This window comes from Cyprinus carpio, chromosome B1 (assembly GCF_018340385.1).
Source record: "Cyprinus carpio isolate SPL01 chromosome B1, ASM1834038v1, whole genome shotgun sequence".
NCBI lineage: Eukaryota > Metazoa > Chordata > Actinopteri > Cypriniformes > Cyprinidae > Cyprinus > Cyprinus carpio.
This window is the reverse complement of record NC_056597.1, coordinates 28,062,056-28,172,444: the sequence shown is the minus strand read 5'-3', so window position 1 is coordinate 28,172,444 and position 110,389 is coordinate 28,062,056. Positions and strand designations below refer to the sequence as shown.

The 110,389-nt window shown below is 36.1% G+C and overlaps 8 protein-coding genes, 2 long non-coding RNA genes and 1 pseudogene across 11 annotated transcripts; 2 read left to right on the top strand and 9 right to left on the bottom strand.

Moving 5' to 3' along the window:
- Positions 1-3,572: 3,572 nt before the first annotated feature.
- LOC109098508 lies at positions 3,573-6,228 on the bottom strand. 2 transcript variants are annotated; one of them, XM_019112103.2, is made up of 8 exons: positions 6,094-6,228; positions 5,979-6,023; positions 5,445-5,492; positions 5,052-5,249; positions 4,798-4,932; positions 3,919-3,996; positions 3,741-3,795; positions 3,573-3,665 (listed from the first exon to the last, which is right to left on the bottom strand). In XM_019112103.2, the coding sequence occupies exons 1-7, from the start codon at positions 6,151-6,153 to the stop codon at positions 3,745-3,747; spliced, it is 615 nt and encodes a 204-aa protein (XP_018967648.2). In that variant the 5' UTR covers positions 6,154-6,228; the 3' UTR covers positions 3,573-3,665; positions 3,741-3,744. The 2 variants fall into 2 exon arrangements, 1 of the variants encoding a protein (XP_018967648.2); XR_006153905.1 differs by having other exon boundaries at positions 3,579-3,665; positions 3,919-3,991.
- A 2,225-nt stretch (positions 6,229-8,453) lies between these two features.
- On the bottom strand, positions 8,454-9,333 carry LOC122136078. Its single transcript, XR_006153904.1, has 5 exons — positions 9,286-9,333; positions 9,123-9,185; positions 8,784-8,834; positions 8,619-8,698; positions 8,454-8,520 (listed from the first exon to the last, which is right to left on the bottom strand). It is a non-coding gene; the product is annotated as an uncharacterized LOC122136078 (long non-coding RNA).
- A 22,060-nt stretch (positions 9,334-31,393) lies between these two features.
- LOC122135780 lies at positions 31,394-34,663 on the bottom strand. Its single transcript, XM_042716005.1, has 7 exons — positions 34,222-34,663; positions 33,746-33,863; positions 33,361-33,453; positions 32,552-32,611; positions 32,358-32,456; positions 31,747-31,979; positions 31,394-31,399 (listed from the first exon to the last, which is right to left on the bottom strand). Exons 1-7 carry the CDS (start codon positions 34,321-34,323, stop codon positions 31,394-31,396), a joined length of 711 nt encoding a protein of 236 aa, XP_042571939.1. The 5' UTR covers positions 34,324-34,663.
- A 10,061-nt stretch (positions 34,664-44,724) lies between these two features.
- Positions 44,725-48,565, bottom strand: zgc:66472 (uncharacterized protein LOC327494 homolog). The gene is given in 13 exon segments (XM_042716004.1): positions 44,725-45,168; positions 45,170-45,197; positions 45,849-45,892; positions 46,002-46,016; positions 46,019-46,071; positions 46,207-46,606; positions 46,608-46,724; positions 46,727-46,761; positions 46,764-46,878; positions 46,880-47,082; positions 47,085-47,189; positions 47,962-48,023; positions 48,327-48,565. Coding segments are annotated over 13 exon segments (1,476 nt in total). The 3' UTR covers positions 44,725-45,108.
- A 1,941-nt stretch (positions 48,566-50,506) lies between these two features.
- LOC122134118 lies at positions 50,507-59,249 on the bottom strand. The gene is made up of 7 exons (XM_042717139.1): positions 59,013-59,249; positions 58,335-58,675; positions 56,506-57,074; positions 54,473-54,550; positions 54,294-54,383; positions 54,077-54,181; positions 50,507-50,650 (listed from the first exon to the last, which is right to left on the bottom strand). The coding sequence occupies exons 3-7, from the start codon at positions 56,941-56,943 to the stop codon at positions 50,561-50,563; spliced, it is 801 nt and encodes a 266-aa protein (XP_042573073.1). The 5' UTR covers positions 56,944-57,074; positions 58,335-58,675; positions 59,013-59,249; the 3' UTR covers positions 50,507-50,560.
- Positions 52,007-52,476, bottom strand: LOC122135934. The gene is made up of 2 exons (XR_006153788.1): positions 52,422-52,476; positions 52,007-52,341 (listed from the first exon to the last, which is right to left on the bottom strand). It is a non-coding gene; the product is annotated as an uncharacterized LOC122135934 (long non-coding RNA).
- Positions 59,250-60,531: 1,282 nt separating the features above from the next.
- Positions 60,532-64,196, bottom strand: si:ch73-109d9.3 (myeloid zinc finger 1). Its single transcript, XM_042717138.1, is given in 6 exon segments — positions 60,532-61,839; positions 61,884-62,314; positions 62,624-62,667; positions 62,670-62,741; positions 63,520-63,654; positions 63,657-64,196. Coding segments are annotated over 6 exon segments (1,461 nt in total). The 5' UTR covers positions 63,802-64,196; the 3' UTR covers positions 60,532-61,205.
- A 913-nt stretch (positions 64,197-65,109) lies between these two features.
- On the bottom strand, positions 65,110-74,694 carry si:ch73-109d9.2 (uncharacterized protein LOC565042 homolog). The gene is made up of 5 exons (XM_042716003.1): positions 74,673-74,694; positions 68,712-68,978; positions 67,531-67,658; positions 67,007-67,115; positions 65,110-66,903 (listed from the first exon to the last, which is right to left on the bottom strand). The coding sequence occupies exons 1-5, from the start codon at positions 74,692-74,694 to the stop codon at positions 65,840-65,842; spliced, it is 1,590 nt and encodes a 529-aa protein (XP_042571937.1). The 3' UTR covers positions 65,110-65,839.
- A 588-nt stretch (positions 74,695-75,282) lies between these two features.
- On the top strand, positions 75,283-78,670 carry LOC122135933 (zinc finger protein 202-like). Its single transcript, XM_042717137.1, has 3 exons — positions 75,283-75,454; positions 75,760-75,871; positions 76,069-78,670. The coding sequence occupies exons 1-3, from the start codon at positions 75,347-75,349 to the stop codon at positions 78,216-78,218; spliced, it is 2,370 nt and encodes a 789-aa protein (XP_042573071.1). The 5' UTR covers positions 75,283-75,346; the 3' UTR covers positions 78,219-78,670.
- Positions 78,671-79,385: 715 nt separating this feature from the next.
- Positions 79,386-96,589, bottom strand: LOC109055591 (annotated as a pseudogene).
- LOC109106134 (prostaglandin D2 receptor 2) lies at positions 95,434-99,576 on the top strand. Its single transcript, XM_019119483.2, has 2 exons — positions 95,434-96,176; positions 98,112-99,576. Exon 2 carries the CDS (start codon positions 98,114-98,116, stop codon positions 99,389-99,391), a length of 1,278 nt encoding a protein of 425 aa, XP_018975028.1. The 5' UTR covers positions 95,434-96,176; positions 98,112-98,113; the 3' UTR covers positions 99,392-99,576.
- Positions 99,577-110,389: the final 10,813 nt, after the last annotated feature.

The following is a 110,389-nucleotide window of genomic DNA, read 5'->3' as shown; positions in this document are numbered from 1 at the left end:
ACAAGACACTCCTCTGTGGCTTTTTTTAATCTATCTGACTGATATTGCAATAGAGAAAGAATTATAAGAAAGCCCATACACTTATATCTCTTTGAAGCAAGAATTTTGTAATGTTATGAAATCCTTGAATGGACTACATCATACCCTTATATTTTGACCACCTTAAATGACTTCAGCTTTGTATTAGCATTTTTAGTAACTTCTCTAACAATCGATTAGTCCTTGTTCAAAACAAATGATCCACAACAACAGTGACAATTGCTCAATAGCTGGCTTTTATAAAGAGAGAAGCACGACCAGTGTGACAGGCAACAGGCACAAACTTTGAGAAGTCAAAGTCTTTGATTCTGGTGCCACATCAGCTACTATTTAACTTAAATTTAATGCTGAAAATTGCATATATTTATTCTATAGAAGAAATGTGGTTTCTAGTGGCATTATCATGTGTTGTGGTGGCAGCTCAAGTGAGTAGCAGCATTCTGAGAGAAGTTTTGGGTATACAGTTTCTCATTAGTATCATGGTGGAGTTTCACACTGTTTTACATTTTATTATTGTCACGGCAGGTGTCAGAAACTTTTTAATGCATTAATGCTTTTTTATTAGCCCAATGACAGAAACCACTGGGATCAGGTTAACCCAGCGAATGGAGAGAAATATTTCTCAGGTCCAGAAGATGGAGGAGTGAAAGTACCTCAGCCAACTCCAAACAGGCCCAGATGGGAGCAGAATTTTGGAAGTCCAGTTTTTGTACGTTTTTCCCCTTTATTCATTACTCTAAAATTATTTGAGATAGTTTTACTTCAAATAGTCAACTAACACTCGCTACAGCCAGATCCAGTGGGCCTATTGTATCAAGATGGACCTGAGCGACCCGCACAAGATCCATCTAGTGGCTCTCCATTTGGACAAGATCCAGTGTTCCCTGGTCAAAACAAGGTGAGCAACATTTTCAATTCTTTTTGCGAAGTTTGCAATCATTATGCAGTACAATAAACATTAGATTTATCTTCTGCTGTACACAGCGGAGCGAACAATGGCATAGATGGGGAGGAACCAAAAAAACACAGAGGAATGGGAGAGCTGGTAGACCATCTTATAAAGTAAGTTAGACTGCACATTAGAGACTTAAGTTCCTGGAGTTCTTTTAGAGTCTTTAAGACATGAAAAAATGCCATTGCCATCATCCTGGGACAAACAGAATTACATATTTAATGTGGAAAAATTGAATATTTGCTGAAATATGAAAATGAATTATAAATGTTGTTAAATCCCTTCAGCTGGATAGGATGCTGATGCGCCCAACCCAAGCTCCAGTAGATGGGGGTAAAGAGAATCAACTGAATCCACTCTTTGGAAAACATTTGAGTCCCAACATGATGGTAAGCTCACACTACTAATATTAACATGCACTTTTCACAAATTTATTCAGGGAATAACCAGGGTTTTATGTTGAGTTGCTATTGATTGTGTATAGATTTATGAGCTCACTTTGATACATTTTCTAGGATAACAGGCAGTTCATTCCAATCTTCAAGGTAAGATATTGATGATTCAACTAAAGACATTAAATGTCATGAACTGAATGCATATGATGTCTGAAATCTGTGTTTAATATTTTTATTCAATTGGATCAACACAGGCTGACAATGTCACTTTGCAGGTGAGTAAAATATACGGTGCTGTTGTTTTGTACCCAGAAATAGAAATAATCTTGAATTTTTTTAGATGAGTAAATATATCAAAAAGCAACACTAAATAAACAAATAAATATGTTCTCCCTTTAACAGAATATTAGAGCTTTCCATCTAAAGGAGGTAATGCCACTATACTGGGGAAATTGATATTAATTAACCTAACACACTGTATTTCAAGATATAAATATACAATAAAACAGAAGATAAAATCAGAATTAATTTTTGCCTTTGTTTCAGGGAGAGAATGTGTTCCTCTTACCAAAAGTAAGTGAATGAAACCGTCTAAGTAAAGATAATACTTTGCCATTCATTTTTCATTTGCAATAGTTTACAATATGTCTTTTTAAATTTCATTCTTTGTTTAACTTGAAGGATTGAACACATAATGAGCGTTATAATTTAAACAGACAGTAAATGTTAAAGGTTTATGATATACACAGAAAATATTTTTTTCCATCCAGGGCAAAGGGCAGATGCAGCCACCAAAAGAGGTAATGAAGTTGTAATTCAATTATTTTTTTTATAAATCTCTCTTGCAGATATAATAATATTTCATATTGAAGAAATGTATACTATTTATGACTTTATAATTTATGATTTACAGGGTGGAGTGAATAGACCTCAGGAACTGGGGGTAAAGTTGTTGTTGTTGTTGTTGTTTTTATTTTAAAACCTGTTTAATTATAGTGAAATAGGTTCCATATGATTTCTTTGTTGTGTAAGAAATTTTTTTAATTTATTTTTTTATTTATTTTTTTATCTCGTTTAGTATGGTCAGGGTTTCTCCCTCTACGGCCCGCAGGTAACATGCACTATAATGAACATTCATCATGCTTAATAAACTATATCTAATAAATAGAAAGATAACATATATAAAAGGATAACATACAGTATATTAAAGAAAGGTAACATTAAAAGTACATTTAAATTCAGTTTACCAAATCTGTAAATACACTTTCCATATCTAACAGCCTTATGTGAAGCTCATCTACAACCCAACTGCAACAGTAAGTCATATCATCTTCATCTGGAGTCTATGAATGACCTCGCATATCTGGGCACTAAATATAGTTTTTTAAACAACACAACAGTCTTTTGTATATTTGTTCCCCACAGCAAAAAATCTCCTTTGAATATGGAATTACACAGCTTGTAAGTAATCAGGAATATGTATTAATATCACATCAGTTACATTATAGACATCTGCCAGTACCTAAAATCATTTTTCACCTAACTGCATTCTGTATTTTCTCTTGATCTTTTAAATGTCCGGGTTGTCTTTGCAGCTCCCTGCATTCATGAAGGTCAGTATTTTGGTTCTTAAGTGACTGGTTTTGAAGTATTTGAGTATACATTTTAGATTCTCTTATTATATTTATTTATTTATTTATTCAACATTGCTTTTGACTCTGATTCTCCAGGCAGAGTCTGAAAGTGATCATGGGACAAACTAGAAAAGAGCCATGTACAATAATCACACTGGTAAGGCAGACTGCTGTACCTAGTTTGATTAAAAACTTCATTTTGGCTTTGAATAACCTCTTTTTCTTTTTCCACAGGTGAACATTCAGCTGTTATATAATTCCGCAATAGAATTTAAATGTGTTATATAGATTTTTTTATATTTTATTGCTAGTTAATGCATATTTATGGGTGTTCACTCTTAATTTGCTGATTTTATTTTTTCTTTAATCATTACTGTTGAGAATCTGCTCAATAAAATTTCCAGCATCAACACTGACTTTGATCATTTTGTCACTGTAGTGTATTCTTGTATTCTTAATAGTTAATACATATGACCACTGCTCCAAATCAAGTTTCAGGAGGAGTAAAAAGGAGTATTTTCAACATGAAAAAAATAATAACTTTAGACAAAATTAATAGAGCATATTATATTTTATTTGGTAACATACTGATATGTCCAAGTTGAACAAAAATGTCTCCTGTGAGGGGTCTCCATGGTGGGATATCTGGAACACCAACAACAAATTTATATTCTGAATAATTAACTGGTATGATATACAATTTTAGAAAACTTTTAATACCTTTCTAATAATGAAACCTTCTGAGCGGCTCAAACAATGAGAACCCAGGATGCCCCTGTCAGAGACAGGATTGGTTAACAAACTGTCTACAAATTCTGCGGTAATTATTCAGCCCAGTCATGTTTTGTCATGTTTGGTTATTAGCAACATGTTAACAAAAGAAAACTTCTGAAAAAACCTCTCCAGCTCCAGGAACGGGCCGATCACCACGGTAATCAGGAGCAGACGTTACTTTCGGGTCTGCTTTCCCCCTGTTCTGAAAAATGTGAAATATTTTCTTTTAAAGAAAACACAAATACAAGCCCCTGTAGACTACATCATGTAATTAAATTTAATCATCTGAAAGTCACTTTGGATAAAAGCATATGCTAAATGATTAAATGTAAATTTACATACATGATGTATTAAATATTTTAAATATTAAATATGTTTAACCCCTTAACTGTCACTCATATTTTTGAACATAGACTTGAAAGTGCACTTTCCAAACTAAAATTTTTTTTTTAATTCATGAACAAAAACATTTTTATAACATGATATTGATGTACCATTTTTGTGGTAATGTAATGTCTGATTTTAAAATGGGTTTTAAAGGATGAATTTTGAGATTTTAAGTCTTCAGTTGATATATCATTTCTGATTATTTCTAAAGTGTGACAGAGAAAAAGGCAACGAAGAAGACTTTTTTTTTTTTTTTGACAAGGTCAGAACTCCTATTATGATGAAGATTTTTGAGGGTGCACTCTTGTCATAAATTAATCTATTACTTTTCCTACATAATTTTTAACAAAAAACATTGGTAAAATATCTATTTAGGAGTCTTAGACCTTTCCAACGATATATAGTTTGTCATGATTAGATAAGGATTTAGTGAAGTAAACGTAGGCGTCCCATATACAGGACAGGGTGACAGTTAACAGGTTAATATATTTGAGATGTGTCAAATAAAGGTGCATACACTTTAAAAATGCAATACACTTTTCATTTAATCATTTTTCTTTGCCTAATAAATCAGTTAAGAAGGAGGAGAAAAATGTAAGAAAAGGCTTTACAATACCTGGATTGGTTGCACTGGCTGCATTGGTTGCATGGTGTCCTGGGCTTGAACACTTGGGCCAGTGTACTGGTCTGGTGCCAGTCTCACAGGAGTGTTCCTCAAAGGATATAGATTAGTCAGGAAGAATGGAAAACCCTAAAAACAAAATATGACTTTTTTACTCTCCAGAAAAAATATAATTAAAAAAAAAAGAAATGTGTGGATAAAAACAGAAAAAAAGAAATCCATGATGTTCCCTTTGAAGTCTTTTGTACCGGGGGAAGATTCTGTGCTGGTAAGCCGTTGTTGGGAATAATGCCAGGTATGGGCTGCTCCTGCTGCAACGGGGGCAACTGTGCTGGGTTCAGCTGGTTTATTTGAGGTGGCAGGAATGGTCCCTGCATAGCAGGGTTAAAGCTGAGCACCTGTGGGGGCTGCTGCTGGATCAGGAAGGGAGGAAAAAATGCTGTTCCCTAAGGAGAAAGAGAGCAGAGATTCAAACAAGCCCCTTAGCACCATACTATGCCAACAGAACATACCAAGTAATTCCATGTTTCAGGTTAAGAAATTATATATCTCTGTCATATGCAAGGCAAACATGTTATTCCTGATTTTATTTTTAAATGTTCAAGCTATCTACATTTTTCAGTGACTGGAAGCTGATTTACCTGCGCTGGACCCAAACCTGCCAGAGTAAGTCCATTGAGACCCAAAACCTACAAAGAAGGAACAAGTAACAGTCGTGAGCATGACAGAAAACAACTGAATAAATAACAACTGAAAATCTTATATCAAAACTGTACTACATATACATACACATACCATATATATTTTTGACAGTGGAGACATTTATGCAAAAGATTTCTATTTCAAATAAATGCCGTTCTTTTGAACTTTTTATTAATTAATGAATCTCGAAATAAATCGAGAATCAAATCAGCATTTTAGAAGGATTGCTAAAGGGTCATGTGACACTGAAGACTGGAGTATTTATGCTGAAAATGCAGACTTGAAAATATTATAATAGAAAACCATTATTTAAATTTATAATAATATTTTGAAATATTACTGCTTTTCCTGTGTTTTTGATCATTTTGGTGAGCAAAAGAAAAGAAAAATTATTGACTCCAAACTTTAAATGGTAGAATTTAATATATAATAATTAGTGTGTCATTTGTGACAAAACTTCACAAGAAATGTACCTCATTACTGTTACTTCCAATTATTCCAATTTGTGGATGGTAGATCTGTGAAACACAAACAGTTTTGTAACTATTGATACAAACTGAAAACATGAATTTATTAATGAAGACTTACAGGAGCACAAGTGCAAATGCTGAGAAGACCAGCCATGGAAAAGATGGCCTGAAACTTCATCTTGGTAATCTGTGGATGAAAAATCAATGAGAATGAACATATACTAAAATCAGAAAGATACAGTCCTTAGAATTAAACTATTTAGATATATATTTTAAAAGACTCCTTACTGGTACTGTCTATATATACTACTAATACTACAGTCAATAAATGCAGAATGTTAGAGAAAATAAAATTACATTCAAGGCTGAGCAGAAGTGCAAACTATTAGCGTCTTTTCCCCTTTGCTTTTAAACTGGTGCATGTCCTCTTATAATATCAGGTTGTAGTTGTGAGTGACACATACAGTGTGTCATGTGTCTCAATTTGTCTAAACCGCATCATATATAGACATGTATCATTATGGTCAAATGAGCTGCAAATTGTTTTCATTTATTTATTGTCTGGGTTTGAGTATGTATATGTACAGTATGTGTTTGATGAGACCAGCTATCATTATGATATTATACAAAGTTACTAAAAACATTTAATGCATAACTCAAATAGAACAGACGCACCAGTGCCAAGATCAGGATTGAGCTTTGTCACAGACTAATAAGCAGACTGAAAGGAGAGCTGTTTGCTCTGTCAGGTAAAGAGACAAATTATTGTCTGACTGAGAATGAAAAAAACAAGATTGAATCATTCTCTTCAAAACAATAATTATGGCAATTTGTGTGGTCATCTCTATTCAGTAATTACATGGTTTAAGGGCTGAGTATCCCAGACAGAAGAACCAGACACAAATGGTTTGTGTTTCCTTGGCTGTATAGTGTACCTCTCTCATTTCTAAACTGTTCAGGAACCTTAAGACTCCAGTAGATGGCATTATAATACAATCAGCCAATATCTAACGATGCTTTCTATTTTTGACAAATAGTCACCAGCTATGCAGACTTGATTTAACACCCAGCATGTCTCAATTTTATAGGTTTTTTTATAGGCAGAAAAAAAGCTGTATATTTCTTAGAATTTTTGAAATTCTGTCTGTCTGTACCTGGAAGTGAGTATTTATTTATTTATTCATTATTGCATTTATTTATTGAGACATCAGAACATATTTACATTAGAAGGTTAACACTTGTTCAACACTTATCTTACAATGATAAAAACGTTTATATTCTGTCCTTGATAAGCAAAATAGTTGTGACACAAACCATTTGCACACTCCTGAAAATACCCATAGTGAATCATACACATATACATTTACGGTCTGTACGATTTTCTGAACAAAGCCTGTTATGGTCATGAAGGCTGCGTTTATTTGGATCCAAAAAAAAATTCAGTACAACAGTAATGAGATAGTATAACAATTTAAAATAACTGTTTCTATTTTAATATATTTTAAAATGTTATTTCTGTAATAGATATTCAGCAGCCATTACTCAACTGTCACATGAAAGCATTCAAATTTGTTAAATAAATAAAAAGCTGTTGTGGCATTCCAAATCATAAATATGATTGTTATATTATAATTCAAATGTATCAGCAAAAGGCACAAATTAATTTTAAATCTCTCTACTGACACTTTTGATCAAGTTAATGCATCCTCGCTGAATAAATGTCTTATACTGACCTAAACTTGTAAATGGTATATTATGATCAAATACCAACAAATCTGAGCAGCTTGATATCTAAGTCAAAGACATAAAGAAATTAAAATCATAAATATATATATATTATTATTTCTTATTATTTATTTTATATTTTATTCATTTATTTATTGTCCATATCTATGTAAATTTGATGAGTTTGAGACTTTTTCTGTCCTGATGCCAACCAGTTTCGACATGCTCCTAGTCTGTTATACTATTTGTAATGGATTTCTTTAAATAGCAGTCTATCTGGACCAGTGTCCATATCATAAATTAGCTATGTCAGAGACTGACAAAAAAAATAATAATACACAGCCGTAATGTGAGGTACTGAAACAAATTAGGGACGGGGAATAGAAAACAGTGATAACTCGAGAAACTCGTTTTTAAACATTGATGATGAAGATGATTATCATGATGGTATTATTTGTATGATTATATTATTTATTTCATAAATTTACATTGTTAAACAATTGCATAGTGTAGCTTTTTTAACTTTAAGAACACTGTTGTCAGTAGATGGCAATATAACACAATGAATAAAGAAACAGGTGTTGGTCATAATATTATCATATGATGAAGAGGGTGAAATCAAAGGAGAAAATATTCACAGTTGCAACAAACTAGTGACTTTTATTCAGTATTCAGTATAAACATTTGTTACAGATAGTGACAATTTGTCAGTATAAAGGCAAAGCATTAGTCAGGTTTACTCCACATTTTACCTTAGCTGTGAATATTCTAAATTAAAAATGACATTTATTGCAGATAAGAGAAGATATCTTGAAAGGATCTGTGAAAAGAAACAAACTCAGTCAGCTTCTCAGCAAGAGTATTAATTATCGTACATTAAAATCAGTGTATAACTGCCAACACATGTATAAAACACACCTAAGCTATTTCAACACATGCATCACTCAGATTTACCCAACAGGGTTTCCAGACACAGCAGGGTTGACTTGAGCTGGCATCTGTAGTATGCAAATGATAAATTATATTATGCAGGCTACGAATCAACAGATTTTTAGAAAGACACAAAATAATTTTTCTACAAACCTGGGTGATTGAGACAGGTGGTCTTGCTGTGGTCCTTCTGAGGAAGGAGCGCTGAGAAGAAATGATTTAACACTGTTAGAAAGGTGGATGGCAGGAATCCTGATTTTGAGTATTGCATAAACACTGACTATGGCTAAACAAGGAAGTTACAGTACATGTTTTACTAAGAACATACATATCAGTTAAAGTTAGGTATTAGTAGTTTTAGACACTATCACTAAAAGTAAATAGGATAAAGTTAAAGGTATTTACAGAGAAGATTTTGGATCAGTGGCCAAAAATAACACTGGTTAAAACACAATGGTTTTTTTGTGCCTGTAATTGCTTTATAAAATGTACCTTAAATCTATTCAGTGAGCCTGGTGGTACAGCTTGATTGTTTCCAGTAGGGCCTTGTCCAGTCTAAAAGCATTAGTAATAGCTTCATGAACATATTTATAGCCCATACATATAATTTATAGCATTAGAATAGTATTAGCAACTAGAAGGGTTGTTTTTGTACCGCAGCTTGTTGTTGCAGAGGGATCATGGCTGGTTGATTCTGGGGTCCCACCAATGTAATACAGCAAACCCCTGAATGATCAGAGCAGTCCAAACAAAACAACATCCCAAATTACATTCATTCAGACAGAAATAAATGTATATTATTACACAAACATAGTGAATGAAAATGAATAAATACCCCATTAGATGAAACAAAAGGGTAAGCCAACTGAGGTCCGATGTTGAGGGGACTGAAGGGAACTGGTGGTGGCTGCTGAAGCACATATGGAAAAAGAGCAGAAGAGTTAGTATTTGTCTGTGTAAGACATTATCTTTTAGTGGGATATTCAAAGTATTTAAAGGAATAATTCACCCAAAAATGAACATTTTCTTAACCTCAGGCCAACCAAGATTACTATAGTTGAATTTGTCACTTCATCAGAACAGGTTTAGAGAAAATCTTATCATTACATCATTTGCTCACCAATGGATCCTCTGCAGTGAATGGGTGCCGTCAGATTGAGAGTAAAAACAGCTGATAAAAACATTACAATTATCCACAAGTAATCAACATGACTCCAGTCCATGAATTAATGTATTGTGAAGTGAAAAGTTGTGTGTTTGTAAACAAACAAATCCAGTATTCAGATGTTTTCAATGTCAAAAAACGTAGCAAGTGAGTGAGACCAAAAGAGGGAATGGATATTTTCACTGGAGGCATTATTATGGATCTATTTTGGCCAGAAGTGATGGTTTTAAAAATGCCTTAACAGATTTGTTTCTTATGAACACAGCTTTTCACTTTACTTACAAGGCGTTAATTGATGTACTGGAGTCGTGTGGGATTACTTGTGGATTATTGTGATGTTTTTATCAGCTGTTTGGACTCTCATTCTGACGGCACCCATTCACTGCAGAGGATCCATTGGTGAGCAAGTAATGTAATGCTACATTTCTCCAATCAGTTTTGATAAAGAAAACAAACTCATTCACATCTTTGAGGGTCTGAGTGAACTTTCAGCAAAATTTTCATTTTTGGGAGAACTGTTCTTTTAATTGGTAAATTTTCAGTTCCTACCTGCGCTAACGGAGGCTGTCCAATAACAGCAGGACCACCAGAACGCACAGGTGGATTCAGACCACCCACCACGTACAGGTTTAGGTCCATTTACACCAGTAACCAGACCACCATTCAGACCGTTGATAAGTCGCAGCTTCTAAAAATAAGTACAGCTTAAAGTGGCAATGTTAACAAACCTAATAGATCTGATGATATGAATGGATTTACCTTAGCTGAGGTGATCTAGACGAAGAATGAAAGGATCAAAGTGATCAAAACAATGTAGATGAACGCAGATAAATCATGAGTGACCAAAAGAAACATACAGTTTCCTGATTAAATCATTGTGTACTCACATCAGCAATTACAGTCAGACCCATAAAGATGATAAAGTACTTCATATTGCAACCTGAAAATAGCACACTTTAAATTACTTTAAAAAGCCTGAATTGTGATACTAATGAACCAATTTTTACAATTTGAAGAGATTTTTTACTCCTATGTCTCAATAGCAAAAATGTTTCTGGCACTCACCTGTTTTTCTCGCTCCAGTTGTGATTTGCTCTGTGACTTGCAGTGCAGTATAGTATCCACAGCTTTTTGTATTGAGCTGAATGTATCTAGCTCAGCCAAGATCGGAGTTACAACACTAAACACATTGGTGTTTTTATTCAGCAGGGTATATTGAAAGCATTAGTTATGTTACTGGTTTTTGGTTGAGGCAGAATATTTTTAAGTTTACCACAGGATGGCGGCTTTTGGGCAGAATTTTGTGGTCATTTGAGTTTTTTAAGTTTTTTGGTGACTAAACACACATAGAAGTACACACAACATAGTCACATGGCATCCATCGTGTACTCTGTAGACGGCACAGACATGGCAAAAAAGAGTTGTGGTTTTCGAGCTATAGATTGTGGCCTCTATGTACCTATATGAAAGCACATGGTTTGATCCTAGTCTGAATGTCTAGGGTCTGGAGATCATTGCATGGTCATGGAGTCAACAAACATCACTCCATAGCCCATGATGCCACAAAAATCAGTTAACTGAAAAACTGTGTGAAATGTTAAAGAAAAATGTTGAAAATATATGAAAATATGGACAGAGAAATAGTTTTTATCTTGGAAAGTTTAGCTTTCGAAGATTTTGAAGATATGTATAACAATGCTGTTAATCCATAGGTTAAATGCAAAACAGGTCATAAACATTAATGACATATTAATATCAGATTTTGTTAACTAGTTTTAACATCTAAAAATAGTTTGGTTTCCGGAAGTACTTTTTGTTAATTACTTATGCCTGATTTTTACATACTTCAAACACTTCTGGTAACGTTAATATCATTCTATATATGGGGAAAATAAACGATCATTGAGTCCTATAACTTTTGACTGGTATTGTTTGATTTTTTTCCTGATAAACAAGTACACACATTTCACATACATTTTCTTCATGTTCTTGTTGTTACTGGATTCACAAAAAGATCACTGGCGATGGATGATAGATTAGATAGGTTCTAAAAACAAGTAAAGACATTTCGTTTAGCAGATAAATATACCCTTTAATCACTGAATGCTTTGAATTTGCTTGATCACACATTCCATATAAAGAAATAGAAATTTTGATACAAAAGTAAATAAAACACCAGACCATTTAAAGATACAGTTCAACAAATAATTTTACATAATTGTAATAATAGTGTTAAGCTAATAGCAGCAATAAAAATAGCAGAATAATGCCTGTTCAAAGCATCAGCACAGTACCAGCAAAAGGTGGGTTTCCAGTGTTGGCACATCTGACATCATCATCCCATTATGTTAAGAATAATAGTTGTGTCAGCCCCACCATGTCTGGCTCAACGCCTAATGACTTAAGATGTCCTGTCCAGCATTGTAAACATAGTCAAAAGGCAAAAGAATCAATTACATAATCGTACTATTTTACCTGAATGCATTTTGTGGATAACAAGAGGCCCACCATAAAAAAACCTAAACTGGTGTCTGTTTGCCTCCTTATGAATTGTTCATGTCACTTTGCACATAATAAATACACAGCACTTTCATAGGGAAAATGCACAGGAAGTACAGATGTAAAGATCAGCTGGATCAGACATATCCGTTACCTAGTTAAGAAAGGCAGTTCATAGTTTCACTAAAATAATCATTCCTTAGCTAAGCATATATAATTGCTTTCTTATTAGAAATACAGAATTCTTCACAAGTGTGTTGTTATATGAACACAACGCCTTTTCATTGCTTAGCACCAGAGCATGTTTTTGATGTATTAGCCTGCATCAAATTTGGGAGGACACATAAACTGAAATTATCAGCTGTCTTACAGTCCCCCAGTCTTGCCTGAAAGGTAAAGGTAACTGTGGCATTTTCTCTTGCAGCGCTCCAAGGCTTTGGACTGACGCTACCTCTGTCTTCAAATCTGTACTATCCGCTTTACATTAAGTTCATTTTCAGAGTTCTCTAACACACACAATTGGTTTGGTTCATTTACGCTATTACGTACGCTAATTTCTTTCATTCTTATAAACTGAAGGTAAATAGACATTATTCCTCACAATGTTGTCCTGCTTCTCAGTGGTCAATATCACAGGCATGGTCTCCTCGTACTGGTAGGGGCCTGGATAATTCTTCATGATCCCCTAACATATTTGGATTGGTTTCTGTTGTGGCACTCCAATGTATGCAGACCTCCTCTCTGTGATGACTCTATAAACCACAATAAGAAATCTCTGGCATTATAATAGGAGCGATTTTCTGGCACTTTGTGCTTCTATTAATATTTACACCAAAGGAACATACCAATGAAAGAGGATGACTAAACCGGAAATGCTAACAGAGCCACAAAGGAACGGTTTTTCCGGGCCACACCTGTTAATGATACCGAAAGGAGCAACACGTTTCTTCAAAGCAAAAGTTAAAACAACCTGAAAAACTTCAAAAAAAAAAAAAAAAAACAGTATGGCAATAATACCAATATTGTGTAAATATTATGCTTATTAAAATCATAAATGGGTGGTTGCTATATGGGGAACCTTTCACTTTTCAGTGTCCAGGCATGGAGCAATGTTTATATGTAAGTTAGTATATGGTTATGTATGGAGTATACTTTGAAAGACTATGTGTCTTGGCTGAACATATAGATACATTCTAGTATTCACATTACAAAAATGAGGTATATTTTGGGCTTAACAGTATGAGCTGTACGTGTCGAGGTCGATATGCCACCCTGTCTTAAAAAAATTTAAGACACCAACGTCAAACTTCAGTTATATAGGCCTATTAATACCTGTTAAACATTGTCTATTAACTTTTGGAATATTTTCTTCCTAATAAGAGAATCACCGCTTCGCGCTGATATAATTCCAGTGGGAAAAGGGAGATGAATACATTTAACATTTAGTCATTTAGCAGACGCTTTTATCCAAAGCACTTTACAGGATGAAAACAATGGAAGCAATCCCCCAAAAAAAAATCACCAAAAGGTATTGATTATACAGTTGCTATAACAATTTCATTTATCTTAAACGCAGTACCCGTAGCAAGTTGTTTTTTATTTATAATTTTTTAAATAATATAATCAATAAAAAGAAAACGATCAGAATAAGAAAAAGAATAGAGCAAGCTTCGTATTAGAGGTCTTTTTGCTTTTTGTTAATTGTATATAATATGAAAAGAAAACCAGATAAACTACCAAAAGATTAGAAAGCTAGATGTTAGTTTTTTTTTTTTTTTTAGATAAAAATCAGCAAATGAATATAGTGCCAGTCCTAAAAGGGACTTTTTTTTTTAAGAAGAATATAATAGAGATTGCTATATCTCCTTCATAGGATCAGGCAAATGCGGAAGTGGAAATGGGGTCTATCACAGGTCCTACACTCGCCCTCACCAACTGTTCTTGTGATCATAAGTTTGGGTTTTTTGTTGTTTTTAATTTTGTCCACCCAGTGAGGTGGTTAATGTAAATAGACTGCCATCAAAATGTGCTACTTGCCTCTAAGTAAACAACAGACTTCTCCGATATTGAAACCTTAAAAATTAAATTAGTTTTATTTTTAAACAAACTTACCCTCAACAGTGACCAGTTTGATACTAATGACTTCACCCCATGTTGTCTTTCACAAGTAAATGTCCCTTCTCAGAGATGGTTAAGCCTCGCAGCAACGAAGGGAGTGATGTCATGACAGATACTCTGTTATTACGTCGAGGAACATGTCGTGTTGTTTCTGTTCCACAAACTGCAAACCTGGATCTCCTCTGTATCAGAACCGTGAAAGTTACCATCAAAGAGTCAGAGCCGAACAGGTTCCAGGGTGAATTATCACCACACGTTTTTAACACAGAAGCTTTTAGATGAGCTGCAGAAGAATTGGCACACTTTCAGTTTTAAACAAATCGTAACTTTTCTGGAGAAAAAAAAAACTAACATTTAAAAAAAAATAACACCTGAACAATGAGAATGACAGCACTAGGATAACCTTGTTTCCTCATCTCTGTATTGTGATAGCACCGTACAATCCCTTATCTGAATGTGGTACACCCCGAATATTTAAGGAAAGATCTCCATCCTTATATGGATGTAGTGAAACGCGATGCCCTTGCCTGTAAACTGGAGCCATAGTGTGTATGTCCTTTTGGACCGTATACCATTTGCATCTTTATTCCATAGATGTCACAGCATCATCAAGCATATTTTTTCTCTGTCGGGCGTAGCAGGGAGTGGTGACTTGCCACTGACTGATGACAGCTCACAGTAGTGGTTACTAAACATTGAAGAGACATAAAACAAGAATAACATCCATCTAACAGTGGTAAGCTTAACACAGTTTTTTGATCTAATACCATTCTTACTGAAAACATACCCAAACTTCCAATGGAATTTACAAAGCATTCTAAATGCCCGTGGCTTCATACCAGCCTTCATCGTGTACAGAACAGGAAGACAATTATTAGAGACATTTTTTCCGGACTTTAATCTTTTCATGGGATAGGTGTACTCTGTCTTAAACCGATATCCTTTTGTGCATCTCTCTTGTCACACATCGTAGGAACATTCCAACTTTTCAGTTTTTGTTGTTACATGCCATAAAACTCCCCATTACAACGGCTTGTATGCAAGGAAGAATTTGCAGTATCCCTCACTTTCACTGCAACCAGGGACTTACCATTCCACCGAACAGATAGCTAGAAGGAAGAGAGGAATAAAAAAAAAAAAGTAATTTTTTTTTTTTTGTTAGGAATTGAGGAGCTTACTTGAACAGAGCTCACTGCGCAGCGAAAGTGGTTGTGAGGACGATTCCACTGCTTATTGAATTAATCAGAACTTTGCAATTATAATTCATCAATAAAAAGAAATTGACATCTTACCAAAGAGTAATGAAGGCAATAACTGTGGACCCCTGTAACGCCAGTGGCGAATGGCCAAATGGTATTATAGCTGGTCTGACAGTCTCAAGAACCGTCGCATTTAGAAATAGTGAAAAAATAATAAATAAGAAAAAAGAATGTAATTTATTTACTTTGAAATTTAAAAATTGAGTCAAAGCCCCCAAATCCAGTCAATCAGTCCTCTATTTTACAGTTTCAAAATGTCTTAGATTTTTAGGAATAAATGAAGTGAGATTACGTTAAGCAAACAAAAAATGTGAAAACATTTTAATTAACCTCAAATAAATACATAAAATATAATTTACTTTTACATGTGTTTTTAAATTGTTTTCTTATTTAAGTGTCATTACACTGTACATTTCATTATTTAATAAATTCTTTGTATAATCCATCAACTTCCTATTCTTTCTTTTATTGAATTTTTTTTCATGAGTTTTTTGCTCTTAAACTTTAAGTGATTTTTTTTTGTTTTTAATTTAATTATTATTATTTAACATACACACATACACATGATTATTATTAATATTCTCCAGTACGTAAACCCAAAAGCTGTTGCTTTGGTGCACGCTTTGACATGCACTTAAAACTTTAAAGCCACTGGTTTAAAAACTGTAAATTCAATTTTGAAAACTAATTCAATAAAATATTTGATTACTTGATCTTATTTTTGATTTACATCAATATGTTCAAGATACAATGTGAAAATGTTCAGTGAAAACTAAACCACGTCGATAATAAGATAATTTACACACCATTCTGTTCTTGCTTTGATTTTACGATACTCGAGGAATTTTCCGAAAGCAGTTCTTTTCTTTGGAATTCTGTTGACAATTGGTCAGCCGGCTTGTGTAAAGTAAAAATGAATAACCATGTGCTAAACTGGAGTCCTCGACTTAAAAAACTCCGATCAAGCTTAACCGCGGCATCCATCGAAGATATATGTGTTTATAGCCTATTTATCGATCAGACCGTTGGGAGGGTCCGACGTAGAAGTTTGTTTTTTAACCCAACGCCATCTTGCCTACATACTGAATCAGGGGTGAGGGGCCGCTAGGGGTCCTCCGAAACTTCCAATGAACAAGTAAACTCTAAATCCTTTAAACGTTTATAAGCGTGCGGTTTGTTCAAAGTCCCTACATCTTGGTTTTTGTTTGTAGAAAAACTCTATTATAAATTTTTTTTATTATGAATGAACGTGATGAAGCGTAAAGTACAATGATAACCACTGATCTTAACGTATGGTCCTTACACACATTATTTAATTAAATTAGCTCATTTAATTTAACACCACATACATGATTATATTTTATAAGAAAGACAAAGTGACCAAATAGATTGCTTTTTTTTAGCTTTTTTAAAAATTGAGGCCACCCTGGCCATAAAGAGTGCAAGGAAAGCATACACAGAAATTGTAAGATAATTCTTCAGTGTTTTTGTGTAACATTCTACATTACATTTTTGAAAGAAAGAGTAAAACTTGACTTGTATCCAACTTCCCCCAAAATTAAATTCTTCTTTATTAAGTAAATGAATGCAAAGAAAGAACGAATCATGAATAATGAATGATACTGATACAAATTCTTAATCCCAATATGCAGGGCAATGTTCTTTTATGAAATTAAAACCAAAATACAAAAAGTTCATACTTGAGGCTTTCCTACTTTTTGGTGATCGCAGTGTTTCCCTTAATATCAGTTTGGTAGTTTGTTTTGTCTTAAGAATGTCCGACAGAAGACCGCCAGAACATTACCTAGAGCCAAACAACCAAAACTGCCTGCAAAAACTTGTAAGTAGCGAGGGTCCTTGAAAAAATCCTCCTGATTCATCTGTTTTGGTTATCTCCTTTTTTCTCTCTTCCTGATAAATCTGTTGAAATTCATAAAGAATTATCTATAATAATAAGAATTCAATTTGAGGCCAGGGCACAATTTTTTCCAATGCTTTTTTATGCTAGACATTTATTTCTACGAACAACAGAGATCACAGTAGACTTCAACGAGGTTTGTAAAATCCTTAAAAAAAGCTTTCTACTCTCACCCCTTTACATGAGCAAGATGTTTTTTGTTGTATCTTGTTGTCTACTTAAAAAATACCAAATAAAAGATTAGCAAAAAAATCACTAAAAATGTTCAATATTTCACAAGAAATAATGTCAACACTTACTGTACTATTGCACTCCTTTATCAAGTTCCACGCGTTTTTTGATATGATGTGCACAATACATTGCGGATCGCTGGTGGAGACGTGGAAAATTCTCAGTCCAGTCGTCTGCATCTCCATAAGCCCTCAAAATGAGTTTTCATTATAATTCCAGCAACAGACAGTTCTCCAGTGGGTTCATGACTTGTGTACCCTCGAGGCCATCACGCCCCTCACTGTCTCACCAGTGGATCTCAAAGTAGACAAGAGTTACACATCAGTGCCACTGTCTCTCCAAGTTTAACTTCTTCAACCTCTACTGCTTCTACATGCGTCAGGGGAAACGAGTAAAACTGCAGAAAGCAGCAAAGGGATTTGATCCATCTGATTTAGCACCAATATATTTTTGTAACACAAACATATTGAATGTAATTATTTGGTGCCCTGATTGCACTTAATTAATCTAAAAGAAAAAAAAAAAAACAACGACAAAAAATCACTTTACCTGTTAAACGCGTTAAACTGATCCAGCCATTTTTCATGGGTAGTCATAGTCCGTGGTGCTTGATTTTCTGAAGACTGCTAAATTTCCAGTCCAGAAGTAGAAACCCCTCTTTTGGCTCACTCCCAGTGTGCGGTGGTTTTTAAATTTCAATCTGTGCCTTTGTTATTGGTAACCTATGAACCTACATTTCAACGTAATTCCCCACTGAAATATGCTTAGCCATGAAAGGCCATTTAGAATTTAACAAAAATGAAGAAGATAGATGAAAATTGAGAACTGAGATTTTTTGCAAGTTATTTCTCACTTGCGATTGAGTGAAACGAAACTGTTTCTTTTTTTTCTTCTCTATTCAAAAGGTTTACTCTGGGTGTAAGGTACATTTCAGACACCAATTCTGTTCTGAGATCAGGTCCATAACAATGCTCTCCTTTTTGCAGCAGGAATTTGTTTGGGGCCAAAGGAAATGGATGTGACCCACTTTAAGAGCTTAAGTTGTGAAAGCACCAAACTACAAGCATTTTTGTTTTGAACATTGGTAAGTGTCTTGATAAGACTTGGACAACATTGGAAAACATTTTTAAATAGTAGTAAATAGCATTGGTTTGGAGACTCAAGAGATGCATGTCAAAACCATTTTGGGGAAAAATCATAAAAATTCTGCTGATTAGAGAGCGGACACTTTATGTACAACAACATTCCCTGGTTTTGAAAAAGTTCTCTTCAGCAGAAAAGAAGAAAGATATATAAAATGGCCAAAAATGTCGCTCTGGTTTGCAAAGTGTGGTTTAGTTAGGGTTTGTCGTGGAAGGAGTTTTTAAGTTTCAGAAGGCTTTAACTAGTGTTGTGGGTTCAATACATTTAAGGGTTAAACAAACTTTATCATCAGTATTCTGATTCACTTGAATATGGTGAGGCCCCCTCACCAAATTGGTATTTTACCGTCACGTAATGTAGTCTGTCATGTGTGACTCAGTAAGACCTTTTTTTAACACTGCAAGTCATTGTTGTATTCCACAATAAGCTAACCAGTATATGGCGCACAATTTAGTAGGTTTGCAATGGACATTCCAACAGTAAAGCGGGATTTGGATCTGAATTGCAGATATAAATTGTTTACACGTCTTTGTAAAAGTTTACACCTAATTTTTTAAGAAAAATAAGCCGAATAAACTTTTTGCCCACCATTTTCATGAGCGTGAACTCAAAGAATCTAAAGACTTTTCTCTGGGTACCAAAAGGCCTATTTCTCTCAAATATTGTTCACCAATCTTCTAATCGTTTAGTGAGCACTTTCTCCTTGCCGAGATCATTCTCTACTCCCAGGTGTGGCATATCAAGAGCTGATTAGACAGCATGATTTTGCATAGTTGCCTTGGCTGGCCACAATACAAGGCCACTCTAAAGGTGCACATCTCCTTCACATAGAGTTGAACAGGTTGTTTGATATTGTGGCCTGTGGATGTTGGTCCACTCTCCTCTTCAATGCTGTGCGAAGTTTCTTGAATTGCCAAACTGGAACAACGCTGTCGTATACGCCGATCCCAGAGCATCACAAAAAATGCTCAAAATGTGCATTCTGTTAGTATGCTGGCCGTGCAAAACTAGGATGTTTTCACCTTCAGGAATGGTGTACAGTCCTTGCAACATGGGGCCCTGCATTCTCTGCCCGGCACACATGAGGTGATGGTCGTGGATGATGGTACAACAACTGGGCCCAATAGCTCGCACGGTAATCTCTGTGATTCAACAATGGCATGATAAAATGCATTGTGTGTGCTGTCCATAACAGACGCCTGCCCATACCATGACCCCACCCGCCACCATGGAGCCACTCGATCATAACGTTGTCATCAGGCAAACCGCTCACCCACACAACGCCACCCTTCTGTCTTCCACCTGCCCTGTACATGGAAAAACCGGGATTCACCCGTGAAGAAACACCTCTCAAAGTTCCAGGAGCCGCCATCGAATTGTGAGCATTGCCCACTCAGGTCGGTTTAACGACAACTACTGCCTTCAGGTCTAGACCGCCATGAGGACAATACATGCAGATGAGCTTCCTGAGATGGTTTCTGACAGTTTGTGCAGAAATTTCTATGGTTTGCAAACCGATTGTCTGCGCAGCTGTCTGGGTGACTTGTCTCAGACAATCTTGGAGTGGAAGATGCTGGATGTGGAGGTCCTGGGCTGTGTGGTTACACGAGGTCTGTGTCTGAGGCCGATTGAATTTACTGCCCAATTATCTAAAACGACTTTGGAGAGCGGGTTTTATGGTAGAGAAATGAAAACATTCAATTCACGGCAACGCTCTGGTGGACATTCCTGTCAGTCACATGCCACTTTCACGCTCCCCCAAAACTGCACCTCTTTGGCTTGTGCTTTGATAACACTGCACATTTTAGAGTGGACTTTTATTGTGGCCAGCCTGAAGGCACACCTTGCCATACTCATAGCTGTCTAAAATCGATCATCTTGAATATGCCACACCCTGTGTCTGATTCTCACTCGCAAAGGAGAAGCTCACTAACAACAGATTTAACAGATTTGCTAGAACGAATACATTTGAGAGAAATAGCCCTTTGTGGACAGAAAAAGTCTTAGATCTTTGAGGTTCATGCTCAGAAAAATGGGGCAAAAACAAAAGGTTTGCGTTTATACTTTTGCTCAGTGCAATAATGGCTAATATGAAGACATGTTTTGGAATTTTTTGAGGGCAAGTAAAAGTGATATGTATCTAATCAAGGTGGCTTACGCTCTTCTTACCAGCACGCCACAAAGATTCGTTATTTTACATGTATTACATTTGGTTTGAAAGCAAACAGTGCACGTCTCACGCCTCCCTTTTTCACATCCAAATATCTTAAATTGTGTTCCGAAGACAACGAAGCTTTTACAGGTTTGGAACGAGCTGGGGTAAGTGATTAGATTACAAAATTTTCATTTTTTTCAATTCAAGTAAACCTTAAAGCCCCTATATAGTTCTTAAAGGTTCGGTAATTCTCACGCCTCTTTTGGTGTCCATAGCTTAGGTCATTGAAAGGGTTAAAAAAAATTACATTCCTTAATACAGTATATTCTTAAGATAAGTGGTTCTCAATCTTTTGTCCCGAAGGGGGTGCCCCCCATAAGGAAATATTCCAGGGCCTCCGCACAGACTTTTTGACTTCAGAAAAGAGGTGTGTGCGTGAGAGTGTTTTTTAGAGTGCGCCACTAATTCCACAATGAGGCATAAACAAATTAATATTGTTGTAATAAATGTTTTAATAACAGACTCTATACTTTAGAGGGAGCTTGTCATCTGACATTACTGATTCTTTTAAACTGATTATTTTGTTATACGCAGACATATATAAAAATAAGACGCATAAAAACACGACAAACACACTAAGCCAAGGGCCGTTTGGAGAGAAGCTAAAGCACTCACAATTCACCGTGATGCGTTGCGTTAAATCAAGAATCACTGTAACTGCCATAGAAACTGAAACTCATGCTTTATGACTGCACATGCACAGGGCTGGTCTAGCTTGAAAATTACCTTTTTAAACGTTATTTAGCAGAAAGGACAACAATCATGGTGAAGACTTTTAATTTCGCATGCGGATTTGGAAATATCTAATTTACAACACCATACAGCGAGGCCAATTTAGATTTCAGGATTCCCCCTTCATTTATATAGGACCCTGGTCTTGGATGCCATAGCTGCCCCCGTAGCATGCAAATGGCAGTCAACTTTCCTTGACAGGGACGTAAAGTGATCAATTTGAGCGGTAGTTTTTTCCAAAATCAGTCATGGGTGATTTATGTAATCCCAAGCAGTGAAAGTTTGCTCTTCACGAATAAACAAAGTGCGCCTGTAGATGGATTTGAAGTTTGCATTTCCTTAATGTTTATGTTTTCTGATGTGCTGCCATATCATTTTCTATTTCTAGTGCTGTCAATCCAATACAAAAAAAAAAAAAAAAAAACTATTTAACGCACATTTGTCTGAAATAATCACGATTAATCCCATCTAACATTCGTTTTTTTTAAATAGACTTTATATTGCAATAATTTAAGTCACATTCAATATTCCAAATTAATTACAAACAACATAAAACAGTATATTTTTTAATTTTTGTTTTAATTTTTTATGACTGAAAGGCCAGATCAATTACCAAGACGATTTTCACTATAACATAGTTCATTTTAAACATTTATTAGACTTTAAAAATAACTTCTAATTTAAGTGACTTATAACAATCTTCACATAAACCCATTATAAAATCTCAATGTCCATATTACCTGTGCCCTCAGCAGATACATCAATTGAAGCATCAAACACAAAGTCTAAATAAATATAATACTCCTTAAAGCTATAAAAGTTTTTTTTTTCCTCTTTTTTCGCTCTTTGTGGTTTTAAATTAATAATCAGTAGCTTATAGGTTGTTTTGGCTGCTAGCCTATTTCTTTAAATATCTGCTGCTGAACTTGCAGCCTGGCGTGAGTAAGTGGAGCATGGTCTAAACGTCTCTCGTTCCAGTCGTTCTGCGATCTGAAATAAATGTAACTTCTTGTCAAGAGAAAAAGTGACCAAGCACCATTGGGTAGCGGGTGGCCAACCCTAGCCCCGCCCTTCGTTAATGCAAATATTTTGATCCCGTTAACAAAAAAAATAATCGCCTGCTTTTAAAGCGCTCTACTTTTGTCAACCACTCGCTATCTTAGCATAGCTTTAAACATGCAACTTCGCTGGCTCAAGAAAGCATAATGAAAGTGCCCATTTGGACATAAACTGAGGCCACGTCTACCAACCCGCTCACGGCTCGTCATTGAGGACACAAAATTTATCTTTGAAATCGTCGTTATGGACAAACGAATTTCCCCTTGTTTTTTTTTTTTTTCGTGTCCCCATAAGAACGACCTTCATCTAATGTCTTTCAATGTGACGGTTTTTTTTGGGGTTCAACCCAGTCTCACGGCAGTTCGTCATGATGACACTAAATTTAATCTATGAATCGTCTTTATGAACACGAATTTCCTTTTTTTTTTTTTTGTTTCCCGTGTCATACTAACGACCTCAATCTAATGTATTTCAATGGTGACGGTTTGTTTTTCTCCTCGCGGCTGCACCCCTCGGTTCTTTTCGAGAACACAGTATTGTTTTTTTTCTCCATTTTATTCCTGTGCAAACTTTAATGGCTACACTACCCCACTGTAATCAGAGATTTTAAGTGTATTGTAATTGAGGGGGTTACGTTTTATTGTAACAACTATTTTGGCAACTTGCATTTTTTAAACTGCTGTTCTGTGGTGTCCGACAAATCAGACACCCACACACACGGTCTTCAGCCAACAAAGTAGCCCCTCAAAAAGCCAGGATCATCAGACTAAGTAAGAAAGAAAAATGAAAATCCATTCAGAAATATATGAATTAGAAAATACATCATAGAAAAGACTGGAAGAAATAATCACCTCCGGTTCGGCGAAAGCGTATAGCTTTCTATTTCCATCTTCCTGAAACAGTCCCAACATTTGTGGTGTGCAGGGCTGGGCAGGTGAAAGGAGCGCTACAGCAGAGCTGGTCTTCCTCAAAGATGCATATGAAAGCTCTAAAAAAGCGGCGCTGCAGTGCATCGCCGTTGATAGGTCCAGCTGTAAATATAATGAATGAAAGTATTTTTGTGATATTGTCTTAAGGGATGTTTTTTTTAATAAAATGTAATATCATTTACAGCTTACTCTTCCCCACTTAGGGCATGCTCCAGCCGCTTTGCGAAGTCTTGTCTGGAGAATCCTGAGATATGAGCTTGAGTTCCTGAAGTAGCTCAAGAGGTCCCAGTGTATAAAGTTGTAATTGGTGAAACGGAGCTGGCCAATATCCATTCTTAGGAGGTCTTTAAGTCAGGGTCCATTGCTGCTCATGTTGACATTCATAAGTGGCTGATGCAAGTTCAAAACGCCCTGGGAAACACAAAATTGAATTAAAAATATAATACACATTTACCACATACTTAATTACAAACCTTTAGTTAAATCTGCACATTGTGAATGTTGAAGAATTGCACAAGTTCCCATAAATCCCACATTATATTTTAATATTTATAAGCTTACATTTTTCTACTTCCGAAAGATGATCCACACTGCTGTGTTGATGGACATCAGCGGACAGCTGGTACAATATTTTTTTTTCTTGTGAAGGCAAAAGTTAAAAAAAATCTGTCGTTGTTTCATTAATAACAATATCCTGTGCATTATTCCATATGTTTTTTTGACACTTCTGCATTGTAAGCACAATGCCACACAGCACACTATGTTAAAAATAGCAAATCTACAATAAAAATTGATAAGATATATATATTTTGGTCCATTGATGGTAAATTAAAATCACTGCGGTTTGCTGGTAAACAGTGAAGTTTGTGCCTTCCACAGAGCAGGCTCTGGCATCTTCACACAGGGGCAAAAATGCAAGCTGGCAAAAAGAAGGAAACAATAATTTAGATTATCGGTCACTGTCTGCAGTCACACAATGAACAGCAAAATTAAGCTTTTCGGGGGTAGAACGTACCTTGCTCATGGGTTCAATATCCATCTTCCCTTTGATGATGCTTGTGTGGAGAATGGCTTCAAAAACCACGAATCACGCATTCCCTGGTTGTGGAGGGCTGTTTTTTTTGATGCAATACATCACAGGTCCCCACAGAACCACTTCCTCAGGAGACACTCTCTGCAACCTAGGGAGAAAGAAAACAATATATAATATAATAACATTATTTATATCAGGGGAATAACTCATATAAGAGTAATTGTACACTCTATTTAACACTTCACTTTTACTAGGTTTGATTTTATTGTATAGGATTCAAGTGCATCAATGTTTTAGCATTGTCCGACGCCACCCCCTCACAGCAGAATTCCTAGATTCTTTTCTCTCATTAATGTGTGTGTTTCAATCTGGGTATCTAGTCTCTTCCCAGCCCAAACAGGCAAATGCATGTCCCTACCCTGGGTAAATTGGAAGTTTGGTATTAATTAAACCACCTAATAACTGCAGCTTTTGCAAAAGAAGGCCACACAGGGATGACCAACACCCGCTTTGTGAAATAAGGCTTGGAGGTGGTATGGTGCCTTGCTCTCTTCTTTTCCCAGCGCTCTGAGGCTTTCTTTCCTGCTGTGCGAAAAAAGACCGATGTGCAGAGCTAACTTTGAGGCTGAGCATCAGAAGGAGCATACTCCAATATCAGAGAGCCTCTCCTATTTTTTGTCTGTAAAAGTGAAAATACAAAAATAAAGCGGTAAGAGATAATTTTACTGTAGAGTAAGAAACCATTAAATCAACTGTATCAGTATTAGAATTAACTGTTTTTTTTATAAACTGTTACGTGCAGAAATTTCATCACCTGTGAATACCAAATTCCTCCTTGAGGATTTATTTGGTGTTGATGTTGCAGTAAAAGGAACCTCAACACTGGATTGACAAGGAGCACTCACTGTGTATGTGGCTGTAAAACAACACATAGAAGAATAGAAACAAGTTAGGTCCTATCACACCCATTCTAATATTAGTTGCAGCTTAAGGGGAGGTTGTTTTTGTACCGCAGCTTGTTGTTGCAGAGGTATCACATGCTGGTTGATTCTGTGGTTCCACCAATGTAATCACAAACCCCTGTTTGATCGGGAACAGTCCAAACCAAACACACAGCCCAAATTCCATGTCGATCAGACTAATAATATCTTAATCACAAACATTGTGAAAGAAACTGAATAATATCCCCTTAGATGAACAAAGGGTAAGCCAACTGAGTCCGATTTGAGGGGACTGAAGGGAACTGGTGGTGGCTGGCTGAAGTCACATATGAACAAGACAGAAGAGTTAGTATTTGTCTGTGTACACTAGCTTTTATGGGATATTCAAATATTTAAAGGAATATTCACCCAAAAATACATTTCTTACTCTCATTAGGGGGGGGGGGGGGGGGCCAACCCAGATTACTATAATGCATTTGTCACTTCATCAGAACGGTTTATATAATCTTATCATTACATCATTTTGCTACCAATGGATCCTCTGCAAGTGAACTGGGTGTCGCCGATTGAAAGTAAAACAGCTGATAAAAACATAGCAATTATCCACAAGTTAATCAACATTACTCCCGTCCATGAATTAAGTATTGTTAGTGGAAGAAGTGTGTGTTTGTAAACAAACCAATCCAGTATTCAATGTTTCAATGTCAAAACGAGCAAGGGTAGTGAGACCAAAAGACGGGAATGGTATTTTCACTGGGGCATGTATTATGGATCTATTTTGGCCAGAAGGGAGGTTTTAAATGCCGTAACAGATTGTTTGCTTATGACACAGCTTTCACGTTAGCAAGGCAGTAAGTGAGGTACTAGAGTCGTGTTGGATGACTTGAGATTATTGTGGATTTTTTATCACTTGTTGGACTGCTCATTTCTGACGGCACCCATTCACGACAGAGGATCCATTGGTGAAGAGGGAAAGGAGGAGAGAGAAAGTAATTGTAAAGCTACATTTCTCCAATCAGGTTGGATAAAGAAACAAACTCATTCACATCTTTGAGGGTCGGAGTAACTTGCAGCAAAATTTTCATTTTTGGGAGAACTGTTCTTTTTAATTGGTAAAGGTGCAGTCCTACCTGCGCTAACGGAGGCTGTCCAATAACAGCAGTACCACCAAAAGCACAGTGGATCAGACCACCCACCAGACAGGTTAGGTCCATTACACCAGTGAACGCAGACCACCATCAGACCGTGATAAGAATCGCAGCTTCTAAAAATAAGTACAGCTTAAGTGGCAATGTTAACAAACCTAATAGATCTGATGATATGAACTTGACCTTAGCTGCGGTGATCTAGCCGAGAAGGAAGATCACATTGATCAAAACATGTATATGACGATAAATCATGAGTGACCAAACGAACATACAGTTTCCGGATTAAATCAGTGTACTCACATCAGCATTACAGTCAGACCAGAAAGATGATAACGTACGGTCATATGCCCCCTGAAAACTAGCACCTTTAAATTACTTTAAAAAGCTGAATTTTATACTAATGAACCAATTTTTACAATTTTAAGAGAATTTTTTACTCCTATGTCTCAATAGCAAAATGTTTCTGGCACTCCACCGTTTTTCTCTCCCAGTTGTGATTTGCTCTACTTGCGTGCAGTATAGTATCCACAGCTTTTTATTGAGCTGAATGCATCTGCTAAGCCAAGCGGGGTTCAACACTAAACACGTGTGTTTTATTCACAGGGTTTATTTGAAGCATGAGTTATGGTACTGTTTTGTTTTCCGATATTTTTAGTGTACCACAGATATCTTTTGGGCAGAATGTGGTCATTTGAGTTTTTAAGTTTTTTGGTGACTAAACACACAGGAAGTACACAAACATAATCACATGGCATCCTCGTGTACTCTGTAGACGGCCAGGACAGCAAAACAGAGTTGTGGTTTGAGCATAGTTTGCTCCCTGACCTATATGTAAAACATGGTTTGATCCTAGCTGAATGTCTAGGGTCCTAGATCATTGCATGGTCATGGTGTCAACAAACATCACTCCATAGGCCCATGATCCACAAAACTTTAACTGAAAACTCTGTGGAAAATGTTAAAGAAAATGTTAAAATATATGAATATGGACAGAGAATAGTTTTTAACTTGGAATGTTTTAGCTTTCGAAGATTTTGAAATAGATGGTTTCTGACAGTTTGTGCAGAAATTCTATGGTTATGCAAACCGATTGTTTGCAGCAGCTGTCTGGGTGACTGGTCTCAGACAATCTTGGAGGTGAAGATGCTGGATATGGAGGGTCCTGGGCTGGTGTGGTTACACGTGGTCTGTGGTTCTGAGGCCGATTGGATGTACTGCCAATTATCTAAAACGACTTTGGAGACGGGTTATGGTAGAGAAATGAAAATTCAATTCAGGGGCAACAGCTCTGGTAGACATTCCTGCAGTCAGCATGCCAATTGCACGCTCCCTCAAAACTTGCGGCATCTGTGGCATTGTGCTGTGTGATGAAACTGTAAGCATCATAATATACTTTTATTGTGGCCAGCCTAAGGCACACCTGTGCAATAATCATGCTGTCTAATCAGCATCTTGATATGCCACACCTGTGTCTGATTCTCTCGGCAAAGGAGAAGTGCTCACTAACACAGATTTAGACAGATTTGTGAACAATATTTGAGAGAAATAGGCCTTTTGTGGACATAGAAAAAGTCTTAGATCTTTGAGTTCAGCTCATGAAAAATGGTGGGGGCAAAAAAACAAAAGGGTTGCGTTTATAATTTTGTTCAGTGCAATAATGGCTAATATGAAGACATGGTTTGGAATTTTTGAGGGCAAGTAAAAGTGATATGTAGGCAGTAGGCAGGTGGCTTACGCTCTTCTGTACCCAGCCACGCCACAAGAATGCGTTATTTACATGTATTTACACTTTGGTTTGAAAGCAAACAGTGCACGTCTCAAGCCTCCCTGTTTTTCATCCAAAATATCTTAAATTGAGTTCCGAAGACAAACGAAGCTTTTACAGGTTTGGAACGACATGGGGGTAAGTGATTTAATGACAAAATTTTTCATTTTTTTCATTCAAGTAAACCTTTAAGCCCCTATATAGTTCTTTAAAGGTTCTGTAATTCTCACTCTCTTTTGGTGTCATAGCTTAGTCAGTGAAAGGGTTAAAAAAAATTACATTCAATTTAAATACAGTATATTTCCTTAAGATAAAGTGGTTCTCAATCTTTTTTTCCCGGAAGGCCCCCCATAAGGAAATATTCCAGGGCCTCCGCACAAGACTTTTTGACTTCAGAAAAGAGGTGTGTGGAGTGGAGAGTGGTTTTTAGAGTGCGCCACTAAATTCTCACAATGGGCATCAAATTAATATTGTTTTAATAAATGTTTTAATAAACAAGAACTCTATAATTTAGAGGGAGCTTGTCATCTGACATTACTGATTATTTTAAACCTGAATGATTATTTGTTATAAGCAGACATATATAAAAATAAGATCATAAACACAGACAAACACACTAATGCCAAGGCCTTTTGGAGAGAAGCTAACAACTCACAAATATCACACGTGATGCGTTGCGTTAAATCAAAATCACTGTAACTGCCATAGAAAACTGAAACTCATGCTTATGACTGCACATGCACATTGGCTGGTCTAGCTTGAAAAAATTACCTTTTTAACGTTATTTGAGCATAAGGAACAACATTCATGGTGAAGTTCATTTTAAATTTCGCTGCTGATTTGAAATATCTAATTTACACACCCAGTACAGCAGGCAATTTTTGAGATTTCAGGATTCCCCCATTCATTTAGATAGGACCTGGTCTTGGATGCCAATAGCTGCCCGGAGGCATTGCAAATATGGCAGTCAACTTTCCTTGAAAGGGACTTAAAAGGGATCAATTTGAGCAGTGATCCAAAATCAGCAGTGGTGATTTATTTAATCACCAAACAGTGAAAAGTTTGCTTCAAGAATAAACAAAGTGCTGTAGATGGATTTGAAGTTTGGCATTTCTTAAATGTTTATGTTTCTGATGGCTGCCATATCAATTTTCTATTTCTAGTGCTGTCAATCAAAAAAAAAAAAAAAAAAAAAAAACTATTTAATCGCACATTTTTCTGAAATAATCACGATTAATCCCCATCTAACATTTAGTTTTTAAATATACTTTTATATTGCAATAATTTCACATTCAATATTCAAATTAATGTACAAACAACATAAAGACAGTATATTTTTTAATATTTGTTTAATTTTTTATGACTGAAGGCCAGAATCAATTATACCAATACTGATTTCACTATAAAATAGTTCAAATTTTAACATTTATTAGACTTTAAAAAATAACTTCTAATTTAAGTGAACTTATAACAACATCTTCACATAAACCCATTATAATATAAATGTCATATTTACCTGTGCCCTTCAGCAGAAATATACAGAAATTGAAGTTATCAAACACTAAATTCTAAATTAAATATAGATGAATCCTTAAAGCTATAAAAGTTATTTTTTTTTTCCTCTTTTTTTCTCTCTTTGTGTTTTAATTAATAATCAGTAGCTTATTAGGTTGTTTTGGCTGCTAGCCTATTTCTTTAAGAGCTGCTGCTGAACTTGCAAGCCTGGCGTGAAGTAAAGTGGAGCATGTGTCTAAAACGTCTCTCGTTCTCAGTCGTTCTGCGACTGAATAAATGTACTTCTTGTCAAGAGAAAAAGTGACAAGCAGCCATTGTGAGCTGGGTGGCCAACCCTAGCCCCGCCCTTACGTTAATTGCAAATATTTTTATCCCGTTAAACTAAAAAAAATAATTCGCCTGCTTAACGCTCTAATTTTGTCACCACTAGCTATTTCTTATCAATAGCTTTAAATATGCAACTTCGCTGGCTAAAGAAAGCATAATGAAAGTGACCATTTGGACATAAACTGAGGCCACGTCTAGCAACCCAGTCTCACGGCAGTTCGTCATTGAGGACACAAAATTTAATCTAGTTGAAATCGTCTTTATGGACACGAATTTTCCTTTTTTTTTTCGTGTCGATACAGAACGACCTTCAATCTAATGTATTTCAATGGGACGGTTTTTTTTGGGGTTTCAACCCAGTCTCACGGGCAGTTCGTCATTGAGGTACACGAAATTTAATCTATTGAATCGTCTTTATGAACACGAATTTCCCTTTTTTTTTCGTGTCATACAGAACGACTTCAATCTAATGTATTTCAATGGGACGGTTTTTTTTTTCGCGCGGCTGCACCTCGTTTTTCTTTCGAGAACACAGTATTGTTTTTTTTTCTCAATTGTTATTCATTTTGCAAAACTTTAAGGGCTACACTACCCAACATTAATCAGGAGATTTAAGTGTAATTGTAATTGAAGTGGGGGTTACGGTTATTATTGTAACAACTATTTTGTCAACTTGCATTTTTTACTGCTTTCTGTATGGTGTCGACAAAATCTAGACACCACACTGTCTTCAGCCACAAAGAGCCCCTCAAAAAAGCCAGGATCATCAGAGCTGAGGAAGAAAGAAAAATAGAAAATCCATTCATGAAATATATGAAGTAAGAAAATAAATCAATAAAAAGACTGGAAGAAAGATCACCTTCCGTTTCGGCGAAAGCGATATAGCTTTCTATTTCCATCTGCTGAAACAGCCAACATTTCTGGTGTGCAGGCTGGGCAGGTGAAAGGAGCGCTACAGCAGAGCTGGCCTTCTCAAATGATGCATATGAAAGCTCTAAAAAGCTGCGCTGCAGTGCTTTTGATAGGTCCAGACTGGAAAATATATAGAATGAAATATTATTTGTGATATTGTCTTATGGATTTTTTTTTTAATAAAATGGTAATATCATTTACACTTACTCTTCCTCCACACTTAGTGCGATGCTCCAGCAGCTTTGCGAAGGCTTGTCTGGAGAATCCTGGAGCTATGATCTTGAGTTCCTGAAGGGAGCTCAAGAGGTCCAGTGTATAAAGTGTGGAATTGGTGACGGAGGCTGGCCAATATCCACTTCTTAGGAGGTCTTTAAAGTCAGGGGTCCATTGCTGCTGGCATGTTTGACATTCATACAGTGGCTGATGCAAGTCAAAACGCCCTTGGAACAAAAAATTGATAAAAAATATAATACACATTTCCCACATACTTAATTTTACAACACTTAGTTAAATCTGCACATTGTGAATGGTTGAGAGACATTGCGCAAGTTCCTATAATCCCACATTATATTATAATATTTTATAATATATAAATATTTTCTAATTCACTAAATTCCACACTGCTGTGTTGATTGGACATCATGCTGGAAAGATGGTAATATTTTTTTTCTTTGTGAAGGACAAAAATAAAAAAAAAATCTGTCTTTGTTTCAGTTAATAACAATATCAATTCTGCAATTGTAAGCACAATGCCACAGCACACTAGTGTGAAAAACATCAAATCTACAATAAAAATTGTAATATATATATATTTGTACCATTGATGGTAATTAAAATCACTGGTTTGCCTGGTAACACAGTGAAGTTTGTGCCTCCACAGGAGCAGTCTGGCATCTTCACAGTTGGCAAAATGCAAGCTGGCAAAAAGAAGGAAAACCAATAATTTAGATTATCTGTAACTGTCTGCAGTCACACATTGAACAGCAAAATTAAAGCTTTCGTGAGAACGTACCTTGCTCATGGGTGCAATATCCATCTTCCCCTTTGATGATGCATGTGGTTGGAGGAATGGCTTCAAAAAAACCCACGAATCACGCATTCCCTGTTGTGGAGTGGCTGTTTTTTGTGATTCAATACATCACAGTCCCAACAGAACCACTCCTCAGGAAGACACTCTCTGCACCTAGGGAGAAAAGAAAACAATATTATAATATAATACATTATTTCAGGTGAATAACTCATATAAACAAAAAAAAAATCCACTAAATCTACTTCACTATTACTAAGTATAATTACATTGTATACATTGGTGGTTTGCTGGGTAGCATTGTCACCTCACAGCAAGAAGGTCCTGAGAGAGATTTACTTTTCTCATTAATGTGTTTTTCATCTGGGTATCTGAGTCTTCTCCCATCCCAAAAGACATGTCACCTACCCTGGGTAATTGAAGTTTGGTATTAATGAAAACCAACCTAATAACAGCAGGCTTGTTGCAAAGGCCACACAGGGGATGACCAATAGCCTCTTTTGAAATAAGGCATTTTAGGTGGTGTGGTCTTGCTTCTTTCCAGCGCTCTGAGGCTTCCTGCTGCCGAAAAGACCATGATGATGCAGAGCTACTTTGAGGCTAAGCAGCAGAAGGACATGACGCCAAAATATCAGAGATCCTCTCCATATTTTTTTCTGTAAAGAAAATAAAAAAATAAAGCGGTAAGGGATAATTTACTGTAGATAAGAAACAATTAAAAGTCAACTGATCAGTATTAGAATTAACTTTTTTTTTATAAACTGTACATGCATAAATTCATCACTGTGAATTACCAAATTCCTCTTGAGGATTTAGTTTTGTTGAGGTTGCAGTAAAAGGAACCTCAACACTGGATGACAGGGAGCACTCAAACGTGGGATATGTGGCTGTAAAACAACACATAGAAGAATAATAAGAACAAGTTAGGCTATCACACTCCATTCTTGTTCTTCTTTTCAACCTATATACTGAACAATTTATGAAATCAGACATATGTTTGTTAAGTGCTTGGTAGTGTCTTCTACAATAGTGTCACTGAAAGGTTTATCTACCTTTTAATGTCTCTTTAGATATTTGAATTTTTTTAAACTCTCAATAAACAATTACATTGTTCTAATTTGAGTTGGTCCAACATTGTCATAGTAAATTCCTACAAATGTCAAATAATTCAGATATAACCTGTAGCGGAGGCATGGCGTCGTCCTCCTCGCCTTCCCCTCGGCTTACCACATCCTACAGAGTCCCTTTTAGAGGTGTGTGGAGGGTCTCGTACACGTTTTCTCTCATCAGCTGCTCTCTGTGTATTGGAGTGAATATTTCTTGTAAGACTGATGTTTTTAAAAGGACTGTAACCAAAAGGCAGGTAACTAGTGAAAGGAAAACACAACATAGTGTGTTAGTAAAGTGTTGAACAGCTTAAATGAGCCTTGGAATAGATTCTCCAAGTCTCTGTGACTCAGGGGGATGGAACTGCATATACTATTATTATTATTATATTCCCTTATTAACACGTCACAGAGCATGGTAGGATGCATCATGCAATATACCTGTACTAAATCTTCTGCACTCATCATTCTTACACATTCCTCATCACGTTTTACTTTAATTTGTTATGTTCAAGTATAAAAATGATTGAGGTGTACAAAAACTCTAACCTTGGCTTCAGCTAAAATGTGTTCATGTTTCAGCTCCAGAGCCATGCGTCTCCCCTCTTTGTAGTGGGGATCCTTTGAATCAAGTTTATGCTTGGTGGCCATTGCAATGCAGTCAGATACAGACAGACAGACAGACAGACAGACAGACTGACAAAGGTGGGTAAGACAGGTAGACAAAGACAGACAGGTAGAAAATAAAGATCAATAGATGTGAGATAGATAAAGATTGAAGAGATGGACAGAAATATAGATATTGAGAACAGAGAGGATGTAAGATATAGAAAATAAAGAGATAGAGGTTGGCTCTTAAAAGTGCCGTTGGGTTTTAAAAATCAGGTGTAGCTATAGGACAGGTGATGAGTTTGACAGGATCTGCAGGGAGAACAACAGACAATGTTAATTATGTAGTATTATGTTGATATAATCATTTAAAAAGTGTACCCTAATAGTGAGTGATTCTCATTTTATTATAAATACTTAAGATAAATGGATACATATTCACGTTGTTCCTATTTCCTTTGCGACTGTGAAAAGGCGCGTAATTTTTTTTTAAGCCCCTAACATGTGTCTGGGGTTCGTCATCCCAGATTTAAAGGCAGCGTTATGTGCTGTATAACGTTAGATCAAGTTATAAGTTATAATATTGTTATTACTGACACATTACAGTGACGTTGTGTGTGAACCACGATGATCGAAATAAAATGACATAATCTAGATAACTGGAATTGTTAGCTTATGTTAAAGTTGGCTAGCCATTTAGCAAGCCTAATTTCACAGGTTTCTTTTCTGATAATGAGGAAACCATGGACAGGCTTTAATTCGTTGCCCTAACGTGTAAACAATGTGAATCTATAATGGCAAAGAAAGACAACAATTTGTATAGCATTTAAGCAAAACTTAATCGTTAAGTCATATGAATCTAGGAGCCTCATAACTTAACTTACCTGGAAAGTGGTTTGAGCGCAATGAGAAATCACCAAAGAAATCACCCAATTGCAAAGCGGGCTGGCTCCGTCTCCATAGCAACGGAAGCTGATGATCATGGCTAATGCTGGAAACAAATAAAACTGATGGCCATAACATAATATTGTTGAATTATCAAGCACAATTTTGCGTTTGTGTTGAAAAAAAGATGAGGATATCATTAAAAGAGAATCGGCGGCGCGTCCGCAGTTTTATCTGTCGTCTTCACCATAGTAACGGTCGATAAGGCTCGTGGGAAATGTAGTTAGGCTACTCTAAGATTTGACACATTAAACCGATGGAAACCCGGTATTTCTATAAAGAAACCAGCGATAGCCGTAACTCAACTCTGCAGTCGCATTCAGGAAGAATATATTTACTATATTTTGACTGTTAGGAGCACTGACGATGGTTTACAATGTTGAGTAGTTAGCCTACAGATTCTAAAGCAATAAAACAAGGATTCAAATCTCCTTAATAAATGTAGATTAATGTAGCCCTTAAAGTTTGCAAAATGAATATCAAATGAGAAAAACAAAACAATACTGTACTCTCAAAAAAAAACGAGGTGCATCAAATAGATTAGACTGAAAGACGTCCCCATGGACACGAATAAATATATTTATTTTGAGTAGCCTATAGAATATAAAGCAATACAAAAAGGCTTAAAATCTCCTGATTAAATGTTGGGTAGTGTAGCCCTTAAAGTTTGCAAAATGAATAACAATTGAGAAAAAAAACAATACTGTGTTCTCGAAAGAAAAACGAGGTGCAGCCGCGAGGAAAAAAAAAAAACGTCCCATTGAAATACATTAGATTGAAGGTCGTTCTGTATGACACGAAAAAAAAGGGAAATTCGTGTCCATAAAGACGATTCAATAGATTAAATTTCGCGTCCTCAATGACGAACTGCCGTGAAACTGGGTTGGACCCCAAAAAAAAACGTCCCATTGAAATACATTAGATTGAAGGTCGTTCTGTATGACACGAAAAAAAAAAAAAAGGGAAATTCGTGACCTTGAGAAACTCCAGAGAGTACAAAGTACATCAACAACAAAAGCACAAAAAACAGAAAAAAAACATGTCTACACGTACACGGGTATTTTTAAAAACTGAGTTTTTCCTTCTTTCGTTTAAAAAAAAAAAAAAACTCCTTCTACATGAAAACGCAAACGCATACTAAAGGTGTTTGCACACTGAGTCCGAAATTTTCGCATGCATTTTTCCATTTTTCGCATTCGTCATCCTTTCCTATTAAAATGCATGCTATGGATGCGAAAACGCAGAAATACGAAACCTGATCCGAATTTTTTATGACGGACGAAAGTTTCGGAGGCAGTGTGTAAAAGAGACTGACACAACATGAGGTCATATTTATTTTTAAACGTGTGAAAACTTCGGACAAAAATTTCGGACTCAGTGTGCAATGACCTTAAGTCTGAATATATACAAGCAATGCTGAATATACAGAAGTAAATCAGAATATATAATTGTAAGCCTGAATATATAAATTTAAATCTGAATATATAGTTGTAAATCTAAATATTTGTTCACAATTGTTATTGCTGTACATCGTAGCCTGTAACATTGTAACTAGAATATTTTATTTTAATATAACAGCTAGAATAAGCAAATTTGATCACACTTCAGAATAGGGAACATTTATTAGTTGTTAAATATGACTTTTCCCTCAATAAACTCCTAATTTGCTTTTTAAAAGTTAGTAAGGTAGTTGTTAAATGTAGGTATTAGGTGGGATTAGGGATGTAGAATAAGGTCATATAAAATAAGGATTTCTAATAATTACTACTAATAAATTGCTAATATTCTAGTTATATGCTAAGCAGCTAGTTAAGACACTGTAAAATAAAAGTAAATAGTAAAGCAAATTTATACAGTATCAGTTTAACTCAGAAGTAGTGAAATAAAATCAAATCAAATCTGAAAATCAAGCCCTATTATTTTTTCATACAAATGTAGAGTGATTGTTACAAACTGTACAAAACTGTGTCATAGGTTGTTGTTTCATGTTTATATACAACAAAATAGTAAGAATCTATTTCCTAGATTAGAAAGTTGTAATCTAGATTTCACTCATTTCCATGTAGATTAACTCTCATTTCGCTTGTCAGGACTCTAGCTGTTGTGCATACTATTGAAACAATCAATAACTCCAGTTTCCTTCTGTGTGTGTGACATGGCTTTACAACTATATATTCAGATTCACATCTGTATATTCACAATTTACATTTATATATTCAGATATATCAATATATACTTAGATTTACTTCTTTATATTCACAATTTACATTTATATATTCAGACTTACAACTATATATTCAGATTTACATTTATAGATTCAGGCTTATAACTAAATATTCAGATGTACTTCTATATATTCAGATTTACATATATATACAGAATTATAACTATGTATTCAGATTTATATAGTCAGGCTTATAACTATATATTCAGATGCACATTAATTTATTCAGAATTATAACAATATATTCAGATTTACTTCTACATATTCAGATTTACATTTATATATTCAGGCTTATAACAATATATTCAGATTTACATTTATATATTCAGATTTTTATATAATTATTTCCTGTTTGTTGTTTTGGACTCATAATGTAACAAATGTGGTTCCCCCGATCATCACCAGAAGCTGCCTTCACCTGAATACTGACTTTCCCCCCTGAACTCCATTTCCCATCATGCCATACTTGACTCTGATTAGGAGCACACCTGATGCTCATTCATGGGACTATTTAAGCAGCCATTTCACACACTCTCATCGTGAGATGCTTCCAAAAAAGGAAGGAGAGTAGGAGTGGCAGTAAATGTGCCAAAGTTAATGGTGAAGAAAAAAAAGCTAGAATTAGTGACCAGTTGTCAATATATACAGGTGAGTTGATGGCTATTCTGCTAGGAGTACAAATAATTAAGGAAAGGAAAATAAAAAATGCAGTCATATGTTCAGATTCATATTCAGCAATAGTTAGTATCTATAATCAAAAAATCTGAATCAAGGCCAGATTTGATCATGGAAATTCTTCAAAATCTCTTTGAGTTGAAACAAATTAAATAGAAGTACAGTTTATGTGGGTCCCAGCTCATGTGGGAATTAAAGGCAATGAGGAAGCAGATAAATTAGCTAAACAAGTAGTAGATGAAGATAGGGTAGAAATTGAGTTAACACATAGTTTAAAAGAAATCAAATCAGTAATAAAGGAGGAAATGATTAAAAAGTGGCAACAATATTGGGCTAATGAGAGTAAAGGTAGACATTTATATGCAATACAAAAGAAAGTGGGAAAAGGTAGGAAAAGAGGGAGAAATAGAAGGGAGGAAAGTATAATTACAAGACTAAGGGTGGGACATACCGTTTTGAATAAAACATTACATTTAATATCTAAGCATCCAACGGGTTTGTGTGAGAAATGTGGACAAAGTGAAACTGTAGAACATGTTTTTATTAATTGTAATGGTTATAATGAAGAAAGAGAAGTGCTAAGAGAAGAATTATGGAAGAATGAAGGGAAAGAGTTAACATTAAAGAATATATTAGACTTAGATATAGGAAATAGTATGGTTAATGTGGTGTTTCAGTTTTTGAATAATACTGGTTTAATGAAGAGAATGTAGGATTAATATGTATATAGGCTTATAGAGAGAGGTAGAAGATGCGGATGAAAGTATAGTGTGAGACAGTGTAAGTAAATCTGGAGGTAAATAAGTTTGCGGATGGGAAGTGGGAGTTAAAGGGAAGTGGGGTGGAAGCTGGAGGAGCTGAACACGCAGCGCCAGTGGGTTTTTAATTTTATTTTATTTTTTGGGGGGGGGGGGGTTTGCTTAGAAATGTTAAGAGATAGGAATGTTTCTGATCCAAGCTACCGGATGATGGCAATAATGCACTGTTAAGTGCGGTAGCAAATAAAACGAAGGACCTCTCGTACAGCGTCTCATCGTGAAGTCTTGTTTTGCTCTGGCTGACATTTGTAAGCATTTCTACCGCATTCATTGGATTACTGTGTTTGACCTTGGACTGTTTCTACCGTTTTGGATTGCTTGCTGCCTGCCTTTTTGACCCTCTGCTCTGTTTTTGGACTATTGTTTCTCTGCTAGCCGCCTGCCCCGTTCCGTTGTCTGCCTTGAGTTTTTGCCTCTGATAACCCTGTTTGCTGTTACCGATCTGTTCCTGTACAAACTGTCCTCTTATCATTAAAAGTTGCAAATGGACCCCCACTCTGCTGAACCATCATTACACATAATATGCATAACTGTTTTTCCATATGTATGTTTGTAAATTTCTGTTGGTGAGTTTGAATAATACATTGTAAAATTATTAGAATATTACTATTATTTACTGTGATGGTTTTAACTGTTACTTTAATAAATTACCATGGCAATGTCATTCAAGATATCCAAAATCTGTTGCTTGACTCGAGAACGAGTCAATGTTTCGTTCGTTATCTGGCTCGGCTCGGTGTTCATCTTCAGTTCTCTCTTCACAGCAGTTCAGTCAGTGTACTGTTTGAGTAAATGAATTACTCCGGGATATAGGTTTATTTGAACTCAGAGGGAGTGTCAGCCATGTTACAAAAGTTAACAGCTTAAGTCATTTGTGGATTAATGCTTATTGTTGACGCGAACCGTTTCAAACGATTCAGTTCGATTTGGTGAACTTGTTCAAGAAGATCCGGTTACATCGAGTGATTCGTTCGCGAACCGGATATCACTAAACTGCAGTGTTGTGAACGCGCTCATAACAGACGCGGGAGAGAAGTCCATGCTGAATAAAGTCGTAGTTTTTGATATTTTTGGACCAAAATGTATTTTCGATGCTTCAAAAAATTCTAACGGACCCTCTGATGTCACATGGACCACTTTGAAGATGTTTTTATTACCTTTCTGGACGTGGACAGTATACCGTACATACATTCTCAATGGAGGGACAGAAAGCTCTCGGACTAAATCTAAAATATCTTATACTGTGTTCCGAAGATGAACGGAGGTCTCACGGGTTTGGAACGACATGAGGGTGAGTCATTAATGACATAATTTTCATTTTTGGGTGAACTAAAAGTAGTAGTGTAATATACAGCCTGTCATTCCCTCTGATGATCACAAAACAAACACAAGGTGATCCGGACTGAGATGTTGAGCTTTTATACAGATTGTTAACGAATGTGAAGGCTAAGATGGCGTCGATTGCATTTGTATGAAAATGAGTTTGCGGTGTGTTTGGAGACACATGCAAGTATCAGATGAGCACTACAATCTACCAAATTTCCATTGGAATTAGGAAAACTGACTTCTGTATGCCGTGACCATTCAGAGTCAAATACTGAATGGAATTAGTTAGGAGCATCGAGGTGAAGACAGTAAATTATCTCAACTTAGATGGTTTAGTTTGTAAATAACTATTATAATCAATATTCCTTTAAACGTTTTATTTCTTTGAATTGTGAAATTGACTGTGACTGTTGAAATTATATACAATAGGTCATGCAGAATGAAAGCATTCACCTGAAAGTAGCTGTTAGGATCAATGATGAATATGACTGACTAGTGTTAGATACTGTAACCTATGTGAAATTGCAAAGTAGCAAATAAACATGGGATTTACAGGTATTTCACTTAATGCATCTACACTGAAAAAAAAAAGTTAACCTAAAAATGTGCTTCATAAGGTAACATCAAAATTAAACTTATTTTATTAAAGTTAGAAAACTTTAAACATCACTAAATTAATACATGATAGTGAATAAATTAAATTTGAGTGTTAGATCAAACACAAATAGCTCCCTAAGGTAACAAGAGCATATATCTTAGTAGTGTAGAATAGATTTTACTATAGATTTTTTTTTTTTTTTTTTTTTTTTTTTTACGCATTTTGGTAATTTGCAACCACCCCTCCTTTGAGGCAGTGCTCCAGCCTGGCCCGCATTTAGCATATGCTGCATCAGCCGCAGACAAATTCAGAGACATGCCCTTTTAAAAACAGTAACATTATCAAAGCAATTAAAGGAATTATTGTCGAGATCCCGTCCTTTCTTTAACTGCTTTTCCACTGTCTGTGAATGGTTCTAAGAACAGTAAGGAATGGGTACAGTTAGACTTCCATATGAGCCGAACCATGTTGGTAGAATGAGTGTAGTGATGGATGGCCACTCAGGATGGGTCACTTGTTTGTTGTCTGATTCTGGCTGCTAGTTTCTCTCAGCAGCTGGCCAAGCACACTATTTGAGTGAAGTAAAAGGGAAATATCTGATCATCCTCCATAACATGGTCGCTATCCATCTCGTACCGCATGTAAACACTTGCATTACAAAGGCAATGACTGACACATTTGTATTAGGAGCTCTATTGTCAGGCCCACAGTGGAAAATTAAACCGGCTGGGCCAGATCGGCATGGAATGAAATGGTTAAGTAACAAGAATGGTCCAAGCCCGACGGTAAAAAAAAAAAAAAAGTGCATACTGACTTGAATGAAAAATTCAGACAAAATATGAAGAGTTCATTTGAAAGTTGAAAGTATATTTTTTTTATATACATGTTAAAAAATTAGTCGTTTTTGGCAAAAGCAGATAAACAAAAGAGTTTAACAAAAACACACGCTTAATCTTTGTAATCTCCTCAGATGGCATTGTAGAAGCCTGACAAACGTTGTTGTTGTGATCATAAACTGTATGGATGGGATTACATGCAACACACAGAGCTTTTCCCTCAGTATTGTAATGTGCATGCTTTTGCGAGTTATCATGAAAAAGTTTTAGCTTTATTTTACGCACCGAAGAAGATATCACAGGTTCATCAAGTTCGTGGAAATTATCCATGGCTTCTGTGGTAAAATGTGAACTCGCGATGCCTTGAAAATGGACAATACCGGGTTTTATTATTATTATTATTTTTTTGACAAAACGTGTTTAGGGTTCAGATAGCGCTATATGTGGACAATAATGCGTGGCAAATGGCGTTTTTAAACGGTTTTGTTAATGAACTCTTCATATCTTCTTTTGTGTTTCACAGAAAAAAAGTCAGAGGTTTGAAATGACACGGGGTGAATAAATGATAGAATTTTCAATATTGGATGGAGTGGACTGTTGGATGCTTGCATTGTCCTCATTTGTACGTCGCTTTGAATAAAAGCGTCTGCTAAATGCCCCCCAACATTATGAAGCTGCATACTACTCGCTAAATGACTAAATGTAGGCTAATGTAAATGTAACATGCAATCCCCTTTCTAACAGTAGGGGGTAAAAATAGAGGTTTGTGACAGATGTCCACTGTCTCCCTCTACGGACTGACACTGGTCACATCTTTCCAAGAGTTATTGCAAAAAGAAGGTTAATTTTGGACATGCAATTCCCTATTCAGCCACTTGGGGTAAAATGAAAAGATGTGAAAAAATGTCCACTCTCTCCCTCTATTGATTGATACTGGTTTCATGTCTCTATCTTCCTGCTGAAGAAAGTTGCAATTTGGCAGTTTATGCTGTAGAAATGATAGGAATGCTCTTGGCATTGCAGTGGTTTGAGGAACACAAACCTGAGAATGTTTTAATTTGTTCTGACTCAGTTTCAGTCTTAAAGAGTTTGAAATCTTTTAAATCATGTCACCAAGATATTCTTTTTAGTATCCTACAAGTACATTCAAGAATTGTTTAAAAAGATACATCAATCAGTTTTATATGGGTCCCAGCACACATAGGAATAAGGGGAAATGAAGAAGTGGATAAATTAGCAAAGCAAGCTCTACAGAGAGAAACGATAGAGATACAATCCATTAAGTAAATCAGAGATTAAGGTTTTAATATGGGGTAAAGTGATTAAAGAATGTCAAGTTAAGTGGAACAATGGGGAAAAGGGTAGATTCCTTTATAGTTTATCGAACAACATTGTGATTAGCCAGTCAGGTTTGAAGAACCAGTTTATAAATTTTTATTAAGTTTAGGCTTACAATCAGTGTTTGGGGCTTGTACATCAGTGTCATTCATCTATCATTTCCTCAGATTTTAGGGGTTACTCATGGTTAAGGTTAAGGGATATGGTCAAGACAAAATTTTGGATTAAAATGTTGTTCCAGGGTCAACAAAATATGTCGACCTAGGAACACATCTAACAGCAAAATCAGGACCTGCGTCATGCAACTTATATATAAAAAATTAATATATATATATATATATATATATATATATATATATATATATATATATATAATGAAGCTACAGGCTTTCTCCAGCTTGTAATTCTCTCCTTAATTAATTAATTTCCTGGTCATACTTGCTACAATTTATAAAAAACATATTTAACGGTTTCCTTTGTTGTGTGGGCACTACAAGTTTTATTTTCTTTTTTTTTAACTGCATGAAAAGATTATGCTGTTTTTGTTTGTTTTTCCTTTTTTCCAAATAAATTAAATGAGTATCTTAGCTGGGAATTCAGCTTTGAAGGGGAAAGGATGTTTGTTTTGTTCTTCAGCAACCAGCTCCTGCCTTTTTGCCCATTTTCGATTATCCGGGTGACGTCACGGACACTACGTCCATGTTTTTATACAGTCTATGTGTTTTACTCTCCGTCTTACAGTTGCACAGGCCACACCTGACTGGCTGTCTAAAGCACCGCAGCTTTCATCACCCCAACAAGAAACAATAGGAGACGCCCAACACTGGTAAAAAGATACACTGAAGGACAGATTAGGACTTTTGAGCCAATCATGTTGCTCAGTGCACATCACCCCATAATACATGGTACTGAACAGAGATGTCTGGTTACTCTCAAAACTGCCCGTCCCTGGTACACAGTTTCCCCTTAAATGCTGTTTTTCAGCCTAAAGCAGTTACATGCAGAAGTTACATAAAAGAACTCAATGTCCCTATGGACTATACCTTGATCACTGTATGTTTAAACAGATACATTCAACAGTGTAATATGTTCTTAAATGAGATTAATACAATCAATGCAAAATTAACAAAATTAAAGAATTCCATAACAACAAATGTCTCCACACAAGTCCAGCAAATAATAGTGATCGTCAGAAATGTTATGCACACTTTTGTGTGTCAAGCTGAACACCACCAAGTAAAATTTTCAACTCAAAATGTTTACACGTTATGCAGCGATCATAACGACAATACTAGCAAATATTTTCATGCTGTTGAAAAGGTATGCCATGATAAGATCTGAAAACTGTTTATTTCACTTTGTGGGGTTTTCCAATACATTAACCACTTTTTTTTTTTAACCAGCCTACATTCAACTGTGAGACGGCATACTTAATATCAGCTGTAAACACTAACATAAACTCCCAAAACATGCCATGATCATTACTATATTCTTTGGTATACTAACATAAAAGTTAAAAACAGGAAGAGGCAATGAACAATAATGGTGATTAAGTAATAAACTGTGTAAGTCATTAACCCACAAATAATTTAGCCAATTAATAGCATTAATTAAATTGCGGAGTAAAAAAAAACAACAAAACAAAATCCAACAATTTTCCCCAAAACCTGTAACTGAAATCTCCAAAAAAACAAATGAAAATAAAAAAATTAAAAGATTGCATAAAGGTAAATAGGAGGCATCCATTGAAATACTAAATATCTAAAGTAACACATTAATAATAATTATTTGCTGATCACAATAAGACAAGCTATAACTAAGATTTCCATCTCTGATGCTTAAAATTATGTATTAAAATGCAACATCACCTATTTAACAAGAATGCATCTATCTACGGTAGCTGTAAGGAACCGGTTAAAAACCAACCAAAGTATATTACAGGAAAAATGGAATGGTTAGAAAAAAAAAAATCGTTTTAAATTAACTGCATTGCAAAGCATACATTCTTATTGTGTAAACAGAGAATGTCTTAAAAGCATAGTCAACATAATATCATTTTTGTCTTTTCTACGTTTTCTTCGGCTCTTCGTTCTTGTCATCCAAATAGCCTGGAAAGCTTTCTGCTGGGTTCCCACGTGTTCTGAAACTTTGCACCACTAAAAAAAAAAAAAACAATTGTAAACAGGAAATTAAACATCAGGGAATTATTTTTTTTTATTATTATTTATTAAAGCATGGCTTAAACCCTGTCTGGTATTTAAAAAATAATGAATTGAGTTTAGTTTTGGGAGCTTCCACAGTTGCAATGTGTCTAAATTAAAGGGGTCACTATAATAGAATAGTAAATGTGCAATAATCTTTTAAAACCTCCTCTCCCAGTCTTTAAAAAACAATAAATAAATAAATACTGATAATAATTATGTAAGTAACATGCTCATCTCAATGATTAAGAAACGCTGATGTAATTGCGGTAAGTGCAAATACTGGCACTTGTATCGAGAGGATCTCTCCTCACTTAAAAATACTTATACCAAATGTTTTAACTGGTTAATTTTTTGTATTTATTGTGAAAATGAATGCACAAAATAAACTAAGTGGGGAAAAATGAACTGCAGCTCTCATTTAAACAGAGAGAGCTGATACTGATATTCAGAAACATCACTATTTTACTGTATATACAACTCACTATATAAAACTACATCCAAATGTGACATTTATAACAGGTTTATTTTAAGATGGTTTTAATTTCACTTCAATGAAACAAGCTGAATGGTGCTGGCAGTTCTCTTTGATGGTCGAAGACTTACCACAATGTGCAAGGCATCCACTTGACCCGAACTTCATTTCTTCCCTTTGAAAATTAAATGAATATAAGAGTAAAGCATAATGTTGTTGTTTTTTCTCAAAATGATTTGAAGGCTAATGGGTTGATGCATAAATGACACACTCTTCATTCCTACCTTATTGTTTCTTCTCATCTCAGAATATTTTCAACAGGAAACACGCCATTGTATGCATCATGAGAACAGTCTAGAGGAAAAACATCGCTCAGAACTTTTCAAATATAACAAGATGATCTGCACAACAATAGCACTACTCAAATGCTGAATCCAGTCACTTATTGTATGTTGTGCAATGAACATTTTTCCATTTTTGTAATATTACCTGACATCTTCCGCTTTCTTGGAGGAGAACGGAGTCCTGACTCATCACTTGAACTGGCATGTTTTCCGTCATCGGTTACTTTTTCAGTTTCATTCACAGCGGGTGCCTCTGATCCATTTGCATCCTCACTAATCTGAATTTGGCATGAGGCGGTGGACATGACAGCATAGACCTTCCTGACACTTGACTGTCCAACACTGGACTCCGAAAGGGTTCCTGGCCTTGAGTCCAGGCTTTCTGCTACTGCACTTTGGGATGATAGTTGTGTCTCGCTGGTCTCAGGTACGTTCACTGCACTGTGTTTGCTTGCAGATCCAGGACTTGTATCTGCTGTAGCCATATTATGCAGTTCGCTCAAAATATCCTGTTTTGAAGAGTTATTATTCAAGAGAGAACTTTTTGGAGGACAAAGCAGCCTCCAGCTGGGAGTCTGAGATTCTTTGGAGACGAACCTCGAACCTTTTAGCCTTAATATCCTTGGGAACAATAAAGTTTGTGTGGATCCGTTTTATGCATGGTTAAAAGCACACTGAGTGGCAAACCTTTGCTCACACGACTGCAGCTGAACTGAGGTTGAACTTCCTGACTGTGTGCGGTGATCCCCTGAAGAGTAGTGAACAGCTGCCCACACCTGTTGCAATTCTTAGGCATTGGGCAATTGTGACTCTTGAAACTGGAGGTCCGTTTTAAACCTCCTCTCACATTTACGACAGATATACACACTAGGGACCTGGTGCAGGGCTCTGGAGGGGCTAGACTGGAGGTCGCATTCATCCGATGAACAACACAGACAGTGCCTCTGCATGCTGAGCTGCTGTCGGTCTCGAAGACCACGAGCAACACTTACATCATTAGCGTACTTTGGCGTTTTGATTAATTCCTTTTTTTCATCACCTCTGATTTTGGGGTTTTTGTTAATATGTCCACACTTGTAGATGGTCCATTTTCAATGATTTTAGATGTGGTCTGTGATATGGTCTTTGCTTGATGATTTCCGCCCTCTCACTCGTGGCGCATTGGTGGGACAAACTATTTTCTGTTTTATCACATGTTGTGTGCATTTCGTCTCTTGGCATTTGGTCTTATGGCTGTTTTTAGCAATAACACAGATTTTCTGAACCTTTCGGCCTAATGACATCAACACACACACACAAAAAAAATGCAAATTAGTACTGTTTAAACTCAGTGAAACTCAGCACAACAACAGTTGATGAAAAAAATGTTAGTATTTTTATATATTATTATAGTATATTTTTTTTATATTTATATTATATTTTATAGTTTTTCTTTTTTAAAGTTTCAACCATTTTATGTGCTTTTGCCATTTTTATTAGTTTAGATTGGTTTTATACATTCATACTTAACTTTAATTTATTTGTTTTAGTAATTTTAGTACTTCAACATTTCATTTTCATTTAGTTTTAAGATTTTCTACTTATATTCATATTTTTTCAGCTTTATTTCTATTAACAAAAAAATATTTTAAATAATTTTACCCCAGATTATGTGAGGGATGTCACTGCAAATGTTTTGAAAAAACCATTAAATTAAAATGTCACTTTAATTCTGTCTCATCTTAGCGATTCATATGGTCAGTGAGAAAAAAACTCTAGTAACTTAGAAATAACTTCACAGTTTATAATATTTCCAGTTTTTTATATAATCTTTATTTTTATTTTGTAGTGGGATTTCCCTGAGATTTATGTCTATTGCTATTATTTATTATCATGAAAAATTATCCAAAAATAGTAGTACCTGGTGTGCCTGACTGTGTCACCTCTGGTTTCTGAGACATTCTCTGCTCTTTTTTTAAGCCCCTGTAATACACAAAACATGGTGAAAATGATTAATTAAAGAGCACAAATGATTCTACAGAAGATAATACATTTTCAATCACTGCTATTCATTTTAAAATTATTTAACAAAATGTTGTACTTCTGCATTTCTGTGGTAAACAGCACAAAAATAACAACATTGATTCTATGCAGATTTGCACTGCACTGAAAACAAGTGAAAGCAATGAGCACAGAACACGTGCCTGTTCCACTCACCACCGCCTCTGGTGTGATAGTGTCAGAGTTCTGTACATCAGGCTGAGAATTCACATGTGACACTTCCACCTCTTCATCTTCTCTTTGAATTCGCTCCTCTGGGCCCTAATGATGGCTTCTGTCTTTTGCTGCTCACATTCCTCCAACTGCTGCTTCAACAAGTCGATCTCCCTCCAGCTCTGGGTGATCTCCATTCTGGTCTCCAGCAGCACTTTGCTGAATATTTTGACTATCTCTGAGGTCGTTGTCACCATGAGCCCTTGAATTAGGACCCTGAACTTAGCCGATAAGGCATCCTCCACTTCCATTGTGGGTCGCTGGTGATGGATTTCTTACACAGAAAGGGCAGACTTACTTCCAGCGGGCAAAGCCTTCTTATTCAGTCAAGCTGAAAATTACCCGTCCAATTTCAGGTTACCTTTCAAAAGAGGAGACGTATTGTTCATGACCCGTTATAAATAAGTTATGCTTCTTAGTCACTGAAACTCAACTCACGTTAGTTGATATATTTTGAGATTGTTTTGAGACGGTTTCTGTGAACTGCTGAGTTTAGTGTTATTTTATATCATCTGGCTGCCTACTTTAAGACATTCTTTGAAGCATCAAATAAATCATCCACATTCATGTTTTGCACAATATGCCATTTCGTACAAAAGTAAAAATGTGTATGAATTCAGAGTTTTAATAGAGTACTACTATAAAATGGTAGCTATTATTCCAAATATGCATCATTAGCAACGTAATTTTTAGGAAAACCTAACATTAAGTGAAAAATTATATTTAATAAATAACATTAAATACAGTTTTTAAAAACCTAGCAAAAGTCTATTTGAAGAGTTCAGATGCAAAAAAAGCCTCTAAGTGCCATTTGAAATTTTCTTCTTAGATGAGCATTTTTATCAGGCTCCTATGTGTAGGTTTAGTATTTTTTACTTTAATGGCAATGATTAGGTTCTTTTTTTTTTTTTTTTTACATTAAAGAGAAATAACAGAACATAACATAGGAGCCTGAGAAAAATACTAATTTTAGAAGAAAATTTCAGACGGCACTTAGTGGCTTTTTGCATCTGAACACTTCGTGTATTATGTTTAGGTGCTTCTGATTCTTTCAAAACATATGAACATTTAAAAATACAGACAAACCCAGCATTTATGTCAGTGAACAAATGACTTCAGGATAGTTACTGATCATCTATTTGTCACCACGAACAAGCAGAAAATCTTAAGATGTTTACAAAATACATGCATTTTTGTGGACACTTTAAAAATTTGCAGCAAACATTTTTTTTATTTATTATTATTTATTTATTTATTTTTTACTTAACGTTACCTGGTTTAATTACGGTTGATAGTTATTAACAATACCAACACACTGAATCAAAACTGGGAGTGAAAGAAAGATTTTTACGGCAAGCTGACTGTGCAGGTTTTAAAAGGACATGACACGTGATGCCCCTGAAAGAAAAAAAAAAAACGTGGATGGAGGGCATTTCTCTCGTTTAAAGGGACACTGTCTGCTAAAGCAAACAGCCTAAGCACGAAAACTGATTTCTCCCCCCCCAAAAATGCATAAAAAAAAAAATATTTGTTCTGATCTAATATGCCACGCTTTCTGTAAACTAACCAAGATAAAATGGTCACGTTGTTTTCATAGATAACCTGCACTGTTACGTTACTAGAAAAGCTACAAACTTCTCACCTCAATAATCAATAATCTGAAGCGGGAATCATTTACTGACGGCGCCTTTAAAAATCCTGGAAAACGAGAACCACTAGTAGAACACATAGCCTATACACTCAAAGGTAAACAAATATTTCATAAAAGAGAAGCTTACCTTCGATGAAATATAAATTTTGCCCGTTTGAGACGAGCTCTGAATCCCTCAGTCGCTGTGGGAATGTGAAGCGTCACCGCATAACGGGCCGACGGGAAACAAATATCACCGGGACCGTGTCCCACAACATTGCGGACAAACTGCATTTTAACTGTAGTATTGTTGGCATGTGTCTTAACAAACCTTCTTGTTCATGTGTACAAACATATAAACAGTAAACAAACCCATTTGTTTTGTGCAGGAAAATTAAACTTAAAAATGCACTCCATCTACTTTAAGATTCTATTATTTTAATCTCGCTTTCTTCTCGATCCTTTCTTCAAACCCACCCCACACATGAGAGCTCCCATCAATGTTACAAAGTCTGCCTGACTATATTCCTTAAAAAAAAAAGAAAACATAATAGTGCACACACAAAAAAAAACAAAAAAACAGCAGAGGACAATGTCACGTTTAACTATATTTTATTCACAACTTTACATTCTGAACATCACTTCTTTGAAGCTGTACAAGATATCGCTGGCCCATAGGTAAGAGACTTCTTTCCACAGCAGTTTCCTGCAGGAGAAAAGAAAATCTTAAAAAGATGGTTTCACATCATTTTAAAGCTCAGCATTTGAAACTGGAAATTGTAAGCCTTCGCAAAATAAACTGAGATATGGCCTAAATACAAAAAGCTGTTTAATGCTTAAATAACAAATACACTAAAGTGTAGGAGCACCACCATGTTTTGTCTGCAGTCTATAGATTTTTCAGGTAATATGTGGAGCTGATGTAAAATGAATAAAAAATAAAAAAATAAATCCATATTTTTAGTATAAAAGCCGGTCAGCGTTGTAGCTTATTCTGCCCACTGAGTCTGTCTTGCCAACAGGTAAAGCAGCTTCACAATAGCAGATTTTCAGTTGTCTTCATTTACATATGCAATAAAAGATCACAAACAAGTCAGGCAGTGTTTCACAGTGGTGTGGGTTAATAGACCCATAGTTAATGGCCTGCTGACTTTCCAACAATGTTTGGCATGTTGATAATGTAGTCAAGCACCATTTGCCTATTTACATGAGTAATGAAATAAAAAGTTGAGGCAGTCTGGTCTTTACTGAATGTATTTATTCCTGTGATGGAAAAACTGAATTTTCAGCAGCCATTACTCCAGTCTTCAGTGTCACAATATTCTTCAAAAATCATTCTAATATGATAAGTTTGTGCTTAAGAAATATTTATTATTATTATAAATGTTTGAAAAACAGTTGTGCTGTTTTTTTGTGGAAACTGATACATTTATAAATAACTTTACTGTCCCTTTAAATAAAATTAATGTGTCCTTATTGAATAAAAGTATTACCTTCCTTCAAAAATAAATAATTAAATAAATAAAAATTTTAGTGACCCCAAACTTTTGAGCCAGATTTTCTTTCTTTTTTGTTGTCACCCATCTTCCGAGCACAAACAGAACAACTCTTAACACTGCAGACTGTTAATGATGGAGTATCTTTTAATAAGTATGCGCAAACACATTAAAAACACACACTTTTTTTTTTTTTTTTGTAGAGGATCCTATTTTCAAGTACTGTTTGCAGTTATATATGTCAAGCTCATTTAAAATTCATCCTAACAAATAACAATCTTTTGAGTAGTGACTGTTTATAAGAACTTTCACAAGTTAATTTTTAATATGTAGTGTATTATGTTTTAACTCCAGGAGACTGTTCTCACATTACATATGTTACATGTGTCTGTTTCCCTTGTATTAGGAAAAACTAAACTACAGGACTGGGATTTAAAGAAGTCTATGGTTAAGACCATTTCAAAAGTTAAACTATTAATATCATGTGGTATCTCAGTAGTGGTAAAATGAAAAATTAGTTTTATTCCTTACAAAGCACTTCACAGTTCTGAAAGAAGAAGCCTGGATGCATTCTTAGTAAATGTTTATTTCCCACAACATAGTTTCATAATCCACCAAATACTACAGTTCTGAGTGTTACCTGTTGCTAACAGGGAACTAAATGTATGAACTAGTGAATCAACAGTATCAGAACTAAAAAATAAATAAATACACTACTCATGTTCAGGACTATCCTCAAATGAGTAGGTTCCTTCAAATTCTTCTTCAGCATTGAACTTCTGCTTGCATTTTGTGAGATGTGTTTTTAACTGGCCTCTTCGAAGAACAGTGGCAGGACAGTAGCAGCAATGAAAATGCGCATATTCCCTGCATTTTAAGTTACACTTGACAATTGTGAAATCTGAAAAAAAGTACAAGAAGAGTGAATTAACATGCCTTGACAAAAAAACATTTTAATGAATTTGGAAGCACTATACACACCATCCTGATGGACAGCCAACTTCAGATGATTCTGGACGTGGTTAACAACACTACCCTCTTGGCTTGTAGACCCAGGTCTCACAAAAAGGGCAGTGATACTTGTCACAACACTGAGTGCACTTAGAGATACAGGGGCTTTCTCCAGTTTCCAATTCTAAGGACAGTAATATGCGTCTAAAAAGGATATTTACAATTAAACAATGATTAACTTCTTTAACATCAACATTTTGAATAATAAAATTCACTAACAATTATTTACTCAGATCAGATTTTTTCAGTATAAAGTTTGCCTTGACAACTTTTAAAATCTATTATAAAATATTCTTACATTTGCAAATACCCAGCATGTTAGGAAAACAATAAGTCAATTCCAAAAGGGCTAATGTAATACAACGAACAATATAAACAACAACACATATTGTACTCATTCACTTACTGTTTCACTTGTTGGTGTTGAGTCCATCCTTGTCATGGAGTATGATAACAAATAATCCTCATTATTATGCACGTGCATTAAAGACATCCAGTGTGTCACCAAAATCCCTATTACGCATTCACGTTAAAATCATCCCCTATGCCAGCTAAAATATTATGTAGTGGATTAGATTATTGTAGTGGATCATCGTGCTACAGTCTGCAGCAAAACCCTCTTCAGTTCCAACAGATAGGCAATGCAATAATGTTGACAATATTTAATTGAAACATGATTGAATTGTCCTTTTGCTTGTTTTTTTTTTTGTTTTTTTTTTTTATAATGTGAAGTTTTTTTATTTATTGTGCATGTAATGTATTTAATAACCTAAATTCATTCAATTATATTTGCCTTTTTTATATTTTACACTTTTTGGAAGTTTTTTTTTTTTTTTTTTTTTCAATATATACAGAACATTTTCTGTAATCTGTTCAATCCATTAAATCAAATGATCTGTTGTTCATTTCTTTGATCATTTTTTTTTCATTGTTAATTGCAGTCTTATTCTAGTAATTAAATTTTTCACTGTCAAAAAAGCAAGCATGAACATAAACAAAAATCTGTTCTACTAGCACAGCAGGATTGTCTACCCATACAATGTTTTAAAAGGGATAGTTCACCCAAAAATGAAAATTCTGGGTGAAAAAAGCAAGCATCCGTCAAAACAAAAAATCTGAACTCACTCATGTCGTGTCAGTTGTGTTTCTCTGTCTATGCATGGTCAGAAGAAAGCTCTTGGATTTCATCAAAAAAAAAAAAAAAAAATCTGAATTTGTGTTCTGAAGAAGAACGAAGGTCTTACAGGTTTGTAACTACATGAGGGTGAGAAATTAACAACAGAATTTTCATTTTTGGGTGAACTATCCCTTAAACATTGTATGGGTAGACCATCCTATGCTAGCAGGACAGATTTTCAAAACACCTAAGCTAATACATTTGTTTAAAATAATCTATTTGTCTATTTATCTATTATTCTAATTGTTAAGTTATACATATATAATGTCAATTTGAATTTTTTTTTTTTTTTTTTCCAATTAGCTTTCTTCCATAACATCTAAGCAATATAACCCCTAAGGAATTACCTTCATTCACACAATTGTGTCAGAAATAAGAGGAATTCATGTATGATTCATCATCATATAAGCAATTAAGAGATGAAATCTTTGAGCCTGTGAACTCTAACCTTTGCTCTCCTTCGAAGGTAATCCCTGCGGTTGTGTAGCATCTTAGTGCATCGTACGATCACCTCTGCCTCCCGTCCATAAAACTGCGGCAATGCAGAAATGATCTGTGTAGAAGTAAACCACAATACACTCTCTGTAAACATGACTTTATCTTCATTCATTTCAGGTTATCAAAATGGATCATCTCATCAGACGGAAAAATGAAGAGGACTGAACCTTCGCTATAATCGGACCCCACTCGATGTTCCTGCTATAGCAGGCCCTCTGCCACACCTGAAACTGGGTCAGGACCTCCCTGGCCACAACCTGGTGAAAACACAAGAAACAAGTAATACTGGTCACTTGATGATCGTTCAAAAGCCTTTAAATGAAATTCACTTTGTATAACTGCTTACACTGAACGTCCTCTGCTTGTTTATGGGCTGTAAATTTCCTTGTTCCGTGGAAAAGTGCTCTGCAACCCTTTGGCCCATCTACAACAAACACAACAACAAATTAGTAAACCACAATTTCCATTGTTAATTTTGTATCAGTTTGGATGCATTTAGAACCATTTCTATGCTTCCGTAATATTCTGCTTAAAAAACATGTTTTGTGGTTGAGAGACTGACTGCTTTGAATTAAAATAGAGTTAATTCTCAGGTTATGTATACTATCACATGCATATAACATGCTTGTTTATTATCATAACAGACAAAGATAAGTCTGCAAAAAGAGAGACAATATTCATTTAAAATTATATTTCATATGGTGTGCTGAATGTTTGTCAGAAATATCTGCAGTCTTGCATTAGTCAGAAGGAATAATAAAACTTATCCAATAACAAATATCAAATTAAATAATCCCAATTTAATGTCTTACTAGCATTTACTGCTTTTGTTGGAAAAAAGTATACAAATCCATCAGATAATGACCTGTATGTGGGGAATAATAGTTGTCCGACTACAATCACTCCAGGAGAGGCAGGCATCAAGACACAATGCTGCTGGAGATCACATCTTGTGGAAATGGCTGAGCAGGAGGTCGTGTATTGTCCAACAAGAGTGTTCATCAATCCAAAAAAAAACACTGAAAAGTCTGAATGGAAGACTGAAATGGATCTAGAGGATTTTGGACTAACTTTAGTGACTTGATGATGTGGGGCTGATTTGTCAGAAACAAGAAAGAGAGGTGCTACCATTTGCTACATCTGATGGTTCATTTACTTTTTCCAACAAAATGCCATGAAAGTTGAAGCTACAGGGACACATCACAATTTAAGTGAAGGCCAGGGTACCTTTTAAGTCAAAATATAAAGTGTAAAGTAAGACATTCTCAGGAAAAAGGATGTGCTACATACATACTCTGTCTTTACTGTTGTTGGAAGGAATATATAAAAACATTAAATACATAATATATACCAGCTATTACACACTGATCATACAACAGCAAATTAACTCCTGTTGATGAAAATCAGGAATAAAACCTAAATAAGCTTCCTCATCTTTCTGTAATGCAAATATTCCATGCATAACAGTTTTGTCCACATCTTGTTTAGTTGTCTCTAAGGTGGCAACTATGGGACAGTAGTATCTTCTTGAGTTTTAAACAGACCATTTATAACATCTAAACATGAATGAATTGATCCAATCAGTTCAAACTGAATTTCCAAACATATTAGTTATGTTTATTTCCCTCCTCTTCCATGGACTTTCAGTAAATGAGCTTTCATTTGCCTGGGATTCAGAAAGCTCTTTCCACAAAAAGGGCAATTGTAAGTCTTCCCCGCGTAGCTGTGTCGCCTGAGATGAACTCGCAGGTTGGTGGCTCGATTGAATCGCATCCCGCATTGAGCGCAGCTGAAGAGTTTCTCCCGAGTGTGAATGTTCTGATGCTGCCTGAAGTTGCTCATTCGAGCGAAGGCCTTGCCGCAGTGCGGACAGACGTGAGGTCGCTCCCCTGAGTGGTTTCGCTGGTGAGCCTTGAGCTCGAAGTTGTACGCGAACGTCTGATCGCACTGCGAACAGCTCAGAGGCTTCTTGCCCTTGTGGATCAGCGAATGAGCCTTGAGGTCACATGCTCTCGCAAATTTTTTCCCACACTGGGTGCAATGGTGGGATCTTTCTGCATGGATTTGTTCAGGCGTCCCATGTTTGTCCTGAGAGAAACGTGGTTGGGTATTGTGCATGGCTGATGCTTTCTCGCTTGGACAAACATCAATGTGAGAATAGAGGACAGAACCTTTTGAACCAGGATAACTTTGTCCATTTTCTGGTTGGACAAATGAATGTGACCTCTCTGGAATGCTAGACAGCATCAGCTCTGTTGTGCATAAATGACTATGTTGTGCCCTAATACCTTGATGTACCAATGTGCTGACTGAATAAGGTGTGAAATATGAGGTTGCGTCTGGGATGTCGAGAGAGTTTAGACCTGGAAAGCTTTCTACCTGTATCTCCTCCTGATCACAAGGTCCTCTGAGCTCTCCCTGACTCGGATCAGCCATTTCTGCATGGCATCCGTCATCTCTGTTGACGCTGTCCCACACCGGAACCATCTCTTCCTCCTCCTTGACAGGTAGAAGATCCAGCTCCGTTTCGGTTTTTACTCTGCTGTTTGGCGAAGTCGACGGCAAGTCCTTGTGCGCATCCTGAGCCGAAGGACTTTGTAAAAGTCTTGAGTGGTTTGAGTCCATTTCCTTATCGAGAGTAAAGTTTTTGTTGGATTTGTCTGAATTGCTCACTGTGGGTTTGAAGTCACTAGTGGACTCACTGTGAATGACTGAATTGCCCAGAATCCTCTGTAGAAAATCCTGATGAATCTGTGCGTTGGAGTTAGGTGTGACAATCTCTTTTGCATTCTGTCTGTGTACATCATTCTTCTCCATAGAGTGTGTGTGTGCTGTAGTTTGTTTGTTAGTCTCCAGGCGTTGTCTGGCACTCCACACATCTTCAGTTAGTGTAGGTTGATTGGTAGATTGATCTCTCAGGCTTAGGCCTAAACAAAGGCTGTCTGCTCCTGCACCAGAAGAAAGGAAACAAAATAGCAAAAAATATGAAGAACATATGGGACCCTGGACCACAAAACCAGTCTTAAGTCGCTGGGGTATATTTTTAGCAATAGCCAAAAAAACATTGTATGGGTCAGAATTATCGATTTTTCTTTTATGCCAAAAATCATAAGGATATTAAGTAAAGATCATGTTCCATGAAGATATTTTGTAAATTTCCTGCTGTAAATACATCAAAACCTAATTTTTTATTAATAATATGCATTGCTAAGGACTTCAGTTGGACAATTTTTAAAGGTGATTTTCTCAATTTTTTTTTTTTTTTGCACCCACAAATTCCAGATTTTCAAATAATTGTACCCTCACAAACCATACATCAATGGAAAGCTTATTTATTCAACTTTCAGACAGAAATTGACCCTTATGACTGGTTTTGTGGTCCAGGGTCACATATATATGCCCATGTGATGTTCTTAACAGTAAAAATAGCAGATTCATTACAATCCATAATTGGAGGACTACAATAATTTAAAGAATACTGTACTGATTCGTAAGATGAAACTGTCATTCTGCAGGGAAATGATAAAAGTAAAAAAAAAAAAAAAAAAAAAACACCTATAATCATTTGCTTGTGAGAACGGAGAAAGCACTGCACACTGTTGTAGCTTGCAAATATCTATTAAATTGAACATTTATATTTTGAGGTTCTTCAGACATTTAGATAGATAGATAGATAGATAGATAGATAGATAGATTCATAATGTTGTAAAGAATAATAATTTTATTACTGTAACTATGTCTGTATTAGTGTGGATTAGTAATAGAATAGATAAATATGGTTATTATATATTATATATATATATATATATATATTATATATATATATATATATATATATATATTATATATACTTATTTATTATTAATAATAGGTCAAATTTAAATGTAAAATAAGATGTTTAGTATTATATTTATTTAAATCTATGTATTTCAGATTTAGCCTATTTAATTCTAGTGTCTTGTTATTGTCCAGTTTTAGATACGTATACTGTAACCAGTAAGACATCTAATACATTTATTTTATTTTATTACAGTTGACGGTTTTTAAAGTAAAATGGTTTTTAATAGCCTGCATTTGGGTCTGACTCAGAGATGCTGGAATAGGCTTCAGTCCTCCCTACATACTGTAGGATAAGATATAATGGGAAAGGATGGATGGATGGATTTTAATAGTTTAAGTTATGAATAACAGCAGAGGTTTAAGCTCACCCCGGACTGTCTCTACAGGCTGGCTCTCATCTCTGCTGCTGGACTCTCCTGTCCGTAAACAGTCCAGGCACCGTGTCTTCCTCCCCCGTTCCCATTCCCGCTCTCTCCCTCAGTTTACTCTCAGACAACTGCAACCTTCGTTTCAAGACCTCCACCTCCTGTTTTCGTTGACCCACTTCCTTGAGGAAGCTGTCCTCCACCAGCCTGGTTATCTCAAACATGGCTGACTTGAGGACGGTCTCCATGACAACGGAGAGCTGAGACTGGAATGTGAGGAACAGGGCTTCTGACATCGTCCCGTCTCCTCGAGGAGGCCTTGATGCAGACAATGACTAGACACCCTAAAAAGACATAAAGACAGAATCAGACAGCTGTGATATTACTGGCATCATGACGACCAACCCATACCCGTCTCAACTTGTTCAAAATCTGGTATTTTCATCAAGACTCTCAGCAGGTGGGCGTTTTGTTGTTGTTGTTTTGTGCACCACGTGCATGATGCAACACACAATCTGATTATCGCTGCAAATGCTATGTTATTAGAAATACGTCTATATATGCACAGGAATGTTTTCACTTGGTTTTCTATGGTAAATAAGCTCGGTAGTGACTCTCTCTTCGGGCCTTTAATGTAAAAAGTAAATAACAAAAGCCACATTATTTAGACAGTATAAGTACCTTATGAAAACGACCCTCGCACAGCGAATTCCTCACAAAAAACACACGGAACAACGCGAAAAAAGACGATGTTATTGTGGTAATATGATCGTTGAAGTTGACAGTGTCATCTCGAGCGGATGCAGAAAATGTTGTTGTTTCATATGTGACTGCCCTCCAGTGGACTGGAAGATGCCACAGATAGTGTGCTAAGTGTGCAAGTAGTGAGCTGAAGGAGCAACGTTTAACTTTTAATAAACGCACAGAACTGACGTTATGATCCTTGTGTTGTTATTCAAATTGTGTATTTATGTGTTAATAAGAGTATGTTAAGACCTGTTTTATTAGACCTATTTTATCATTTGAATATGTATTATTTAGAGATTACCAAGGACTACAAGATGCTGATTTGCAGTTTTAAAATAAAATTATATATTAATTAAATATTAATTCCCATTAATTTCCTATTTCCTATTTGAACCTCTGGAATCTGAGGGTGCAAAAAAAAAAAAAAAAAAAATTATTCAATAAATCAAAATTTTAAAAAAATCCTCTTTAAGGTTGTCCAAATGAAGTACTTAGCAATGCATATTACTCATCAAAAATTAAGTTTTGATTTATTTATGGTAGGAAATTTACAAAATATCTTCATGGAACATGATTTTTACTTAATATCCTAATGATTTTTGGCATATAAAAAAAAAAATGATAATTTGACCCATACAATGTATTGTTAACTATTGCTACAAATATATCCATGCAACATGACTGGTCTTATGAGTATTAGTATCAGTATTAGTGCAATAAAGAAGGAGAACATGTCAGTTATCAAAAAGACCACATGAGAATATCACATGACCCATGTACATACCAAACAGATGCAGAAGTATTTAATTTTGCCGACATTAACTTTACAAAACAACATATGACAAAAATGTAGACATTAACGTCATGCCATTTGGTCCATTTTCAATGCAATTTCATCATTTATATTTTTCATTTTCACAGAAAAAGAATAAAATAATTTTAATTACAGTCATAGAGCCTGTAATGTACATGGCTTACTCTGGTGTACCTGATTCACCAATAATCTGTTTGCATGCATTACTGGAAGAGTTTGCACAGTGTGTAATAAAACACAGTGTGTGGCATTTAATCAACCAAAGAGATTAAGCTAAATACAGAAGAGAAAGTAGCTTGAATGCACCAGCTGTACATCAGTACTCATTCTTTACGCTCTAAAAAAACCCCACTGGAACCATGTTATTTAATGTCACTACATTTTGAAATAGTCATTTGAAGTTTAGCAGGTGCTTTCATTGGCCCTCCTGCATAGGTTTGAACCTTTAACCACTGACACCTAAATATAAACATATAACTATTTTAGCCCACAGCAGCATTTGCACATAAATTAGTTTTGCAAACAGCTTACTGCATATCTTAAAAGAAAAGGCAAAAAAAACAGTAATGCACCATTATATATGCACCAATTCAAAGAGCTAATGCTAAGCATCTGAATATACAAACAAATCAAAAGGGATCTAATTTACCAGTTTATACTTGAGCAATTGTGTTGTAAAGGCTTGTAAAACTCCATTCTGATAACCAGAGGAACCACCAAACCCAATAACAAATACAGAAAATTTCAAAAGCATGGGTGAAACTGTCCAGGTCGTATTTCACCCCAAAATCAAAAGGATGGAAAATTATATTTTGCATACAGAAAGTATACTTTTAGGCCCATTATAATTTATCACTATTATTAATGTTGTTGTTTTGCATTTACATAACTGTAATGCATGCATAGTGTGTGTGTGTTGCATTTTATATATATATATATATATATATATATATATATATATATATATATATATATATATATATATCCTCTTCTATTTTTCTCTTCTTTTGATTTTAGGGTAAAATGTGGACATTTATTTGTGAGAAATAGCCTGTTCCATATCCAGAGAGAATGGAAAAGTGCTCTGTTTTAACATTTTTCTATTCATCGTGATAAAATTGGTATTTCCCCTGAGTGATCCAGTCACATCACTACAGAAGAAATTTGTCTGAGCATAAGGTTCGAAAAATGAGGTTTAGCACTTTTAATACAATGCATGATATTAAAAATAAATTAACCAGTCAACAAAACATCAATTAATCTGTTAATGTGTAAAGTACCAGATTCTACCACTATCACCCCTCCACGTCTCGTCATACATTAGAGTGAGTGAACTCAGAGTGAATTCTCTGATGCCTCTTCAAGTTGCATTTCTGGGTAAACCTTTTCCCGCAGGCCGTGCAGATGTAAGGTCTCTCGCCAGTGTGAACCCTGCGGTGTGCTTTCAGGTTACTCAGTTTGGTGAAACTGCGTCCACAGATGGTACAGCAGAACTGCCTCTCACCTGTGTGAATCTGCTGGTGAGCTCTGAGGTGGCACAGATGAGAGAAGCCTTTTCCACACTGGCTGCAATTGTGCATTGTCTTTGCCGAATGGTGCCGTGTGTCCCCTTGAACCCTCACACTGACCATCTGCGGCAGACTTCTTCCTGGGTGTATGGTACTGAAACTTCTTTCACCTGTAGTGGCTCCTTCAGGATACTGACAGACATTAGAGGGTTTTGGAGCAGGAAGGGCTTTATAGATGGATTGCACCCGGTCCACTTCAACAGCGCCGTGATCCGTCACAACCGAACTGGGATGTAGATCAATTTTTGTGTTTTTCCTAACGGGTGATCTGAGATGCTGCACAGTTTGTGGTGCAAGGCTCTGAACCTTGACGGGAGGCACAGGATAGGAAACTCGCTCCTGTCTTTGAGGCCAGTGGTGAGAGGATCTCCAGGCTGAAGATCTAACTGTGCTTTCTTAGCACTGGTTTGAGCAGAAACCACCTGAGGCCTGATCCTTTCCATATCTTCCCAGTCTGGTGGAAGCATCACTACAACTTCCTCTTTAACAGGCCCTGAGTCCATGCTGCCCACTTGCGGTCTCAAACCCGGAGACTCTGAAGATACTGAGGTCCTGGCTGGTTCTGGCTGTGAAACCGCTGACCATGCTAAAGGGTCTGTTTTAGGGTCAAACCATTTTTGGAGGTTTCTGTGTCTGACCTCATCCTCATCCAAAGGTCTTTCAGTGCAAGATCTGCCACCCGGTTTGTGGTCAGACTCTGTATTGCGGAGTCCATTGGTCTCTTCAACACTGGCCGGAGGATCTTTTTGTTTGTGTATATGAGGATGTATCACTAGACGAGCTTGCGGGTTTCTAGCCTCTGCTGCTTCCTCTTTCACTTCTCCTCCAGGTTTAGGTTCACACACTTGATCAACCTGTCATGCATGAAACACATGTGCATTAGAAACTTCCTACGTACTGAAGATAAAATTATACTAATGTATTTTTAACATAACATCTCAGCAAACTACAATGGCCCAGTATATGGCTTAAGTATCTGGACATCTAAGCCAAGTTTAAAATGCCTGAATTTTATTGCATAAATTTATCAAAATTAACTGTAATTTTGTTATGGTATCAGTTCCCCTCAAGTTCACTAATGCCCTTTGGCACCCAAAACATGTCCAAATGCTTATTGTCTTCTGGGCCACTGGATATTACCAGTAAAACAATACCATACACACATTTTGTTTAGTTTCTGGAGCTGCTGAAGGCTTTTCATGACTTGCGCTCCCTTGGGACTGCACCTCCAGCTATTGTCAGAGGCATTTTCCTGCTTTACAACAAGTGGGTGGTCCAAACCTTTCAAGAAGAAGAAGAATAGCATTCAATGCCCAATAAATTGTTGGACTTAACCAGTGTTAATTATTTTACTGAATATAATAATTTCATGATGATGTAATGTGAAACATGAGTCAATGATGTTGTGACACTCAAATAGAGATCTGAATATATTAAATTATTCAAATATATATTAAAAATACAATTAACACAAAAGCATGGCTAGCATACACCTGTTCTATGATTTCATTTTAGTATTTTCCCTCACAAATATAGGAAATAGGCCTATAATACCTTGAAAAATTCCTAGAACATTAGACGTTTGTAGGTTTGTTAAAACCCTGCTTTAGATCAGGCTCAGCAAACTTCCAAGGGGGCCACAAGATTACTTAAAAGTATTTACATTCATAAATTATTATTAATATATTAAAATAAAATATAGCTCTATAAAATCATTATGTAAACTGAAATCATATTTTTCTGTTAATTACTGCAATGGGGGACTTAAACTCATAAACGCTGAGAACAACTGCTTTAGATCCTCATTACTTTGAGTGAAGTTCATGAAGTTCTTATAAAAATATGACAAATATAATGCACTGGATGTTCAGAAACTTTTGCTGAAAATGACAGGGAAATGACTTCTGTACTTTTTAAACCATTGTTGGTTCATTAAATTATTATTGAAAATGGCATTTTGTTTTTTGTATAAATGTATGACAGTCCACACAACATACTGCACGTTGTTATTTGTGTCTAACTGGCGACGGTGCTTTTGGAAAGTCTTGTTTCTACTCACTGCTCTGAGCTTCGGGGCCTCGGTGTAGTATCCTCCTCCTGGACACCGCTGTCCGACCACAGTCCACACACCTCACCCTCTTAAACCTCTCCCGTTCTCTCAGTTTGGCCTCCGACACTATCAGCCTCCGTTTAACACCTCCGCCTCTCGCCGGCCTCGATCCATCTGCTCCAGGAAGCTCTCCTCCACTAGCCGGGTGATCTCGTACATGGTGGTCTTCAGGACAGTTTCCATGACCGCGGACAGCCGAGTCTGGAAGGAGAGGACCAGCGTGTCCGTCATCCTGTGTCCGATCTACTCGAGCTCGCGCTTATCAAGATACACGGACTGCTGAACGATCATCACATTAATGACCACCCATGTTGAGTTCTACCTCAAATATTGTATTTTTTCTATTGAGTACTCATTTCACGCAACTTAATTTCACGGTAAATGCTGCACTTCACACTTTCAGGGCCAGTCAATCAAACCCCGATGATAAAATCCTCAGTGTTAGTTAGCATCGGGCTCGTTGCATCTGCCTGACAGTATGAAGCGCGAGCAGAAATAGATGTCCTTTAGACGCGAGCAGCAGTCGCATAATGTCCAGATGACTGTAGTACATGCTACCGAGTTTATTTTCTGAATGTGTGAATTTCACTAATGCATGAACGAAGAGCTCACCACACGGACAATGATGTTTTACTTCACGACTTCAACGGTTGCACTGTTGCACAGAACGACAAAACTGTTATGGAATAAATTAATATGGAATAAATTAATGTTTTTCTAAACAAAAACCACATTACTTTCACACTTAAATAACTATTTAGCAGAATTTAGAAGACGGCAACAAAGCAAGTTTAAAAACTAAAATTATAAAAACATTTTGTTATACTTAAACGTTCACTGAAAAATATTAACTATTAAAAGAATTAAACGTATAATATTTAGTTTAACTTTATATACTAAAATGACTAAAACTGAAATAATTATTGTTAAAAACTAGACATTAAAAATAGCCTAAAACTGACAAAAACAGCTATTAAAACCTAAAATTAAAATGAAAAACATAAAAACGAATCCAAAAATATGATTGAAAACTATAATAGAATCTCTGTGATATATTAAAATTGACGCTGTTCTAATCACAGTCAGTGGTGATGTATTTGTGAAAGGTTACTAAAACTGTAGTATTAAAGAGTTAGCGCACACAAAAATGAAAATGAGTTAGCGGAAGTTAGAGAAAAGTGTTTATAACGTTTTAAATATGGATATTTTTCTTACAAAAACGCATCGCTTCACTACTTATTATTCATTAATTTAGCATTACTCAAGTGTTTTATAGGTTTTATAACACTGGACTGTTAAATGCTTGATTCTGATTGGTTGACAGACATTCTAAGGGGGGTAATTGTTTTCAGTAAACACACCGTTGCTAGTTCCAAGTCTGTCAACGGCGTTATAATTTCAATACACATCGTGACCAAATTAGCACCTTGTATGTGCATTTCCTTTTTTAATTTTTTTTCTATAATTCAGTTACCAGTTGTGAATTATTCCTTCCATTATGAGTTCTGATAATCCAATAATGAAAATAAACAATAAGCATTTGGAATAAACAGCTGGAGGATTTAATCAATCAACAAGATGAATTTTTAAAATGACATTTGATTATGTATGGCTAAAGCAGAGAGCTGAAAATAGACTGATATTGCATGATGTGACGCACATTGCATATCTGAGCAAATATATTTGGTAGGTTTATTAAAATAAACCAAAGTAAATATATTTTTCAAAATGAGTGTGATATACAATAAGGCTCTACAGGGCATAAAAGTGACCATCTCTGAACACTCTGCATCACAAGTAAACAATATTCAAACTATTAAGTGATGCAAAGTTGACCACATTATCCATAGCATAGCCTCGGCATAGTTCTATTAAAAATGAATATTCTGTCATCATTTACTCTTGAACCTGTTTTACTACATTTCTTCTGCTAAACCCAAAAGATGACAATCTGAAGAATGTTGGAAACCAAACAGATTATATAGACAAAAAAAACAAAATTATGTTCCACAGAAGAATGACATACAGGACTTAAACTATCCTAAGGGAAAGTAAATAATGAATATTCGTTTTTGGTTGAACTATCCCTTTCAGAAAAATAAAATTTTAATTATACAGAAGACATAACTATAATGGGAGCTTCTACAGCAACAATGTTATGATTTATGGAAAACACCTGTATTTATGGCTCTCCAACAATCTGTGATTTATGACCTTCTAGCAGTTCAAGTCAAAACAGCTCTGTAAGGTTGTGTGGTGAATTGTTTTCTTATGGATTGTCCTGGTCAGCACTATGTTTGCGCTGATGTGACCTGAGATGATCCTGTCGCTTGAAGCTCAGTCCACAGATGCCACAGCAGTACGGTCTTTCTCCTGTATGGGTACGTTGATGGACTTTCAAGATGTCGGCCCGGGTAAAGCTCTTAGTGCACAAAGTGCACTTGTGTGGTTTCTCCTGTGTGTGAATACGCTGATGCAGCTTGAGGTTCCACAGTCGGCTGAATTTGTTCCCACACAGCGTGCAGGTGTAGGGCTTGTCTCCAGTCTGACTGCATTGGTGCCTTCCCAGGTCACTGAAGGACGAGTACCCTTTCCCACAGTGGCTGCACAGGTGGAGACCTTCCCGCTGGTGGACACGTTGGTGCACTTTAAGGTTGCAGGCCAGAGTGAACTTCTTACCGCACTGGTTACATGTGTAAGCAGCACCTGAACCGACTCGGTGGGAAACTGGGAAGGCTTTTGCAGAATCCCTGCTGTCTCCTAATGCTTGTCCAACATTAGGTTTCAGAGAGTGATTCAATGCATGTCCCTTATAAACTGCACCACTAGCTGTGTCCCCAGCATACAGTGAGTGTCCTCTATGTCCAGTACCTCCTGCCACCCCACTTCGAATTTCTGTGAAGGAATTTATGTCTTGCAAGTGGCCATCTGCATTAATAAGTAAACAGTGCATGTCTCTATCAACGTCTTCTGTCTCTGGGCTGACATGCACAGGTAAAGATACTCGGTTTCCTCTCTTAGTCTTAATGGAAGAGCTGTGACGTCTCCCACCTTCTTGGTTCAGGTCGTTTTGATCAGATACTGAATTACCCAACATGTCTTCAGTTCTTTCTCTGAGACCGTCCAGGTCTCCCATGTCCAGTTCATGCACACTGTAGCTTGCTAGCTCTTCTGTGTCATAACGTGTTCGGTACGTCAGGCACTGGACGTCTGCAATATCTGCATAAGCTTCATTGTCAGTGGTCTGATCAAGTCCAGAGCTCCACTCATCCTGAATCTGCTGCAGCTCCTGCTCACTGTAACTGTGAGCTGAGAAATCTGACGTCTCAGCTCCTGGAAAACCAAACATGGAGAAAAATCTTCAAACACAGTCTAATGTGAGAGGGTTAAAGCAGTAATCAGATGTTTTAAAAAAATAAATAAATAAAAATCACACCTTCAGTATCCAACGTCCACCCATCCTGAAGCTCTTTATTAGCGGCAGTGTCATAAAGGGTCTCCTCTTTTACTACACAGTCCAGTTTCCTGACCTCTGTGCTTGCAGACTGCAGAGAGCACAATGTGACAGAATGTGTACATAATGTTAAAATATTCTGTAATATTGTGATGAAACAGATTAACAAAAAAGGAAAAATGTAGGATGGGGGACTTGGTTCTATATCGGTTGTTCACTGGATGGAGCGTCCAGCTGATTTTAAGAAAGGGGCAGAGTTTAAGCAGGTTAAATGATTAGAGAAGTCATGCATGCGTCATCAGAAAGAAGACTGAGTTCAAAAAAAAATTAAATACCGTACGCACAGATGAACTGTTCACATTAAGATCAATAACAAGCATTTGGAAAATAATGCCTTTTCTTAACAGCATTCTTTTTCAAGTTTCAGACACAGCTTTTGAGAAACGCTGCAGTACGAACAAGGCTTGAGGTGATCAAAAAGGTGGTTTATTCAGTAGGCTACTCACCTCTGCTGTAATACTGGTGCTGGTTTGGACTTCTAATCTCTCTTTTCCCAAAAGTGTGTCAGACTCCAACTCACAGCTTCCCCAGTCCCCATCCGGAACTTTCTCCTGTTTGAGGCTGCGCTCATTTTCTACATGTGGTCAAGGGTGAATGCAACTGTGAGGGCATTGATTACACAGTCCTTTAATGGTCTTTAAAGGGATGGAAGGAAAAAGTCAAATATCTGGAATGACATGGGGGTCTTAATTTCTTTTTTATGTTATGTTGCAGGTTTGGATTTTTGCATGGTCAGAAATACTGGTTAACCTATGGTTTTTATTTTTTATTTTTTTACTTTTGTGACTCTTCCTCATTTAGGGTCATGATCATGCCTGCAAAGTGTTGATGTGTTGTGGAATGTGCTTGCAAAATGCTACTACAATTCTGATGTTTGTGGGTCAATTAAAAAAAAGCAGCTGCACAGACCTGAAATGGTTTTATGTATTTTGTCACGTCAGTTTCTCGGCCAGCCTGAGGGTATTTACATGAATATTTATGCATTGTCATCACGCATTTATCTGGCATTTTTATCAGTTCTTGCATGTTTGTTAAGTTCACTGCGAATCTCATGATTGTTACTAGCACCATGCTGAACTGCTCTACTTGTTTAAAAAGTTAAAATGTAACATATATATATATATATATATATATATATATATATATATATATATATATATATATATATAAAATAAAGTAAAATAATAATCATTTAAAGAATACTGTTTATAATATTCATTATCTGTGAACAAATGTATAAAATTGTTAAATACAGATCAAAAACAAGATATTTTCATGTTTTATTTATTTTGTATTGTGTATTAATGTTAAAGATTTTAAACCAGATTTGTTTTTTCACAGTGTGATTTTTGTTGAATTGTACTGAATCCTGACCCCCACCAAAACTAGCAAAACCCATTTTTATTTTTAACCTAATACAAGGGTTAAGTATGCAAGATGTCAGTTTGCATGGTTCACAATAAATTCCTGCTCTGATCTACAATAATTACGAGCAAAGAAATCACTACCAATATCAAATATGATGTTCCTATAGATTATAAAATCATTCAATTTTACTTTTGTAGAACATTACAAATAGTAACAATCAAGACACTGAGCATCAGTTGAATTGCGATTGTGCACAAACCTGATTGTGGTGACATTTCTTCTTTTTCCTCGTTAAACACACGGGCTTTGTCACACTCTGCACACCTCAGACTCCTCACACTCGTCTCTTGATTTTTCCGTCTGGTCTCGCTCCACTGGAGTCTCTTCTTCAGAGTCTCTACCTGCTCTCGACTGCGGGACACCTCCTGCACGAAACTGTCCTCCACGAGACGGGTGACCTCAAATATGGCAGCTTTAAAAACGGTCTCCATGACCCCAGACAGCTGTGTCTGAAACGAGTGTATGACTAAAAAAAAAAAAAACACAAGACTCCTAATCCTAAAACGAACGAAAAATAATAAAAAAAAAACACAAGACTCCTTAAACGAACCGAGAATAGTTTAGCTACTTTGTTTGTTATATAAACAAGCTAAAGGCCTCCAGCTCCAAACCGAATTGTCACATCATATTGTTTGTGTGTTTTCGAACCATCTTTTAGTTTTGTCAAATCTGCGCTACTCCATACACTTGCTAGCAAAAGCTAGCGAGGACTGTTCTTGTGTTACTGTTAGTTGACGCTAACTACCGGTTATTGTTCTCTTATTAGTGTCACATTTAAACAATGTAACATAAACAATACGCGGAGAATCAGCGCTGATCCAAAAACATGTTCTCGTACTACAGATAGACAGTAAAAAGAAATGGACACAGCGACCACCCATTGGAACTCAATTGAGACAAGTGAAGCCCGTTTTAGCGATTTTTAGCACTTCCGTTTCTGACGAGCAGACTCAAACTAAACTTGATGACGTCAGCAACCTGTCTGACAGATGTAAATCTTCTAGTAGCTGTGCGTGCAAACTGCCATCGTTAATCTTGCAGAGACGGCGAGCTTGAGCGGGGAGTTCTTTGGCGTGAGTGAGCAGGAGTAAAGTATTTCTGATTAATTATTTTGTATAGTATTTTAAAATGTAACGCCAGTACGCCCATAATCTCTTGACGTCTCCCCGATTGCCTGCGAGCTTCTCCTCCTGTCTGTACGGTAATTTCTATACTGTGCGACAAGAGAGTCGAGTGGTTATGACCCAATCGTTTAGCCCTATTTTTACAAAAACTGTTTCTACGGGGCCATAATTTTAACATAGAAGGTAATGGAGCCCTTTATACATTGTCGTGTATCTTTAGAAATAAATAATGGACAAATGGAGTCTTTAAACGCCTCAGATGCAAAGTTATTCGCTGTCAAAGTGACGCCAAAATGAATGGGAGTCAATGGGATGCTAACGCAAGTGAAGTTCTGCTACAAGATGGCGGCACCCAGCCGACTTCAACTTCCGGTCGACTTCCTTGCCCCCGAGTACTACAGTGGGACTGACTGGAAACACTTCCTGAAGCTAACATACGGATGGAAGTTAGGGACAAATTTAAAGGGACAGTTCACCAAAAAAATGAAAATAGCGTTTACGCATTTACAGCAGTTTACTTTTACTCAAAATCATTTATTTACGTATATATTTCCCCAATTAACAAAAAATAAAAAAAATAAAAACTACATCTATTTAAAGCACAATACAAATGAAGATGTACAACATTAAACTGACTTCATATATTTAAATTTCACTGATCTATAATAGAGAACATTATATATAGATCATAGGTTATTATATAGATCAGTGGTTTACTTAGCAGAGCTATAACTCAGTATATGCACTGAGTTCCAAAAATATCAATAAAAAATTAATTACATGCATTAAAAAAAAGAAAAAAAGAACCTCTTCTCTATAAGCCTGCCATTGGAAAGGATGCAATTTGAATGTACTTCCCTTTTCTAATGTAGGCCTACTTTAACTACAGTAACTGCTAGTTCACTTCTAAGTAATTGATGGCATAGTTAAAAGCAATGTGCTAAAATAAATAGTGCCTGTTTTATAGCCTATAATTTGGAAAATGTTATTCTGTTTTTTTTTTTTTTTTTTTTAATGCATGTAATTGAAAGTTTTTGTTGATATTTTTGAACTCAGTGCATTATCAATTTAGGCAATCTTAGGCCTTTTTTTTACTATCTTTACTGCATCCTAAAAATAAAACTTTTTAACATTCAGTGCGGATATGGAAAGCCATTGTTACATTTAATCTATAAGCCGTACTAGTATCTTTTTTCATGGTACTAGTACTTATTCATTAGGTACTAGTGCTTATTATTTAGGTACTAGAGCTTATTCTTTAGGTACTAGTGTTTATTCTTTAGGTACTAGTGTCTTTTGTAAAGTTACTAGTACTTATTCATTAGATACTAGTACTTAATCATTAGATACTAGAACTTATTCCAAGAGTGACTAGAGATATCCTGAACTTAATAGATACTAGTACTTTTTAAATTTGCATTTCTGCCCAGTATGGTAATCATATGTTGAATATTAATGAGCCAGCAACATATAGGAGAGAGATTAAATAGGAAACTGAAACAAGGAGATGGATGTACTTTTTTGAGAAAACGAAATAGAAAAGAAACAATTATTTGTACACAAGCACATAGAAAACTTATTTTTGTCAGTTTTGTAAACACTAATTTCGTAAACATAGTAGCCTAATGTGTTCGTTTGTCATCGAGTGACCTCTAGTGGCAGGATGGAGATAAGACACCAAGTTTATTAGCTGTTATTTTCCTTTTTGTCCTCCCTTAAAATCAATAAATATGATACCAGGGCTGTATGTTAACTTTTTTTTTTTCATATAGCACTGGTGCTACAGACATTGAATGTTTTTACATTAACATTCTGTACAGGGCACACTGGTGCTACAGACACTGAATGTTTTTACATTAACATTCTGTACAGGGCACACTAGTGCTGAAGACATTGAATGTTTTTACATTAACATTCTGTACAGGGCACACTGGTGCTGCAGACATTGAATGTTTTTACATTAACATTCTGTACAGGGCACACTGGTGCTGCAGACATTGAATGTTTTTACATTAACATTCTGTACAGGGCACACTGGTGCTGCAGACATTGAATGTTTTTACATTAACATTCTGTACAGGACACAGTGGTGCTACAGACTGTACAGGGCACACTGGTGTTGCAGACACTGAATGTTTTTACATTAATATCCTGTACAGGAAACACTGGTGCTACAGATACTGAATGTTTTACATTAGTATCCAGTACAGGGCACACTGGTGCTACAAACACTGAATGTTTTTACAATAATATCTTGTACAGGACACACTGGTGCTACAGACTGTACAGGGCACACTGGTGCTACACACACTGAATGTTTTTACATTAATGTCCTGTACAGGACACACTGGTGCAGCAGACACTGAATGTTTTTACATTAATGATCTGTATCGGGCACCCAAAATCCAAACCTTGTCGTTTTCAGACAAACATTTTCTTTATTTGAAAAAAAAAGGCCAAAATGTATTAATTTAAAATAATAATAATAATAATAATAATAATAATAATAATAATAATAATAATAATAATAAAATATAAATAAATAAAACACCAGGTTTCCTGTACTTGTAGGGCTACACAATTTGGCCAAAATTTTTGTTTTTTATATATTAATAAAAACTTATAATGATTATGGTTATTATTTCTAAATAAAAACATTAAATAAAATAAGGAATATTACTTTTGTAATAACACTATTTCACTATAATATACAAAACTGGGTATTTAAGAATAAATATAATAATAAATATAGCTGCAATAAAAAAAAAATGCACACTTCTTTACCCTGGAGAAAAACTTATGTATTTGCAAATGTTTACCTCAAAGTTCGTAATTATTTTAGCTACTTTTACTCAAAATTCATACTCATGGCCGGAGGGCGCCCTTGCGTAGAAACTCCACAAGTGAGACTCACTGATGAAGTTCCATAAGTGGGTCTGGCTGCAGACATACAGGTGCTGGTCATATAATTAGGGAAATGGAGCTTTCACTGTAGATGTAGCCTAGTAGCTGAATAACAGGCAGACAGACGTTAGTTTGTTTGTATGTGTAAGTCTGTGATGAAACTTATTGTATTGCTGCTCATCTTGGCCAGGTCACTCCCGTGAAAAGAGATTTTTAATCTCAGAGAGTCTTTAGTGGTTAAATATAAAGGTTGTTATTATTATTATCTAATGGACAAGTACTAGTATCTAATAATAAGTATAGTATATCTAATGAATAAGTACTAATGTCTATTTAACAGATACTAGTATCTAATGAATGAGTACTAATTTCTAAAAAATACATACTAGTACCCAATGAATAACTACTAGTACATAAAAATGAAGTACTAGTCACTAGTGGAATACATACTAGTCAAAACTGAATAGTTGATATCTCAATGAAGGATCCATTCAATCAGTGATGGAGTACTCGAGTCCTGGACTCGGACTCGAGTCCGACTCGAGTCACTATTCTTTGGACTCGAGTCCGACTCGAGACTCAATTCTCTGGACTCGTGACTCGACTTGGACTCGCGGACTGATGACTCGTACTTGGACTCGGACTCGAGGATATACAAAATCGGACTTGAGCATTAATCACGTTGTTTTTGACTAAATATGTTATAAAAAAAAAAATTATATAAGGTGTTACACTTTTCCTGTTTCGTGCCCAAGACTGGCCGGGATCTATTTTTTCCCCTCACAGACACTGCTACCGCTCGCTCTCTTTGCTTGACAACACACTCACTGACGTCACTCACTTTACGCTCGTGCATGTCAGATCAGATTTTTTTTTTTTCCTATTGCGATAGTCACTGTGTCAGATTACACATTTCTTTTGTCTGTTGCAATGGTCACTGTGTCAGGTGGATGACGCAATTTTGACTCCTAAAATCGATGTCGTGAACAAGAAACATGTCAGACTAACGTTACACGTTGCTTTCTGACCAGTCGCGTGCCGTCACACACACACACATTCACTTGAACACATACAAACGCACTCACGCTAAATCACTCGGTCACTCACACACAAACGCTCTCTCTCTCACACACACACACACACACACACTCTCTCTCTCTCTCTCTCTCTCTCTCTCTCTCTCTCTCGGCATATCATATTGATTTTTACGTTTTAAGTATCTTTAAAATACAGTGTCCTGTAAAATGCACGTTTCTTTTTTTCGCTGAGTGTATTTCTGTAATACAGTGTTAAAGGATTAATTCACACAAAAATAAAAATTTCCTAATCATTTACTCCTCCCAATGCCATCCAGGATATCCATGGCTTTTTTTTCTTCAGTGGAAAATAAATTATGTTTTTTAAGGAAAACATTTCAGGATGTTTTTCTTCATATAATGGACTTCAATGCCTACCAACTCAATACATTTTATCAGTTCTTTGAAGGTCCCAGAGTGGAGACATGTAGGCACTGGGAGCTCGAGACTCGACTCAGACTCGAATACGGGACTTGAGACTCGACTCGGACTCGAACTCTGGTAATGGTGACTCGACTTGGACTCGACTCGGACTCTTCTTTGGTGACTCGGACTTGGACTCGGACTCGACCATTGGGACTCGAGACTCGACTCGGACTCGACAGTTGGTGACTCGACTACAACACTGCCCGTAGAATTCAATAGCAAAAAATTTTTAATTTGTTAATAGTAACAATATAAAAGTTACTAATCACTACTGAATTAAGATAGTAGTATCTAATAAATAAGCACTAGTACCTAATGAATAAGTACTAGTATCTAATGAATAAGTACTAGTAACTAATAAATAAGCACTAGTATCTAATGAATAAGTACTAGTATCTAATGGTTAAGTACTAGTACCTAATAAATAAAAACAATAAGCATCTAAAAACAAAATATTAAACAAAAAAAAAAAAATAATAACCAAAAAACAAGCACTAGTAGTTAATGAATAAGTACTAGTACTTAATGAAACAGATACTAGTATCTAAAAAATAAGTACTAGTAACGTTAGATACTAGTGCAGTTTATAGATTAAATGTTACAACGGCTTGCCATAGTGCGGAAGTATACCGCCCTCCTCTGGACGCGTCATTTTGACTCTCGTTGACTATGTGAAAGGGATCATAACGGTTTCTCCATAAAGTTAACTTAAAACAATGCCGGATGCGAGCGCGGACGATTATGACGGGTTTCAGACCCAGTTCGCGCACATCATGGAAACAATTTTACAGACTGCTGTCAGGGAAGCGACAAAACTTTATGATGGCACTTTGCAGCGGTTGAAAGCTGAATTGGTGCAGTTGAGACAAGAGAAAGTCAACACGAAGACAGGTGATACATCCAGCCAGAGCGGTTTTCTGAAGCCGGGAGCCAGAGGAATGGAAACGTCTCCAAACATCGTGATATTGGCGTGCAATGTGGTAGGTCTTTTTCTGACAACAGTGTGTTCCTGGGTCATGGCGTGCATTAAAACACTTCCTGGAAAATTAGAACGACTTTTAACGGCTTAGACAAAGTCAGAGGGTAAATACATAAAAATCAATTAAGTGGCCTCTTTCTCTGATGGATATTTTTTTTTTTTACAAATATATTTAACATATGTGTATTTATATAAATTTGATCTCATAATCTGTCATTTGTAATGTATACCCTCCTAAAAACATAAGATGTTTACAGTTTTGTTGTTGTTGTTTTTGTCAGAAAAGCCCATTTTGGTTGACCGGGGATGCAGCCCTCATCAGTTTATGGGAAATAGTCTTAATGTGGGAGACATAACTAGTGATAATCTCACAGATCTATGTGCCAGTGAGGATGGGAACAGACAGCTTGCATTGCTCCTCATCAAAAAAGAGGTAAGAAATGACGGGTCATATGATAGAAGAGAAAGTGTTTACTCTTCCCCTCCTCCCTTCCTCACCATTTTTTGTTTTGCACATCAATTATGTGGCGAGCAACAGCAGAGTTCACAGACTGATGTCATATTTCCTCTTTGTAAGGGTTTTCTATATTTAGAGGCTTGATTGAAAATGCTATGTGAGGTGAGGTCAGTTAGGATTGAGTTTAAATCTTATGTTTATTGTTGATCTTTTTGGAGTGGATAGTATTTTAATGCTATAGCCGTCTTTATACATTATTATTTTATGTTCTGTGTCTTCAGCCTCAAGAGACTGAATGCAACAGCTATGCACCAGGATACTTTCTGCTAAAGCAAGAGGGTGCTGAGCCCATACTGGTGCACAGAGAGCCAAATAAGGACACCGTGAAAAGGGGTACAATAGTCACTCACAAATTCAACTGAACAATGAGGAAAAAAATTCTCATATATGCCATGTAGTTCTTTCACAAGTCCACAATAGAGACTCAACTGTTTGGTGTTATATGCATTTACTAATTTAGCTGCGAATTTTATATTAAAATTTTATCTTCCTTAAGTTCATTTCTTGCATCTTTACCTCTCTATTCACAGTTGTGATCCCACCAGCATTGCAAACAATAACCAGGCCCAATAACAACCATAGAAGAAAGTCACCACCACCATCAGTGATTCCTTCCTCTTGTAGTCGCAGAGTGGATTCCAGTGGTCAAAAACCCAATCAGACTATACAACCCAGCCGAGGTACATCTGAAAGAACATTGAAAAACACTGAAGGCTTGTCTTCCCAAAACATAAGACAGAATGCCAGTGCACCAGCACAGACGTCAACTTCTTCAGTGCTTCTCAATTCAACCCAGACTCCTGCTTCCAATGTTAACTCGTCTGTGCCAATGATTGAGCTGTCTGGCGCTCTATCAGTACCTCAAACCAAGCCTACAGCTTCATTAGTTCATCGTCGACCAAACCCAAATCCTCAAACATCAAACCAGACAGTAGTCCCTCAGAAAGAGAGGTCAAATATCTGTCAAAACACCTACCTAACTCCTGTACCTCCAAGCCAAGTCTTAGTTGCAGAGCCTCATTCCTCCAAACAGCGAGCTCAGGCATTGGTTTCACATACTGAGAAAACTCTTTCAACCATTGCCTCGCTAAACCATGCCACTGAGCTATTAACCCAATGTTCCTCTCAACTTCCACAACCCTCATTCTTTCCCCCACAATCCATCAAAACACCAGTCCAAGAGATGACTCCACAAGTACACACTGTCATGCCATCAGGACACGTTCTTGTCGCAGCAGCTCCAAATACTCTTCCACCAGTCCAGGATCGGATTCCCTCATCCAGTCTTGTTCCTCCTCAGTCTCATGTTTTTGCATCACCACAGGTAATGCCAGCACATTCCGTGAATTCAAGTCCATCATTCCAGTTCCCTTTGGTTCTGCCACACAATCCAGTTCAGGCGACGCCACCTTCTTATCTGCCAACGCATGTTCCATTTTCTTCTCCACATATTCCAGTTAACGCAGTTCAGGGATCAGTCTCCTTAAACCCACCTCAACCTCCACTCACGCAATCTCAATACCCACCACAATCCGATCAGTTCTCCTCTTCTCCAGACCAGTTTTTTCCTCCACCTGATAATACGCCAGGTTTGCTTGAATCTCTTGATACTTTGCATTTGCATTCACCTATCGTGATAACGGCACAAGATGCCCCGGAGCAGGTACCCATGCACCATTCTCAGCAATCTGGGAAGTTTGCTCCTCTGTTAACACTGAAGGAGCAACAAGCTGCCGCTGCCGCTTCCGCCAACGTTGTTTTAGTGCGAGTACCCATTCCCTCTGTAGATACCTCTACGTCTTCAGTTGACAACTTCGAAGCAGATGTACCATTCTCACCATGTTGCACAGAGAGAAATGACAAAGACCTTTCAGAAGATGACAGGCCCACACTCCAGTCTAGACTTAGAAAACAGAGAAAGATATGCTGCAAATCTAGACAGATAGATCCTGCAGGTGAGGATGGCACACCTATAGTAAAGGATAAGAGGGTGGATCAGATGCAGAATGACTTGATTAGTGAAACACCAAATTCTGGCTCAAATAACAGAAGTCAAGTATTACCAAAACCTTGGGGCAAAACACTGCAGAGAAATACAGAGTGTCCCCAGTGTGGAAGGGTCCTCAGCAATGCATCAGCCTTGGAGAACCACATGAGACTTCATACTGGCGAAAGACCTTATACCTGTTCCCAGTGTGGAAAGGCATTTCCTAGTGTCCGAGGTCTTAACCGGCATGTGAAGGTCCATGCAGAGGAGAAGCGGTATCAGTGTGAGGAGTGTGGGAAGAGTTTTGTATACCACTTTACCCTTACTAAACATCAGCTTATTCACTCTGGAGAAAGGCCATTTCCTTGTAAAGTTTGTGGAAAGAGGTTTTTGGCCAAAGCAGACCGGGCTACCCATATGCGAATGCACACCGGAGAGAAGCCATTCTCGTGCACTCTGTGTGGGAAGAAGTTTAAACATAGAGTCGCTCTGAATATGCATATGCAGGGGCATAGAGGAGAGAAACGGTACATCTGCCCCCACTGTGAAAAGGGATTTGTGGATCTAGGCAATTTTAAAAGACACAAGCTCATCCACACAGGGGAAAGACCGTTTGAGTGCAAGGAATGTGGGAAACGCTTTACTCAGTCGGCCCATCTCAAGAAACATGTCAACACACAACATGTTACATAAAAAAAAATAAAAATAAAAATCTATTGTTCAATATTAAGCATTTAGTTGATCTAATGATAAATATTCTGTTACAGAAAATGAAACAATGAAACAGTATTAGGTCCGAATGTAAATTAATTTATGAAGAAGCAATTTAAAATAGAAAAGTAAAAAAATAACTGCTTTACTGCATCAATTTTGTGCATGCTCTTTTTCTCATACCAAGCAAAGCAAAAAAACAACAAAAAAAAACAAATGCTTACTTTTTTTAAAGTGCTTTAATGAAGCACATTTTAAATGTGAAGTAATAAAATGTGAAGATTTTTCTATTCTTTTGTCAGTGTGAAACTTATATACTGCATCTTTATTTTTTAATGTATATATTTTAATAGTTTTTCAATTGTCCATCCTACTATAAATATCAATAAAACACTTAGGTGTCATTTTGTTAAATGATACCTATGTAAACTGAGTTTGTTTGCTCCACAGTTTATCTTGAATTAGTATTAGGCATATTCTATGTATTCATATGAACTAGTGTGATGCAGACAAGAAAGAAATCATATCAGCCACTGGGGGGCAGTGTCTGATACCACAGATTGTCTAACACACCATTTATAAACCTCAAGATTGAAATAAGGTTACATGAATTGCCATAGAGATGAAAAGCAAAACAGGAGCAGAAATACACGGTGAAGAATTATAAATAAATAAATAATAAAATTTAGGCAAACATACAAGCATATGTTGAATGTTGTAGCTCGCTTAAAAAAAGACTTAAAGACATATTTGAGTACAAATTCCAATTTATGTTAACATTTGATATTCAAAATATATGTCACCTTATATGGTTATTTTTTTTTTTTTAAAATAAACATTTTTTTTTTTTTTTTTTTTTTTTTTTTTTATATTTGGCCAGAAAATGTAATATTGTGGATTGGAAAACATTTGTGTTTGCAACATTCGTTAGTACTGATCATACAAATACTACACTAAACTAGAATGTGACAAAAATGACAATCATAACTTTTGAAGTAATAAAAATAACTGTATAAGCAGCATAGCTCTTCAATGGTAGTCCTCCATAGCTGGAAATACCAGTAAAGGAATGTTTTGGGGTGAAATGCTTTGCAATTTTCAGACCTCTAAGAATGCTTTACGTTTATATTGCCTTAAAAGAATGGATGACTGTGTATTTGGCTGGATGAACTCCTCACTACAGAGGGAAGGCGTCACGTAGGAAACTGTATAAAAGCAGAGATGCCCACAGAGGGAGGGACATGCTGATAAGGCGCGAGCCTGCGCTGGACTTCATGGTGTAACTGCACCTTCCCACATTCCCTACCTTGTCAACTGCAGACAAAGTCACAGAAGGTGAACAACATGAGGTCTCATACAGACCCATCACCATGATCACACAGATCGTCTTCCACTTTCCTCTGGGTGAAGTTTCCCACTGCCTTTGCTGGATGGAAATGCTCTCGATGCCTGTGCCATTACCGTCTGTGATGTTGACAGACAGTTCCCAGTTTGATGAGTTGCAAGAGGAGGAGTAACAATTACCCTGTACATCTACAATTTCACATTTTGGAGGTGTGAAGTCAGTAACCTGGATGAAACAGTAAACGGTGAGTTGAAACAACAGCTTGGTGTTTGAATTATGTGGTATATAGATTTCATTAAAATGACAGTAAAACAATAGCATTGTGAAATGTTGTTATAATTAAAAATAACTGTTTTCTATTTAAAAATAGAATAGAATTGGCTCAAGGAACATTTATAATTACGTTGGAATGTTGAAAACAGTCAAGCTGCTTAATATTTTTGTGAAAACCATGATACATTTTCTTTCAGGATTCTTTGATGAATAGAAATTCAGCAAAGAACAGTATTTATGTCAAACTGAAATCCTTTGTAACTAAGTAAAAGCATTCACTTCACAATGGTGCTCAATTTAATGCATCATTGGCTATATGAAATAATTCATTTCTACAATAAAAATCATACTGACCCCAAACTTTTGAATGGTATTATATATTAAACATAAGTCAAACAATTTGTTTTGTGTGAAGATCATAGAAATCATGTAGAAATCTGAACTGTCCATTTTCTTATGCTGGGACACCACTAGTGCGAAATCAGCAGAGAATCTGAAATTACTGAAATAACATTTCACATATAAATATGCCTCTTTCCAATCCCACATTCTTTTCCACAGAAATTTCACAAGAGCAGAATGCTGTCGTTTGCTGTGCTCGTTCTGAAACCTCTTGACTTTACCTTGGAGAGAACAGAAGTCGAAGGACAGCATAGTTTTAGAATCACTTCCTCCTGGGCTTTTCGTGCCTCGATGGTTAGCGTTACATCTGTGCCTGAGACCATATTACCAGGCGGAGTGAGAGACACTGTCCCCTGAGCACTGCCGCCACTCACGAGACTGAGCCTGTGAGGGCAAAGAAACAGAATTGTAGCACTGAGTTTTGTTCTTGATAAGAAAAGCAGTTTAAAGCTTGTATGTCAATCATTACTGAGTGATTTGAGAACTAAGTGAAGAAATTACGTTGATGGATGTTTCATAGGGATGTTTTTGTCATTCCTTGCACGAATTGTGTATGTACCACTAGTTCCATTGGTTGTAACAGTAAAACTGAGTTTAAATTCTTGTCCTGGTAGCATGGAGCTGTCTGCTATTGCCTGTAGATGGAGAGAAAATAGCATTAGAATTCAAATTAGATTTGTTTAAACACAACTAGCGAGCTGCCTACTGCCTTCTAAAGGAAGTATAATGGTCATGGGAACTTACAAGTGACTGATTTTCATACAAGAGACTCGACCAACGAGTTAGTTATTTCAGTAGATGTTTATGTCAGCATGTTGCTAACTAACAGCACAACACTTAAATCAGCTAAATAATACAATCCACAAATATAATCAATTTTTAATTTCAAGTTTTAATAAGAAATGCACTAAAAATGCAGTCTGTACCTTGATGATGACTTTAGACTGAGACAATCAGTGTGGTGGTCTTGTGCCTCTGGGAACAGGCTGGTGAAGGTCTTATCTTTTCCCTTCAGCATTACTACAAAACTCTCCTTCTGGCACATTATTCACAGTAAAAACCAGGTAATCTCCATTAGCCATTTTCTCAGTGGTTCCTTTAGACAACTTTTGACCCCAGACACCTCCATGAGAGTAACCTCCTGCAGCTCTAGACCTCTGGACCTTTCTCTCCAGTCCAGTGTTAGCAGCAGCTTAGCCGGTGAGCCTAAATAGAGAGCAAAATATCTGTACACTTCCATTCACATCATTCAATAAGAATTGTTTAATAGTTGAACAGGGCGACGGTTTAAACCTGTTGACGGCCGCCCGTCAATGGCAGCAAATCCAGGATGGGGTCCTTTGAATTCCTCCACAAAGTCGTAGATGAATGTAATCGCACTCTGACCTGTAAAACACAGTTTAAAATTAGAAAGGCAAAAAAGGGTCTGAATACTAAAAACACATCTCAGCGTGCCACAGCATTTTTATTACTATATCAAAATTATTAATTAAATAGTTTTTAATTAATTAATTATTAATTACAATGTTTTTTTTTTTTTTTTTTATCAATACTCCATGTTAGCCATTTTCCTTTTAATATTACAAGAGTAAAGAATAAAATATACATTTCTATCACGACAACTCTCTGAAGATTTTATTATGGTAATGGATATGACAATGTTATTGTATTTGGTCTTGGCGAATAGATATCTGCTATACTGCTGCTGCTGTTGTTGGTTACTGCTGTTGTTTTAAATTATTGCTGATATTGCTGTCGATACGATGATGTATTTAAGACATACTGCTGCTGCACAAAATAGTATATGTAGCAGATCTATACAGGTGGAGCTGGGGAAGGCGGAGAGTTTATTTTCAAATGTAAAGCAGCAAACTCATTGGCTGCATGTGCAACATGAATCAATCAACTTGGTTTAACGCTGTAGTTTAATGCTGTAAATAATATCATAGTTTGCGTTAAGGACCCAACATGCCTGAGTTTCATGAGAGAACTTGGCTTTTATCTGTGTTTCTTCTCATAACTGGTTGGCAATAACTTTAGTGTTTGTGGGCTTTGCATTGATTTATCATATAAGTACATGACGGCTCACCCATCACTTTTATGGTGTAGGGCCGTGTTGTCGTCATGTCAATGTGCCACAGGCCTGTCTCTGTTCCATTTAATTGGATTCGTTGCAGGTTTCCCACTCTCTGAATTGTTCCCAGAATTCCGTTGACAACAGTGTTAGATTGAGTCACTCCTGGAAGCAAGTGTATTCCAAGGAACTTACTTTGATATCTTATATTGAAGCTGAACACAATATAATACAATCAGTTCTTGTTGGGGTTATTATAGTTGTACATTTTTTATTTAGTTTTTATTTCTTTATTTTCTTTTAATCATGAAAATGTATTTTGGTTAGAAAAAAAATATTTATATTTAATTTATTTAGTTCAAGGTGTCTCTGAATTTACCTGTGGGGCTGCGCAGGTTGAACGTGAGGCCAGTTCCTGTGATGTAGATGGTAGTGTTGGACACAGACCTGTCCAGTAAGAAAGGGAAATTCTCTATACGTCCTGGATCCCTAGAGCACTGAAGAATTGTCACCTGATAGATAAAGAAAGAGTATGCAAACAAAAAGACATAATAGAAAGTTATTTGAAGATGCAGTTTTTTGTATTTGCAATGTCAGTGAGCTAGCATAACTGTTTTTTTTGTGAGATGTTTACAATTGTGAAAAAACTATAAGATGCTGATCATACCAGGGCTGAAGTAGAGGTGTCGACAATGATGTCAGTGGCTTGAGAGATGCTGGACTTGGAGACCTCAATGGCTTGACCACCAGAGGCCAAGGCCATGTCATAATACATCTGAAACTGTGACGATGCAACTCAATGCCCTTCTGCTCCTGCTTTGTGGTGTCAGTAAGAAAGATACCTGAAAAGAAAGGCCAAGAGATGGAAAAGTGGGAAACTGATGGAGGGCTGGTGAACATTTTGATGGCAAGGACTGCATGTGAAACAAGGATGGATAGATTTACCGTAGACTTGGTGCTTCTAGTGAGGGCAGTTATGGTTGTCTCCAGGTGTGTGTCCTTAGGTGGAGCATCCGTGAACACATATATATATGAAGAGGAAGGAGCTGCTGTCAGAGCCAACTGTGGGAGAAACAGAAGGTTGACTCCTTGTTCAGTAATCTAATATTTCTTAGTGCTAACTAGGAACTATATAGGTCGTATTCACAAATGACGATTGAGATGATTGTCTGAAAGGCCACACCTATAACACAGTACCTGAAGTGCTGATAGGCTCATTTCTGGGATATCTCCTCCTCCATTAGGGCTGATCTTGGAGATCTCTGACTTCAAAACATCTGGGTCTGTGGTTCTTATTAGTGGTCCAAACTCTACAAATTCATGCAAAATATATACATATTGTTTTTAATTTATATTTTGATAATTTATATTCATTTAGACTATATCTGATCACTTTTGCCATAATACGAATGAAAAAGTACATCATTGCCCTATTTCAAATCCTAGTGAGCTACCTACAAAGGCAGTATATTAAGTCCCCATATCACAAAGCCTTTATTGTGCTTCATTTTGCTTATGTCTCCTAAGATACCAACTTTTGGTCAAATACTAAGGCAGCACTCCATGTTTTTTTTTTGTTGTTGTTGTTGTTGTTGTTTTGTTTCACAGGAACATTGAGGGGGTGAAAAACACGATAATGAACAAATGTTGGTAATAAAAAACATATATTATAAATTGCATCAATAAAAACAATTCAGTATAATTAAAATGGATTATTTTTACCAAATATTTTTATGCTTGCTATATGCCATATATGTTTTTTGCACTCACCTGGATCATTAAATGGCACCAGAATGTATTCAGATGGTTCATCTTGAGTTCCTTTTTTACTGTCAATAATGTTGAAGGCGACTCTCTTGGCCTCTGCAATGTCGTCTGCCATACTGCCTGTGGTGTCAATCACAAAAGCCAGCACTGCAGATCGCGCAATGCCCATCAGCCTGATGGAGGAGGAAAAAGAGAGAAACATTTTGGTTAATGGATTCAAAACCAGATTTTGGACAGAAAAAAAAAAATTCTATTTACATAAACCATTAAGAAGTTTTGTGGGCAATAAGACTTTTTAATGTATCTTCTGCTCAAGAAGCATTTCTTATTATTATTACAGTTGAAAACAGTGCTGTTAAAAAAATGTTGAAACTGTTTTTTTTTTCAGGTTTCTTTGATAAATAGAAAAGAACAGCATTTATTAGAAATAGAAATATATTTGTAACAATATAAATGTCTACTGTTATATTTGATCAATCTAAAGCATCTTTTCTGATTAAAAATATTAATAGCTTTCAAAAAATAAAAAATCTTACTGTCCTGAAGCATTTGAACAGTGGTGTAGAGAACAGGTTGTTAAGAGAACAACTCCCACCTTTGCAAGTTATAAAATCTCTTAAAAGTTTAAGAAGGTTTGTCTTAAGATATGAGGAATCTATCTCCATACCGAAGGTAGTTATTGTTTCCTATTGCTCCACGGATGTCCTCTAGCAGCTCCATTGTGGCTTCAGATGCCAGGTTTACAGCATGTTTGTGTAGATTAGCATTATAGGAATGGCTCTCATCTTTACTGATCCCACCTCGAGGATTGTGGCTACTGCTGAGATCAGTCTCCCCACCATGGCTACATTTTCCTTTTATACACACATAAAAGACTAATAAGAGCAGTGACGCTTATTTAACTCGGATTTTTTTTTTTGTTTCTTTGGTAAACTGAACCAAAAAAAAAAAAAAAAAAAAAACTGGTGTTCTTTGGCTGAACACCAAAACTTAGTCATTTGAGTTTGAAGTGTTTTTCAAGCTCAACTATTTAGCATAGTCACTAGGTTTTTGCAAAACCAAGACTGTAAAGTTAAGTAACTATAGTTTTACTAATACATTTTGAGTTCAAACTTGAATTTTTTTTTGCAGTATGTTTGCTCATCCGTGTCTCTTGGTAGGTCTCCTCACCTTGAGGTTTTTCAGGGGAGAACAAGCCCATATATCCTGAAGTGAGGTACTTCCCATTCAGAATGGCAGGAAGCAGCTGGTTTGGACAGGTACCACTGGCACAGTCACTGCATGTTTCCATTGCAATGTCTGCACATTAACACATACACATGCAAATCACAATCATGCACTCAATTGACTTATTTGCCATTTAGGAACAGTCAACATAGATAAATCTCACATAATATGATATGTACTCCAGAGTGTAACCTGTTATCAGTTAAGCACCAAGTCATCTGTTCACTTATCTCCAGTTTTCATTAAAAACATCGATTATTAAGAGCTATTACACATGAACATTGGCCATGTCAACACTAATAAAATTTAGTCTCTTTTTTTCAACATTTTTTTTTTTTTCCACATATGAGTCTCTCTCATAAATCACACCCACTGGCTTTATGTACCTGCAATCTTCTCAATGTTGAGATCCGGTCTGATGAGGTTGGCATATGGACTTTCGTTACCTAATTCAACCCAGTTACTGTGGCTGTAAAAATCCTGGGGGGAAAAACATTCATGAATTAAAAACGAATGCTTAACATAATATTAATGATAAACATTTTATTTTTTGTTGTTGTTTTGTTTTCATTTTAAAAGATACACCTTTTAAGGAAACGGGTCACAACAATTAGCAAAAACATTTCTTATTATATATTAATATATTATATATTAATATGTCTTTCATCCCTACAAATTATATACACACACACATACAGTGGTGGCCAAAATTATTAGAACACTAGTATTTCACCAGCTAAAAAAGTTTTTAAGTCAGTTGTTTCTATCTTTTGTTTTAGTGTTTTAGTAGGAAATATCAGTTTGCATTTCCAAACATTTAATTTGCCATTAATTGTAATAATCTAGTAAGATTTTTGTTTGACAACAGCCAGTGGTTCACACAGATATCTGATCTTATCATCATCCAGTCTGGCTGAAATGAAATGAAGAAACAGAACAAACTGAGACAGACTAAATCCAGAAGAACTGTGGCAACCTAGAGCAGAAGCTGCTTTAAACACAGTCACACCAAATGTTGATTTAATTTATTTAATAGACGTTTTATGACATTATTTTTGGCATCATCCTTATTTTACAGCATTTTTTACACAAGTGCCTAAATCTTTTAACAGTACTGTAGATTTACAGGTAGGTTTCTGAAGCTTCTTGGATAAATTGCCACAATTCTTCTGGATTTAGTCTGTCTAAGTTTGTTCTGTTTCTTCATGTCATTTCAGACAGACTGGATGATGGTGAGATCAGATAGATCAGAGATCAGACTCCTTGTGCAAACAAAAATCTCACTGGATTATAACAATTAATGGCAAAACACAATACATCAAAATATAAAAATAACTGACCTACAGACACACTACAGCAAAAGATAGAAATAACTGACTTAAAACCATTTTAGCTGGTGAAAATACTAGTGTTTCTAGTAATTTTTTGTGTATATATACCACTGTATACATACATACAGATTTGTGTTGTTGCTTAAAGACACACCTTTTAGAGAAACATGTATATTTATATTTATTAGGGGTTTAGATTTTTTTCATGTTTTTAGTCCTTAATGTATTTTTCAATAGGTAAAAGTGTTAACAAATAGTTAATGAGTAAAAAACATGTTCTTAAAAAACATGTTCTTGTTCTCACTAAGCCAAGCAGTTGTCCCCATGTCTCAAGTCCACCACCAACACCCCCAGTACCAAAGAAGTCACCTTTGTCCGGCCTGAATGACTATCGTCCCATAGCACTGACCTCAAATCATGATGAAAGTGCTTTGAAAGGTTAGTCATGCACAACAATGAATCCAATCTCCCCCAACACACTTGACCAGCTCCAGTTTGCATCCCGTCCAAACCACTCCACGGACGATGCCATTTCCTCTACCCTCCACCTGGCTCTTACCCACCTAGAAAGTAAAGACTCCTATGTCAGAATGCTGTTCATCGACTTCAGCTCAGCATTCAACACAGTAATTCCACAACAGCTCATCAACAAATGAAACCTGCTAGGCATAAATACCTCCCCTCTGTAATTGGATGCTGGACTTTTCTAAACGGAAGACCTCAGTCAGTCCGTGTCGGCCACAACACCTCCAGCACTACCACACTGAGCACAGGTGCCCCACAAGGCTGTGCGCTCAGCCCGCTGCTCTTCACGCTGCTGACCCACGACTGCACTGCCAAGTTCAGCTCTAACCACATCATCAGGTTTGCTGATGACACAACTGTGGTAGGTCTGTGGTAGGCAACAATGATGAAACACCCTACAGAAAGGAAGTGGCACAACTGGTTGAATGGTGTAGTGCAAACAACTTGTCCCTAAATGTGAGTAAGACAAAGGAGGTTGTGATGGACTTCAGGAGAAACCCTGTTGACCTCCCCCCCCAATGACCATCAACAGCTCAACTGTGGAGAGAGTCAGCAGCACCAAATTCCCGGGGATGCACATAACAGAAGACACCACCACCACCATCCTCCCACCACGATCCACCAAAAAAACCAACAACTAAAAAAAACCCCACCCATCCCGCCCGCATTCTCTTCCAGCTCTTGGCATCAGGAAGACAATCCCGGAGCATCAGGGCCCACAACCACATAAAAAAACCATCCACAGCCCTAGCTCCTGAAACCAGGATCCTCTTTCCCCCATCGCACCACACCACATACCTGTACACCACATGAAAACTGTTAAAAACCTCAAGAACATTGTGCAATTCTGAGTGTGCTACACACAGGTGAGTGGGCTGGACAAACCACCTGAAGAAAAAAAACTTTCCTCTTTATACGCACCAGACACTTTCTTATAAACACTCCACGTTACAAGGACTTAATAAGATAAAACAAATGTTTACTTGTGAAAGCACCACAAATCATAGTGCACTACTTGTTTCTTAACCTTAAATGCCTCTTTTGCACAAAATCATGTACAGTTATTATGTAAAGTCCTTGTATAGTCTGTCTATAGGTTATGTGTGTATAGTCAACTATTTATACAAACCCGATTCCAAAAAAGTTGGGACACTGTACAAATTGTGAGTAAAAAAGGAATGGAATAATTTAAAAAATCTCTTGAACTTATATTTTATTCACAATAGAATATAGATAACATATCAAATGTTGAAAGTGAGACATTTTGAAATGTCATGCCAAATATTGGCTCATTTTGGATTTCATGAGAGCTACACATTCCAAAAAAGTTGGGACAGGTAGCAATAAGAGGCCGGAAAAGTTAAAAGTACATATTAGGTACAGCTGGAGGACCAATTTGTAACTTATTAGGTCATTTGGCAACATGATTGGGTATAAAAAGAGCCTCTCAGAGTGGCAGTGTTTCTCAGAGGTCAAGATGGGCAGAGGATCACCAATTCCCCCAATGCTGCGGCGAAAAAATAGTGGAGCAATATCAGAAAGGAGTTTTCATCAGTCAGAGAAAAATTGCAAAAGTTTTGAAGTTATCATCATCTACAGTGCATAATATCATCCAAAGATTCAGAGAATCTGGAACAATCTCTGTGCGTGAGGGTCAAGGCCGGAAAACCATACTGGATGCCCGTGATCTTCAGGCCCTTAGACGGCACTGCATCACATACAGGAATGCTATTGTAATGGAAATCACAACATGGGCTCAGGAATACTTCCAGAAAACATTGTCAGTGAACACAATCCACCGTGCCATTCGCCGTTGCAGGCTAAAAACTCTATAGGTCAAAAAAGAAGCCATATCTAAACATGATCCAGAAGCGCAGGCGTTTTCTCTGGGCCAAGGCTCATTTAAAATGGACTGTGGCAACGTGGAAAACTGTTCTGTGGCCAGACGAATCAAAATTTGAAGTTCTTTTTGGAAAACTGGGACGCCATGTCATCCGGACTAAAGAGGACAAGGACAACCCAAGTTGTTATCAGTGCTCAGTTCAGAAGCCTGCATCTCTGATGGTATGGGGTTGCATGAGTGCGTGTGGGCATGGGCAGCTTACACATCTGGAAACGCACCATCAATGCTGAAAGGTATATCCAAGTTCTAGAACAACATATGCTACCATCCAGACGTCATCTCTTTCAGGGAAGACCTTGCATTGTCCAACATGACAATGCCAGACCACATACTGCATCATGTTACAACATCATGGCTGTGTAGAAGAATATATCAAACAGCTGCAATAAAAGCCTGCAGTCCAGATCTTTCACCCATAGAAAACATTTGGCGCTTCATAAAGAGGAAGATGCGACAAAGAAGACCTAAGACAGTTGAGCAACTAGAAGCCTGTGTTAGACAAGAATGGGACAACATTCCTATTCCTAAACTTGAGCAACTTATCTCCTTAGTCCCCAGACATTTGCAGACTGTTATAAAAAGAAGAGGGGATGCCACACAGTGGTAAACATGGCCTTGTCCCAACTTTTTTTAAAAGTGTGTTGATGCCATGAAATTTAAAATTAACTTATTTTTCCCTTAAAATTATACATTTTCTCAATTTAAACATTTGATATGTCATCTGTGTTGTATTCTGAATAAAATATTGAAATTTAAAACTTCCACATCATTGCATTCTGTTTTTATTCACAATTTGTACAGTGTCCCAACTTTTTTGGAATTGGGTTTGTAATATATTTATAGTTAGATTACCGCTTCAGAAAGTTAGCTATGTAGGTCTAAAAATTGCTCTTACATCTAGTGTTGTATTTTTATATTTATGTTCATTTATGCAGTGCCGTGTTCCTGCGAGACACGACATTTCATTCCACTATATGTCCACACATGTAGCGGAATGACAATAAAGCTCGACTTGACTTGACTTGAGCAATTCTGAGGTAATATGCTTGTGCAATGTCATAGTCACAGATACTGACTTATCTCCCTCTTGCTCACCTGCAGTGTGTGACACACTCGTCCCAGTGTTTCTCGGGCAGACTGAAAGTTGTCGGTGTGGACGTTTGCTTTAATGGCCGCAGTCCCCTGAATGATAAGGTTGTGTCCCTCATTGAAGGCCTCATTATTGAAGTGGTGTGGTGCGCTGCTCATGAAGTCCTGGTCCACAATGCCATTCTGCTTGTAGATCTGATTCAGTGCTGTGCGGAACTTGGCCCCTGATACCTCACCTGTGGCTCTGCCCAGACACGCATGCAGCAGCTCTTCTTCTGATGGGCCCTGAGTTAAAGTGGGAAATTAAATTATGTGCCATCATTTTAAAAAATGACTTTGTCTATATGTATTCCAAAGAAATGCACATCTTTCATGGTAGTGCTGTTTTACCCCTCCTTGCACACAAACAAACACTCACCGTGAAATCTCTAAATCCCTACCTCATGACCAATCCACCACTTAAAACACACCACGAACCTTTCCAATAAAAGCACTTCTAGTAATGGTCACATGGGTGTTTCCGCTACCCCCAACTGAAATAAATGCCTGCACCCTGGACACCACTAGTGCGATCAGGGCCACAACGGGCACTGATGACTTCATGATCATCTGAATTAAGTGAACAAATATTTACTTTTAGTTAAGTAGTGCAAAGAAGAATTCACAGAAGAAAGAAACTGAGGGACACCTAAAGATCACCTGGAGAAGATGCTCTGTGGGAGCACAGTAAACAAACTTCATAAAAGTTGTTTTCATTTTAGTCTATCCGGGTGCTATTTGTCTCTTTGTTAGGATAGGACAACATTTGGCCAATATACAGCTATTTGAAAATATGTAATCTGAGGGTGCATAAAAAAAAAAATATTGAGAAAATCGCCTTTAAAGTTGTCCAAATGAAGTCCTTAGCTTTACATATTACTAAATTAAGTTTTGATATATTTACGGTAGGAAATCTACAAAATATCTTCATGGAGAATGATCTTTACTTAATATCCCAATGATTTTTGGCATAAAAAAAAGAAAAAAAGAAAAATCAATAATTTTGACCCATACAGTGTATTGTTGGCTATTGCTACAAATATACCCCAGGGACTTATGACTGGTGTTGTGGTCCAGGGTCACACACACACACACACACACACACACACATATATATGTATGTAAAACATACATATATCACTCAAAAAACCCATAGTATAAACATTACAATATCACTCTAAAAAACTCCCTTAATTCTGGATCCTTGTTAGTCTCCCACCAAATATACTATAATATAATATAATATAAGACCTTCTTACCTTATACCAATTTTCAATCTGCTTCTGTTCCTCCTGTATATCCCCTTAATTCTGGATCCTTGTTAGTCTCTGATGACAAGTATATATACATAATGTCTTATCTGACAGTGTTCAGAAGTTGTCATGCAATCAGACCTCAGCAAATGATTAACCACAATGGATGAATTACATTAATAAGACATGGCTGCCTTTAAATTACTGATACATCTCACACACACACAAAATTATGAATCAGAACTACAATAGCCATCATCAGCTGTGAAATTACATCCAAATCTGTTATTATAAAACTAGAGCTGTAATAAAACTGAGTTTACGACTTAACTTTTTCCGATCTGTAGCATGTCAGATAAGTTTTTATTGTGTCAAAAACACCTTTGACCATACAAATCAAAATTCTACATTGCTTTATTTTAATTTGCTTTATGCCTGTATGAGTCCCGCCCCAGTTTATTATAATATTTGGAAACAAAAGTTACAATCCGCAATAAGACCATACCTGTTATCGAACGCTGAGGCCCGTGAAAGTTCAGTAAGTTGTTCAGTCAATAATATTATTGACTGTATTTCATTACAGGTTAAATGAGATGCATACATTATCTTGAGACTTGCCAGGATGCAATGAGGAAAATTAATTTATATACTGTAACATATTATTTGGATTAATTAAATCCTCTTATCAGAATTTATTTTTGTATTATACTATTTATATATTACTATATTAAATTCTATATTAAATTTATTATTTATTATTATTTTTAACAGAATAATTTCTTTCACAAAAGGTGGCAGATATCAACCTGTCTTTTGTATCACATGGTTGTTGAATCACGCCCTGCTCATTTTACCTCTGTTTTCAACAAGTCAATCATTATTGTCTTATTCAATGATAATATGTCAGCAAATATGACCATGTCTCTCTGTGAATTTAAATTAGAAGATCTAAGGATGAGAGCCACTACCATCATGTTAGCGCAATGTAGGTAATGAGATTTTCACACATTTAGAAGTTGTAAATCTACTGTGGTGATTATTTTGTCTGTATTTTGTTAAACTTTTCATTGTTTCTGCTCATTTAGTTATTTATTTGGTTGCCCTGTGGCCTCAAATATCTAATAAAACATTTCATATGTATTGTTCTGCACTATTCATACATTTAAAAGACATACAAACAGTCTGAACAGCTGTTATCTGTAGGCGAAACAAAACATAAGAATTATGAATAGCTGAACTGTCACGTGACAGAAAAACACAAAGATCCTACTTAACACCTACAGCTTTGTCAACTGTGATATGCCCCACCTCTTCAAAACTACATACAAAATGACGTATGAGACACAGCAACGAAAAAAAGAGTAAGAAGAGAGAGAAGAAATAAACAAAAAAAAACACCACCAGAAGAAAATATCATAACTCCACAAAACTTAATAATGATTTTACTTTATTTTAGTCTATCCAGATGCTGCTTTGTGAGTAGAGGGACTAATGACAGTAGTGACAGAATAAAAAGCAAGAAGAGTCAACCTGAAAAATATTCTGTCACTGCTTTTTTTTTTTTTTTTTTTTTTTATTTTATGTAATTTTATGATTTTTATGAGCAAAAAAATGAATGACTATAATAATTTTTTTTTTTTTTCTTCCGTAATTTTTTTTTTACCGAAACCCCCTTAATGTCAATTTCATTCATGAATCAGGATGAGTTTTTGGCTGCTTGAAGGTAATACTTCTTTTTGCCAACATACCATAAATGACAATTATCAGGATGAGTTTTTTGGGTGGAGATGCCCTTCAATGGCCTCTACTGAACATGTGACATACTGTAATGAGGATACTCTCTGTTCAGAAATATTGGTAAGCTATTATTCTCTATCATTATAGTTATCTTTATAGTTATTGTTCTTGGTGTGAATGGGTTTTAAGACTGCCACCTAAACTACTGGGTCTGCATTTACTTTATTAGCTTTTTGGCTTTTTAAAGAGCTTAGTAGCTTAGCAGCTCTTTTTGTTTGTGGACATCTAAAATTAATCAATAACACAAACAATAAACAATACAAAAATGCATTCAAATATTAATATTTATTAAGTTTAACACAAATTTGTCAGTGCTAAATATTCCTATTTTTTCTGTAATATAAATAAGTGTTTTTGTAACTTCGGATTCCACAAAAGGTGAAATTATTACATTTTTAAGAGTAATAAACTCTTTAAAAAAGTAATAGAGTAAAAAAAGAGTAATACAATTTTTTGCAGCACCACACAGTCTTCAGGGTGCCATCTGATGATGTCACAGCCTGTCGGATGACTAGCAGTTTTTCATACGATTTCATAATGGCTTCTTGTTCCTGTTACACCGAATGATTTCTGATACATTTTCGGGACAAATGTCCCCTGGTTATTTAAATATTTAAAAAAACTAATAAGACATAGTCCTTTTAATATAACACAGCCAACACTTATTTAAAAATGCCAAGACAATATATATATGTTTTAACCTGGTATTTTACATGTTTATTTAAAGATGTAAACAGTATTTCCCCCATATTTTGATATTTTATTTTCACAAAAGTTGTTTGAAATATGAAAGTATATACTTTACTTTCATTTAACATGTTTTTTATGTATTTAAAATCACTTTTGTAAATGTAATTTAATGCGGACACCAAAATGTTGATGTCTCTTCTTTGACCCATATACAGTACAGGTCAAAAGTTTGGAAACATTACTATTTTTAATGTTTTTGAAGTCTCTTCTGCTCATCAAGCCTGCATTTATTGGATCAAATATACAGAAAAAAACGTAATATTGTGAAATATTATTACAACTTAAAATAATAGTTTTCTATTTGAATATACTTTTAAAAAAATAATTTATTCCTGTGATGCAAAGCTGAATTTTCAGCATCATTACTCCAGCCTTCAATGTCACATGTAACATCCAGTCTATCACATGATCATTTAGAAATCATTCTAATATTCTGATTTATTATGAGTGTTGGAAACAGTTCTGCTGTCTAATATATTTGATGAATAAAAGGTTAAAAAGATCCCGAATATATTAAAAAAAAAAAAAATTCTAATAATATATATTCTAATAATATATTTTCTTTACTATCACTTTTATAAATTTAACACATCCCTTGCTGAATAAAAGTATTGATTTTACTTAAAAAAAAGAAAGAAAAAAAAAATACTGACCCCAAAATTACTGACCAGTAGTGTATATTGTTATTACAAAAATTTATATATTTAAAAACATTGCTTCTTTTTTTTTTTTTTTTTTTTTTTTTACTTTTTATTCATCAAAGTATCCTAAAAAAAAGTATCACATGTTCTGAAAAAATATTAAGCAGCAGAACTGTTTCCAACTTTGATAATGAATCATCATATTAGAATGATTTCTAAAGGATCATGTGATAATGATCCTAAAAATTCAGCTTTGCATCACAGAAATAAATGATAATTTAAAGTATAATAAATTTAAAAAAACAATTATTTTAAATTGTAATAATATTTCACATTATTACTGTTTTTTTCTGTATTTTTGATCAAATAAATGCAGGCTTGATGAGCAGAAATTTAAAACATTAAAAATAGTAATGTTTCCAACATTTTGACCTGTACTGTATGTATATATATATATATTATATATATATATATATACACACACACACTCACACACACACACACACATACATATACACTTACATTACAATACATATATATATTAAAATACAATATATTGAAAATATATTAAAATACAAGACAGTTATTTTAAAAATCATATTTTACAGTATTACTGTTTTCAAATATAGGACAAAAAAAGATTTATATGTCTGAAATTCCCTTTTTACAGTAACAAGATACTGATCAACTAAAATAGTTAGAAAGACTTAAGAATATCCTCACCGATCTCTTCAGCATAATAAAAGAGAAGAAGAACCGAGGCAGACAAACGTCAAGGCCCAAAGGTGTCATGAAATACCACAAAAGTTGTCGCTTATTGCTCATTGTTGCAATATTGATTGTTGAAGTTATTAGTGAATAATGACTAAATTTTAGTCTGTTCCTCAGACAAAGCTATTGCTTGACCTCATATGACAAGAATTTATCTTGTGTGTTCCAATGAATAAATAAAGTCATACAGGTTTGCAATAACATGAGGATTACAGATTCTGCACTAAATAAATCATTTTCTTTAAAGCACAAGATGCTATTTATAACATTCTCAAATCATGCTGGAAAACATGAACGCTAGATTTTACACAAAATGAATTAATTCATCCATACAATCACTGAATTGTTCCTTATTTCAGGAGGTTTCTTCTGAGGACCCATCCTTAAGTCTTAGGTGCGTAAACACCTGTGTGATTACATTATAATTCAAATGAAACCGATTGCTCACTTTTCTTCTAAGACTGCCTTTCATCTTCCCACAGCCCTTTCCATGTTTCTAAGTAAATGTTGTTGTTGCAGAGAGATTGTGGGGCAGGCGCTGACATGCTCATGTTCTCAATCGTAAGCTACTTTTTTCAAGGAACAATGAGATCCACTCCCATTCCTGAATGAAACTGTAGTAGGTTTATATCATCAGCACCAAGATTTTCCTGAGGAATAATAACTGACAACTCTGACATGAATGGATGATGCAGGATAAGTGAACGGTAGACATCGCGCAGTCATCATTTCTACTAAAACACCAGTTGTTATGTAAGTGTGAGATACGTTCCTGTTTAACACAATGTGATACCAATGAATCTAAATCTGAGCACATTTATAAAGCAATATGCTTGTTTAGACACTGTAAACTACTGTAAGATTGATTAGAGAATGTGTGAACTTGATGATAAACTATGGTTGAGATTTCACTACATTTTGGCAAGACTTGGTCTGCCTGCTTTTTTTTTTGATAACAAGATAAAACAAAATGCAGACAAATGCTATTACTCAAAACGCTTATTCGATCATGTACATGCCTAAACCGAGACAACATTTTTAACATACCTCAGGATGATGTTGTTGTGAAGGTCTTGGATGAAAGGTGTGAAGTTTCACAGACAGACTAATAGACTTAAGAGACTAAGGTGGTTCATAAATACCATTAAGTTGATAGAGGTTGCTTAACTTCAAAGTTACCACAGCTTCCTATTTGCTTTCTCATTCGTTTTTCCTCTTTTTTGAAATTAAATGGAAATCTTCTGTTTTGTCAGCATTAGAATGCAACACAGCAATAAATGACATTTTAAGATAAATTTACAGAGAAAACCGCTATTTTAACTACAGTAAAAGTCTACAAACCCCTGTTAAAATGGCTGTTTTTTCAGAAGAAAAAAAAGGAATCCAAGTAAAATCATGTCAGATCCACATTTAATGTAATACTGAAACCAATAACAAACAAACAAAATGTTAAATGGGTAAAAAATAAAAGTCTTGAAATAACCTGATTGCACAAATGTGCACACCTCTCAGCTTATACTAATATACTAATATTTATACTAATATATAATGCCTTTTGCTTTTAGCTAGTCAATAGCCATTAGAATATATCAATTTAGCACATCTTTATTTAGGTCTGAGCTCTGACTGATAACAAAAGGTTATTTTTCTTCTTCAGAAGCGTCTGAAGTTGCTTTTATTGACTTATATTTGTGTTCAAGGCTATTATTATGCTGAAAGATGAAATTCTTTGTTATCTATATATTTTAATGGATGCCTGCAGGTTTTGTGGCAAAATGTACTGGTATTTGGCTGTTCCCATGATTGCTTCTGTCTTGACTACTGCCCCAGTCCCAGCTGAAGAGAAGCAGCCGTGTTGCATGATCCACCATCTTCATCATGGGTTCAAAAGTTCGGTGTAGTTTATTCAAATAAAGGTTTTGCCACATGATTTTAGCTGCAAGCTAAGGTTTTTTTTGTGGGGAACAATAGCTTCCTTCTCTTTACTCTACACCACAGACATGGAGAATAAAGGATGTTGTTGCCACATGCAGCAAGTGACCATTACTTCTCACACATTCATGCAGCTCATATGTCTCTTGGCAGCCTAATATGTTTTCTTTTTTTTTCCATTAATCTTATTCTTACAGATACCCTGTTCTTTGGAATGTCACTGCTTTCAAATTCCAAAAAAGGGTTTTTTTTATGCAAACAAATCACTTTAAGTTTTAAATCTCAAAAAGCTGCAGTTTTAACCGTGATGTCCAGAATTTTTATACCCACTGTACTAATGTTTCACAGTATTACTGTTTATCTGTATTTTTTTAACCAGATAAATTCAGACTTGGTGAGCATAAGAGACCTCTTTCACAAATCTTCTAAAAAGTTCAAACAATAATTGGCAGATCCCACACTCTTAGAAAAAGGTACAAAAGCTGACACAGGGGCGGTAGCTGTTCCAAATGTACACTTTTGTAACTTTTAGGTACTAATATGGACCCTTTAGGTTCAAAAGCACACCTTTTTAAAAGGTACTATCACAGTGACAGCTTTTGTACCTTTTTTTCTGAAAGTGTATGCAATACAACTGGTTGAAGATCCTACAGATAAAACACACACCCACATCCACAAAGGTTTCATTGATCTATGCTTCATTGCAGAAGGCTGTAATAAATATATATTCATATTTTTTCTCTTTTTTTGTGACAGCAATGACTTCCTCATTCCCTCCTAATTCCACCCTCAGCCCAACATCCACCTCAGAGCTCCACTGCCCTCTTCTGCAAACAATGAGCTCTCACACCTTAAACAAAGACACAGGTGTGAACTTGGCAGTGGTAAGCATCCACGGTGTGGTATCCACTCTGGGGATCCTGGAAAACGGACTGGTGCTGTGGGTGCTTGGTTTCCGTCTTCGTCGCAAGACGGTTGCTGCAGTATGGGTCCTCAATCTGGCGTTGTCGGACTTCCTAACCACGCTAACCTTGCCGCTTTTCACTCATTACCTATTGATGAACCACAGCTGGGAGTTGGGCGGCGCTTTGTGTGCAGCCCAGGCCTCCATTTTTTTCCTCAACATGTTTGTCTCTGCCTTTCTACTGGCTGTGATATCATTGGACCGTTGTTTGTTGGTGACTAAGCCTGTTTGGACTCAGAACCATCGTACTGTGTCGGCAGCGTGGAAGATCTGCGGTCTAGGATGGGCTTGGGCAGCTGTTAATGCACTTCCGTATTTCATGTTCCGTTCAGTTGTGGAAAAGAAGGATGGCCGCAAACTCTGCTATCACAATTTTGCACTCTATTCCTCCTCAAACACATTGCACAGAGACTGTAAGCTGCGTCAGGCAGCGACGGCAGTGTCCAAAGTCTTGCTGGCCTTTGTTGTACCTCTGATTGTCATCGCCATCAGTTACACTTCCATTTTTCTTGAACTGCGAGCTCGCAGAAAGAGGCTTGAAAGTCGACGGCAGGGTGTGAACAATGGCAAACTGAGATCCTTTAAATTCTTCCGCAGCCTGTCTTCAGCAGGCAGACAAAACAGGGTTCGACTCTCGGAAAGTTTCATGAAGATGGTCGCCTCAGTGATCGCAACCTTTATTCTCTGCTGGGTGCCCTACCACGTCTTCTGCTTGCTGGAGGTGACGGCTCAGTACAAGACAGAGATTGTGGAGCTTGTGGAGGTCTACTTACCTGTCGCGACAACATTCTCCTTCCTGAACTCTGTATTGAACCCAATTATCTACACTTTTAGCTGTCCAAACTTCTCCACTCGAATCCGCCAAAGTTTGGGGGCTCTTTTCGAGGGGCTGGTGGAGGAAGCTGGACCCATAATATGGGTTACAGAAAGAATGAGGAGGAAAGATTCATTGTTCCCCTCTTCACCCAGTTCTCCCAACCCCACCAGAGTCACTCGCGTCCAGCATGGCATGCAGGGCTCCATCAACCTCTTTGGCCCCACAAATGAGGGAGAGAGGGATGACAAAATGTGACTTTATCATGTGGAATATCATATCCTGAAATTGGCGACTATTTAATGTTAACTACTAATTAATGTTTCTGAGTGAACTACAGTCTACCAACCAGATGTCACAATCATGGGATGGCCTTATAAGCTTTTATCTTTTCTGCATCTCTTTGCTGCACTGGGTGTAATTTGAGCTATAGTCATGTTGGATTACCCGCAGAGGTTTTGCATGTAATTTTGAGAATATTTAAGAGAGTATGTCCCTGCCACTGGTAAACACAAATGAACTCAAAACCAAAGCCCCTCAAACACACACAAGTCAACATGACCCATATTCTGTTTCTTTTCTCTCGCATTGTTCAGATTACTGACTATATAACTCAGCAACAGGGTCTTTATTGGAAAGTTTTTTTTTTTTTTTTTCATGCTTGTTCAATGAACCATAGTAATTATTGCACATGCAACTGTGGAGTAGTCCTTAACAGTTTACAGTCATTAGGCAATTACGGACACAGTTACTTAGGACAGTAAAGAGACCTTTCTACTGATTTTCAAAACACCAGAAATAAGAAGCCCATGGTCCCTGATGATCACCTGTGTGAACATGCCATAGTCCATGGAGTGTCAAAGTGTCAAAATGTAACTGTTGTGTTTGAGAACTTAAAAAGTGCCTTGGTGGAAGAGTGTGGTAACATCTCACAGCAAGATAAGATGCACTGCAGTGCTTAAAGCAGCTGGTGACCACACAAGATTCTCACTTTCCATTTCTGTTAATCAAATGCCTGCAAAACATGTTGAGTTTGTGTTTTATCTTAATACAAATATTTGCACACTAATAAATTTGCTGGAAATAAAAGCATTTTAATGCAATATTTTTGCTGAGTTAATAGGTTACTAATATTACTGCTCATTTTAACCCAGGCCACACATACACAGATAACATTACTAAAAACATTAATTGCAATCTTATTTGTAATCTACAATATCATACAATATACATATTAGCCAAAATGAGACTACATGAAAACATGAATATTGTAAAAAAAACTATAAAAAACACCTGTAATTAATTATATTTAAGAAAATACCTGTAATTAAAAAAAACTATATTTTACTAGAATACAGATTAGGAACACAACTTAGGCTACGTTTACACGACAATGATGTAGTCAAAAACAGCAAAGTTTTTCCATTGCGTTTTTAAAAAGTTTCATGTATACACAACAACATTTTCAAAATTATTCGCATTTACACATATCTGGGAAAACCGCCAAAAATGCTGTATTACGTATGCCAGGCCAGTAGTTAAAACTACCACCATGTAAGTAAACATTACATGTAGTAAATTATAACTATCAAATTTTGTATACTGAGCGTCTCCGCTGTTGGTTGTAATATTGGTGAAGTAAATCCACACTTAGCAGAAGAAGCGTTAGCAAACTCTTGAGCAGCAACAAGACCATGTACTCTGCCATTGTTGTGTATGTTTGTTCGCACTTGCCTTTAAAACGACACGTACTGTGCATGTCTACATACCTAACACATAATACGCACACACATAACGTCACCGTTTTTAAAGATTTCTGTATTGGGTGTTTACACAGAAACGATAATGGTAGTGTTTTCAAAAACTTGTGCTTTGAAACCAGTTTTCAAAAATATGCGTTTTCAGTCCCCAAAATGGCGTTGTCATGTAAACGAACAGGCAAAACGCATAAAAGTTTCCCTTTTTTGGCTGAAAACATTGTCGTGTAAACGGCGTCTTAGAAAACACTAGAATACAAAATAAAAATCTATATGACACAACAGTTTTACCTTTTCCCAATATTTTCTAATTTTATACAAATTATTACAAATTACATTATCAGAACAACTTAAGTGTTAAAAAAAATTCAGAATTTCTTGTATTTGGTATGTCATGTTTTGTGGAACACACAATGAAATGTTTTGAAGAATGTTACTACAGTTCTTTTCCCTACTGTAAAAGTGGATGGTGACCAGAGGCTGACAAACTGTCAGAAGTAAACAAAAAATGTGATAAAAACAAGTACATATGATTTTAATGCAACATTTTGTCTTTTGAAGCCATATGATTGCAAAAGAACAGGCAATTATTTAAAGGGATTCTGTCATTAATTACTCACCTTCATGTTGTTCCACACTGGTAAGACCTTTTGTTTATCTTCAGAACATAAATTAAGATATTTTGGATGAAATCTGAGAGCTTTCAGACCCTGTGTAGACAACAATGCAACTGACACGTTTTATGGCCCAGAAAGGTTGTAAGAACATTTATAAAATAGTCCATGTGACATCAGTGGTTCAACCGTAATATTATAAAGCTACGAGAATACTTTTTATGTGCAAAGAAAACCAAAATAACAACTTTATTCAACAATTTCTTCTCTTCTGTGTCAGTTTTCAATGCACATTCACAAGAATACCACGAAACATGAAGGATTTGGAACAACATGAGGGTCAGTAATTAATGGCAGAATTTTCACAAGTTGATAATCACTTAAAATCTTGCTTGATGGCTGTGGTTACCATTCACTTTCACTGCATGAAAAAGTTTGGATCTTCTACTATAAATAATATGAATTGCATTCCACAGAATCAAGGAAAAGAAGAATATATATTGTCAAAAAAAAAAAAAAAAACAGTTTGATTTATTTATAATTTGAATATTGTGAATTCTTTGCAGCACACAAGTTGCATGAACTTCATAAGTTTGTGTAAAACCTAATGATCATGTTCTCCAGGATGATTTTGATGGTCAAAAGAGCAGCTTGTGTTTCAATGGAAGCAAGAACATCTGACCGTCTGTACAAAGAATCTCACATGATCAACGTTATAAATTTGCTTACTTGATTAGTGAAATTGAAATCAGTGACACAGAATCTCAAATATTTCTTCCTCAATTCCCATCACTGTCAAATTACAAAATCTATAATAATTATTATTTTAATATGGCTTCTTTAATAGATAGTTTTGTACTGTACAAAACTTCCACAGTATCTGTATACTTCATGTGCATGGACCCAGTTTTTTAATAAGCAGCTGTAGTTAGCAAGGGATCATGTGAGCGGGGAAAAAAATTGAAATTGTTGAACGGGATGGAGCACAGAGTGGACAGACGGAACAGTTCATGTTTTAAGCTGTAAAAGAGTGAGCTCTGTGCTGTAACAGTATGAAACAGATGCTCTTAGTGGTATTAAAAGTCCATTTTTGCGTCACTAGCAGCTTGCAGCTACTCAGAGCACTTTAGGACAAAGGGAATGAGGAACCCAGCTATGGACAGCAACCAAATCAAGAAGCGGTTTACACTGGAGTGTACGTGTTCACTGACACATACATGCTTATCAAGAACCTACATTTACATATTCTTCCCATAGCTATTAAATATGCTTATTTTTTAATTAAGCTTGTTGAATCGGTCTTAGCAGTCAGATTATCAGTTGAATAGATCTCTAGCACATCTGTGAATGTGACATAAGTTTCTCGAGGTCAGAACAAAATATAGCCTATCATGCAGACCATAGGGATTGGATTTTTTCTTTATTCCCCCTTTTTAATCTTACATAACATTATTGTTATGTGGGCTGTGCGTGCTAAGTATATCATGAAATCTTCACCTGCAAACAAAAGCACTGCTGTGGAATGTGAGTCTTACACCTACTTATTTAAGCTGCTGCTTGTCAGAACATCTGGTCTATGATTGAGGTCTGACTTCAGAAGATGCATCAAGAAGGTTGTGTGTTGTTGACAATACTGTAAATTAAAAAATAACAAATAAAAAGATTTTGTATTAGATTTTTAACATTTGACTAACAAGCATACATACAATTTTCACAAAATTGTTCAAAAAGTGTTTTTTAGCAAGAAATTTCAAGTACAATATGGAAGTTGTGATGAACTTAGATGCGAAAAAAAATCTAAATAAGCAATAAAGATAGCAATAAGATAACGCCACTTTTCCCACAAATGACTAATCTTGTAAAAATGTTATTAATTATTATTATATATGTATTATTATTACTACTACTAAGCTGCAAGCAGCGATGGCGGGCCCAATAAATATAGCTGCAAGCAGCGATGGCGGGCCCGAGCTGTCAGCGCAAACGCCACCCCAGTGGCATCAGGAAAGCTGTGCCCAGCGGACACATACACAGTAACCCTCTAGCACAGGGGTGTCCAACCCTGTTAATGGCAATCGACTGTCCTGCAAAGTTTAGCTCCAACCCTAATCAAATAGACCTAAAGCAACTAATTAAGGTCTTCAGGATCGCTTGAAAATTAAAGGTAGGTGTGACTAATTAGAGTTGGAGCTGAATTTTGCAGGACAGTCGATCGCCAGGAACAGGACTGGGCACACTTACTTTAGCAGTTTGGATTTAAGGGATACAGCAATGAAAGGGTTAATCCGAACCATCAAGAGACACACACACAACACAATATATAAAACTTGAGTAACACTTTCAATAAGGTTTCAGTTATATAATTATTTTAAATAAACAATAATTGTCTAGGGGTGGGCGATATGACCAAAATCTTATATCACGATATGATAAATGAATTAGTCTTCACTGTCTACGTTATGTACATCTATCTATCTATCTATCTATCTATATATATGTATGTGTGTGTATATATATATATATATATATATATATATATATATATATATATATATATGTATATATAGCCTTTATATATATGTATATATAGCATATATATATATATATATATATCTATAAATATATAGATAGATAGATAGATAGATAGATAGATGTACATAACGTAGACAGTGAAGACTAATTAATTTATCAGTCAAATAGCAAATTAGCATTATTTGTTTATTTATTTTCTTCTTATTCTAGTTACAACAGTGATTTAGTCAAGAGCAGTGAGAGATTTTCATGAATGGCAGACAGGACGAATATTGGACAGCTTCCCCTTTAAGACCGAAGTCCAGATCCAATATACTGTTACATATGCGCTTCCTCTCGCAACTGTTTACATTATATTTAAAAACCTAAATGACTGTGTTTATGAGGATACTTGCATCTGGGACGCATAAAAGTGTTTATGCAATCGTTCAAAGCCAATAAAGCGACAAAAATGCTCACGAGCTCTATTAGCAGCTGATGCGCAGCTCACGCACTCCTCTCACACAGAAACAGAGACAGCGCGCGCATATAGCTCTTGTTTTTGTGTTTCAACGGCCTAAAATCAGTAGTTAATACATTTAAAAAAAAAAAAATTATATTTTTGTTTTTATGTTTGAGCTTATATATCTTTATTATCATAACTGAGTAATTCTGATTCTTGAACAGTAAACTTTGAAGTGTCAGCTTTGTGAACATATGTTGATTATGTATCTAGTCAGAAAGACTCATGAGCAGAAACCTTTTTATTTTGGGTATGTCATTTCTGTCTCTATGCCGAAAATGGGGGTATACTGTTAAGGGGTCAAACTGCAGTGCTTAAAAACCATGACCACGCGCACAGCAACGCGACGTGAGCGCGCGCATGATGTTATTCACGTGTCTGTCTGCATACATGTGTAATGCATGTGACTGCCGTCATTCAAATAATGAAAACGTATTGCCGTAAACAATGTATTTTGCGGCACCACAAAATAAACGATAGAGCACAACATGAATCGATAGACTTTTAATTTCGTCCATCCGATTTAAATCATCATATCGCCCAGCCCTAGCATCAAACAATGTGAGTCTCTCTCTCTCTCTCACACACACACACAGACACACACACAAAGAATATATATAAAATTCTTGTAACACTTTTCATGGTCTATAACCATTTTAAAAAATACTTTTAATGATCTATAAACATTTGTGAAATGATTATATAAAACTATATTACCAGTAAAATTCATTTAACTTTTTAAAATACATATTATTATTCTTTGAAAGTTTTGGTATAAATGATTTAAAATGCTCTATATGCGTTGCTACCATAATTATTTAAAAGTAATCCTATAGCTCCATCTGGTGTCCATCACTGGTAGTAAAAAATGCATGCTAGATCCAGAAGTTATGATAGTTTTAATTTTATGCTGGCTCCTGAACATGATAAATTTATGAAACTTACTGTGTTGTCTAAGAATGACTTCTACTACATATGTAAAAAATTATGAAGGGTTAGAATAAAGAATTCAAAAGATATAGGAAAATAACTGTTGAATTTTTTAATGTTATTTTAATAAATCGCTATGGCCACACCGTTCAAGGTCTCCTAAGCCCGTTCGCAATTTAACATCTTCAGTATATTGGCATCATGTAGACAAAGTTTGGTGTGTATAGTGTAATTCTCCTCTGCGGAGTATGCATTAATTCACAGCCATATTTATCCAAAAATCCACATTTAAACCAAAATAGCCGACTTCCTGTAGGTCGTAGCTGATGACTGTAAATTAGAAAGTTGTCCGTTTTGATAAGAACAATATATGTACCGAGTTTGGTGTCTATAGCTAAAAACTAACCCCCCCCACTTTTGACAAAAGGTGGCGCTATAGAGTGCCTCCTCCACGCCCTTTCATGTGCTTTTGCCATTGTCTAGCTATCATTAATACTGATATGTGTTTTGAGTTTTGTGTAATTCTGAGCATTTTATCTGCCTCAAAATCACCAGAACAGAATATTCAAGATTGACACGTTGCCACGGCAACACTATATTAGATATCAATATCCCCACAACAGATTTACATCGGCCGTGTTTTGTCATTATTCTGATGAAGTTTGAAGCAAATCGAGTGAAAATAAGATGCTGAATTCAAAGCATTTTGAAAATGACACACTTCCTGCTGCCAGTTGGTGGCGCTATACCTTTGACTCCTAATAGTCACATATATGCGATCGGCATCATACATCGAACAATCCGATGAAGTTTGATAAAACTCAGGTAGTGTATGTGGATGTTATTAGACATTTTCTGTTTCTCATTTTTTGCCCTATTTTCAACGCCTCGCCACTGACAGACCGTTCGAGATATCAAAAATCCCCTGGCAAATTTTTCATCCCCAATGTCTTGAGATCATGCTCACCGAGTTTCGTGGAGAACGAGTGGAAAACCTCAGAGGAGTATTTCAAATTCCAGAGCATGCTTTTTTTTAAACAGCCCTGAATAGCTGACTTCCTGTTGGGCGGAGCCTATGACATAGAGCGCGAAAGTTGTTCGGCTCAATAAGATCTATAAGTGTACAGAGTTTTATATAAATACATGTAAGTATGTGTGAGCTATGGTACCAGATTTCTGACTGTGTTCCAGGGGGCGCCGTAGAGCCCCTGTGCCACGCCCAGGTCCCATCCTCTGCGGCGTCCTGATGGCCGCAGGTTCCAATGTGTGTGCCAATTTTCAAGAGTTTTTGAGTATGTTAAGGCCTCCAAAAACCCCCGGAAGGTTTAAAAAAAAAAATAAAAAAAAATAATAATAATAAGAATTAAACCTGGGTCACTGGTGTGAGGGCTTTTTAGTACGACGCAGGATCAAAAAGCCACAAACTCTTAGAGTCATCAACAAAAGGTAATCAACATTTAGAGAAGGTTATTGACTTATTTCAAATGACCCATATAGATGTGACAATATAAATAAATGGTGTTGGGTGGAAATACAGGATGAAAAATTATAGACAAGAACATGAACGTGTAAGAGGATTTTGTGAGAGAGCAGGAGACAGGATTAAATCAGATGTAAATCAGGAAAAAGAATGAGAGATGAAATGTTTCTCCTTATCTACAGTTTAATCACACACTGCTGGTGCATCAATCTACTGTCTGATAAGAGAAAATAAATATAGTTGTTGATGTGGGAATGAAGAGAAATTCATTTTCTTTGCCTTAAACAATTTGCCACAACTAAAAAGGTAAGTCTGAGCTGTGAAACGACACTGAATATGAGTTATACATTTGGGGGAATCATTTTTCTTTTAACTAAAAAAACCCCCAAAAGAATCATAGTTTTCTTTTATCACTGTTCATGAAGTCACATGTGTCATGTGTCTGGAAATGGGAAAATATTTACTATATTTACTTGACTCAGAGCATCTATACAGTAAAGGGGGAGGAGACAGAGAGCCTACATATGAATGAGTGAGAGAGAACGAGAGATGGAGGGACAGTATTAGAGAGGAACAGATTGAGAGAGACTGAATGATGAGAATGTGAGCAAGAGAGGGGCGAAGAGAGAGAGGGAAAGGAGGGGCGAGTGATGTCCAGAGATGGAAACGCTCAATATAATTTTCTGCAACAGAATCTAAACATTCCTCAGAGTGAGAGGAAGAAACACAGAGCCATAGAAAAGCATTAATGCTCATCAGTCATCACAGACAAAGATTTCAATGGAAGCAGGCAGCACAGACACCATGGAGCTTCCTCAAGACAAGATTGTCAAAAAGGTATGTAACCTTTTAGTCTTAGCCTATGAGATGGGGGAAAAATGAATGAAAATGTAGTAAGTTTTCCAAATTGACACTTTTTATGTGTAATTAACAATCATGATAACGAAAAGGCTTGAAATAAATCAGAAAGATGTGAAACTGGTTGTCACACTTTTTAGTCCAGTTAATGTTTCTTCTAATTTCTTCTAATTTTGACAATCAAAATGTTTTTATACACTATTTAACCATTTTTTTGCAAAGATACAGTTCACATTAACTACTGTTGTACAAGTATTTGTGTGACTGCACTTTCCTCAAAATCTAATTGTTATTGATATATAACCCATGTGACAACTAGTCCTGGCATCCACATTTCATAATTGGAGCTTAAATTAGATCATAAAATGCTCTTCTGCTCTATACTGTAAATGTAGGGGTCCTTCAGGAAGAAGATAGAGAAGCTGAGGAGATGGAGCACCTCTTCAGGCGGCGGCAGCTTCAAACGGCCACCCAAAACCAAAGCCCTCAGTCTGAACTCACCCCACTGACCCAGACACAGAGCCCCTCAGAGTAGAGACGGAGCGCAGGAAACTCAGACCCATTGTGGCATCCGTCTTTGGTCAGGTATGGGCTGCTTTGTCACACGGGAAGTTATTTATGGTTTTGTGTTGTGCTGAGGTGAACTGTGAGCTCCTGTATTTCCAGTCATTGCCTTGATTTAAACAAATGTTTTGGTTTGCTGAACATACAGGCCTACTATTAAAAGAAAAGAGGAAATAAAACTTCCAATATTAAGTGCTTGATGATACAATTCACACTTGAACTAAAAACGGTGATCAGGTCTGACATACAGGCCTACTATTAAAAAAAAGAGGAACTGTGATTGCTAATGAAATAGTGCTTATTATTACGCTGATGGATACTCCAAAAGCAGTTTTTTGTGTGATTCTGAACGAGGGTCTCTATTTGTGAATGGGTCACATGGGCTTTTTTTTTTTGCTCAATTAACTCAAAGACTGCTAGTCAGGATTCTGTAGTGTCTGGGGTATTTTCAGTTTATGAGTTGTGCTCTTTAAATGTTTTATGTTAAGTACATGACGTTAAAAAGAAATTCTTAATACAGTGTTACTTATTTGTTGGCATGACACTAGTTCTCCAGTTATGGACCCCAAAGTTTTTCAAAAAAGCCTGTTTCAGATGTTGGTCGAACGTTATCTGATGCCTGCATTGTGCTTAGACATTTCATGTAATAATAATAATACACACTGGGAGCTAAAATATTTTAACTGACTTGAGGTATTAGACTGTCACTGAAAATAAAAATGGTGTATAAACAATTTTCACTTTTAAACATGAAACTGTGAAGCAGACAGACTGAATTAGTATATTCTTGTAAAACAATAAGTTATTACATAACTTTAAAAATCTGTTTTTTTTTTCCCCCCAATGGTAAACATCTCACCATTGTTCATTGCTGAAAAATCTGTAAAGAAACGCAGAATTGTTCCCTTCATCTACACTCCCCTCAAATGTACTCTTTCCAGTCTGTAGTTTATTCAATCTTAAACCCTTTTACACAGCATTAATCAAAATAATCATTTTCTGACAAACGCTCTGCTTTCAGAGGATTATGGCTCTTTACTGGAGTAAAAGGTAAAAGAGTATTATGTTTTTATCTATTATTCACCACACCTCATTCTTTAAAGCTTGTCTTCCCAAACGCATAGGATATGAAACTAGCACAGCTTTCCATTAAATCTCTTTATTTCACTTTTCACTAACCTTATTCACTAACTTAATATGAAGACCAACTCTAACAACCTTCAAATTCTTTAAACAGGACTGAATTAATAACATTAATAAATTTTAAAAAAAAAAAAAACACTATTTTAAAAAAAAAAAAATCTCTCAGACCCCTAAAATGATGAAATAAAAATTAGTGAATGATTGTAATTTAAAAGAAGGTAATAACAATACACTAAATGTTATCCTTCATCGTGTCAGAATCTAATAACAATATACTGTATAGTCTTATGCTAAACATGCCAAGAAAAACACAAGTCTGAGGAAGGGTAATTCATCTACAATGCAGAGATTGAATCTTGGATATCATATCACTCAATCAAAGAGAAACAACAACACTGAGGAGGGAAGAAAGGAGGAGGAGTGAAAGGCATGGGAGAAGAGAGTGGAGGGATAAAAGAAAAGAATAAGAGAGATTGATTGAGAAGGGGAGGATTATATGGGTGAGATTAACGACTCAAAGAGATCAAATCTAAAAACCTGATTCACTCACAATAACACTCTTGTGCACACTCCAGCTTTGGGCATCGTAATAATAACATATCACACACAGCTTTGTACATCCAGCATACCACATATTAAACACTAAACCTAACGCATGTTATTTTTGCTAAAGAATTTTCGAAACATCTCATTTATGTATGCAACGGTCCATTATCCCAGATGCTGAAATCACAAAGTCTTTTTGCTCCATAGTGTTTATTTAAGCACAGGAAATTGTTATTTCTTGTTTATTGATTTGTATTAAAACTAAGAGTTTAAAAACTTTTTTCTTTGGAAAACGAAAGTCACATTATTTATTTTTGTTTATATTTCAAG

Bases quoted from the DNA above. Each gene is read 5' to 3' on its own strand.
- LOC122135933 (XM_042717137.1), top strand. From the start codon at position 75,347: ATGGGAAATAGTCTTAATGTGGGAGACATAACTAGTGATAATCTCACA. The intron at 75,455-75,759 runs GTAAGAAATGAC...CTGTGTCTTCAG, and splicing joins TGCTCCTCATCAAAAAAGAG to CCTCAAGAGACTGAATGCAA. The intron at 75,872-76,068 runs GTACAATAGTCA...CTCTATTCACAG, and splicing joins TAAGGACACCGTGAAAAGGG to TTGTGATCCCACCAGCATTG.
- LOC109106134 (XM_019119483.2), top strand. From the start codon at position 98,114: ATGACTTCCTCATTCCCTCCTAATTCCACCCTCAGCCCAACATCCACC.
- LOC122134118 (XM_042717139.1), bottom strand. From the start codon at position 56,943: ATGGAGAAGAATGATGTACACAGACAGAATGCAAAAGAGATTGTCACA. The intron at 54,551-56,505 runs GTAGAAAGCTTT...TGTTTGTTGTAG, and splicing joins GTGATCAGGAGGAGATACAG to ATGGGCCAAAGGGTTGCAGA. The intron at 54,384-54,472 runs GTAAGCAGTTAT...TGTTTTCACCAG, and splicing joins ACAAGCAGAGGACGTTCAGT to GTTGTGGCCAGGGAGGTCCT.
- LOC122135780 (XM_042716005.1), bottom strand. From the start codon at position 34,323: ATGGCCACCAAGCATAAACTTGATTCAAAGGATCCCCACTACAAAGAG. The intron at 33,454-33,745 runs GTTATATCTGAA...GTTGTTTTACAG, and splicing joins ACGCCATGCCTCCGCTACAG to CCACATATCCCACGTTTGAG. The intron at 32,457-32,551 runs GTACGTTCTCAC...TCTTTTTGCCAG, and splicing joins ATATTGCACCCATGAGCAAG to CTTGCATTTTGCCAACTGTG.
- si:ch73-109d9.2 (XM_042716003.1), bottom strand. From the start codon at position 74,694: ATGACGCGTCCAGAGGAGGGCG. The intron at 68,979-74,672 runs GTATACTTCCGC...TTTTTTTTTTAG, and splicing joins GACGCGTCCAGAGGAGGGCG to TCATACACTCGTTTCAGACA. The intron at 67,116-67,530 runs GTGAGTAGCCTA...TGCTCTCTGCAG, and splicing joins GCACCAGTATTACAGCAGAG to TCTGCAAGCACAGAGGTCAG.
- LOC109098508 (XM_019112103.2), bottom strand. From the start codon at position 6,153: ATGAAGTTTCAGGCCATCTTTTCCATGGCTGGTCTTCTCAGCATTTGC. The intron at 5,250-5,444 runs GTAAATCAGCTT...CTTTCTCCTTAG, and splicing joins CAGGTTTGGGTCCAGCGCAG to GGAACAGCATTTTTTCCTCC. The intron at 4,933-5,051 runs GTACAAAAGACT...TTTTGTTTTTAG, and splicing joins CAGCACAGAATCTTCCCCCG to GGTTTTCCATTCTTCCTGAC.